This window comes from Lepeophtheirus salmonis, chromosome 5 (assembly GCF_016086655.4).
Source record: "Lepeophtheirus salmonis chromosome 5, UVic_Lsal_1.4, whole genome shotgun sequence".
NCBI classification, from domain to species: domain Eukaryota; kingdom Metazoa; phylum Arthropoda; class Copepoda; order Siphonostomatoida; family Caligidae; genus Lepeophtheirus; species Lepeophtheirus salmonis.
The window spans coordinates 12,925,146-13,068,752 of NC_052135.2; the positions used below are offsets into that span (position 1 = coordinate 12,925,146).

At 31.5% G+C, this 143,607-nt stretch overlaps 16 protein-coding genes and 3 long non-coding RNA genes across 26 annotated transcripts; 12 read left to right on the forward strand and 7 right to left on the reverse strand.

Moving 5' to 3' along the window:
* Nucleotides 1–560: 560 nt before the first annotated feature.
* Nucleotides 561–2,315, forward strand: LOC121118893 (uncharacterized). Of its 3 annotated transcripts, none has more exons than XR_005864602.2 (3): nt 561–663; nt 1,020–1,181; nt 1,256–2,315. It is a non-coding gene; the product is annotated as an uncharacterized lncRNA (long non-coding RNA). The 3 variants fall into 3 exon arrangements; XR_005864603.2 differs by having other exon boundaries at nt 575–663; nt 1,031–1,181; XR_011780006.1 differs by lacking the exon at nt 561–663 and having other exon boundaries at nt 670–1,181; nt 1,256–1,744.
* Nucleotides 2,316–2,692: 377 nt separating this feature from the next.
* Nucleotides 2,693–5,096, forward strand: l(2)k10201 (lethal (2) k10201). The gene is made up of 2 exons (XM_040712624.2): nt 2,693–3,058; nt 3,803–5,096. The coding sequence occupies exons 1-2, from the start codon at nt 2,819–2,821 to the stop codon at nt 4,454–4,456; spliced, it is 894 nt and encodes a 297-aa protein (XP_040568558.1). The 5' UTR covers nt 2,693–2,818; the 3' UTR covers nt 4,457–5,096.
* A 545-nt stretch (nt 5,097–5,641) lies between these two features.
* LOC121118424 (venom carboxylesterase-6) lies at nt 5,642–8,365 on the forward strand. The gene is made up of 8 exons (XM_040713006.2): nt 5,642–5,812; nt 5,901–6,155; nt 6,223–6,464; nt 6,512–6,736; nt 6,794–7,152; nt 7,220–7,452; nt 7,510–7,747; nt 7,903–8,365. The coding sequence occupies exons 1-8, from the start codon at nt 5,689–5,691 to the stop codon at nt 8,069–8,071; spliced, it is 1,845 nt and encodes a 614-aa protein (XP_040568940.1). The 5' UTR covers nt 5,642–5,688; the 3' UTR covers nt 8,072–8,365.
* A 7,761-nt stretch (nt 8,366–16,126) lies between these two features.
* LOC121118135 (uncharacterized) lies at nt 16,127–17,999 on the forward strand. The gene is made up of 3 exons (XM_040712677.2): nt 16,127–16,337; nt 17,048–17,184; nt 17,252–17,999. Exons 1-3 carry the CDS (start codon nt 16,141–16,143, stop codon nt 17,830–17,832), a joined length of 915 nt encoding a protein of 304 aa, XP_040568611.1. The 5' UTR covers nt 16,127–16,140; the 3' UTR covers nt 17,833–17,999.
* A 10,446-nt stretch (nt 18,000–28,445) lies between these two features.
* On the forward strand, nt 28,446–47,964 carry Tmem131 (Transmembrane protein 131). 2 transcript variants are annotated; one of them, XM_040712500.2, is made up of 9 exons: nt 28,446–28,736; nt 36,788–36,858; nt 40,437–40,465; nt 42,302–42,379; nt 42,443–42,566; nt 42,628–43,761; nt 43,833–44,195; nt 44,272–44,509; nt 44,575–47,964. In XM_040712500.2, exons 1-9 carry the CDS (start codon nt 28,616–28,618, stop codon nt 46,104–46,106), a joined length of 3,690 nt encoding a protein of 1,229 aa, XP_040568434.1. In that variant the 5' UTR covers nt 28,446–28,615; the 3' UTR covers nt 46,107–47,964. The 2 variants fall into 2 exon arrangements, with proteins under 2 accessions (XP_040568434.1, XP_040568435.1); XM_040712501.2 differs by having other exon boundaries at nt 28,637–28,736; nt 42,302–42,383.
* Nucleotides 47,965–49,145: 1,181 nt separating this feature from the next.
* Nucleotides 49,146–49,522, reverse strand: LOC139905344 (uncharacterized). Its single transcript, XR_011780007.1, has 2 exons — nt 49,384–49,522; nt 49,146–49,326 (listed from the first exon to the last, which is right to left on the reverse strand). It is a non-coding gene; the product is annotated as an uncharacterized lncRNA (long non-coding RNA).
* A 511-nt stretch (nt 49,523–50,033) lies between these two features.
* Nucleotides 50,034–50,448, reverse strand: LOC139905345 (uncharacterized). The gene is made up of 2 exons (XR_011780008.1): nt 50,315–50,448; nt 50,034–50,260 (listed from the first exon to the last, which is right to left on the reverse strand). It is a non-coding gene; the product is annotated as an uncharacterized lncRNA (long non-coding RNA).
* A 1,157-nt stretch (nt 50,449–51,605) lies between these two features.
* LOC121117962 (DGAT1/2-independent enzyme synthesizing storage lipids) lies at nt 51,606–53,942 on the forward strand. The gene is made up of 2 exons (XM_040712504.2): nt 51,606–52,344; nt 52,414–53,942. The coding sequence occupies exons 1-2, from the start codon at nt 51,940–51,942 to the stop codon at nt 52,981–52,983; spliced, it is 975 nt and encodes a 324-aa protein (XP_040568438.1). The 5' UTR covers nt 51,606–51,939; the 3' UTR covers nt 52,984–53,942.
* Nucleotides 53,307–57,174, reverse strand: LOC121117961 (ELMO domain-containing protein 2). Of its 2 annotated transcripts, XM_040712502.2 has the most exons (6): nt 56,656–57,174; nt 56,429–56,600; nt 56,085–56,348; nt 55,940–56,008; nt 55,713–55,751; nt 53,307–53,781 (listed from the first exon to the last, which is right to left on the reverse strand). In XM_040712502.2, the coding sequence occupies exons 1-6, from the start codon at nt 56,801–56,803 to the stop codon at nt 53,487–53,489; spliced, it is 987 nt and encodes a 328-aa protein (XP_040568436.1). In that variant the 5' UTR covers nt 56,804–57,174; the 3' UTR covers nt 53,307–53,486. The 2 variants fall into 2 exon arrangements, with proteins under 2 accessions (XP_040568436.1, XP_040568437.1); XM_040712503.2 differs by lacking the exon at nt 55,713–55,751 and having other exon boundaries at nt 56,656–57,024.
* A 1,139-nt stretch (nt 57,175–58,313) lies between these two features.
* Nucleotides 58,314–62,630, reverse strand: LOC121117757 (calpain-D). The gene is made up of 8 exons (XM_040712247.2): nt 60,893–62,630; nt 60,748–60,831; nt 60,380–60,685; nt 60,163–60,306; nt 59,804–60,110; nt 59,333–59,746; nt 58,938–59,262; nt 58,314–58,869 (listed from the first exon to the last, which is right to left on the reverse strand). The coding sequence occupies exons 1-8, from the start codon at nt 61,142–61,144 to the stop codon at nt 58,692–58,694; spliced, it is 2,010 nt and encodes a 669-aa protein (XP_040568181.1). The 5' UTR covers nt 61,145–62,630; the 3' UTR covers nt 58,314–58,691.
* A 1,820-nt stretch (nt 62,631–64,450) lies between these two features.
* Nucleotides 64,451–66,720, forward strand: dos (daughter of sevenless). Of its 2 annotated transcripts, none has more exons than XM_040712923.2 (5): nt 64,451–64,860; nt 64,924–65,209; nt 65,344–65,775; nt 65,828–65,925; nt 65,994–66,720. In XM_040712923.2, the coding sequence occupies exons 1-5, from the start codon at nt 64,777–64,779 to the stop codon at nt 66,255–66,257; spliced, it is 1,164 nt and encodes a 387-aa protein (XP_040568857.1). In that variant the 5' UTR covers nt 64,451–64,776; the 3' UTR covers nt 66,258–66,720. The 2 variants fall into 2 exon arrangements, with proteins under 2 accessions (XP_040568857.1, XP_040568858.1); XM_040712924.2 differs by having other exon boundaries at nt 64,708–64,864.
* Nucleotides 66,721–68,745: 2,025 nt separating this feature from the next.
* On the forward strand, nt 68,746–70,495 carry LOC121117310 (COP9 signalosome complex subunit 3). The gene is made up of 4 exons (XM_040711699.2): nt 68,746–69,100; nt 69,165–69,806; nt 69,870–70,107; nt 70,164–70,495. The coding sequence occupies exons 1-4, from the start codon at nt 68,924–68,926 to the stop codon at nt 70,430–70,432; spliced, it is 1,326 nt and encodes a 441-aa protein (XP_040567633.1). The 5' UTR covers nt 68,746–68,923; the 3' UTR covers nt 70,433–70,495.
* Srp54k (signal recognition particle 54k) lies at nt 70,345–72,224 on the reverse strand. Its single transcript, XM_040711698.2, is given in 3 exon segments — nt 70,345–70,687; nt 70,689–70,727; nt 70,792–72,224. Coding segments are annotated over 3 exon segments (1,527 nt in total). The 5' UTR covers nt 72,076–72,224; the 3' UTR covers nt 70,345–70,483.
* A 1,430-nt stretch (nt 72,225–73,654) lies between these two features.
* On the forward strand, nt 73,655–74,860 carry LOC121117312 (LDLR chaperone boca). Its single transcript, XM_040711701.2, has 2 exons — nt 73,655–73,910; nt 73,982–74,860. The coding sequence occupies exon 2, from the start codon at nt 74,241–74,243 to the stop codon at nt 74,805–74,807; it is 567 nt and encodes a 188-aa protein (XP_040567635.1). The 5' UTR covers nt 73,655–73,910; nt 73,982–74,240; the 3' UTR covers nt 74,808–74,860.
* On the reverse strand, nt 74,810–78,386 carry LOC121117307 (uncharacterized). The gene is given in 5 exon segments (XM_040711695.2): nt 74,810–75,056; nt 75,121–75,261; nt 75,325–76,409; nt 76,468–77,642; nt 77,645–78,386. Coding segments are annotated over 5 exon segments (3,177 nt in total). The 3' UTR covers nt 74,810–75,022.
* Nucleotides 78,387–78,509: 123 nt separating this feature from the next.
* On the forward strand, nt 78,510–83,173 carry LOC121117308 (rho GTPase-activating protein 26). The gene is made up of 13 exons (XM_040711697.2): nt 78,510–79,275; nt 79,332–79,489; nt 79,580–79,753; nt 79,817–79,927; nt 79,987–80,091; nt 80,149–80,211; nt 80,271–80,940; nt 81,261–81,367; nt 81,428–81,817; nt 81,872–82,205; nt 82,279–82,518; nt 82,577–82,681; nt 82,744–83,173. Exons 1-13 carry the CDS (start codon nt 79,119–79,121, stop codon nt 82,833–82,835), a joined length of 2,706 nt encoding a protein of 901 aa, XP_040567631.1. The 5' UTR covers nt 78,510–79,118; the 3' UTR covers nt 82,836–83,173.
* A 128-nt stretch (nt 83,174–83,301) lies between these two features.
* LOC121117311 (uncharacterized) lies at nt 83,302–84,828 on the forward strand. Its single transcript, XM_040711700.1, has 4 exons — nt 83,302–83,616; nt 83,686–83,937; nt 84,064–84,252; nt 84,325–84,828. Exons 1-4 carry the CDS (start codon nt 83,302–83,304, stop codon nt 84,601–84,603), a joined length of 1,035 nt encoding a protein of 344 aa, XP_040567634.1. The 3' UTR covers nt 84,604–84,828.
* A 255-nt stretch (nt 84,829–85,083) lies between these two features.
* On the forward strand, nt 85,084–90,870 carry LOC121118637 (uncharacterized). The gene is made up of 5 exons (XM_040713224.2): nt 85,084–85,241; nt 85,514–85,785; nt 85,851–86,102; nt 89,647–89,835; nt 90,576–90,870. The coding sequence occupies exons 1-5, from the start codon at nt 85,211–85,213 to the stop codon at nt 90,852–90,854; spliced, it is 1,023 nt and encodes a 340-aa protein (XP_040569158.1). The 5' UTR covers nt 85,084–85,210; the 3' UTR covers nt 90,855–90,870.
* Nucleotides 90,871–98,404: 7,534 nt separating this feature from the next.
* On the reverse strand, nt 98,405–101,619 carry Ptx1 (pituitary homeobox homolog Ptx1). Of its 3 annotated transcripts, none has more exons than XM_071888284.1 (4): nt 100,921–101,619; nt 100,127–100,838; nt 99,408–99,658; nt 98,405–99,316 (listed from the first exon to the last, which is right to left on the reverse strand). In XM_071888284.1, exons 2-4 carry the CDS (start codon nt 100,641–100,643, stop codon nt 98,657–98,659), a joined length of 1,428 nt encoding a protein of 475 aa, XP_071744385.1. In that variant the 5' UTR covers nt 100,644–100,838; nt 100,921–101,619; the 3' UTR covers nt 98,405–98,656. The 3 variants fall into 3 exon arrangements, with proteins under 3 accessions (XP_071744385.1, XP_071744384.1, XP_040568866.1); XM_071888283.1 differs by having other exon boundaries at nt 100,127–100,865; XM_040712932.2 differs by having other exon boundaries at nt 100,127–101,619.
* Nucleotides 101,620–143,607: the final 41,988 nt, after the last annotated feature.

Genomic DNA, 143,607 nt, shown 5'->3' on the forward strand with positions numbered 1-143,607 from the left:
ATGAGGTTTAGGAACGAATGTGGTCAAATAAATCTTAGGCAGAGAGTATTCTAGAGACTTAAGTATTCCCTGACTCATCACATCATATTTAAAAAAATATATAAAGTAGTTATAATTATTCTTTCATTCTTGAGGAGAGAACATTCAAGTATTAAGTAGCTACGTGTGAGTGTGCTCATGAAAAACAGAGAGTAATGCTGATATTTTGTGGGGAGTTATCTTCTCTATTAGTCAAGCAAAGTTTGTCTGTTAGTCGATCTCTAATAACCTCCGAGCGATGTTGGTTACTCCTCTTAGTTTATAAATAAACTAACTTCTTACTACGGAGTTTAAAGTTGACCTTCAAACTTTTGAAGCTATATTCATACAAACAAATGCTCTTAGTTCAAATGAATGAGAAAGCGTCTATAAACACTTAACAAGTCCCACGGCCTCATAAGAGGCCTTAATCTTTCTATATTTTTTTAGAAAAGTTGGTTACTTTTCAAAATTGGGAGTAAGTAATGTATGCACTATAATTGTCGCAACAAAATAATGAGAAACACACAGTAAATGTCTGAATAACAGACTTTCCTTTTCAGCTCTTTTTTCTTTATAAATAAAAATACTTTTACCAAACCATTTGTTCATTAGTCTGTCATGTGAAACAATCAGTTACTTCAGGTAATGTTGTGTGTGGGAGGAGGAAAGACAAAGGATTTTGATGATTACCCTTATTTTTATTTGTAGTGATCTTTTATATCCCTCATAATAATATGTAAACTTTATTCACTTCCTGTGAAGCTATATTAAGAATTAGTGTTACGTTAAAATGAATCTAAATATTCTCCTTCCCCGTACTCTAAGTTCATTATATTCACTTCTTAAATGTCTTGCGAATATGCTAGGAAATGAAACTACTTGTTCAATACTACACATTATAAATCGTAACAAGAAACCAAACAGGCTCAAAACTGTTTTGAGCTTTATAAATATAATTTTTAAATTGTGAAAATAATGTTTTATTAATTACATTTCAGTACTTTTCCAGATATGTTTTTATTATAAACTGTAGAAGAACCGTTAAGAACCATGGCTTGTTGTGGACCATCTGTATTTTGTGGGTCCTGTCATTTAAACCATTGTTGTACTGACTTTCATTATCCTCATCATCGAATACACTGTGGTTCATCGCGATTTGGGTAAGAATCAAACAACAATTTTGATAATATTATGTGGTTAATTCTTGTACCTAATAATCTTTTATTTCTAACAGATGTCATGGAAATTGTTGTAGCCTTGCAACTTGTCATGGCCTGAGTCATGCGGTCAACTCAGCTATTGCTGAAAGAAATCATTACAGGAATCTTGAGTCCTATCATCGTTCTTTGTCACAATCCTATCACCACCGAGCTGCCTCAATCCAACGTCATTTTTCATTTTAAAACTAGGGAAGAGTAGAATGTTGGCTACTCCGGGGTTTATGAAAAAAATAATTTTGAATAGTTAGGCTTATATAACTCCATACATATATATATTTTTTTTTTTTTTTCATATTTGAATTATGTCACTAGAATCCATTGATTCTGAATTTGTATTGATCTAGTTTATCTTATTATTCAACAATTATTTTATCACAAAAATATTATTCATCATAATAATAAGTAGAACGAAGGAAAACTGTGGAAATGGGTTTAAATAAGAATTGTTAGAAAAGTCTTTATGATTTTTGTTTATTCGAAATATAAGTTTTAGATGAACTTTATTACAAGGATGATTATTTTGTATATAACTGTAATATTTATGTAGAAAATTGCCACGGATGATTTTAACACTTGTATGTGAACAGTTACATACCTGTTTATATCTTCTAATAATTATTTACGGTGAATATTCAATTATTGAGGATTTTTTATAGAATAATTACTGTGTTACAATCAAGAAAAAAGCATATTCGGAAGCATATTCAGGGAACTCGGAGGCGCCAGCAGCTTTAAACCCCCTCCCCCAAATAAACGATTTTTTTTTCCAAGATTTTAATATTTGAAAATTAATTTTTGAAATTTCAATTTTCTATTAATATTTGAAATTATAATTTTGAAATTTTTTTCCAAAAAGTTTACTTTTTCAATTTTTTTCCAGAAAATTTTTATTTTTGTCCAAAAAAATGTACATTTTGGATTTTTTTTTTTTGTCAGAAACCAGGCCCTTTCCAAAATATACTCCTGCAGACACCCTTGGAACTGGATACTTGTTACGGAGAAGACATGTTACACTGTCAATAATATTAAAATAAAGTTATCTAACCATCCTGATCTTATACAATTGAATGTCAACTTCTGTCTATTTCTTAAATTTAGAATGGTATCCTATTGTTAATTTCCTTACTAGTTCAAACAGGTTCAATATTGGACGTAATAAACCTTGGTAAAAGCTATGAAGTTTTTTTATAAAAAAAAGTTTGTGACTCATTCATTTGTTTTATTTATTATGAATAGTTTTTGTAACTTTTTGGGTTGCCGAACTCGAAATATATATATATATATTGATTAATATTTAATTATTATGAATGATACAAATTGCCATCGGATCAAGCCGGCCCCATAGTGTATTATTATTAATAAGTGTATTATTAATAATAATACACTTATTAATTATTATTTTTATAAGATCGAGCATACCATTGACGTCACAGTGGCAATCTCTATTTTTATAGCATGACGTCATATAGGCGTGGTAAGTAATCCAGGTACGTCATTCATATATTTGTGGTACTTGTACAATGAATATTGACGTTAGAAAAAAAAAATAATGGGACCCATTTGAGTTCTTTGACAGAATGGATTTTGACTTTGGAAGACATCGCTATGATAAAGGAAGTGATGAGGATGAGGAAGTGTGGAAGATCTTAGCACGCCTTGGAGGACCCTTGGTTCGAAATGCGAAGGACCCATTTTTTGAAGAAGGGGATCGGATATGTGATATGAAGGATCCTCAGGTCTTTGAAACCTTCGACTCAGAAGAATTCCTTCATAAAGACTATAAACCATTTCCTTGCTCAGAGCAAGGTTGTTCTAAAGTAATACTAAATAACATCATTTATAACTTGTAATGGATGCAAATTTAGACAAACCTCAAACCTGTTTTTGAGTCAAAATGATTTCCATTTGTTTTTGACGATTCCTTCCATTGTTCGTTTCACTTCATTCTAATGAAGATTTGAAAATTCTGATATGTTTGTCCTTGCACTGCATTTTGGGACGTGGGTGTCTTTGATCATGTGGGTAGAGAGGACTCTTCTTTCCTTATATTCTTTCTACATAACATATGTATATTTTATATTTCCCTTGATTCAATTATTACGTAAATTTTAGTTATGATAAGTATATTTTTTTATGTTACTTTACGTGGTCAGAGGGAGTTGCACTGATTCAGTATAAGTAAACAATTGTAAACGTTAAAGTATTTCAATTACAGATTATTACATCTGAGCTAGGATTTGTCTTTTGAAGTTCATAACCTTCATGTATATGAACTTCTCCAGGAGCGACTGAGTATCGAACCTACGCACATTGAGCTCGATAAAATAATTTATCCCGTGTGCTTTGTCCCATTGAGCTACGTCGCTCCATGGATAATCATATTAATTACCATTATTCGTCTGATACACTCATATGCTTCTATAAGGTGTACTTACTGAGATGTAGCTTAATTAATAAATGCATTGCCTTTTCAAGATGTACGAACTTTTTATGGAGCGAGCTTCATATAAATATAATATAACTCTAATTGTTGCTAATATTTTGACAACTTTTATTTTAAGGTATTTGCGCAGCTTATTGACTCTGAAGCACACTATAATGCAGTACATCGATTTCCTTGCTCCGAATGCAAACAAGGATTCATTTCAGCTCATTTACTCGAGCTTCACGTCTTGGAAAACCATGATGCTTTCTTCAAGGTTTTATCTGCAAGGAAACCGTATTACTCTTGTTTCCTCGAAATTTGTAAATGCAAATTCAAGAAGAAGGAAGATCGATCCAGGCATGTAATTCAAGATCATGGGTTTGATCCTAATCTAGAGTTTTTTGAGCCTATGATAAAGAAACAGGAAGGAAATAGAGAAACGTCTCCAAGTCGTAAAAAGAAGGCCCGTCGTCCATTATCCATGGCTCTTTCTAGTCCGTCAAAAGAAGATAAATCTAAAGGAAGGATTGGACCAACACCAGCAAAAAGTACCAATAATTTATCTCCTACAAAATCAACTCCACTGAATCTCCGTCCCAGCAAGATACCTGTTAGGTCCTTTAGCTATAAAAATATATCTTTTGGTTCTGGAATTACAAAAACATTTGACACTTCTGAACTAAATCAACGATGGTATGTCTCAAGATTCGATTCTGCTAAGAAGAAAAGAAGTTCCATGGATATACATAATATGGAGGATGTCAAGATGTCCTTACCTAGTATCAAATAATTTCAACAAATCATCATCCATATAAATTTTTATAGTTAAAGGTTCGGGATAACTTTTTTATCCTTAATGATTACCTTGGTTTCCCTCCTTTCTTGAATATAAGACGTAAAATATTAAATTGTGCCATCAAAAAACTTTTTTCTTTGCCATGTCTCAATCGAACTGTGATTCAATTTTATACATTCACAAATACACTTTTTCATAATTATATTAACTCATAATTTACTTCTGTAAATCTTTCTAAGTCGTCTCTATTTCAATAATTTAATATATCATATTTATTTTACTAAACTTCAAATCACATGATTGTTTTGTTACCATTTATTTGCCACAAGATGTTTTTTTTTTTTTTAGTCAATTTTTTTGTGTACGTCTCTAGTGTCAATTTGATTAATTATAGACTATTGAAGATTGTATCACTTATTAATTGTTTAAGAGTGATTATAATTCCTTACAATTGCCATGTGTGTAAAGTTGGATAATCTTCACTTTTGTCTATTATATTTATTTATATGCTGAGTTATCTGTTTCATTACGTAATCACATTTTGTATACTACACTGCTATTTATACTTGGTATCTCTAATATTATTCATAGTTACGAAGTATTTGTATGTCAATAAACTTTATTTTACTATCAAGTATTTATTTCTATTAATTATGGTATCATAAATCAGGATTAAGAGAATTATCCAACTTAATTCTGAGAGTTTAGTCGAGAAAATATATTCCAAAATGAATTTAGAAACTGAATATGAATGGACTAAGAGTTATTTTTATTACACCCTTTTATTAAAATCGGTATCTAACTGTCTTTCCTTTCTTCGGAAAAAAGTCACAATCCTAACAGTTACATAATATAATAATATTATAAGGGTTTCGCATTGTAAATTCATTATTATAAGAGTTGAAGAAGCCTTTCAATGGAAGGTGGGCTTCTCTTCCGTCCCTTTGATTAGGGATAGATTGAATGATGAAATTCAATTTTTAATTGGTTGATTTAGTAATATCTATCAATTTTTAAACTAAATCTTATTATAACAATAGGATGGTCTAAGCTTGGACATTATTTGTAAACATAAATTTTATCTTAATTTGAAGTTGATGTATGTTTGTGGATCGCAAGGTATCACTCAATCAAGAAGGAATAGAAATCCTTCTAATCCCATTAGATGGAATATACATTTTATTTTTATATTAAATGCGAAGAGTTATCATATTCTCCAACTCTTAATGGAGTTCAGTTTGCACATTGTCCTAATCATGATTCAAGTGGTTATTGCTATTTTACTTTATTTTATTTTCCCTGTTCATTCCAAAATCCCTATAGAAGACTCTATATTACACTTAACCAAAGGTAATAATATTCAATTTCATTATCCATGCATTGTGTGATTGCAAGTTTTTTTTTCAAATAGTAAATTATATCTTCTTTATTTTAATAGGAGATGTTCGTGGAATCATACAATATTCTCCATTACAGAACAAACCATACGCAAGTTATTTTGGACTACCTTATGCATTACCACCATTAGGCGAAAGAAGATTTGCAAGACCTGAACCCTATTCTAATGCATGGGAGGGTATAAGAGATGGAACACAATCCCCTCCAATTTGTGTTCAACAAGATATCCATCGCAATAACCCTAATGATACTATAGGGGTTGAGGATTGTCTTGTCTTAAATATAAATCAGCCTCGTAATATTTTTTTTTTCTTTTAGACACTTAATTCTAAAAATTTAGTAATTGTTTCGTAATTCAATAGTAACTTGTACAAGAGAAAATCGTTGTCCAGTAATAATCTGGCTTCATGGAGGAAGCTACGCATTGTTGAGTGGATCTCCTTACACATTTAATCCTTTATACTTTATGGACCACAATGTGATTTTCATTGGAATAAATTACCGTCTTGGTGCTATGGGTTTCTTAACTTTAGAAACTGATGAAGCGCCAGGAAATTTAGGATTGAGAGATCAATCATTAGCTATTAAATGGATCAGAGATGAAGTATACCATCAGTTTGTATCAAATAGTTTTACAGTTATATGTTTCAGATTGATAACTTGTATGGTAATAAAGATCAAATCACTCTTATGGGGCATGGTTCTGGTGCTCATTCCGCACTTATTCATCTAGTCTCTCCTTTTAACAAAAAAGGAACTTTTACTAGAATTATAAGTCAATCAGGTTCTCCATTTGAAGATACTAACCTACGATTCGCGAAGTCTCGGAAGGAATATGCTAAAAAACTTGCAGCCTCCGTCGGATGTACAAAGGAGGTAAATATATTTACAAATATTTAAATTTACATATAAGACAAATGGGTCAAATTGTAGATTTTGAAATGTCTTCGAAGTCGTCCAGCTGATATTTTACAAACCAAAGTGCAAACTTTTAATATTATAAATCAAGTATTTACACCAAATCCATGGGTTCCAGTAATTGATATAAAATTCGCTCATGATCCAGTATTACCAGACTATCCTGAAAATATTGTAAAAAATACAAATTTCAGTCGATCTATTCCAATTCTAACGGGAAGTGTAGCTGAAGAGGGAATGCTTTTAATGAAGAGATTTTTTCAACATCCAGAGTTATTTGCTCAATTTACAAGAACTCTACCATTTTTACTTTTCAACTTGGAAGATGAGTCTGTCACTCCAAAAGTACAGGATCTTGTTGAAATCGTCAAAAAGTATGTCGAATTACATATACTTTGATATGATTTATGATATAGAGGAATTTATCCTTATACTTTTTAGGTTTTTCATACCCAAGGGCCAACTATCCTACAGTCAAAATAAACAAATTATTGCAATGTTCACAGACATGGTATTCTACGGCAAAATTGGACGAGCTATTCAATTACTCAGAGATCATGGGCCTATTTATCAATATATTTACAAATATTTTGGAACGCACTCCTTTGGAGACTTATCCTTTTACTCAGACTTCAAACTTGGACTCAAACTCTCGCTTCAATCTCGTGGCATAGGTAATATGGAAACAAATTGTTATTCAGGCAATGATAATGAAATTTATAATCTATTAGGGTTGTTTATGCGAAATGGTTTTGGAACATGTCACGGTGATGAGTTGTTTGATATTTTTAAAATAGGTTTTCTCAAAGCACCAATGAGCTCAGGTCCAATCAGTGATTTTGATAAATCAGTTGGACAAAGTCTTATAACAATGTGGATCAATTTTGCAAGGACAGGAAATCCTACTCCAATGGGATATTTCTTGGATGATAACTCAAAATGGCTATCCATTCAGGAATCAAACGGAATGTAAGTATGATTGTTAAGATATGAAAATTGCAATGGAACTCATTAATTTGTTTTCATAGACAATCAGTATAATTAAATTATTAGTTAAAATCAAAAATAATTAATTAATTTGAGCCTTACAAGATTAAACATAAAATATATATTCATAATTTCAGGGTGGCAGAGATTAAAACAAAGACTAGAATGACTGAAGATACTTTCTTAGAAAAACGAGTAACTTTTTATCATAGAGTTTTTGAATACCTATTTACAGACGAAGCCGGTGAAATTATTAAGGAGAGAAAAGCTTCAAAACCAAATGAGAAAATTAAAACCGAATTGTAATATCATTATAAACTTGATATATTGATATTGTTATAATAAATAAAAGTATTTTTAAGCAATGATTTTTTTTCCAATATTAAAATGTGCCTATATTCTTTAAGGAAGTACATTAAATGTTTAATACTATAACAAATGCTGATCTAAAACTCCTGGTGAATAATCAATTAGAGGGGGCGTGATCCTAGTGGGTTCCCTTAAACAATATAATATGTACTCTTATCAATTTATCAAAAAAGGATCAATTAGTCTTCTCGTGATTGTGTGTATTTTGAAAAATATATTGAATTTAACGAATAATAGTGTTTGTATTTTGTGTATCTACAAGTTGTAACTTGCACAAGCAGATTGTAAGTACAAGTGTTGTTTTGGTCCTTATTTAGGACTGCAGTCAAGTCCAGTTCAATCTTGGTCCGGTCCAGCTTAGTCCTGCATATCAGTCTTAAAACTTATGAAGTTTTTTCCTTGATTAGGTCACTACAATTATTTTTTTTAATCTGTTCTCATACTGACAGTCTGAAGGAGTGACGATCCCAAGGACTAATACGATCGCTCCTAAGACAGTACTAGTTTGGACCAAATAAAGAAGTTCCACGTCCAACTTTACGTCCAATCCAGTCTTACAAATTTTGAATCTGAATTTTATCTAAAAATGTCGATGGTTTATTAAGTCAATCAAAAATTTGCCGACAATTTATATGGTTAATTTCACATTGGGACGAAAATCAACCAAATTTGGACAACTTACACCCATTTTAGACAAAAACAGCGTTATCTTTTTGACAAATTTCACAACAAAATTTTAGTCATGCGGTATAACGCACCCACCCCCCTCCCCATCTGACTTTCATGTATTAAAATCTTTGTATGCCACCCCCCTACTTTAAAAATCCTCAAACTACTTTTGAATTTTACAAAAGGAATTCAATTGTTAAACTGTTGTACTATACCATATATTAGTCAAGATTATGTTTTATAGAGGGTGTCTTAAAATTTTGGCACTTTTTTCAAGAACTAATAGCAAGGATAGTCCCATATTAAGTACCAATATAATCTTTGAACTTAATTTACTTTTGATGGGGTTAAATGCAATTACTGAAATTCTTTAGATAGTCCATATACGAGGTATGTTCAGACAGTAAGGTATATTTTCCAATTTCGCGGGCAATGTATATTTGGTATAATAGATTTGTTGGATTTTTTATGATACTACATTCGAAAAGGAACATAATGTATTTATTGTTTAAAGCCATAAAATGTGTCTAGTTTGTTTGTGATAGGCATAATGGATAGAAAATTGGGGGATTTTTTGCTAAAACATGGATCCAAGAATTTGCATTGTGTAAAAAATGAAATTAAGTGCTCCAAAACACTTGTATTGTTGACAATGCCATACAGTGAAACTGTTCTGAGTAAAAAAAATGTTTATATGTGGAAAAAAACTCTTCCAATATAGCTGGGAAGATACCAATGAGAAACCTCGCTCTGGACGCCCAAGCACGTTGAAGCAGTGAAGAAAAATGTGTTTGAAAATAATCGAATGGCGAAGTTGCTAAGAAAATTGACATATAGGTAGGTTTGTTCCATGAAATTTTTTCGAATGTTTTGGGCATGAGAGGAGTGTCAAAGAAGTTTATTAATGCTTAATTTTGACAAAAGAATTGTCGCCTGAGCATTGCTAATGAGCTCTTGACAAACGTCAATGATGATCCTGATTTCCTCAAAAGGGTCGTAACTGGTGAGAAATGATGGGTATATTGTTAAGTTACTTTTTCTTGTTCCCCAAACTGAAGATACCAAGGAAAGGACATATAGCAAAAACTCGCCGCACACGCAATATACTTCTGACTAGTGTTGGATCGGTCTGAACTAAATGAAACAGACCGATTATCTATAGGTCTAAACTGAATGAGTCGATGGACCGTGGTCTGAACCGATAAAAATTAGAAAAAGACAACATTACACGTCACAAACCTTTTTTAAAATGATATATATATATATATGAATTATAATAATTAATGCAATTGTTTTTTCCAAAAAAGATATTCCTATGTCTCTGCAGGACGGTAGTATAATTTTAAAATCTTCTGTGTTGATATTCTTCCTCCCTTTATTTTCTAAATCTCATGGTGTTCCTTAAATGTTTTTTTCTATTGTTTATTAATGTAAATTTTTATTTTTATGTGTTGTTGTTTGTACCTCATTCCTGTTCTCTGTGTTTATCTTTGAATAAAATTTCTAGAGGTAGGGTACAAATGGCGTTACCTCGCTAACACAAAAATACCCTATGTATTTTGTTGTCTGCTGTCGATTCCCTCTTCCCACTTGATACGTCATGGCTATTTCACAACTTATTCTATTGTTTACATGCGGTTGTTACATGCATTTCCCAGAGTAATTAGATGTCGACAAACAGACAAACTTTGCTGTTAATAATATAAAAGTTAACTACACAAGAAATCATTAGTGTTACTTTTCATTTTTTATAAACATACTCATATTTTGCTACTCAATACATAGATGTTCTCCCCTCGAGAAGGAAAGAATAATAATTGCAGCTTTAAATAAAAATTTAATAGGGCATGATGAGCTAGGGAATATTTAAGACTCTATAACGCTACCAAGCTGAGCTTCAGCAGCCCACGCTCCTTCCTAAACCTAACTAAAACTCATATTCATTATATTTTATTTTTTTAATACGGGCACGGATTTAATATTTAACTAAATGATTATAAAGATTTATTTATTGTCAGTTAAGAAATATTTCCATAGATTATAATTAGGAATGGGAAAATTGTCTAAACCCTCGTGAGTGTAAATCAAAAAGATAAGGATATATTGGCAACTTTGATAGACGACATATTTGTCCCAGCTTCCCTGAGCATCGTAGACAACTTATAATATCCAAATCTACACCCCGGCCTTTATATTGTACAGGTACAGCGCTTGGGCCCAAAACAGTTTAGACTCCACTGCGCAGCCTTTTTAAGCATCAAGGGTCCCTTTTAATAAGCTATAATACCCCTCGGACCTTATGTTGTACGGGTTTAATGGCCTGGTCCCAAGGCATTTTCAACTCCACTGCCGCCGCGTTTCTAAGCATCTAGGACCCCTTCTAATATGTTATGATACACTCCGTCCACGGATTGTGCAGGTGAACTGCTAGGCCTCAAGCCAGATTAAATTTCTGCGTTACCGCCTCCCTGAGTATCAAGGAACTGGACAGGGTGTAATTTGAGAGATTACAAGGGGCCCTTGATGCTCACCTAACAATCTGAAGGCTGATATGTATTATTGGATATTGAATGTGTCCTTGATGCTCAGAAAAGCGATGGAGGATAATTTAACCTACCTTGGGGCTTAGAAGTTTACTTTCACTACCCGTGGGCTGAGCTGTATTTGGGGATATTAGAAGGGCTCGTTTATCCCAGGAAAGTGGCAGCAGATAAATGTGTCTTGCATCATGGTCCAGTAGTTCCCCTGCACAGCTTGTCGGACGGGGGTAGATTATAGCATATTAGAGGGGCTTAAAATGCTTAAGAACGAGACGGCGGCGGGGTTTTAAACTGCATTAGAGACCAACACTTCACCTGCACAACCTAAAGGCCGGAGTGTATTTTTGGATATTAGAAGAGACCCATGATGTTCAAAAAAGCGGTAGGGGTGGATTTTTTTTATCATTCTATGGTTTGATTGCCCGAAAATAATATAATTGTCATGAAATCGCATACAATGATATTGTCTTTCAATGAAATTACTCTATATTATATTGCTTACAATGATGTTGTTTCACGTTGATATTACCTACAACAATTTTGTCTCAAAATGATAGTGCACAACACGATTTTACGACGCAACGATATAACCCCCATGATTTTGTCTGCAATCTCTTTACCACAATAATTTTACAGTTAACCCTCATTGCTTGCTAATACGTTTTAATTTTCAAAATTGGAAGAAATAATTAACTAATAAGAGTACTAAGGATTTCGACAATTTTCACATCTCCAATTATAATTATATTATTAATTCAGTCGAATAAAAATATCTTGAGGAGTGACTCAGTATGTACTTGATTGTGTATCTATTGTGCTGTTTTTTTTTGCACAGTATTTCCTGTATTTTGACTTCTACTACAACTTACATATTTATTGAATAAGTAATATAGTATGTTGGGGTGGGGGATTGTTAAAATCAAATTCAATTTTAGCCCTACTTTTCGGATGAAGAGCATATTTTAAGAATTCTAGAAAAATTAGTTTTTAATTTCCAGATATATATTTAGTATAATCGTTCCTAAGATTACTAATGTCCACAAATTTTTGATACAATAAATTAGTACTTAAAATGAAATAACTTTATTTTGATTTGAAAACAATAAATCCTTAAAATATCTTAGATATTTCCCAGGCAGCCACCTTTCAATTAATTATAACAGAAGAGATTAAATTAAATTTATTTTCTTAAACTAACCGAATGATTCTATCGACAGGGGATATGGATTTGAAGATTTTGATATGATCAGAAGATTGATCATATCCAACCATGTTCAGAAATGAATTAAATGATTTCTTATATAAAGTACCGACTGGTACATTAAAATCTGAACATTTCGAATTTTAAATTTCAGCAAAATATAATTTCAACATATAAATACTATAAATAGATGATTGTTATTTTTTCTCTTAGTCCTTAATGTAGTCGTCCTTAGCGGCAATGGTGGCATCCAGGCGACGGAGGAAGACACTGCGAATGTGATCCTCTATCATGACGTCCCTGTGCTGGCTGAGAGTAGCTTTTTGGGGCCTCGTTGTTAGGATGAAGGACGTTGCAGGCTTCCCCTAAACATGCACCAAAAAGTTGTAATCAAGGGGGTTGTTATGAGGGATATACGGAGGCCAAAAGTGTTTAAAAAAGAGTCTTGCAACGGAGGAGATGGTTCCTTTCATTGTTGGTGTCAAAAGTAGCCCATCCACCCTCACAAGGCTCTTTTCACCAACTTTTTTGATAGTTCTCTGGGCAGTCTTGCGTGAAACCCCAAGATCTATTGCAAGGGCTCTCTTAGACTATAGGGGATTGGCCTGGGGTGTTTTCTTTAACTCCTCCGGGCCTAGTTTGGCCTTTTTAACATATCCCTTCTTCCTCTCCAACGTTTCGAAATTGCTGACGGCTTTGACGGTGGTCCTGGATACGCCTAATTGCTTGGAGTGTGCGAATGGAAATTCGTCGATCACGTTCAAGTGTGATTTTCTCGACTTGTACGTAAGCTAAAGAGCGCTGGTTTATTTTATTTTGTAACTAATTTTTTATGCTTTAATATATCGAAATATGAATTAATTTCAATCTCTTAACTTTCATTAATTATTAAATTAGTAAGTGGTTTTTCACCTCATATATATGTAATTTGTACAGCTTCTCACATAATGAATCTTGATTCCATCTGGGAAATGAATTTATAAATACCTACATCAGCCCAAAAATATCCAAAATATACAATTCGAATATTGAAAATACTCATTATAGTATTTGCCTGGAAGTTTGATACCCTTCAGCAAAATTGAATTATTTTTCTACAAAATTTATTTTTTTATTTCTTATCTCACTTCACATACAGTTTCCCTTATAATTCGTTGTCCAACTATGATTTTGACACTCCACATAAGAATAATTTAAACTACTTTAGCTACTTGCAATAATATTTAGGACTGATTTTTATTTGATTCGATTTGGAAGTCAGTACAGTGTTTCTGATCATTTGAGTATCCGTAGTACATAGTTCGTTGTGATATAATTTGTTATTTTTTATGAAAAATATTTATTATATTTCTATGTATCACTTGAGAAAAGGAACTAGGCAAGGGCAAGCCGAACAAAATTGTTGCCTTAAAGGTATTAAAGTTTTCACCCTCCACATTAATAGAAACAAATTCAAGCAAAAAAGGAAACCAAGGGATCTTCGAAAACAATACAGTCTCTCAAAATCTAGAATTAAGACATTTTTTTTTTTTTTTAGTTACGACAACTCAACACAAAGTTCCGTATCGTGTTATCCCAAGACTCTGGCAGTTTCAATTTTCTTACGAAATTTTGATATATCCTCTTCCATACATCAGCACATGAAGGCAAAATCCTCATGTTTAAATGCCAGGGCCCTGGATGTAAATGATGTCTTGCAGATTTCGTATGGGAAACTCGATATTTTTCCCTATTTAAAAGGGGGTTTGTGGTGGGGTTCAGGTCATGAACTGCAATTATATTACCATTTATTGTTTCCATTTCTATGTCCCTAGGATTTTCTTCAAAAAATTGTTTGATTGGTCAGAGCTGAGTATCATCCAAGAATATATACTAAAATTACACATAGTTCAAGATCTGCTCGATTATACATACAAATTAATAATTTTATATATTTTTTGGGTAAAACTCTGTTCAAGAGTACAAATCAATCACCAAGATGTTTTCTGAGTCTTTTAAGAGACACAAAGGTCATTTACTCTCCTCTTTGATTGCTAAATCTGCCAATAATGGTAGAGCTAATGCCTTATATAGAACTAAATGAGTGATACAGGTGTTATAAAAGTCAATACGCATTTCTGGAGATTCAAACCTCGACGAAAAGAGATTGTATTATTTATTAAAACCGTAAGTGTACCCCAATACCAAACAGACAGAAATAGGCCAATCACGTTGAAAGTAGGTGTGTGTTCTTCCATGAGATGCTACAAAGCAAATGAAAGGACTTTTCAAACTACCCTCGCAAAAAAATATTTATTCTTTTTCTTATCATTATTCTCTTTTGTAATCCATATCGGACCATATCAAGGTGTTACCTCGCTGACACAAGAAAACACTAATTATTTTGTTGTCAGCTGTCGATTTCGCTTGATACGTCATAGCTATATCATAATATACTATTTTTGATAAATAAACAAAGTAATAAGTTATTCTATAGTTTTGCTTCATTTCCAAAAGGACAGGAATAAAATTTCTTGTTCATCCCTCATCGTTTATATAGTATATAATATATTGGCCGTTTTATTATTGCTATGAATAAATTTTTATAGCTACGCTTGTAATAAAATATTACTAAATAATACCATAATACAGTATCGAATAAAATTCTATGCAGTATTTTTATATTAAGAAATATATATATGTATGTAATCCATTTTAAAAATTGTGAATAAATAAAATGAGAGTGATAGTCTTGGAAAGAGGTGAAAATCTAGTGTAGATCAAAAATCAACATGGTAACCCTAACAATTTGAAGAATGTTTTGCTAGAGAAAAAGAATAATGCTCATGACGTTTCATTAGATCAGCTAAAATCAGTTGTGACAAGAGAGGAAGGAGAAAAAGATATAAACAAGGACATTTGCTAGAATTACTCAGATGTCCAACAACGACTTACAATTATAACTCCGCAATAAATCTTCAGGGTTACTCTCCGTCTTTTATGAGCATACCCGAACGTTGAAACAGGTTTTGAATATAATTGAATATATTTAGGAAAACATATGTTCACTACTCAGGAGTCAAATAATAATGACAACTGCTAAGGAAAAGTAAATTCTTTTTTTAACTACCAATTACAAATGCCGGCTAAAAAAAACACCGGATTTACATGTATGGTCTGGGAAGTAAATAGCAGTTGGGATAGTTGATTTATTTGGCTAACTACCAAATGAATTCTGGCCTTTTTTCTATTTCTTTTTGGATGAAAGGTTGCGTGATATAATAAAAGTAACGACGTGAAATATTTATTTCACTTAACTTTGTGTATTATCTATACCTCTCATACTGAAAATGAATAATAGAACACTTAAAAAGTTGATTTTAGCAATGAATGTTATTACTTGCAGCTACCTAGAAAGTAATTCAAATGATAGAATAAGTTGCAAAAAAAATTGTTCCAATAAAATGTATTTTTTTCCCCATAAACTACTTTTTAGTCTTATGTGGCATCAGGTAAGACTAGGTATGATTCATTCAAACGTTATACCTAATACATAATTTATAATATTTTTTCTTTATCGATTAAACATGATTAATACGTGTATTTGTTACAGTATCATGATTAACACTAAAGTAATAGAGGATCAGCTTAAACAATTTCAACTTACAATTAGTGAGACAAAACAATCTGATACAATTAGCAGCGGGATTGAAACATTTAAATTGAATACAAATTTAAAAAAACAGGCAAACCTACTAAGATGCAAAATTAGGAGTGCAAAAGAAAGAAACTTTCGGGACTTGAATCAATTGAGGTAAACAAATTATATATAAAAGTGATGGGACGATTAATCGTAATCGGAGAATCGGCATCGGAAAAATAATTTTTAAATTGTTATCTTATTTATTTCTGATATTTAACAATTTATTACTTTTCTAAGTTATGAAAAAAAATAGCCCCCATTTAAATTTTTTTTTGCTTTTTACTAAAAAATTAATATTTGAAAAAATTTAATTTTTTTTGAATAACTATATATTTTTGAAATTTTTCTTCAAAAAATTTAATGATTGATTTTTTTTTTTCAAAAAATTTTAAAATAGAAATTTGATTTTATAAAAAACAAATTTTTTTTTCGAGAACGGCTCCGAATTTTTGAAATTTTTTTCCCAAAAATTTAATTTTTTGTGAATAGTTGTGGATTTTTGAAAAAAATTTTAAAATCAAATTATATATTGAAATTTTTGTAAAAAAAAATTAATTGGTCAAATTTTTTTCCGAAAAGTTATAATTTTTGGATTTTTTAAAAAAGAAATCCAATAACCAAGCTCCCTAAAATATAATTCTGTGGACGCCAAATATAGCAAACTGGTATTTTTTAACTATTATTTAAAATATTAAAGAATCAACATCACTAAATTTTACTGAAATCGACATCGGAATCGGATTTTTTTTTTGGAATCGTCCCATCATTAATATATAAATCACAAATAAATACCAACATAGTTTATTATTTTATACCAAAAGAAATCGAGAAGCAAGATTAGAAAAAGAATTGGACGAGTTCATTCATAGGGAAGGAGGTTCGGAGTTTTTATTAAAGAACAATGTTGATGCCACCCAAGAAGAGACCTCCCAGGTGTCCAAAGATCTACAACAAAGAGGTAATAAAAATTAGGGTTCATTAATACAATATGATGTAAATAATTAAGTGTCCTTTTCTATATACAGGAGCAAGGCCACCCAATACACTCCAGCGGTGGTCTTATGACAATCATAAAAAGGGATCAAACCCCAAGGGAGTCGTCGGCAGGAAAGATAATGAAGGACCTAAAATTAAACCTCCACAGAAAAAGGAATTGAAATTGAAACTACTAGAATGGCAAGAGCTTAAACAAATGAAAAATGAACTTCAAAATATTCGCAGCCCTCAAGAAAAGGACTCTCAATCCCATGGTATCTCTCTTTTGATTGTTCAGAGAAAAAGACTCAAGACTAACAAATCTACTCCAAACTGTCTTTTGAAAGGAAAGAATTTTAGTAAACTATTTTATTCCAGAGATATCGAAAGGTACAAAGAAAGACAATCACGACAAATGAATCTTAAAACCAGTGATACTTATCATACAAATAACATTGATGTTAAAAAAATTGATAAGAGGAAATCAAATTTTAATTTCATAAATGCTACCACTACGTCTTATCTTCAAAAGATGTCATTCTTAAATAAGAACGAGAAAGAGAGGGACAATTTTCTGCAATTAGAGGAACTCCCAAAATTAGGAATCCCTCATTGGCGAAAGGATCTTTAATGTTACTCATCAAATATATTTGGTACAATGGTACATACTATACGAATAATTAATCATTACTCAAATATTTTTGTAAATAAATTTAGTCAATAATTTAATTTAAAAAAATATTTTTTTTTTTAAAGAATTTAATTCCTTTCTGTATTAATTCATTTTCAATCCTTTTATTTTTGTTTATTCGTTTTAATTAGTAGACATTAACTAAGTCTTCTGTGTTAAGGACATACTGTATTAAAAGTGTTATTCCTAACAATAACAAAAATTAATTCACAAAAAAATTCAAACATAATTTTGAAATTTTAATTTTTTTGGAACAAAATTCAAAAATCAATAGCTATTCACACAAAGTTGATTTTTTTGGAAAAAAATTCAAAAATCCTCTGTTGTTCACAAAAAATTGATAGTGTAGAAAAAGATTCCAAAAATTAATAATTTATCCAAAAAAATTCAAAAATCCAAAGCTATTCACAAAAAATTTAAAAAAAAATATTTTTCGGGATAAAAAAAATACAAAAATCCATAGTTATTTAAAAGAAGTTGAATTTTAGGGGAAAAAACATTCAAAAATCCACTCTTGTTTACAAAAAAAATTTAAAAATCCATGGCTTTTCCCAGGAAAGCAAACTTTTTGAAAAATTTATTTATTTGCAAATTTGAATATAGGGCAGGGGGGGGGCTACAGCCCCTCCAGCCCACCCCTGCGACCACCCTTGTAAAGTTTACAGATTTATAAATTAAACATAGTAATTTATATAAAATAATTGAATGATGTAAGTTAATTCAGCTTTTTACTAGACATTTAAGCAAAGTTACAAGGAAGACGTCATTGGCAGGGTTTGTAGGGTAGCTCACATGAAGAAAATTATAGTTTTTTAAGGACTGTATTGAAAAAAAATACATTTTTTAAAGTCATATTAAATAAATTACAATTTTAATAATGTGTAAATAGGCCAAAATCGAATATTTATACGAATTGGGTTTTCACAATACTAATGGTTTTTCTCCTCTGTCAAATTTCTAATAGTCCTTATTAGGTTTATAAGCGTTGGTTGGTTAAGCTCTAATTATTAGCTGTTGTAAAGCTGTTAACAATTCTTCCATATTAATTACCTATGTATAAGTACCGTGCCAGGGGCTTTCGTAGGCTGTAAGGGCTGTCAGGATGAAAAAAATTACGCGAAAATAGGGGTAATTTTTTTTTTTGACATTTCGTCGAACCTATTTTCAAGCAAGGATGGATATGTGAACAGAAAAAATGCCCATTACAGCTGTGCACCAAATGCTAAGTTCCTCATTGTATAAAATGCGTAACTCCAAATCACCGGCAATCAGAGTAAAAGTTTAATTATCAATGGATTTTTTCTATGATTAAAACTTTTAATTTAAATATCCATGTGCAAAGGAAATCCATGTTTTTGTACATCAATGTCATATATTAATAACAAAGATAAGGCACTACTATATTTGTTGTACGCAAATACACGGAAACAAAGTATAAACCGTATTTTCTTTAACCTGTAGTCCTGTTCCACACAAGGGCCCAACCTAATATATATAGTATGTGCTAAATTTGGAGTATTTCAATATAGATTCGTTTTTAATTCAAAAATATATACACTATAGGCCCAAATGACTTCAAATATACCAACAATTATAGCAAAAAATATTTGGGGTCTAATGGGTTAATATTAGAGAATCCTTTTGCACTCCCGTCAACTACAAAAAAAGATCACGTTTCATATTTATATCAGTGTTCCCTAGTTCGATAATTCTTCCCAACTATTAATGTAATAATAATTGGGATTTTTGCTCAGCTTAACCAAAGTTATTTCAAATTCAACCGTTCAACTTTCAAAATACTGAAAGAACATAAAAATCAACAGCTCACAACAAGAAATGTAGAGTGTAAATTTATTCTTATTGCACACCGTATGTATTGTATCTCACAAATATAAATAAGGCCTAAATCAGTTGGTAATAAACCAATTTTTCTTAGCTATAAATTTAATATTTAATTATTCGGAATTATTAACATTACAATTCTGACAACTTATCAAATTCAAATTATTGATTAACGGGAAAGAAGCTCAATAGTCTAAAGCTAGCAGCATATACTCAGGCTTGTGAACGGAACGCAAAATTGAACGGCGTTCAATGAATGCAACGGATTTTTTTATTTATTTTTTAACGATGAACGATAAAAATGAGATTTTAGCGTTCCCTTCTAATAAGTGATAGTAATTTAGGAAAAGGTGTAGTTGTCCAAGGGATACATATCCTAGAAACATGAAGGTGCAAATTCAGGGACAATTTCTGAAATTGGGTAGGTACCTAAAGCCTCCTCCCCTGCAGACACCCCTAAAATTAATATCCATGTAAATGTGAATTAACTATTCAAAAAAGTAAATAATTATTATTTATGTCCCTTTTACGCAGTAGTAATTTAATTTATCTTGTACTCAATTAAACACATTCTCACGCTCTTAATTATTTCAAGAGTACTTTACAGCCAAAAATAAAGGCGCACACAACATTTTTCGTATTGATTTAAAGTACTTCCCATTGAGTTTATATTTGAGTTAGATATTATGTTTAACGTTACTGGCTGCAATCAAGGTAAATAGTATTTCTATTAATCTTCGCTGTAATATATTATTTCGCCTACATGTCTGGGTTTAGTTAAAAGAACCTTTTTATTTTTATGAAAAATACACGAATAATATATTCAAAGGTTCAATCATTTATATTTATAAAATGACAGGCAATATATTGATAAATTGAGATACCCGAGAGTATTAACAGTAGTTTAAAACCTCCGTTTTATATATTTAACTTAATTGGGCCCCAATATTGTCTTATAAATATACTTTATTAACTTCCTAATTCTAAAAATGTGGCGGTGAATTTGGCTACTTTAAGTACAATTTACGGTGCCTCCAAAGGATTAATGAGAATCATTTTTTAATTGAAATGGACTTTAATTTGTTCGAAAATGTATTCCCTGTTCAGCTATGAGAAAAACTATTCCAGCTTCCTTTTGGGTTGACGTGATACAAATATGTAACTTTATTCCAATGACTCAGTACAATTGGTCATAAGTTATATACAAGATTTAAATAATTAATTATGACTTAATGCATCTATATTTAGATATGGGATTAAGAGGAGATCAATAGGAATCACAACGAACATAGCTATTCTACTTCTGTTAAAACAAAATATTGTTATTTTTAGTTGTTTATTAGTGTTAAAAACATTAGCCGGATTTTTTTTTATGATTCTCATAGACATTTCAGACAAAAAAAAAGCTTTGGAGCCCCAGAAGTACACGAAAGAGTTGTCATTTTTCTACTTTCATTCTAATTTAGCAATCTCATTTGGGGTATCCGACTTTTTTATGCCTCAAAAACTGTACAGTTTCATTTAAAGAACCCAATAGCGTATGTGTGTATACTGCAAGGGGCCTGATACTATCTTATGCTTGGAACACAGAACAGAACAAAAATAATGGATGAACGCTGAACGAAAAAAAAAATTGAACGGAACGCTGAAGGGAACGCCAAAATAGAGAAACTTTACAAGCCTGAATATACTTAATGATGAAAATCTATTGTAGAATGGGCATGTTTCAAAATAAGAAATCGAAAATCAACATGGTAACCCTGGCCCTTTGAAAAATATTGTGGAGGAGAGAAAGAATAATGCTCATGAGGTTTCATTAGACCAGCTATTAGATGTTAGAATTACTCCCATGACAATCCACAATTCTACTCTGAGTCCAACAAGGACTTACAATTATAACTCCGCAACAAATCCTCAGGGTTATGCTCAGTCTTCGATGAGCACACGAGAATGTTCACTCAGGTTTGGAATACTATTGAATCTATTTAGGAAAGGATTTCCACAACTCAGGAATTAAAAAATAATGACAACTGTTAATGAAAATAAAATTCATTCTTCAGACTACCAATTCCAAAAAAAAACGGGCCAGCCAAAAATCACACCAGAGTTTGATCACTGCATAATATACTATTTACACTGTTGAAAATTGAGATATCGTCGCAGTGTGAGATAACTAAGTTCATTATAGTAGAATCTGTATATATATAAAATTGAGTTTTTTGTATGTGTGTACCCTTTATGGGTGCCCACACCGTTGAACCTAGGAGGCTGAAATTTTTCATAGGTGTTTTTTTAACCTGCTAAGACTAAGATGGGGATGCCATATATAAGGGGGGGGGGGTCATATAAGAGGGCTTTTTGTACAAATTTTTTTAAAAAAAACTTCGATGACCTACAGTATTTTAAATTTCCGGGACATTCTATTACGTAATTTTTGCAATATATGCAAAAATGAGGTTTGTGTTTCTTTTTACTATGCTAATAAATGATATTTACTACTTTTTTTTTTTTTTTTAAATTAGTGGAAAACCTTTTTTTCCAATTTACTTCTCAAATTTCGATTTGACAATTTTTCGACAAGAATATAAGATGGACTTCTCATGGAGACAAATCGTTTCATGTGTATCTGCTGTATGTTATTTGAGGTTTATAATACTTTTTTTAAAATTTATAATAATACATTTCAGATAAATATATAATATACAGGAGCTCTATTATAATCAAAGATGATAATCCTGTAGAGAAAAACGCGTGCAAGGAGAAGGGGGAAAAAATACATATGGTATCATTGTTTAAAATACTGATGTGATTATCAGCTGCCTGCTTTATTATGATTTTTGAGGATATAACAAAAGTATTTATTAGCAAAATGTTTAATGAAGATATATTACGTAAAATTGACTTAGACATTTTTTATCCGTTACAGTAGATTCGAAAACGTCACACTCCATGAAATTGTAATTCATTATGAACCATATTCTCAGAATAATAACTAATGAAACGACAAAGTAGAGTATTTCAAAATATATTTGAAGTTCCAAGTTCAAAAAAAGAAGGCTTAAATTAAATATAATCTACATAGTAAAAAATAAACCATCATATACTTATGATTAATATCTAGGATTGGAACAACACCACTGAGATTTTTATCACGGTAGTCATTCCTCAAAGTCATTTGATTAGTTTTGTCTCTTCACCGCTTTGACTTCTCAAAATACCATATTACAAACAAATTTGTGAACTTGTAGTAAAATGAGTAACAAATGTTCAAGCTCAAGTTTATGGACAAGAGAAACGGTAAGGCGATAATACCGGGTGTGGCCAAAAGATCTTTACATTTCGTTTTTACTACCTAAATCAAGGATTTTGTGAATACTGTAATTTTTTTTTTTTTTTTTTGGTTAAATACTAAAAAAACAAAAAAACTAAATCGTCCTAAGTATCTTAGAAACCGAGAAAATGTCGTTTGAACGTCACAGACAAATGTTGGTCCGCGCACTTTTGGACCCTGGCAAGAAACTAACGGTGGAGAAGTTGTTACCATGGGTCCATACCAACTAGCCGGACATAAACGTGTTGTTCCAGCAGGATGGTGTACCTGCACACACGTCCAAAAAGGCCCAGAAATTGTTGGAAGACAACTTGCCTTTCTGGCCAAAGAAAATGTGGCACCCTACTCACCAGATTCCAACCCATTCGACTTCACTTTTAAGGTGCATGTTGAGTCCAAGGCATGCACTGTCTGTCATCCAAATTTTAACAACCTCAAGGAAACCGTCAACCAGCACTGGAAAGCAACGTCTGAGGACAACAACTGCAATGGGTGCAAGGCTTTCCGTGACTGCCTGGAAGCCATCATTACTCCCAAGGGGTACTCTATCGATGATTAGGGTAGTCAAGACATCATACTAGTTATTTTTATTTTATCGACATACCCTATAATTACAACTGGTTGTTGAATTACATCTTGAAAAAATTCTAGATTGAAAGGTTAAAGATTTTTTTGCCCATATCCCGTAAAAGCAAAATTATAATTGCGTTTGATTTTCCCTATTAATGAAACAAAAATAATTATAATCAATTATTCATTCATAGTTCTTTTTGAAGGGTTATCGAAGAAAAAGGAATTAAATCTTTACAATTAAGGAACTTATAGAATATAAAAATAAAAATATACTTAAAGAAAAACAAATCCCCCCTAGAAATTAAGGAATAATAAATAAAAGGGGCTTTTAAGAGTTTAATAGACAGTTTCTGTAGTCCAAAATTATTAATTGGTCAAATGGGGTGTCTTAATTGCCATAAATGAACCACAAAAGTATATTAGTTAATAATATATTAGACACTCGGTATCAAAAGCAATATTTGAATTGTTAAAATGAAGAAAAACGTCAAAATAATCGCGCGTTACCATCATTAAATCATATACCATCATTAAAGGGTCATCTTGATCTGAATTGATAATTATACGTAATCTATCTTAATATTTGTATATATTTAAAAATCAATGTCTATATACATATGTAAGAGTGTTACCTCACAAACACAAAAATTTACATTGTATTTCGTTGTCAGTTGTTGATGCTTTTACTTTTTAAGCTTTGAATTATTCTCAACCGTTCTTGAATAGTAATTCCACAGTTTGGAAGATTGGACCCCGAATGGACTAACTACCAACTGATTTTGGGTAAGATACAATAATGATAAAGACTAGTGTTGGCTTTCAGTCTGGAAATCCTAGACCATTATATTTTTTTGTTGGACCGAATTAGTTCGGTCAAACAAAAAATTTGGTCTGAACCGGTCTCATATAAAAATTCGGTCTAGATCGGTCCAAACGAAAATTTTGGTCTAGTTCGGTCTCAAAAAATCGGTCTACATTTTACAGATAAATTGTTTATAACATAACATCATATGTTTTTTCAAGAACAATAAATAATACGAAGTTTAAACAGAGATAGCTCGGATTAATTTTCATCCCGCAGTTTTTTATATGTATACAGTAATTGTTTTAGAACCTATCGTGTACTTTTGAGATTGTTTTATAAAAAAAATGAATGACAGTTGATCTAAAAAAAGGTATCTCATAATATATGAAATAGAAATAAATCGGTTCATAAATAGAGACTGATAAAAAAATCCGTCCATTAAGTGAGACCGAAAAGTAGATCCAAATCGGTTTAGAAAAAATCACTTAAGACCGAACCGAATAAAAAATTCGGTGCTGGATTGAGTCTCAACACTAGGTTCAGCAAAAGGTTTGTAGAAATACAAGGTTATACCATAACGCGTGTACGACTGATGTTTGACACCCTTTTAATATTGACGTCAGAGTGGTTTTGTGTTTTGTCAAAATCTCTTTTTCCTATACGGCAGTGGGTACGATACATTAAATTGAAAATTCTAGCAATAGTGACGTCCTATACTATGAGTGGTTGCGTGTTTTGTCAAAATCTACCTGTCTTGCCCAGTAGTCGGTACAATACATCAGATTGAAAATTCTAGCAAGCCTGATTACATGATGGTCCACCCCAATGTGTTCTAGTAACATTAGTCTAACCTTGTATTTCTATTAACCTTGGGTTCAACATAACTCATAAGTATTATGTTGAAGTAAGTAGTTAAGTAGGTTGCCCGTAGTAACAAGGCTTTCAATTTTAACGCAATCGGCGTGAGAGTCACGAATTTCTACTAGTGATGGGACAATTAATCGGAATCGGAGAAACAGTTTTTTAAGGAATCATTGTCGGGAAAGTACTGTTTAATTTGCGATTCCGATTCTTTTCATTATTGGTATTTAACTATTTATTACTTTTTAAGTTATGAAAAAAAAATACTCCGCTCCCCCCTCCCTCAAATTAAGGATTTTTTCCTTTTTACTAGAAAATTTAATATTTGAAAGTAAATTTAATTTTTTAAATTTTTTTCCAAAAAAAAATAATTTTCTATGAATAGCTTTGTATTTTTGAATTTTTTTTACAAAATATTTTATATTAAAAATATAATTTTTCCAATTTTGTTAAAAAAATATATATTCTTGTGAACGCCCAACATAGTAAAAAAGGTATTTTTAACTATTATTTAAAATATTAAAGAGTCGGAATAATGAATTTTTAATAGAATTGCCTCAGAATCGGTATCAGGACTTTTTTCGAAATCGTCCCATCAATGATTTCTACCGAATAGCATATTCTAGCAAAATACTAATTTTCTCCCTAGACGAAATAAACAAAACCAAAAAAAATATATTTTCCTACTTAATAATACTCATTTTATTTATGGCAATGCAAACAACTGATTCAGAAGCACAATTTTTTATACAGGAGCTGTGCTTATACAGGGCTCGGAAGCAAAACGTGGACTGTTAATAAAGGCTAATTATTTAATTAAAATAGAGAGGTTTTCTGATTTTTCATACATATTCCGAATCTCCTGTTCTTTTTTTGCATAAGTAAACAATAATAAACATTTATCAAATCTTTCATCATGAGTGAACAAGAAGCAAAAAGGCAGAAGATCTCAGACCTTCTGGATGCCAAAATTGAAGTGGCAGAGTTTATGGACATTGTAAAGTGCTCCAGGGGCCTCATTTTTAAGGTGGTCTTGATGAAAAAGGATGGAAAATACCTCTCAAGGAGAGAAGGAAGTGGCGAACACAACTTGAAAAGGGATTCTGAGTGTCTGGGGGACCTGAAGAAGAAGATCTAGGAGTACCGCACAAAATCCATGAATCGTCTCTCTAACGAGTTTGACGTGGACGAGGAGACAATCAGGAGGGCTGTGAAGGAGGACTTGGGGTTGTCCTCTTACACAAGGAACCCACGCCACCTGCTGACAGACACTCTGAAGGAAAGGAGACTGCAGAGGTGCAAGGCAAATGGATCCACAGTAAAAAATTTCTCTCACGAGAAGATTTTCACCGTGGACTAGGTCTACAACCGTCGGAACGACCGTTGGCTTGGGAGATCACCAGAGGAGGTTAACGGGGCGTTCCGTACAAAATATCCGGTCCAAACAATGGTCCTGGAGGTCGTGGCGTCCGACGGCAAGAATATGCCTCCCTTGTTTCTTAAGGCTGGTGAGAAAATCTGTCAGGAGGCCTACTAAAAGGTGCTGAGGTTCACCATAATACCATGGCTCAAGGCCACCTACGCAGAGGACAACTATGTGTGCACTCAAGATGGGGCACCCTCATCAGCCAAATGCCAGGAGTTCTGCGCCGACAACATGGCTGATTTTTGGTACAAGGGCATGTGGCCATCATCTTCGCCAGGATTTGAAACAAATGGACTTTGCTGTGTGGGGCATTTTGGAGAGGGAGACTAACCGGACATCTCACTCGAACGTGGACTCCCTAAAGGCCGCCATTGTGAAGGAGTGGTACAACTTGTTCGGGAAGTTCATCATCAACTCCTACAAGCCTTTCCGCCACCTTGTGGAGGCTGTGATTTGTGGTGAGGGTGGCCATATTGAGTGAACATGTTCACAAAGGTCGTGTCTCAAAGTTTTGTGAAAAAAAATTTCAAAATTATTTCCTCAAAAAATAAAATTATTGACATTTTTCTAAAATCAGTCATTCAGTCCACGTTTTGATTCCGAACCCTGTAGTAAACACTTGCATATCGTTTATGTTTTATCTCAAGTCAATAAGTAATATTTTTGTCTGCGTGGATTGTCCTTGATTTGTTTGTGCTTATTTCAAAGCATAACAGCCAGGTTGAATGACGTCACCTAGTAAAATTAAATGTCGAATTAATTTCAAAACTTGGGAACCCTGCCGTATATAATCTTCCTATGAATATAGTTAACTTAGCTTAAGCCTTGTGTGTTATAAGGGCATACAATGAATGAACTTATTTGTATTTTAATACTAAATAATCTAATATATTAATAATTATTCATTAATTTCACCGTTAATGAATTGATTTGTCCTCTACAATACACATATTGTACAGAAACACAAATACACATATAATTATATATTTTGAATGAATTGAAAAGTTTATTTAATATAACCTATCTGATGGAGTTTTATCCTCATATATATTTTAAATCCAATAACATAAATAAGAATACGATTAATTTTTTGCCACGTCCCTTTATAAGACAATATCATTTCCTATAAATAGGTTCAATTGAATGATTAGTCATGTGTATAATCCATCCTAATTAAAATAATAAATCAATTGAAATTATGATTGCCTTTATTATACACTTTTTGATTCAAAACTAGCTAAGAAATTGAATTCTAATCAGTAAATGGTCCTAGATGAAGAATAGTTATTAACTAATATATTTCGTAGAGTTCTAGTTATACGGGTGAATACAGCGAGTAAATTATGTATCACGTATAATAAATTGCTTCTAATTAACGTACGAACATATTTTTTATAGAAGTTTCAAATCCGAAAGGCGGGAAAAAAAATATTTTTTAGTACGACATCTTATGAATAGAGGGCTTTTATTTTTACTACTGCTGCTGCTCTTTCTCGCTCTTTTTATTTTTATTGTATGTAAAATAAATACCATAGAAGAAGAGGGGAAAAAAAGTTGAGGAAGAGAGAAGCTGTAGGAGTAGGGAGTAGGAGGAGGGAGTAGTAGTAAATATAAGAAGGACTAAGAGGAAGAAGAAAGCAGCAGCGCGTGCGAGTAATAGTCTTCACCCGCCAGAAATTTACGTCACACAACGAGCAGCAGATACAATATATTTCATGGAAAATCTTCTCTCTCTGTGTGTATGTATATGTATATAAAAAGATTAATCGATCCGTGATTATTATATTATACAGTGCTCCTAATGCCAAAGATTTCAATGACTTAAATTATATATATATTTGTATATACTATATATATATATATATATTAATGAATTTACTTCAAAATGTGTTACTTTCATCTAAAGTCAGCGTCATGCTCCATCAACATTCGACATTTCCTTCTCATTCTCTCATTTCTCGGAACACTTTGCACCCGAGTCGGGATCACGGTTTCACAAGATCACGGTAAAGACAATTAACATTAACGGTGTTTATTATTCCAAGGGATGTGTTGTTTTTTTAAAATGATTAATGGAGGATCACTCATTCTGGTTGGTTCTTTGTTGCTTGTAATATGTTAAAAGCCCAGTCTTTGTTGTTGATGTTGGTTCAATGGTTTTTGATAATGATCCATGCGTAATTGAATAATTACCCCTTAATTTGTGATATTGTACATACATTATTAGACAATTATTCAAAGTACTTTGAACCTATAAAAGTTGAAACCCCTCCTCGCTTTCAAAGAAATGGGATCTGGTAAATAATGAAAGGGAAATTAAACTCATTTCTTCAAAAAAACTAAATAATAATACTAAGTAAAAACCACACAAAGCATAATATTATATATAATATATTAAACCATCAGTCATTTGATGACTAACACACGTTCAGAGGACTCCTTCGCAGCTCTCGTTATCTAGTAAATAACATCAAAGATCCTCAAATCCAAATAAATATAGCGTGGAGTAAAATTCTTCTTATTTTTTAACTTCAAATAGAAAAACACCTGGAAACTTGGGGGATGTGTAGACCGTATTATTGTAATTCATACTACAACATACTTAAAAAGATATGTTCTTGTAAAGTTCAGAAAGGTTGTGTAGGTATGGAGTTAATGTGATTCACTATTTTCAGTCACTCATACCATTTAAATTCTTTAGTTTATTGAGGGTGAAGGAGAGGAAGTTATGTTTCTATAAATAGAAAATCCAGTACATAGGTACTGCATAAGTTAAAGTAAAAATTGAGACATTCTTGAAGATGAAGAAGTAGGGGGAGAAACAAAAAACAAAAGTCTTTAAACCTTTTATTATTATTTTTTTGTATATATACACATTATATATATTTATAAAACTTGTTTTTATCCCTTACTCCTGAATAATGCATAAGATATGTACATATATATGTAAATATGTGTATATGAAAAACATTCATTTTCTCCCTAAAGAAGTGTCCTGACAGATTTGTAAATTGATGGTCGAATGATATGATGAAAAATGTATAGAAATTAATCGATAATATGTATGTATGTACCTATTACATGTATAGTGAAGGTCGATGTGTGCTTTTATTTCCTTTTGGTATTGTTGTTATTGCTTAGTAGCTGTACATAAACCTATTTATTTATTTATTTTCCACCCGTAGCTCAAAAGTTTGAGATATCATATATTTGTTCTTCTTTATAGCTGCTCATTTAATCATTCATTATGCGTATTATTCAAAAAATACATAATTAATTATAAATAGTGATGCGACGATTCATTGGAATCGGATAATTGGGTGTTTTTGTCGAATCGGAATAAGGATGGGCATCAGCAAAATATTGTTTAATTTGCGATTCAAATTCTTATTTATTACGAGTACTTAAATATTTATTACTTTTCTAAGCTATGAAAAAAAATACCCAGACAAAATTAAGGAATTTTTGCTTTTTATTAAAAAGTTTAATTTAATTTTTCCAATTTTTTCCTCAAAAATTTAATTGTACGTGAATAACTGTATTTTTGAAATTGTTCTCCAAAATTTTAATATTTCAATTTTTTTTTTTCACAACTTAAAAATTTAGTTTTTTTAATTTTTTTCCATTTTTGTAAATAGCTGTAGATTTTTGAGATTTTTTGTGAACAACTGGATTTTAGAAATGTTTTTCATAAAAATTAATTTTTTCGCATATAGTTGTGGATTTAAAAAAAAAAATCAAATATCAAATTGTATATTTCATTTTTTTTTCCTAAAATTTAATATTTGGAATGTAATTTTTTAAATTTTTTTCCAAATAATTTAATTTTTCAATTTGTATTCAAAAAACTATATAATCCTATGGACGGCCCTGATAGCAAAATGGTATTTTTTAACTATTATTTAAAATATGAAAGAATCGGAATAGGTAATTTTGACTAGTATCTTATGGAAATCGGCATCTAGATTTTTTTTTTAAATCGTCACATTCCTAAATATAACACGTATACCCATGAGGAAAAGCCATGTTGTATACATTTGCTTCCTTCAATGAACAAAAATATAAAGTGAAACCCACTTTTGTTGGTGTGTTGTTTTTGTGCCAAAAGAAGACAAAATGATTTCTTTCGTATTTTGTCTGTTCATTTTTAAAAAAATGACTCGCATAACATTATTATTATGACTATACTTTTAGCATAATAGAGCTCTAATGTGTACAAATGAATAGTGGAGTAATTAAAGGGTACATAATATCTCATTTTGCGATGGCAGTGATTCCCAACCTTTTCATCTCTGCAGTTACGTGGGTCATTTGAGAAGTCCGTGCAAAGTCCGGGAGATAGCACTACTGACACGTATCAAGGTTATGTTTAGTTAGCAACATCTATTGGAAGAACTTACACAAACTTTCAGCCAGATCGGTCTATTTCCTTCTGTTATGCATTCGTTTGAATCGAGGAAGTGGAGTGATTGTGTTGATTAAACATTACTTTATGAAAGGCAAAATGCCTCAGCAGACTCAAAAGACAGTTGTTAAACATTATATGACTCTGCATCTTCAATTGGAACAGCTTATAAGTGGTTTCAAAATTTTCAGATTGGCCATATTGGTACAAGTGACACTGATGGTTCTGAACGCCCTATTGAGCTTACTACTCCAGAAATTATTGATAAAACCCATGATATGGTGATGGAGAGAAGAGTGAAGGTGTGTGAGATTGCTAGTGCTGTGGGCATCTTGAGTTGGAACCTTATTTCCTTTCATTTTGCGACCACAACTGCTGAGGTGTGAGCTGGTGTATTGTCGTGATGGAGAAGGACTTTTTTGTGGGCCAATCGTGGGAATATTTCTTGCAACTCGGGTTTTAAACCATCCAATAACCATGAATAATATGCACATGTAATAGTTTTACCCTTTTCTAGATAGTCGATGAGGAGTATTCCTTGCAAATTCAAACGAATGCTAAACAGAATGAAATCGACGGATCTGACTGAAAGTTGGCGTGTATTCTTCCAAAAGATGCTACTAACTAAACATAACCTCAATACGCCCCAGAGGTGCCATCTCTTTGACTTTGCACGGACTTTTCAAACGACTCTCGTATATATATTTTATATCTTGCGGCATATTAAATATGATACACTTATTATATTTCTATATTGTTCCTGTTTTTGGTCAGTTGGACTTGAACTGATTAAGTATAAATAAATATTATAGTATTACAATGAATTCATCTGACTTAGTAACTGTCTTTAGAGTCCTATAATACTACATATACTAAGTGTATATTTCCTTATCTAGAAGCACCGACTCATTAAGCCCAAAATAATTAGTTCTCTTTAGAGAAATTGATCGATTGATGTTTAATTTATTACACATGTAATTGTTCACTGAGCCTTTGAAAATGTCCCACGGAGCTCCAGGTGGGAACCACTGCTTTGTAGACAAACATTTTTTTAGAGGCTATTATTAGTTTTTATATGTATTTGACCCTGTTCTACACACTATATATCCTAAAAAACTTATCTTGATGAAATAATAAGCTTATGTATGAAGTAAGTTAAAGGTGGACCAGTTTTTTTTGTGTTTTTTTTGGGTGGGGATCGTGACAAGTTTTTTTGTTTTTTTCTCAAGGATTTGTTTATTTTTTTATTTCCCCAAAAGGCCCTCCAAATCTAATATATACACTTGTCCTCAAAATTATTCATAGCTCTGTTAATTTTTGTGATGAAACTAATGCATTTTTCTCAAGTTTGTTTATGAATTATATGTACCAACAAGTGAAAATATGAATAATTATGAACATAGTATTTCTTAGTTATCCATCAATAAAATACCTATGAAAACAAAAGTTCCTTGAATTGGGTATAGTTGTCACTTCCAAGTTACATATAATTTATAAAAAAAAACTTGTCAAAAATACAATAGTTCCATCACAAAAATTAAAAATAATAAAAATTAACAAAGTTATGAATAAGTTTGAGGAAAAGTGTAGGTTGTATCCTTCTGAATTCATGAATGAATAATAACCACCTAGGAATTATATTAATAATTTGTAGAGTCAAAATTGCTACTAGATTTATTAGTTGTTATTTTTTATTTATTACGTTTGTTTAATTTATTTATTGTATAATTTACCTAACATAGGTTGAATTGGATTGTTGATTTCTTTTAAAAGGAAAGGGGGAAATCCATATAATATAAATAATTAAGAATTATAATATGTGGTATTTTCATTTAGTTAATACTGGGTCCTACATTGAAATCTGAAAACTTACTAATTTAATAATTAATGAAAGTTGAGTGATTGAAATTAATTCATATTTCGATATATTAAAGCATAAAACATAAGTTACAAAAAAAAAAAAAAAAAAAAAAGAACTTTCTAGCTTACGTACAAGTCGAGAAAAGGACATTTGAGCGTGATGGACGAGTTTCCATTCCTGCACTCCAAGCAATTGGTCGTCTCTAGGACCACCATCTACGCCGTCAGCAATTCTGAAACATTGAATAGGAAGAATGGCTCTGTCAAAAAGGCCAAACCGTATCCGGAGGAGTTAAAGAAAACACCCCAGGCAAATCCACTCAAGTCCATGAGAACCCATGCAAGAGATCTTGAAGTTTCACACCATACTGTCCAGAGAAAAAAAAGTTAGTGAAAAGAGCCTCGTGACTTTTGACAGCAGCAATGAGAAAAAACCATCTCCCTCCTTGCAAAACTCTTTTGAACTCTTTAAAAAAAAACACTTTTGGTCCCCTAAAGTCCTGATGTCAACTCCTTCTGCCTTTTTGGTGCATGTCGAGGGGAAGGCCTTCAGGGTCAGTCACCCAAATACCGATGCCTTCAAAGCCAGCACTGGGACGCCATGACAGAAAACTATATCGTAGCGAGTACCAGTCCTTCCGCCTGGAAGCCATCATTGCCGCTAAGGACTACTACATTAATGATTAAGAAAGCTCAGACACACATGTACTTATAGTATTACTTTATATTGTTGGAATTCTATTGTTAATTAATAAAGTGTTCAGATTTTAATGGACTACTCGATATGTATCCAAAAATGAGAAGTAAACAGCTCACAAACATGTTACTGAATAATTCCTCTAAAATATGTACATTCTGGAATAAGAATTATCATAATTTTTTGTTTAATTAGGCAAACCTAAGGATCTCTCTTTTCTTATTAATGTTTGCCTACAAAGGTCACTGAACTCATTTTGAAGTATATTCTTTAATTATTACAAGATTTGAATATATTCATTATTATTTTATACGTGTGATGAACGTCTCATATTTCTAATATAAAAAAGAGATGATATATGTGTAAAATAATTACTTTTATGGTATATGCTGTCTAAAACATATAAGAGGGGGCGGAGCTAATTCACTCAAAATTCACTTTTTGACATATTGCTTTGTAGAAGTAATATTAAGATTGAGATTTTTTTGATTTTTTTTTTTCAAAGTTCATAACATTATGCAACTTTTGGAATCGATTTCATGACCTAGTTCACGTAGTCTCAACTTGCTCTATCCATAAAGGAAGTTGAGACCCCTAATTCCCATAGATGAAAATAATATTATTTACCCATATGTTAAAAATATGAAACCGAAAGTTAACTTTGTTACCCTTATAACTTGAAGAAGGTTTGGGAGAAGATTGGTATAGCTGTGTTGACGTTTCATTAAATTAGCTGGTAGCTTCAATGAGATGAAGGAAATAAATACAATCACCACTCCGTATTTAGCAATGATATATGTGGGAATTGTTGCTCCAAATGTCGATCCTCAATTCTTCGCCCACTCCACTTGTTAATACACATCAAATCCATCGAGTTACTCTTTGTCTTTCACGCTACTTATTATTCTCCCATAAAGAATAAAAGAATAATAATGACAACTTTGATAAATAAAAATTCAGGTTGCAGTTACAAAAAGAGCACGATCTTTAAATTTCATAATTATTTAATCTCTCGTAATTGCTGTCAAGTTGAGATGACATCAATTATCGATAAATATTAATAGTTCTTATTGATATTTATTCGGTCCAGTCCAGGTTTAGGACCGGGGATTAAGGCCGTTTCTCCTTAAGAAATATAAGTCCAGCTATGTAAATCCGGTGTATTTTTTTAGCTGGACTTATTATTTTTTTAAATTAGTAATCTCGTGAATGAGTTTTCTTTTCCTTAGCAGTTGTCATTATTATTTAATTCCTGAGTAGTGAACATCTTTTCCTAAAGGGATTTAATTATATTCAAAACCTGACTCAACATTCGTGTGTGCTCATAAAAGACGGAGCGTAACCCTGAGGATTTGTTGCGGAGTTTTAATTGTAATTCCTTGCTGTACTCAGAGTAGAATTGGGGATCGGCATCGGAGTAATTCTAGCAAATGTCTTTGTTGATATCATTTTCGCCTTCCCTCTCTTGTCACAACTGATTGTAGCTGATCTAATGAAACGTCATAAACATGATTCTTTCTCTCCTCCAAAACATTCTTTAAATTGTCAGGGATACCATGTTGATTTTTGGTTTCTTTTACTTAAAAGGCCCAGTCTACACTGGATTTTCATCAATAAATCTAACTAATTAAAAAAAGAAAAAATTATATATTTTGGTGACGTGAACATAACTTTAGAATAACTTAAGTTTTCAGTTTTTTTTTTTTAAATAAGGAGCATCATAATTCTACTTATATGTATAATTGAAGCAAAATTTAATTTGACCAACAATATATATAATTGGATTCGTGATCCTCCTATAACTTCCTACGATTTCAACATTTAAGCATGAATAGGGCTGGACCCTATTCACAACAAATTCGAAAAATAAAATATTAGTGCTCTCTATTCTTTTTTATCTCTCAGCATACCCAAACTCAAGTTGTCAACTTCCCCTTAGTCACCCTTTGACTTCAAACAGTCATTATTAGCATTTGAACTATTAAAGTAATATATCACAGAATGATTAACCGCTTAACAATACTTGTCTAATAAATTAACCACAATAATAATATTTTTATTTTTAAAAAAATGTGTCACAGCACAGAAACAGATGTACTCAAATGGCCAAAGCTAATGCAACAAACAGTAATAGGTGGTTATTCTACGAAAGTGTTTAGAGCATCATTAGTAGAAACTTACCAAAAAAATTGAAATTTATCAACTAGCCCCTCCCTCATACCAATTTGAATATATCATAATAATTGCATTGTTTCATAACGGAAACTATCACAGTATTAAGTTAAGTTGATTATATAATTAACTACATTTGCGACTTTTTAATATGGGCTTACAAATGTCTTTTGACTAGCTTTGCCATTTGAGATTTGTACAAACATTATATCATATTATATGTACGAAGAGAAATTATTTATATTCACAGGGGCGTCCGCAGAATTATATATACGTTGTTTTTTTGTGTTTTTTTTTTTTGGGGGGGACGTGGTTTTTAAAATATTATTTTATGGAAAAAAAATTCTAATACTAAATTTTCCGGAGAAAATTTTCAAAAATCCATATCTATTCACAGAATTTTAAAACTTTTGAAAAAAAAATCAAAAATCTACAGCTGGTCTGAATTTTTTTTTTTGAAAAATTAATTAAAAATATTCAATTTTTTGTAAAAAAATTCACAGAAAATTAAATTTTTCCAAAAAAAATTCAAAAATTCAATTTTTTGTAAAAAATTCCAAAATCAACAGCTGTTTACAAAGTATTCAATTTTTTCAAAAAAAAAAAATCATATATTATAATATTAATCATATTAAATTTTTAATATTGAATTTTCTAGTAAAAAGCTAAAATTCTTACATTTGGGGGGGGGGGGCGGGCCTAGCAAAAATTATTCTTCTTCTTTTTATTATATTTATTTTTAAAGAAGTGAAATTACATATTTTAATATCACAAAACTCAAACGTTTAATCTTTTTCTTATATATATATTTATATTACGAATAAGCATATACAAAAGTTGAATTTTTCTGCATATTATTGAACAAAACTTAAGCATACCACGGATTATAATTTAATAATTTTTTTACAATTTATCTTTTACAGCATATATTCCGACTGAGGATAATCTTCTATACTTGGTAGAAGATATGGTCGTTCCCATCAAAACAGAGGAAGTAAGTCTCTTTTTTAGTTATATATTTTGTATATCTATCTACTAGTAATGTGGCTTTTTTAGAGCCCGCGGGTCCTGCATCTTTAGAATTATGTCACCTGATCTGTAACAATTTATCTAATTTCTATACAATTGAAAACTTGACACATTATACTTAATTATTCTTTGTCGTATATACTTATCGAATACATACATATGAATTAACTCAATATATGTAAGTTTTTTTACGAAATTGCCCAATAACCCTTTCACTTGTAATTAAATTACCTTTTGTTTTTCTTCATAAATATAACCTTATATCCCACACAGTTTATATATCCGCTGGTCACAGAAATGGCAGAACCCCCCAACCTCAACCGTTACGTTCAATGTGTAGTAAATAAGCGTGAGAAAGGGTGGATTTGCTTGAGTTTCTAGGCTTTTGCGTAAGAATTGAGAATCCCAAACTGGCAACACTTGTTAAAAAAGAAGTATGATATTTGCGACAAGCTGATTTTTGTTAGAAGATGTACATTTCGACCCTTGGCCTAAATTTCATTCAGAGTATCACTTCATGCTACCTACTTATATAGCTTTATATACGAGGGTCGTTTCCAAAGTCTGAGAGATGGCACCTCTGGCACGTATCAAGGTTATGTTTTGTTAATAGCATCTTTTGGAAGAACATACACCAACTTTCAGCGAGCAGTCTATTTATTTTTGTTTGGTATTCATTCTAATCGAGGAACGTTCTTCGCCTTTTTTAGCGTAGATTCCCCTTAATACCCCCTTATGGTTTAATGGTTTAGATTGTTGTTTGGTTACAGGAGCGTAGTCATGTATCCATGTTTCCTCCAGTGACGAAACGACTCTTATAGTCCTGCGGATTTTTCTGAAACAGCTACAAACAGTCCTTACAATACTGTTTCGTTTTTGGTCAAGCGTGATCACCCATCTTGCGTATAGATTTTTCATGTCCAAATGTTGATGCAAATTTTATGTACTCGTTCATTTGAGATACCCACAGCACTAGCAATCTCACACACCTTCACTCTTCTCTCCATCACCATATCATGGATTTTATCAATGATTTCTGGAGTAGTAACCTCAAGAGGGCGTCCAGAACCTTCAGTGTCACTTGTACCCATATGGCCAATCTGAAAATTTTGAAACCACTTATAAGCTGTTCCAATTGAAGATGCAGAGTCCTATAATGTTTAACAACCGTCTTTTGAGTCTGCTGAGACATTTTGCCTTTCATAAAGTAATGTTTTAATCAACACAATCACTCCACTTCCTCTATTCAAACGAATGCATAACAGAAGGAAATAGACCGATCTGGCTGAAATTAATTAGTGTTTGTTCTTCTAAGAGATGCTCTGTCTAATCATAACCTCAATAAGCGCCATTAGTGCTATCCTTCAGAATTTTCAAACGACCCTTATACATTCTACAATTTGAGAATGGAAATTATTATGTTTCATTTTCACCTTCCCCATATTTAAGTAGATAAAATAAATACAAAACACTTCTTAAAATATTGCATTTCCTATCTATAGTGATAATGCATTTATTTCTTGTCAAAAAGACATGCATAAATGTGCATAGTATATAGAATTTTAGTAGGGAACTAAAGTAACTGTTCATTTGGCTTATAGTACTGGGTGCGGGGGAAAAATCTTTACACTTTATATCTAGAACTTTATCAAGGAGTATTTCAGCAACCAGTTGTAATTATTGGGTATTTCAATAAAATATAAATAACTGATATGACGTCTTGACTGCCCTAATCATCAATGTAGCCCCCTTGGCAGCAATGATGGCTTTCAGGCGGCCACGGAAGGCCTTGCACCCATTGCGTATTTACATGCTGGTTGACGGTGTCCTTGAGGTTGTTGATATTTGGGTGACGGACTGTGCAGGCCTTTAACTCAACATGCACCTTAAAAGTGAAGTCGAATGGGTTGGCATCATGTGAGTATGGGTCCCAAATTTTATTTGGCCAGAAAGGCACGTTGTCCTCCAACCACTTCTGGGCCTTTTTGGACGTGTGTGCAGGAGCACTATCCTGGTGTAAAATCACGTTCATGTCCGGGTTGTTGGTCTGGACCCAAGGTAACAACTTCTCCTCCGTTGGTTTATTGCCAGCGTCCAAAAGTGTGCTGACCGAAATTTGTTGGCCACGTACAGATGGCATTTTCTCGGCTTCTAAGACACTTAGGAAGATTAAGTTTTTCCCGGAACAATTTTACCAACTTCATTAATCTTGATTTATGTAGCAAAAATGAAGTTTCAATATTTTTTTGCTGCACCCGGTAATAGTAAAATGGAGAAAATCAATGTGGCAATCATTTTTTTTTTTTTTTTTTTTTTTTGAGAAAAAACAAACAATATTTTTCTCATGAAAAACCTTAGCTATTTATATACATACATATATATTATAATTATATCGTTTGCAATGTGATATCCTATGTGTGTTATACATATTTAGGGGGAAGACTCACAGTTTTTTGACTATGTACTTCTTAAGTGTATATAGAGATAAGACGCAATTCTTGCTTCTATTACGAAATATGTATGTCTTCGTCTTCTTCTTGAGCATGTAGCCTCCTCAAGTCCTGGGATATACATACATTGGATAAAATTCTGGAATTCCATCCCTGCATTCCTTTAAATGAGATAGAATAACAAAAATATTTATATATTTAATTCAGAGAATGTCTAATCTATCACATTTGGGTCGACTTAATTAAAATCTATTGATTCAAAGGCAATCACATGTGATATCCAGATATATGTAATTAACATTGATTTAATTATACCACTCACCTATTCATTATGTAATTTATGTATACATTAAAAATAAAATAAATCTTTTGGAATAATGAAATCATTGAGCGTGTCCTTTCAGTCACTTATGTATTTGATTTGTCCATTATACATTGGGTTGTAAATTGTAAGGATTTTCGGCTTGTAAAAAAAGAAACCCAAAATGTACAAAATGGTAACACTAACAGTGAGAAGAAGCTTAGCTGTCATGACGTTTCATTAAATTTACTAGCATAAGTCTATAAGTCTCACTTGGTATGAAGCAAGGACATAGGAGGAGCGTCCGCAGTATAATTTTTTTTTTAAATTCAAATATAAAATTGTTTGCTCTACTGAATAAATTGCCCGAATGAAAAAAAAATTACTTCTATTTTGGCTTAAATTTTTTTCATCCTGAAGAAAAGAAAATCTAGTAAAAAGCAAATATTCCTTAATTTGGGGGCTATAGCCCCTCCAAGCCTCCCCCTGCGACTGCATAGACAAAAGTTATTTCAATGTCGATCCTCAATTATACTCTAAGTCCAACAAGGACTTACACTTATAACTCATTATCGTTCCTCTCCGTCATTCATACACTCATGGTTACACTTTCTACTTATCATTCTGTCATTTTTGAGAAGAGAGTTACCATAAACTAAAAAATGCTTAGGATTGACATCCCTATTCAGAAATATAAGTTAAACGTGCTCAATCCATACTTAATTAATTTTAATTAAAGTACTAAGTATTATAGAGCTAAAATAACTCTTTTTATTTTCTATTCCTTTACAGGCTTTTCCCAAAGATTCGCCTGAGAGCTGGTAAGTCAAATAATTATTGTATTAATGATGAAACAAATTGATATAATATTATATTCTTGTGTCCTACAACATATATTCAAATATTGATGTTTGTAGTGTAGCTATTCCCAACTCTGTCGTTGTCATTGTGGGTGTGAATGTAATTTATGATTACTATTATTGTCTTGGAAATTTGCCAGCTCAAATGCAGACATTTCCTCGAGAAAGACCTCAGAGTATACATGTTATGTAGTTTGAATAATATTATTAGTGTAACCTTTAATCATACTAGAGTCTTCGTTTTAATTGGTGGTGGCTCATTTCATGAATTTTTCTATATATTTTTTGAAAAAAAATATCGTTTAGTCGTCTTTCATATTTAATTAGACTCTTATTAAGATGAGAGGTATTACTTATGACGAAATATAGATTCTTTTTGATAATACATGGTGTGTGTATGCAAAAATGTCCTATTTGATGATCCAACTTTTAATTTGATTGTCGTATCATAATAAAATGGATACACTTAAGCAAGCTAGAATGCTCTAAATTGAATGTGGATTACATTTATGTTCTTCGACGAAATATCTTCAATTTCTACAAAAAACAATTATTCTTATTAACCTTTTAACTATGCAGCCAAATTGATCGTCAAAATAAATGAATTGAGTAATTTAAACATTAAATAAAAAGGATGTGCACCAGATAGCACTTCAACAAATAATAACCATTATACTCAGACATACAGGCAAAACTACATATTAGGACCTTTTTCCAAAAAAGGTGCAAACTAACAACAAAAAATATGACTGAAAGCGGATGTCTCAACAGGTAATAGGCAAATCTGTAGCTTCTTTAGTATTGCAGATTCCGAGCAATACCAACACCGGATTAAAAACTTTAAATATCCAGTTACTTTGAAGCATGATGATGGAATTTATTGCAGCCGGGAAAAAATATCGCTCATTTTAATTTATCGCGCAATTAATCGATTTACTATCGAAAGGCCTAATAGTAAATGTACAAAAAAATACTATATAAATGAAGTTATAATTTTTTATAAAAATTTAAGGTAAAAAACTAAGGTCATGTTTTACTTAGTTTTTTATAACATAAGTTTTGTTAAGCTAACTGATAGCATGTTAATTATTTATCATCCTTACCTATGATTCCTTTGGTTTATGATATATCGCTAATAAAAATATTAATCAAAATACTAATTTCTTCATCTTTAATGCTTGTTTATTATGATCTGAAAGGTGTCTACAGGGACATCATACTGCTTTTGAAATGGCATTGTAACTCTTTTCTGCACTGTGTTCACACAGTAGACCCTAACATAGGCCCTCACTGAGCACCTTCTTCTTGACCATGATGACCAGAAATTGAGAATAATCTGAAGACTTTTTCTCTAGTTATACTCTTCTGGAAATATTATCGGTTTTTTTTCAACATGTGGTCACCAAAAAGGTATTCAATCAATTTTGAGGTTATGAAACAACTTAAGGACAAAGATTAACACGTTTGGAACATTTCTGTTAAGATATTGTCAGGGGTTCGAATAATTTTGAATATATCTTTTTTGGTTATCCTTCAATTAGATATCCATGGAATAAAGAGACTCTTGAATTGAGTATCACAAAAATGCGTTAGTTTCATGATAAAAATTAACAAGGGTATGAATAAAAGTGCACACCCACTTAGGGTAATTTAATGGATCTGTGAGTTCTTATTGGGGTTTTAAGGGGAGTGGTACTTGTTCACTATCGTACCACCTTCCTAATTATGCACCTACATATTCATTAATTTTTTAACATAATATATCAATACACATTATTCATTCATTGAAATTTACAGGAAGGATGAGAATGGTCCCATTACAGTTCTTGGAAGTCCAATCGGGTTTGAACCCGGGGAGCTCGACTTCGGAGCCCAGTAAGTATGATATCAATTAAGATATTATCATAACATTATTTCTCTATCATAATCCATTTTTAGACCGATTGGGGTTCCCGTACTTCGAAAAGTACGAATTCACAATTTAAATGCTGAAAGTAGCATACAAATGCTTTCTGTCTCGGGGAATACGATACATTTTCATTGTTCATTCTTCGCAGCAAAGGTATGCTTAGGATTTGTTAAAATACATATGTAACATTAATGTTTTATTCTTATTTTCGAAGGTGATACCTCCATTGGGAAATACTACGTTCGATGTTGTTTTTCTTAGCCGAGAAAAGAAAGGACCGGTGGAGAACACGCTCTATGTGCACACTTCTGCGGGTAGTTTTCGTTTCAACGTGAAAGCTCGAGGTGCGGGGGATCCCTATGGATTAGGTCCTATGACGGGAATTAAGTTACCCTTGAATACGACTTATAATCGAACAATATCCCTTCATAATCCGGGTCCAGAGCCTATTCAAGTCCTGGAAATGATATCTTCAGGAAGTAATGATCTCAGCTTGGTATCGCCTGACGGTGAAATAGAAAGACCTGAAAACTCATGGACCATTCCTCCATTCACTACTAAAGTTCTTATGCTAGCAAAATTCTTTGCAAGAAAGGAAAAAAACTATACGGCTTACATCCGTATCCGCACAAATGCAACATTCTATCCTGGAAAGTTCCTTTATGTTCCATTTGAGGCACTGGTAGTTGAAAATGTTGGAATATTTGCTCCAGATCCTTTATTGGATTTTGGAACTTTTGTTCTTGGAATCAAGGAAGAGCCAGTTTCTAAAGACTGTAATGTATATAGTACAAGTTTCAAAAAAGCTATGCAAATACATCTAAGATTTGAAGAAAATCTTCGACCCAAATATATTGCCCCTCATCTCCCTCTTGCTTCCCCCTACCTAACATCAGTGGCCACCTTTTCCTTCACTCCTTTTAAAGAAGGTTTATTTGAAGGATTTATTGAAATCAGTACATTGGATAAATTGTATAAAGTTATTTGGAAATATAGGGCTTTGGTTCTTAATGGTTCCCTATCTTATGATAAAAATTCTACATCCTTCTATGTTGGAGATGAGTCGAATCAATTTTTACAGAGAAAGTTTTCTTTAAAGAACAATTTTAAAGTACCTGTAAAAATTACTGGTTTAAAAAAGCTTTATAAATCATCTCATCCATCTCTACAAAGTTTTCATCCGGTCGTATTGTCACCTTATGAAAAGAAAGATATTCTAGTCATTACTTATAATATGTCTAAAGATATTGACAAGGAAGATTTAATTCAAGAATCAACTATACACATATTAACTGATGTATATAATTTGAATGTTACATTTAATATTTATGATGGTAAAATTCAGAAGGTATGTAAATGAGATGTTAAATTTATTTCAGTTATTTATGATTTCATTCAATTATTATCTCACCTTTTCAGTACTTACCCGATTCCCCTAGTCAAGAATATTTAGATTTTGGAAGTCTCGGAATGGCTGTTACCCGTGACTCAGCATTCATTTTGACAAATCGTAATCCGGTTAACGTTTCAATTTTGAAAATGAACTCAAATTGTTCCGGGTGTTCCTTAGAGTGCTCAGAAGAACTATGGAAGAAGATTCTCGCTGGTGAAAGTATAACTTTTTGCCTCAGAATTGTAACATCGGAGAATGAAGGATCCGTCCAAGCTCAAATTTTTATAAAAACAGAATATGAGTCTTTAACTATTCCACTCAAGTATAGAGTTGTGCGTGGATCATTGACAACTGTTCCTGAAGACTTGGAATTCGATCCTGTTTTTCCTGTATGTATACATATATATTGTACATATGTTTATGGCATGATTTATAACTACCTACTTGATTCATTTCATCCAACAGGGGGAAAAGGCTGAACTCAAATTAACTGTTTATTCATCTTTCGCTCAAGAAATGATAACAAGTGATGTGAATACTATTCCGAAAGATAATAGTTTTACTTTTCAACATGGAGTACTCAGAGGACGAAACGTAATCATGTCTGTTGAGAAGAGTTACATTGGAAAAGTAATATTTGATCCAGCCCAAGAATGCAGAATGACACAGTCATGCTATGTTGGATTTGAAATGGGGAGCAAGCGTAAGATTTAAACTTAATTATGAATTATTTTGAAAAGATTAATAATTTTATCATTTCTCCTTTAGTTGGCCAATTTTGGTTATCAGCGTTCAATACTACTACGAGAATGGAAATAATGGAAATAACCGAAATTATTGTTAAAATTCTTAGACAGAGATATATTTTCTCTTTGAATTCCCAAAAGACATCAACTGACTTTTATTATGATGATTTTATTTCTCGGAATCTACCATCCTTAGTCAATAACGTCACATTGAGTCTCAACACCAATCAAATCAGAGGATTTTTGTTTAGAGCCAAAACTAAAATGATTTGGCCATTTGTAGTTCAGGAAGAAAAAATTAACTTTTCCTATACACAAATCGGGAATTCATCCGTCGGTTACTGTAATTTGAAAAATCCAAGTTCTGTATATCCACTTTTTGTTCATTTAGTTACAGTACCAAGGGAAGAGTCTCCCTTTCAAATCCTTGCTCTTGAATCCGAAGAACCTATTCAAGGACTACCTCACTCGACTCAAAAAAATTCAAAGTCTTTTATTCTTCCACCTAGCAATTCCGTTAGAGTCAAATTACTGTTTCGTCCTACTAAAGTATTCGCTGAAGCAGATAATTTATTAGTACGGAATAATTTAACGGGAGGAGAGGTTGTTTGGTTAGTTGGACATGGATCAAAGCCATCATTCAGATTTGATTTTTGGGACACGACTAGTGAAAGAGTTAAAGGGCCCATTGGTACTTTAGAATTTAAAATTACTGAAAAAGATCTGAAAGTGTGTGGTCAATCTGGACAACTTGAACATTCCTATCAAGCATTAACTGTGCGGAATTCTTTTAATGCCAAAAATATTGGTCAAGTTCCCATATGGATTCTTGGATTTTATATTGGAGAATACCCTTGTGAAGGAAATGGTTTTAAAGTTATGGATTGTAAACCTTTTCGTCTTGATCCTAACTCTGCCAGGGATATCGATATTGCATTTACTCCTGATTTCACTGTTAGTTATGTGATGCAAAACCTTCATATTAATTCAACTTTGAATAAAGAACTACTGAACTACACGCTAAGGGCTTCCATTCCTGCAAGTATGCTCTCTGTGTGCGCAGCTGTTCTTCCACGACCCATTTGGGAAACATGGATATATTATATTCTTAATATTGGACTGTTTCTAGTTTTCTTTGGTGTTCTGTTCGCAGCAATATTTGAAGCAGATTGTATTTGGTCCTTTTATGATAGCTCTACTACATCTAGTGTAAGCGAAGTTCCGAAATTTGAAGATGTCGAAGATATTGAATATCCTGAAGATACAAATTGTAAATCAGAAGGCTTAAGACACAGGAGAATTTATCGAAGAAGGTCTTCTAATAATAAATGTACTGAAGAGGGGAATTATCGTTCAACTACTGGTATCAAAGGACATATAAACTCTTTATTGGATATGGTTGTGCCTAGGTCGAAATCGAAGTCCCCTTCGAAATCTCCATCTATTGAGGAACCTAAACCTCCTCTTCCAAAGTTGTGTGCTCCCTCTTCTATTAATGGGTATAAAAATAAAAAGAAGAAACAGAGAAATATTAACAAAAAAAGGCTTAGATGAAGCAGATTCATCTTCTACGACCACAGAGAGTTCAAATGTCGAAGAATTGATAGATCTAACAACTAGTCTAGCTTTGATAAAACAAGAGCCATCATTGCATCCATCTCATAAAACTGATCTGAAAAAGAATAAAAGCTCTAAGAAAAGCAATAAAAAGGTTTCTCCTTCAGTTGCAGTTGTAGAATGTGTACAACTTCAATCAGAATTTAATGTGGATAATTTGGATTTTAGTCAGCCCGTGACAAAAAAAGACTCGCCCTCATAAAAATCAAAAATTATCAGAAGAAGCAATTGACAAAAAAATCATCAATTATAAGCCTAATAGTAATAGCATAAACGAGAGCAACAATTCTCAGCCAATTGTACAATCTCCACCATCTATACAAAAGAAAAAACAGGCCAAAGTCAAGCCCAATGAGTCCTCATCTTCCACTTCAACTAAAAGTAACACTAATATCCGAAACTCTTCACCTTGTGTTTTTGACAAACCACCTCGAATGTTGGCCAAAACGAATCACGAAAAATCAAGTAATAGTACATCTTCTGATAAAGGGAAGAAAGTGCCTCCTGTTGGAAAAATTCTTCCCGAGATTAAACAAATATCAGGATCACAGTACGGACCTATTGGAGCTCCTAGGAGGATTGAGCCCAAAAGAGAACATAATGGTTTACATTCTTCGCAAATAACTCCTATTCAAGAGACTGGAGGTATTGCCTTAAGTTCTCCGGATATGTTAGGAAATTCATTTGGAGGGTCTCCCCATCATCAATCATCATTATCCGCTAACAATGCATCTTCTTTAATGCAGTCATTGCAAGCTGAGCGAAGGCAAAGGACCGAAGAATTCCTCTTGAAGAATCGTCGACCTGTTGATTGGCCTGGTTTTGATAATAATAATCAAAATAATAACTTATTGGAGTCTCTATGGGATCGGCCAGAAGAAGTGAATGATGTATGGGGTAATCGTGGTTTCGGAGGAGGAAGTAATGGCGGGAATGGTGGAGGGGGTATTTGGCCTTCATCATTTTGGGCACCATCTCAATCACAACAAATCACTCAATTTAATGATAGTCAAACTAAGAACAAGAACAGCAATAATAATAATAATACTGTTTATCATCAACATCATCCCGGGCACAAAGAAGAACCTTACGAAGCCCAAAATTATTATCACTTATCATCTATTTGGGCCGGATCCGGAGAGGAAAGGCAATCACATCATCAACCAGAACCTCCTCAAACGGAAACTTGGAGTTCAACTTTATTTCATAAAAATCAAATCTAATTATTGTGTACAATTATAATGTTTCTCTAAAATTGTCACTTGTGTATACTTATACGATGATATTCGTAGTTCTTACACAATTGAGAGCTTCTATGGCAAACTAGAGTAACTACATATGTATGTATACTGATTGCTGCCAGCCTTCCTCTTGTACTCCCTTTTATTAATACAATTGTCTCTCATGAATTCGCAAAACCAAAAAAATAGATAGTGATGCTTTCTATGTATGTATGGATCAAATTCAGGTGAAGGACTCCAAAAAAGACAAAAGAACCACTAAAGAAACTCGAATATTTTCCCTAGAGAGTCAACACATGCGTACATTATTATTAACAGAGTTTATTTTTGTCAAATAATTTCAAATAGAATTGAGTGGAAAAAATTATTCATTTGGTGACCTGAACCAAACCCCCATCTCTTACTCCTGCAAACCCACACCTCTCTCTTGCTATCTCATCTTTCTGATGGATGGAATATTCTTTAATTTAAAAAAAGTTAATATTATTTCTTTCGAAATATGAAAGAAACATTAAAAGAAATATATATGCTATTCAAAAATTGCATTAAAAATATTCTTGTTGCAAGTCATTTGATCATAATTTTTCATAGGAAGTGAAGGATGTTTTTTAGTTAATCGGTAAATCCAAGTCTTCCATAATTCAAAGCCTTTGATTGTTTCATCTGTCAACATTGTTTTCCAGTTTCCCACAATACCCTTATTTATGAAATCTCCAGTCCCCGTATAATTCTGTTAAAATATCGCATTATGATAAATTATTTACAGGAATAGTCTTATCGAGAATTCCTTTCTCACCTTACGATTTACAGCAGAGTTATTTCTCATTTGATTGATACTTATGTATTCCATCAGCTTTTGTTTATGATCTGGATCCAGCCTTGGAAGTTCTAAAAAATCTACAATCTTATCGATGACAAGGGAAATATCCTCCTTCATCTCTTCATAAGTTACAATGTGAATGTTGGGCAAATCCATATTCTGTAATATTGGAGAAGAATGGAAAGGAAAATCTTCATAATTTGTTTTTTTTTAATGATAAAATATGCATGAGTGATGAGAGATGTATAATTGACATAAATTTAATTGTTCTTACCTACAATTATCTCTTAAAAAGTAATCCGCGTGCTTTTCCATTGAGGCCTTGTAGTCACAAAACAAATCCAAGTGATTATGAAGGGAAACACAAACGTCTCTTGGATTTCTTAATATATAATCTGCATTAAGGATAAAGATTTATGCTTTGTTACATATTTGTAATTTTTGCATCAATTCAATTACCTTAATTTTATTTTTCATAACATTAGGCGGCAGCATTTCATAGGAAAGGTGTGTTTTAATTATTCTGGGGGAAGATTGTGTTTTAGCCAACTCAAATGGATCAGCAATTCCCATATGTTTACCAACCAGACTACTTGCACTTAATAATAAAATTAAATCAGGGCCATATGAAGCAATTTTATATAAGGGATCGTAAAAAAATTACATATGATTTTCAAAAAGTGTTCCTACAACTATATAAATGAATTCAATTATTCTTGCACAAAAAGAAACTAGTATTACGATTCTACTGGAACCCGATTTTTTTCCATTTCGGTTTTAAGTGATTTTTTTCTTGATATATATTTCGGTCCAGCCTGCGTTCTTAAACCGTAAACCAAAATTTCCTTTTCTAAACATAACCATATTATTATTATTTTTATAAAAAAGGTGATTTTTATCAAATTTCTTTGTTCATTTTTATTTTATGGAACCGATCAAGAGAAAATTTTACTACGAGACCTGTCCATATCGAAATCCAACACAATAATAACTTACTCTATGAAGGGTATTCTTTCACCTTGATGAATAGTGGAAGCCTTTTCAAAGTCCATGTTATTCTTAAAACACCAAACTAATTCCCTCAACCATGCTGAACCTAATTAGGCAGTCTTTATTGTTTTTGGCTTATTTCTTGCTAAAAAATTATACAAACCACATTTGGGGAAGGAGACTATCCAATTGTCATCGTCTCTTGTCTCAAAGTTATGAAAACATTTGTGGCATAATTTGATCATACTTTTTAAAATGAATGAAAGGATCCTTATAGCTGGTTTGTCATCGCCTTTCATCCTCTACTTCGTTGTCAAGTATTGTGTATTCTCCATAAATTGGATCCTCCAAAGTTGACATTTTGAAATATATTATGTATTATCTCTTATGCTACAATAAACTGACTAATATAATTATCGAATAATAACTTAATATCAATAATTGACATAGAATTACGTATTAAAGTTTTTATAATTAAAGGGTCAAGCTTCAATGGATACAAATTGATAATTCCTCTTACAATGAAACGCCCTCCTCCCAATTTTTTTACGGCCTTGTTATGACAAGAAGTGTGATTTAGTTGCCTATTTTATATTTACGTCAAGAACTACTGTCTTCTGAGTAGCTCTTGACGAATGAGTTCTAATCAAGGTTGTGTCCCTGTTCTTTCATTTCAACAGTTTTTATTGTATCTTGACGAGGTTGAAGAGACAAAAACTATTAAATAAAGGAATCCGTCCTGGATTCCTTTATTTTTTATAACCGAGAGAAATGAGGAGAGAAGAGACGTGGAGGAATAAGGAAAAGATGTAATTTAATAGGAACACGTATATATTCTTATTAATACATAATCATTACTACTCTGACAAAACATACACAATGCACGGCTATTACTAAGAATAATAATGAGGATAGTACTTTATACATATATTAAATAATAACAATAACTAAAAGATGAGAAGGTAGGAAAGGAGTCTCGAATACATAACAGTTTCGGTCTCAGTTCTTTTTTATACCGGTACTTACAACAAGGGACGTCGCTAGAAAATTTGGGCCCATCAAATTATATTAGATACAAACAAGGCTGCACCTACCTTAGACGCAAATTGTGTAAGGGGAGGCTAGGAGGTGGCGCAGGAAGATGGATAACTGAGGATTGCTTTCAGTCTACATAAAAATAGTACACATGATTCGTAAAAAGGGAGCCTCAGCTAAAAATGTATTAGTATATGGGGGCCTTGGCATAGTAAAGTTTGTGAACCCCTGGCTTAAGAAATATTGAAGGGCCCCAACATGCGTAGTAGCGGACCTGGATCCATAATTCACCCCGCTACTTCCCGATTTAATTTTCACTTTCTAGCGCCTAAAACCACTTTTCCAGATCCATAATAAGCCCTTAGCTATTGCCTATTTGTAACTCAGATAAAATTGTATCACACTGTCGAAGTAATTAAATCATTGGAAAACGCTGCAATTGCACAAAAAAAAGTCAGAAAATTGACTTATTGATTAAAGCTAATTTATTTTTTTAAATATATATTGTATTCTCTGCATATAGGAACAAAAGCACGAGAACTGAAACCAATAAGCAATATATTGTGGTCTCAGTTCGACTTTGTCGCTCCCGGTTCAAGAGCCGGAACTGCTTGAACCGTAAGACTTTAAAATAAGCAAAATGTTGGCGCCAGTTTACGATTGGTGAAAAGGAAAAATTATGATATAAATTCTTGATTTTTATTCATTCCGATGAAGTTGATGTTAAATTATGGACTCTATAATTGTTCATTACGTCACTAATAATCACAACATAAAAGTTGTTTTGAGATACTTAGAGACTAGGTAGGTCAGAGACGCTATTTTCATGAAAATTTTATTGATACATACCACCAGACTATGACGTCATATATATAAAATATCTACATATATAAATATAATTAATGAACTTGTAAACGGAAACAGCTGACTATATTAGGTTTCATTAAGCTAGGGAGGGCTTTTATTTATCGCATTGACGGCATATCTGCCTGGCGAGGTTAAAAAAATGATGACTTGTTTCTTTTGTAACTGATTTGAGTTGTGTTATTGTAAATAAAGAGATCAGACTTGTCATAATCATAAATAAAGACTGACACAACACTAAGGTTGACCATATTTTGGTTTCCAAAAAAAGAAGACTCTTGGCTTAGGGCGAGGGTTTTAATAAATTTAAGAGCAAAGTATTATTGATTCTTGTTTTGTTTTTTTTAGAAAATATATTTAGGATCCTGTCTTTGAAAAAAACATTTTGAATTGTAGTATTATTTGATAGTTCCGTATATTTTTAAGATGCATTATTTGTCCCACCTAAAACTGAACATGAAAACGTTCCCGAGCCCCTTTCCCCTCAGGATAAGAAAAATACTCAAAAGAGGAGGAGGATAATTATTATTGAATCTATTGTTAATCCATGGGCTTTACTTGTAATACATTCAATACATTGCATAATGAAATATTTTTTCCCTATATTCTTATGCATGTAGAATAGAAGTAGGTAAATAAAAAAAGAGAAAAGGAGATCGAAGGGAAGAAAGAAAAACAGCTACACAAAAGACTTTAACAAACTATTGTCTGATGTTACGCACACTGCATTGAAAAGTGGTCTTTGACAACATAGCAAATAAATGGAATTTCGTTGAATAATTATATATTGATATATATATATAATTTCTATGATACAAAAATGCTGTTGAATGGAACAATACACTCCTCCTTACTCCAAAATTGTTTCGACTCCCTTTCAACCTTACTCTACGACATTTGGAACAACTATTTACTTTGGGTACTTTCTCCAGTGGTCCTTGCTTTTCTCCTTCCTCTTCTAACCTTGATGTTTATATATGTGACAGCTCTATTCTTGATGCTCCACAAAGCCAAGTTGGTTCGACGTCTCAAAGAAGCGGTTCTTGAGGAAAAGGATTTATTCAGAGCAGGGCGAGAAATAGTTTGTAATCTTTGGGATGTTCAGGGGCGCATATGGCATGGATACACCATTACTGGTCTTGAGCAAATTCCTGATAAAGGCCCAGCTCTAATTATTTATTACCACGGGGCACTACCCGTTGACTATTACTATTTAGTTGCAAAGGTTAAAAATATTATTTTTTAGTTTTTCCAGAGGTTCTCGAGTCCTATATCTACATTAACATTATTACAGATCTCACTTGTTAAAAATCGGGTCCTTCATTGTGTTGTGGATTCCATATTGTTTAAAATTCCCGGATTATCTGGAGTTCTGCAAGCCTTCAGCTGTACACCAGGTACTGTTTCCTCTTGTGCACAAACATTATCTGAAGGTAATTTGTTGGGACTCTCTCCTGGCGGAGTCTACGAGGCACAATTTTCATCTCATATTGACTACAATATTATGTGGAAGGAACGAACTGGATTTGCTAAAGTGGCAATCAAGGCTGGAGGTGTTCCTATCATCCCTATATTCACAAGAAATATTCGTGAGACATTTCGATGTGTTGGATTTTTTCGAAGTTTTTTCATGAGACTCTACAATAAATTACGATTTCCTATTCTTCCAATGTATGGAAATTTTCCAGTTAAAATGCATACATTCATCGGGAAGCCGGTTGAGTATGATCATGTCAATGATTCTCCAGAAGTTATACGAGACAAATGCAAAGCTGCACTACAAAACTTGATTTCTACTCATCAAGTACGTCCTGGAAGTATTGGTAGGGCATTACTTGAGAGGTTCAAGTCACACACACACTAAGTCGTATTTTTACTCAGAGCACCATATACATTCATTAATGACAACATATATTTTTTATCAATGGGATTTTTTTTGCAATGATGATACTATTGAGGATTCGTATTATGGGTTTTTCTACCTCCTGTTAGTATTAAGTTATTATGCAATCCATAATATTGAAAAACCCTCTTCAACATTTCTTATCTAGAAACCTAGTCATATTTTTTCATTTTTTAATGTGCGCATCTATCAAATTTTGGTAACATTATTTCATTTGGATTATTATAATACATATTATAACAAAATTAGGATATTCTTGACGTTAAAGTAATTAATGATAATAATTATAAGACTTGAAGAGATCATATATTACATTTAAAGCAATAAAAATTGAATTGCATAATATAACTATTGTGTGCAACATTATAAAATATGGTATACTTTAAAAAATAAATCCATAGGACGGCCGGTACGAATATATTGTTAAAAAAAAGTGACCAAGGATGATGAGTCACTTAAAAGGGTCAAACTGTATCAATAACAATATTAATTTTAAAACGGATATTTGAGTCACGTAACTTATTCCTTATGTCATTTTCAAATAAATCCCTGATACGATTAAATTCCATAATGTCCTTTGGTTTTTCACTTAACCAAAACTTATCAAACTCAATAAACAAATATGAATAAAAATGATGAAAATGATCGATGGTATTGCGTCCCTCAGTGACATTCCATAAATGAGATTTAAGACTTCCATCTTGAAGTAAAGTGTACGCCATGTGTGTTATATTGATTCCGACAATAGCGAACGAATATCTACAATATAAGACCGATAAATAAGACTATGTAGCTTTAAAAAAAATATAATTAATAGTAATCATGCTTAAGTCATATATATATATATGTTGTATACAAGTTACCAATAAAAATTGGATGGAGTGTTTTAAATAAAGAATTTACAAAGTATGTACATAATATATACTTGTGGCTATGATAATGCAATTATTAAAATTCTATAAGATATTTGGAATATTATTACAGGAGTAATCTTTGACAGTTACATTAATGCCGATTCTATAATATATTGGAAAAATTTTATACATTACCTAGGTTTATCCATAGTAATGTATAATTTCATTAATTGCATAGTTAAGCAAAGACTTAGGACTTATCAATACTTTGTTGTTTGATCCTTAATTATTTATCTATAAACTTTAAAATACATATAAAGGTAAAAAGTAAATTACAAATGTATAGCAGCTACGTTTATTAATACAATATGGTATTATTAGACCAGTAGACTTAGTTTATCTTCTAAATCTTAATAGCACTGGTCCTATGCTCTTGTCCACTGGGAAATCCTTCCGGCCAAAAATGAAATTTTGTTACATTATGATATTTGAGAGTCATTTATGTAGTTCCATCGATAATATTAATAGGTCAAAATGAAATGATAGTATCAAAGTCTAATGGATAATAAGTATTGCAATGGCTAATATTATAATTCAATAAAACATTATGGGACTTGTGCACAACATATACCTATGTACATTGAACAAATATTATTCAAAAAAGGATCCAGTTTGCTGCAGAATAAGTAATGATTCTTAATAATATGTAGTTGAAATAAGTTTTTATTCATATGGGGGGGATGAAAATCAGTAGATCCTAGTGTTGAGACTCGGTCCTCCTATAATAATTTTTTCTTGGTCGATATTTCAGTAGTAATCTATATTAATAAAGCTAAATATTTTAGTTCGTCTATTATCAATGCAGTAGCTATAAATACTGATTATAAAACAAAAAGCAGGGAAAACTGAATCAGTTGAAAAGTTGAGGTTAGACCAAAGATTACCCTTTAGTAATTATAATCATTGTCATTTTCAGAAATACCCTCTTTATCAGGGGATTAATATCATTAAACCAAGTTTCCTATTTTGTTAGAATTATATATTTGAAAACTGGATATGGCCGCTTAGTGCGGTGACACATGGTCCCTTACAAAAATTATAATAGTATCAAAACAGTCTAGGATTTCCAACCGAACCCCCAGCACTAGTAGATACTCTACATATTAGCAAATCAACGAGTGAAAGTACTCCATATCCAACACTTGAAAACAAATTATTATTACTTTATATAAAATAATAAAACTTTCATTTATAAATTGAGAGCAACATTGCTCTTCTCGTTAATGGCTGATCAATTAATTATTCATATTATTGGTTAAAGCCCTAGAATCAACTTATTTATAATTGCCAGTAATGAAGTGACATAATATATAAATAAGTGGATAATTTATTACTCCACTTTTTGTAGGTATGCTATATATGAGCCTATTGTTTCAAGTTGATGATATGGATTGAGTCAAATATATAATATGTAAGACTTTATGCAATGGATCCATAATAATCAGTTTTAATACTAATTAATTAATAAACAAAAGTTCGTAATAATTGAAATTTTTGAGGTCAAGCATGAGAATAAATATAGTTCAAAGTGCAAAAAAATGAAAATAAATAATAATAACACAAGTGAAGATATTTATTTTAAGCAAGATTTTCCAAAAACTAATAAAATATTTAATGAGTCAGGGAAGAAAGAAAATCCTGCTTAAAATATTCAACACAACCTTAAACGAACCACATTTTTAATTAAAAAAAAAATAAAAAACAAGCAAAAAAATAAAAAATCTCTAATTGAAAACATGAATGAGAATAAAAAATGTAGTACTCGAGCTTTCTTACCTCACAGAAGGGTTATACTTTTTCAAGGCAGTATAAAAACTGAAAAAAATGATGCGAAGTCTATAACAATTTTGTCTTTTTTGAATAAAATTATTCATTTTGAAGTCACAAATTGCACAATATTAAAAATGTTTAAGGTGTGTTTGAGTATTAATAGTGTTAGAACACAGAACCAAAGTCAACAAGAAGTGAAAATAATTATAATAAACGAGACAAACTTGTCTTACCCGTGCTTAGGATGATGGGAATGTGAGAGAATATGCTTTGCAGGAGAATTGAATTCACGAGCAAAATATCTAATATGAGAATCAAGGAGAGGGAGAGAAAGATTCATAAAATAAATTAAAGATGAGCTGAATAAAATTTAATTACAATAAGTTTTCTAATCCTAGAATCCCCATTCCACGAAAATCCGTTTTTGGGTCTTCCCCTTGAAATCCTACATCTTGCCATTGTTTGGTCACCCGTTTTTGAAGAGGAAAATCTGGTCTAAGTAATTCCCATAACTCTACAAGTTTCTTTTCATGTTCTAAATTGTCAGAGTCATAGCATATGGCTCGTATGCTTTCAACAACTTCCATTAATCCCTTATAACCATAGATTTGTGTAAGACAAGCACGTAGCGATTGAACAAACCTATGGGAGACATAGATATTTTAGAGCATTGGTCACATACTATACTACTATGAATCAGTATTTATAAACGTTGACAGTACTGTTTGTGTAATTCGCGTTTGATCTTCTTCGTAGTCAAAATGACATTAATGGCAGCATCTATTGCTGCTCTTTCCGCTTTTTCATCTATCCCCTTGGAATCTCTGACAATCTTTTTTAGGGTTTGGCATACGTTAAAAATCTCTGGAGATTGACTTCGAGTTAGGGAAGACTCTGAAAATAAGTAAAGTCATCGGAATGAAAATCATATCATTAATAGGAGGCATACCAACAGCAATCGATCTCGGAGCACCGGGAGTCTCTCCATAGCAAATACGTTGGAGCTCACATAATCTAGTAGTCTGTCGTAGGAACCATTTAACGATGGGTCGGAATTTCATAAGAATCCAGAGTAAAATTGTCTGTAAAATGTCCATGCCGAGTGTCAGTGGATTAACTTAAACATTACTCATTGTACATGTATTATATTATCAATCATAGAATATAATATGTAGTAGTATCCCTAAAATACGCAAGATGAGAATTGGAAATTCCTCCCACGCCCCAAAGAGAGAAAGCACGGTCCCGCCGAGCGTCAATGAAAGCTGTAATCTACGTCACTTTCTAGCTCTAAGTAGCAGCAATTCACTTGATAGTTGATTTGATTCCCTGCAGCATGCAGAACTTTTTCTTTCTTTTTTGTACCTCTCTGGCTCTCTTCTTTTTCAGCTTCAAAATACCCTTTCAATTAAAAAGTGCTTTATTAAGACAAATAGCATTCCAAAATTATAATGTCCAATCCTTCCCTGCTTTCGTTTACTGCATACACATAACAGCTTTTTATGATTATTATTATATCAGTACATATTCCATGTATTATCATTATATTGAGACTCATTTACACCAAGGAGAAGTTCAAAATCTACAAATAACATCTATTTTCTCATACCTTAAGCTATGTGTCAATCAGACATTTGTTGGTAATATAGTATGCTTAATATATATTATTATTATATCTACTAGAATATAATATTATAGTAGATGTCTGTCCACCAATAAAAACGCATAACCAGGGTATTTATTTCAAAAACGGAGACAAATATAGGCCTTAAACATAAAATAAAAGTTGCTCAGAAGTTACGTATTTAGAGCTATGTTTCATTCTGATCTGACCAGATTCATGAGCTCTGGAGGGCAAGTTTCTTTTTCGTTAATAAATTGACTTTTTTTCATAAAACAAGATCCATTTCCCGTGTCTCAAAGTTGTTTTTTAAGGTATGGCCTATGAGATGTAGATTCGAAATGTCTCAAAAAAGGAAATCGAGAGAACGTATTGAATACGAATTAAAAAAGGAAATTAGGAAGAGGATTTGCAAGTTTGTCTTAGTATTCTTAGTATATGCATAATAAAATAATTCGAAATAAAATATATAATACTGGTTTTAATTTAATAATATTCAAAATTATTATTAGTCGGTTGTAAGACAATTGACCAAAACATTTTTGCCAAAGGACAATTTTGGCCCGAAAAATAATATTTATTGACTTTAATCAAGGGCATGGTTTTTGGATTTTTTTTTTTTAAATAAAAAAATTTCAAAAACCCTCAGCTATTCATACAAAAATTCAGATATTAAATTTTCTTGTAAAAAGCAAAAATCCTTAATTTGTGGAAGGACAATGCCCTGCGGACGCCCTTGTCAATGATCATTATATAAACTTAACATAGTAGTATACAATATTATGTTGTTAGAAGGTTATTCGGATCTTTGCTTTTGTAGTTCTTTAAGAATAAGTAAATTAAATAAAGAAACAGGACAGCAACTCGAATGGAAAAAGTTAATATGGTTGTTCGCCAATCCATGAGTATTTTCCTATATGAGTAATCTATTAGGTCGAATAATGATTAAATTGATAACAAAGAAGTGATTAACACTTCTTCCATTCGAGTTGCTGTAGTATTTGTTTATTATTTAATTTACTTACAGGACTACAACAGTAAAGATTCGAACTACATACAAATGTGTTGTGTTTACATAATGATAATTAATCATTTTAAATTGAATTAAAATATACAATCGTATATATCAATATTATTTTTCGGGCAAATATCTCAAATGGTAATTCGGCAAAAAATAATCGCCCAATAGTCCGCTCACAGTATCAGCCTTAGGAATTTTTTTTATTGAAATGTATGTTTGTGCGTTTTTTTATTTATCAATTAATTAATAAATTATAATCATATCTAAAATTAGAACTTTTGACATAAAGATAAGTATCTATACACATAATAAGTAATTAATGGTGCGTTCGAATATGATTAAATCAAATTGGTCGAGGCATATGAAGTCCTTCAAGTCTTGAATCTATTTGAGGTATATGACAACATCCAGGGGGCCCCCAATCATGTAGATCATCTGTATAGGATTGTCGGTGTATGAGTCGATTACTCATGGAAAAACTTCTTGACGACTCCAATTGTGTGAGTACGATGATAACTTGCCTGTAATTACATCACATAATGCAATATAAAAATATTGAATTACTTAAATATGTAAATATAAAAATTACCTATAACATGGTGGAATTGTGTCGATAGTCACAAGATCTCCACGAGATGATACTAAATTATAACTTTCTTGACTATTGAACTTGATATTTATCCATGCTTCAGGATGACGATTTTCTACGACTAAAGCTAATCCTGCCCAATGTTTGGATAAGAAATAAGCTGTCAACCAAGGAGTGTAACACATGGCATCCCCTTTCATTACAGCCAAATCAATTATAGCATCTGCCAATAAATGTCCGGAGGAATTTAGATTTTCCACGAGTAATTGTTGAGATGAATGTATAGACAAATTGAATAATGGGTATTCCTTATAATGTGTCAAATCTTTATACAAAAGAAAAGAGAAGTTGCATGATTTAAATTACAAAATAATTATGTATATTAAAATACTCACTTGTATGCCAATGATTAAAAGCCATACAGATAACAATATAATATCCTGGTTCAAGAAGTACTTCAGTCTCAACAAAATCAAGAACCAATCTTTTAGAATACTTGACAAGTTTTTTCAACTTAGGAACTCCATCATTTGAGCTTTCAAATACTACAATACATAAATCTAACCGTGATCGAAGATTTTTTTCAAAGGTTCTATTATTTTCTTGAAATAGCGTCAAATCCACTTCTGTTGTCTCAAGTATTGTTAACAAGAAACAATTTTGATATTTTTTATTAAAATAAGGTGGAAACCTTCCTCCAAGTCTGATTTCATGCCAATCTTTTCTGAGTTTGCAAATGTCAATGCAGTCGAAGTATTTTAAAACATCTTGATAAGATATCCAAAATATACCTTCTTCAGAGCCATAGGCTTCAATGCATAAAATATAAATTCAATGTATGTATAATATTTTTGTAATAAACTCACCACATAGCTCCTGACGAAGTTCTTGAGTCCAAATTTCGGATTGATCTGACCATGCACCATTCCATGAGAAATGACCCCATGGATTTCTAAGTCTTAAAAGTCTTATTCCAAGTACATTTTTTACATCTAATACAGAGTAAGCATGTCTGGGTCGAAGACCGACTTTTTTAAATTCTTCATCTGATACAACCATATTTCCTCCACCACAAGACGCTCCCATTAAAAATCCGGCAGATCTAGATGACAAGAGCTGTGCCCAGATTAAATTTATATCTAATGGCTCTGCATTGGTTGTAAGTTGTGATACCTTAAATGAAATCGTGGTTGTAACAATGGTACATTGTTGTAAACATATCTACTTGAAGTGATATGCTTTCGCATGGCGCTCCCGTGAGTGTAGCTAGCCCCTCTATAGGTCTTCCAGATATAAGGGCTTCATAGCAACCAAACGCTTTAGCTAAAGCTTTTTCTATAAGAGGAACCCATAATTGTCGTCTTCTAGCCTAAAATTGAATGATGAATGTATTCAACATTTATGTAAGTATGTATGTGTGGTGGTCCAAGGGGACTCTTCACCTGAGAATAGATAAGTTGCTTTTTGTCATCACATGGAAGTAAATCGTCAACTAAAACAGTGGTCCACTTTCCATCTTTACACAACCGTACTTTATAGACTCCTTCATTGTTGTAATCTTGAGTTATCATGACCTTGTTGACTAATTCTTGATTTTCAGCTAATACAGCAAGTGCACTTAACAACCAACAATCTCCAAGAATTCCTTGAGATATATCGGACGGAAGTGGACTTCTAAAAACTGTCCAAGGAATGGTATTTCCTTCAAGGGGTGTGAGGATTTCTTTTGGTCGACACCACTTAATCGTCTGAAAATAATCATTGGAAATATGTACGTAAAGGAACTGAGATTTGATAATAATTAAGTTACTGGGGCATTATCCTTATTTTTTGAATCATAGAAGACGGATTTTAAGCATGGAGGAAAGGAGTCATCCACAAAGGAGTCACCATTCTGAAAGTGATTCATAAAAAATAACAATTGTTTTAATAACTAACATCAAATATATACAAACTTTAATGCAATAAGAAACAATGAGATTGAAGCGATCAAAGTCCCTGTTGAGCTTTTGTAGATCTTCGGACTCTTGCAATGAAGGGGATTGATGATCATTAGGAGTATCACAGACTTTGCAAGTTGATTGTCCAAGGGGAATCTCCAGAGTGCATTGAGAACATACCCATATTTTGTTCATTCTATTATTTACTTCCTGGGTCGGACTCTCCACTCCTTCTGCTCCAACACACCCAAATACTCTGAATTTCATTTGGTAAATTACATTTAGATAATGATGATGTCCACTACGATACCCAGTGCCAATGTCCTAGCCCCTTATCCCCATCATCGGTCCACCTAGCTTATCTTCAAAATTCAGTAACCTATGAGTGACGGTATCAGTCCGAACAATTGTTCCAACTCTTTCTTAATATTAATCGTTATTCTAATTCTGAATCAAAGTAGTTATTCGTTTGAAGGTCATCAACCAATGACGTCATGTTTGACTCAAATAATTATGTACGTTTTGTTAATGTATAACAGTATAATATATTGATGGCAAACGTGTGGCTGCGTACCATGAATTTTGGTACTTACGTCTTAATTAATTACCAAATCAGATCTAGTCTAGATACCTTGTTGTATTTAACTATCTCTACTCTTTTATAAAAAGAAAAAATGTAGACAATATCATATAAGAAGTAGGGCAACATTTTTAATATTAGCTAGAAGTAGAATAGTTATTACTAATTTGCTTAGTTATACAATAAATATTTATGTTAATATATATCATAATTCATAAGGCATAACTGATAAGATTACGCAGTTTTTGTTACAACATGGTGCGTTTGACGTTCGTCTAATCTAATATATAAATATAATTTATATAATCAAGGGCGTAGTAGTTCAAGTTGAATACTGACATTGTATTATAATTTGTAACATCATTAATGTTTAGCTAATTTATAAATAACATATTACTATGATAAAAATGTTTAAAGATAATTAATACGATTTAAAAAAGTAAATGCTATACATTTGCATTCATTTAGTAACATATGTACATAATATGATTTCTGGAAAGGCCAAATGAAAATCCTGTTATTATCATTTATAATATTTGAAAGCTACTATAATAATATGTAAACACAAAAATATATTGTCATATCTCATATACTTGTGACTATTTGTCTTAATATAATTATTAGCATCTCTTCATATAATATTGAGTTTTACAAGTTGCAATTTCTACGTCTCATAGTCTCTAATTTAATTTACAACTTTACTCATTATAATTGCTAACTATTTTGGGTTCCTAAACTAACAGGTGCAATATCAGTATTATCAACAGAAAGTCTGCAGTTCTTCTAAGGAATATTATTTGCTTTTAAGGTAACATTGATTTTCATGAAATTTACTTCGATGGATCGATATCCTTCCCACTTTTTGTCAGAGGTATATAAAATATGTCCTATAAAGCGGGAGCGGTTTTTACTAGTTGCCAATCTATACGGGGTTTTTTTATTTTCCAAAACTGCTATCATTATTATTTCATTCTTGAGAAGGTGATATCTGAGCATAAAGTAATAACTAGTGAAATACGGAGAGTAACAATGAGGGTTTGTTCGGCAGTAAGTCTTTGTTGGACTAGGATTATAATTGAGGATATATATCGGTGTAGTTCCTACCTATATAATTATTCATTGCTAGATAAATCGTAGAATTTGTGGGTGTTTTCCTTCCTCGCACGGCTGCTTGCAGCTTATCTAATAAGACGTCATGACAGCTTATCTGATCGCCTCCAAAACACTCTTCAAATTGTAAGGATTACCACGTTAATTTTCGATTTCTTTTATTTTTACATATCGTCAGGACATATTTTGTACATCACTGCTAAGCCTTAATTTCTGAGCTTTTTCTTGTTAATAAGGAGAAGAACGAAAATTTGCTCTTTTGAGGCTAATTAAAAAGTACTTTGATCAAATGAAGACAATGGGATAATATTATACTCTTTTTTTTTTCTAACCACCACCAAGAGAGGTTGCATCGATGGAAAATAATCTAGATCAGATAATCTAAAATTATCAGACCCGTATCAAATACGTTTCAGTTTTCATTGTATTGGTTGTTGATAATTAAATGATCTCAGATCTGGTTTTAATTATGAATACTACCAACTACTTATTCTTAAATTTCTTAGATTCCAATCTGTGGAGTAAAGTACATGTTTATTATTAAATTACAATGAATAGTTATGAGAAAAAATATCAATTACACGAATAATTTTTATTCGTGAGAACATATGAAAATGCAATTTTGTTATAATTATGTATTTATGAGTAATAAAGCATTGTCACTTAGGTCACAAATTGATTCTATATTGAAAGAAACGCCATTTTGGGGGCTCAAAATTAATATTATTACTATATAAAATATGTACTGAGAATTTGATTTAATTTCAAAACTATAATTCGAATAGTTTCTGGAGGTTGGATCTATAATATTTAGAAATCCTGGCTCTGAATCTGCAACCATTTTAAAATCTGTGACTCCAAATCGTCAATATATATATTCTCTGTTTTCCAAACCGACTCTAAGAGAAAATACATACGACTCTTCTTACTCCCGACTCACTCATCCGCCATAATTATTACTTCATATAAATTAAACTTACCTAGTTAGTAAAAATTACATTATTTAGATCCTTTTAAGCTTATGAATGGGAATATAGAAAATCGATACAGTCTGCCTGATTTTTCCAATTGGTTCTATTTCGACACTAAATATAAGAATCTTGTTCATCCCTATGAATTAATTACATTATGAATACAACATTAATGGGATAATATTTCATATTATTAGAATAAAATTTATTCCAAATCCATTCAACTTCGTATTTAAATACATGCAACTTTACTTACTCCAGGCACAATTAATTGTAATTACTTAAAACTACATTATTTTGATCCTTCTAAACTCTTGAATTGGGGATATGAGTAATCGATAATGTCTGTATGAAGTTGTCTATCCCTAAAATACAAATAATCATCGTTATGAATTAATTACAATACTAATCAATCATCATACTTCATATAATTATTTGAATGAAGCTTACTAAAAAATATGTAGTTGACATTTTATTTTTGAAGGGAAACTTCAATAGTTTAAATGATAAGTTTAATGATTTTTTATATGTTTAATTTAAAACATCCTTTAACATATATTTACTTCGATTTTGAGCTTATACATTAAGTCAATCCATCATTTTTTGATCAAAAACAATTTTTTAGGATTTCAAATATTATCCCAAAATGGAAGAGTTGCTTAAAATACCAAGTGATGTTGAGATAAATATTATTACTTTGTAGTTGTACAAAGTTCATATGAGTTTAGGTGGTATTTATTATCAAAAATAATGTATATCACAACAACATGCATATAAAAATGGTAATTATCAGAAACAACATAATATCAGCTTATAATTGTGATATTTAATTGAATCGTCCAACCTAATAAGTAAAAACTAACTGGAGGATTGAAAGAATATCTAAACAATAAAAATAATAATTATATGCAGGTGACAACCTTGATGTATTTTTTGGGAAAATTAAGCTCGTTTTAATTCCCTAATCCATAATCAATAATCTCTAAAAGTTATATATTAATATACCTAATTAAAAATAAAAGTATGATGATCGTGCTCCTGCTGCACAGATAGAGATCAAGCCTCAATGTAAATATAACGAGCAGCTGCCGCTACAAGAAACATGATTATTTTGACGTCATGGAAACGATGTTGATACTAAATGTATTTGCAAGTAACGCAACCTATTCATATATAAATATCAAAGAAAGAATTGTTACTTAAATATATAATAAAATAGCTAATAAGTTGTTGTAGTGATGGATTCATCAGATATCGTCCATCAAGGATGGCTTATCAAGTCCCCTCCGCTAGAGCGTCAAACGAATGCATTTTTCAAGGCGGTAAGTGAGTTACTCATTTAAGAAATTTTAAGTTATGAAAAGGATGATCTGATCTTTTGCTAGAGGTGGCGTCGTCGATGGTTTGTATTGGTGAGTGGTCGAGATCCTGGATCTTATTTACTCAATTACTACACGGATAACTCACGTCGTAGACTGAAAGGAACCATTTTTTTGGAAGAGTGCGAACAAGTGGACTCGGGACTCTCCCTTGAAAATAAATACGAATTCACTTTCAACATAAAGACACCAAAAAGGGTATATTACCTTGCTTCAGACTCCTTTGAAGACATGAATACATGGGTCAAATATGTTTGCAATGCATGTGGTCTCAAGGCATCCAATGAACAAGGTATTTGTAGTTTCTTCATTTTATTTGTTACTATTTAGGTAGATTAATACTGATATATAGACTGCAACCAGTATCAGGTATCACAATCATTTATATTATCAAATATGTCTTAATTTTATATTGTCATGATTTAGATCCATCCACAACATCCTCATTTTCACTCTTGTCCAAAACATCCTCCATTTCCTCTCCTTCCATATCAAGCCCCTACATTCTTATGTCAGAGTGTATAAGTGGTCCACCGATTACTGGAGCATATGTGAATGGAGGGAGATCTAGTTCTGAAGGTGATAGTCGTCGTGGTGAACATATTCATTATGATGAAGAAGAGGGTGACGACTCGGTCTTTGAAGCACCTTCACCAACTCGTACACTCCCATCCCGACCACCAAAACCACCACACTTATCAACAGTCAAAGAACTCATAAAAAATGTACCTCCTGATGTTTCCAGAGATTTAAAACCTGGACGCTCCAAGTCGGATTCTATTCATAATTTATGTAGTAGATTTATGACCATGGGTCCTTCGGTTCCCAGGACTTTAAAACCCAAAGGGCCTTCCACATGTAATAATTCATTTTACTATCAAGTATGTTTGTATCTATTTATATATTTTAGCTTCCCTGACAATGCCTAGGACGTGGGCACACCATTCTGCTGATGAAACCAGTAATTCAGAGTCGTGTTCTAGAAGAAATTCTTCTCAAGAGGAACAAGTATTAAATGATTTTTTTATATGTAGTTTAAATAAATGGTTCATTATCTGATTTTCCTTGTTTTTCAGATCTATTACTATATTTCAACATTAGGATCGACAGACAAATACCCACCTATGATGATCCCTGCGGAAAGTTTTGAAAACAAAAGTATAGCATATATTGATCTCGAACTTCCTGATTCCTCGAATTCATCTAAGCCTCCTCCTAATAATAATGCATCCTCTATTGTATATAAAACCGTAGACTTTGTCAAAACTGACGCTTTCAATAGAACAAGGGAAAATGTCCAGGCACGTTATGATGGAGCCCAACTACAACAAAAAGCATAAATCTAAATCCTTAGTTTTACTCCTATTGAATCCTCAAAGGAAGGGAGGGCATCATTTTTTCTTACATATTGATCTATATATTTATAATCTATAACTCTAAGGAACTATCTATTTATTATAAATAATTAATGAAATGCTCGTTATCTATATTATATTTCTTATATTCAATTTATATAGATGTTTATATATTATATACATATTTACTTTGTGTGCGTTTTTACTTTATAACCGAATCTTTGAATTTAAATGGACAAAAAATAGGAAAGTATGTTTGTTATATGGTTAAAAGTTGATTCGATTGTCCAATTACTCGGTTTTTGTGATATTTTTTTTTCTCTTTCAATGGTACACATCTATGTTTTTTTTTATTATGACAGAATAATCTAATGCCAAAACATGTTTTTATAATATTATATAGTCTGTAACAAGAAAAAAAGAATTAAAATATACCACATTCAATTTAGTGCATGTTTCCTACATTAAATGAGTTGTAGCTATTCTCTATGTTCCATAATTTTTTTATTTCTCCGATTTTATAATACAATATTTTATAAAGTTGGAGGTAAAGAGTAAATTATATTAAATATATATATGGTCATTTATTGAACTATTTACAATTTATATTGATGAAATTAATAAAAGGAGGCTTACTTATAATTTTGTGTTCAAAACACGGAGAGAGTGCATTTTGGAGGCATTTCCCCTTGTGATGGAAACTATTGAGCAATTAATATGGTATATTTGGGCACTATTTGACATTTCTATAAAAAAATCATCAAGCAATGTATTTTCTAAAAAAGGTCCTCGAAAGAACAAAAATCAATTACGCATTTGTTCATAATCACTATACAAAAATCCAGAAAATGGTGCTTCAAAGCCTAGACTGATATCTAGAACAATATTAATACTTGCTATCATCCTTATTTAGGACCATTTTGTTCAGCTTGACCAGATAAATTCTAAAAATAATATGACATACATATTTGAGTCTTAAATATAATATTACTATCTTATAGATTAAAAGATCAGCTAAATTAAATCATCAATATATTAGTCAACTAATTCATATACTAATTTCATACTGAAATACTTAATAATATGTAGGAGACCAATGGCAATTGGTACTAGCGAATGCACGTGCACTGAATTAAAGTGAAATTATAATACTAATCTATAAATTAAATCTTATTATTTCTTTAAATAGAAAGTCAATATGTCTTTGTATCTTAATCTACTATAAATTATGATTTGTATTGAAAGTAATAATTCAAGTTATTTTTTATTATTCCTTAAAAAAATATAATTATATCATTTAGATTTGATGTATTTCTAACTCATAGTCGATTTTTTAACTGTTGCAATCATCCCCGGCTATGGAGAGAGTTGCAACATATGAATACTCAAGACATTCACAAGACAGATGATTTACTAGTTTAAACTGTTACTTGGTTATTACTTATCAGTATTTATAATAAATAAAGGAATATTTCTATGTCTATGGTATTAATAATTAATATAAAATTATTATTATATACCCATTGAAAAAAGGAAAATTGTTTTAGGTATTAAATATTATTAAATCAGTAATATATCGCTATGGAGTCCAGATTAATTATACAAATTAATAATGATACTGTTGAGTGTTGATAAATACCATAGAGAATAAAGTCTATTTCTAGCTGACTATTTACTAGTAGAAGTATTGGCATTCTCCGGAGTAATTAGGGGTCGGCTAAATGAAAATTTTGGTTTAATATAGATTTAATATCATTTTCCTGATGTTTTAATATTATGCAAAAAATATCCCAATTGTAAAGATCAAATATATATAAATAAGAGACCAATATTAACAAAAACAAAGAGATACTTGGCCCTTTTTTATATGTACATACACACACCGGCAATATTTCATCAATACGACTATATTATTATTTCTTATATTAAAAATATTTATATGATTTACATCACAGAGCACTATAAATTATAATATATATATCTGTACACACGTTCGATTCCATATACACACGCCTGCAATATTTTATTAATACGACTACATTGTTATTTCTCGGATTAAAATATGTTTATATTTATGTAATTTACATCATAGATCACCGACGACTCATTTTCCTATATTTATACAGACAAACTTTGATTTATTAATATAGATATTATGTCTGAATAATTAGATAGGCAATTCATCAACACTCTATTAACTGTTAACAGGCATTTATATATAATAGATAAATAATTGATAATAGAGTTACAGCAGAAGTAATTACTAGGTAATTAGCTAGCATCCAAGGTTAATAGAAATATTTCTATTAACATTGAGCATCTAAACAGGGATCACTGAAATTTCAGTGTTCCCTGATCTATATAAATTATAATATTATATATTAAGCTCGATAGGTTGACAGCTCTAGCTAGCTATAGAATCGATCGAGCAGCAATTTTGGCTGTAATCAGCTGCTAGCTAAATGGAGAAAAAAACTCTTAAAATAATAATAATAAGCTGTTGTAAAAAAAAAAAAAGACGGAATCTTATGACAGAACTATTTTAATTTTATAATAATTATTTAATATTTATAACCTATTTATTAATTACTGGATCGAAGAACTGGAACTCTTGGTAAATATCAAATAGGTAAGGAGTGTGGACAATCTAAATGGCACTGGAGCAGTTTGAGAACATGGTCAAAGGTCTTTCCGACCAAAGTAGCTTCGGAGAACTCGTGGACTATTTGAACAAAACGGGGGAAAGTGTCCTGACTCGGAATTTGGGAGGGTTGGATGCACTGCTCGACTCTTTGGACTTCACGGAACACAGCTTGGGAGTCATTGCAGTGAGTCAAAAGTATCTCCTCGGGCGAGCCCCAAATAACGCTTACATCTTTCTTTCTTTCTCAGGTACTGAGTGCCAAATTACAGGCCAATGCGGACGTCTCATTGGATCGCATCAGTTCCTTCATCATGCAGTCCAATCCAGAGCAGATCTCCTTCTCGCCCCTGTCCTTCGCCTCCCTCGTCCGTCTCTACGGCGAGGAGTGCATGAGGAGGCAGGTGCCCATCACGGCCATTCAGGTCCTTATCAAAGCCATTCACAACAGTCAGCCACAAGAAACCACTCTCACTTCTCTTCATGCTGAGCTATGCAAGCTCTGCCTGGCTTCCAAATGCCTCACTCCAGCTCTTCCCTTCTTAGACCTGGATTACCAAGACATCTCGGAAGAATGTGCCTCCGACTCTAGATATTTACTCTTGTTTTACTACTATGGCGCCATGATCTATGCAGCCAACAAAAACTTTGGAAGAGCCCTCTATTTTCTGGAAGCTGTGGTTACGGTTCCTAGTAGCGTCATCTCACATATTATGTTCGAAGCATACAAAAAGTACCTTCTTATTTCACTTCTTATTCCGGATCCTTCCAAGGACCAGCAAAAGCTTCCCAAATACACTTCTCCAGTCATCAACAAATTCATGAAAATCCTCTGTGCTCCCTACCACGATATTTTCTCAGCCTTTTTCACTAATAAATCAGATGATTTGCAGGTACATATTGTGGTGGTTCTCTATTCATTTAATGCATATCTTCTAATCATCTTCTTTTCCTAGGACGCCATTCATAAACATTTAGATACCTTTACAACAGATTCAAACATGGGCCTCATTCAACAGGTTGTTGAGGCGCAAATCAAAATGAATATTAAACGACTCACTAAAACGTTTCTCACTTTGAGTCTTCAAGATGTAGCATCAAGAGTCGGGATTCGGTCATCAGCAGACGCTGAACGAAAACTTGTGGAAATGATAGAAGAAGGATCTATCCAGGCTCACATATCTCAAAAAGATGGTAATACTCTATAATTTGTTGTTGAGGTGTTGTGTATGCATTATTTTTTTGATTAGGTATGGTTCGGTTTGACTCAAACTCTGAACATTTTGAGTCTGTCAATATGCTCCAGAAGTTGGAAACAAACATCAACAACTGTATAAATCTGGATAAGCAAATCCTTCTGATGGACGATGAAATAATATTAAATCCGTCTTTTGTAAGGAAATCTGTTTTATCCTCACGTGAGCTGGGAGAAGCAGATGATGCGTCAATGCCAAGTGGGGGTAAAACTAGTTCAAACTTTGTGAGCTCGGGTTCAAAAGTTCCTGGGTACTCGATGTAAATAAGTGAATGGACTAGATTTTTTAAATTATTGAATATATTAAGTCTCACATTACATATTAAATTTATGCTTTAAAACTTTATCAAGTCCGCCCATTGGCCCTCCTCCTCCACCTTGTTGTAACTGCTTCAGCATATTTTGTAGTCCATTTGGTCCTCCGATCTGACGCAGTACACTAGGGTCCATCATTTTAGCTATTTGATTGTTTAATTGAGCCATTTGTTGTGGGTTTACGTTTTTCGACATATCTCCCCCCACGGAAAAGACCCTTGATTCCACCCATTTTTTTAACAACCTAAAATACAATAATATAATCCATTAATATAACAAGCCTTAGTTTTCAAAAGTCCAACACAAACCTGTTCAAACTGTCTATACTGTTTCAAAAGTTCCTGGACATCTCCTTCATATACCCCTGCGCCTCCAGCAATCCTAGTTACTCTAGTAGGTTCCTTAATGAATATTTTAGCTCCCCTGTCATCAAGTTCTTTTTCATTCATTGAGTCCATAATTGTAATCATTTTCTTGAGTCGTGCTTGTGATTGTTGTTCGGATCCCTTGGCCATAAAACTTTGTGAAAATCCCGGTACCATACTCAATATTTGGCTAAATGGTCCCATCTTCATGACATTGAGGAATTGTTCATACATATCTCTAATGGTGTATTCTCCATGTTTAATTTTGTTGATAAGGTCTTCGTTATTTTCAAAATTGCATTCTTCTACTTTTTTGATAAGACCAACAATATCACCCATGCCAAGGAGTTTCTGTACAAAAGGCTTCGTTTTGAAAGGTTCGAAATCATCTATATGTTCTCCTGTTCCTATAAAGACCACAGGAGATTTTGTTGCTGCAACAGCAGAGAGGGCACCACCACCTTTGGCATGAGAATCTAATTTTGAAATGATGACAGAGCCAACATCGACTTTTTCTTTAAATGCGCGTGCCTGAGCTTCACAGGCTTGACCAATGGAAGCATCCATGACGAATATGATATTGTCTGGATTGACAGCGTTGGATACTGCCAACATTTCTTCGAAGAGTGCATCTTCTTGGTAATGACGACCAGAAGTGTCAACAATGATGATTTCAAAGCCTTCCTCCTTGAACATATTCACACCTTCATTTGCGATGACAACGGGGTCTGGCTCGGTATAACTTCCGTAGAAAGGGATACGCGCTTTTGTAGCATTTTGTTTGAGTTGATCGTATGCTCCGGCCCGAAACGTATCAGCACAGACTAAACAAGCTTTCCAACCTTTTTTCTGATAGTACCAGGCGAGTTTAGTACATGTTGTTGTTTTACCCGATCCTTGGAGACCCACAAACATAACTACATTGGACTTTCCCTTCTTGGGGGTGTAGGGCTCCACTCCAGGGTCCACCAGTTTCACCAGTTCCAAATACACGGCTTCCTTGATGATCTGTCGCTTGTTGAGGCCCTGGGCCATTTCCTCAAAGTTGATGACTCCGCGCACATTCTCGCGCAGCTTCGCCACCAACCGAATGTTCACATCTGCCTCCAGGAGAGCTGCACATAGCTCCTTGAGCATGCCATTCAGCACCTCTTCATCCACAATTGTGGCTTTACTCAGTGAGTTTAGTGCATTGTTTATTTTACGTCCTAAATCAGCCAAAACCATCCTGATTCAAATATCTTCAGTCGATCCAAAAAAAAAATCCTTCTTCTCACTCCCTCGTATGTTCGATCCTCGACCCTGAAGAATTCATTCACTTCGTCTTCTTGTAATCAGTAATTGTGTTTCAACACTCACTACGGCCCTAGAAAACGTCATTCACACTCACGCAACCCCTTACACACTTTATACACGTCACTGTCTTAGCTTAGCTTCCACACTTCAGCTGCTGACTGCCAAATTCATTCTTCCTAGGCTGCCCTCGAAGGGCCCTCATAAATCAGATCTTTTCTCGCTCAACCTACTATTTTTATTTATTTGTAATGTATGGATGCTTTATTTCCATTAGCAAGGTCAAGTACTATGCTATGATTTATGAATTGTAATACTTAAAAATGCTCAATCAACAAATAAAAACTATGTATTTTCCTTTTCTATCCTTGATTGATTGTCAAGCATCATGGCTGTTCTAAAGGAAGGAATTTCTGATCAATTTTTTTTAAATGAGGGAAAAAAGGTAATTTGATAAAATTATAATTTGGTCTTTCTTAGGAATAACTTAATTTAGATGATTAATTAGTTGAAATTTACCTATTAATTGACTTATTTATTAATGAATTCATCATCCGATTGAAATGGATCGATCTCCATGAAGTCACTGATATTTTGGACTGAAGTAATAAATTAATAAAAAATTTCGAATCAAGAAATAACAAATAATCTTCTGATAATCTGACCCTTCTTCAGTATATCAAATTAGCCCCAACTTCAGCTTCTCACATCATAATTTGGAAATTATTTTGATTTGGTAACTCTCCAGAATGACAAATAAGGAAGTAAGTTCCTATGTAATTATTTACTTAGTATGAAATGAACTCAATAATTTCATTATGAATATGATAATTTCAAGATTAATCAACGAATGATAGTTTATCTAAGGTCAATTAAAAAAATTGCTTATATGAAAATATCACAGGAAGAATTTGGGCATTACATTTATAATCATTTTGGTGTTAAATGCATAATATCTTTATGTCATGTAATACAATGGTTCCCAAACTTTTTTGAGTTCGACCCTTAAAATATGTGGCTAGACAATGTGCTACTCCTACACATATATAATTTGGAGTGCATTTTATGCAAATAGATTACATAAAGGTCATATATCAAGACTATAAAGTTAAAGTCAGACGCAAATATGGTAAGTTATTTGATTATATTAATCATACATAAACATATATTGAAAAAAATAAGAAATACAACGAAGAAATAATCGAATATATTGTAAATATAAAATCAGCGATACATGTACTATTTGGAATCATTTCTATAGTATCAATTCTCTTTTTAGCGGTAAATAAAGTCAAAGTTCAAACTAGCAAACAAATAATATTACAGGCTGTGGATGTGTAAATACGTTAATAAACTAATCAAGGTATTAACTTGACGGATGTGCACTGTGCATTAAGCAAAACAGGTCTATTCTAGGTTTTATTTTGGATACAGCAACTTGATGATCATTCTTCACGTTAAGCCGAGATCTGTATTTATTTTTGATATAAGCTAATGCGGAAAACGTATTTTCACATAAATTATTAGGAACAAATAGTATAAGTAAATCTAAAGCTGCCTTTGCCAGTAGTGGGGATTCATTCATCACAGAACACCAGAATTAGACAAGTGTTTTAGAATCAAAAATTGTTTTTAGTGTTTGGTCATATGAACGTTCCATAAGCGAATCTTCCATGTCAGACAACTGTTGGTATTATGTTTTTTTGTGGAGCATTATCTTCAGGGAAATACTTTTTAAAATGATTCAGAAGAGATTTATAAAAAAATATGTACATTCAACATTATTTAAGTTTTTATGCAAATCAAAGTAATGTTGTTCTTTATTTTTCTCGTTTACCAGGGACTAAGAGATGTCACATATGTGAGATGAAGCATATAAATTATAATACTGTTCCAGAAACGAGTATTATATGGATGAAGCTCGGCCGTATTGCAAACAACGCACCCGCATAAATTAAAACTAGTAACCCATGGAGTGACTTTTTAAGTGACGTCAGTTCGAGTCAAGTTGACTTGTTGATTCTCAGTCAGTGATTCAAACTTTTCAGAAAGGAATCTTGTGACTGCCTAAACAATACTCAGTTAAGACTCCTTGGAAGATGAGGACTCTCTTGCTCATCTGTGTGTCATGTCTCATCCTCTTGAATCTCAGTGAAGCTAAGAAGTCCCAGGAAAAGCCGGACTGGGCCAAGAAAGATATTCGAGACTTTTCGGACTCGGACATGGAGCGACTTTTGGAGCAGTGGGAGGATGATGATGAGCCACTTCCTCCAGACGAGCTCCCCGAGGGGGATCCCAGGCGTCCACAGCCAAAAATCGACTTTTCCAAAGTAAGTCAGGATCCAGAGTCCATTCTCCAGGCATCCAAAAAGGGAAAGTCACTCATGATGTTCGTGAGAGTCAACGGAAGTCCAACAAAACAAGAGACGCAGGATTTGATGGGTCTTTGGCAATCATCGCTCTGGAATAACCACATCCAGGTCGAGGTTTTCCCTCTTGAAAGTGACAGAGCCATTTTTATGTTCAAGGATGGCGCCGTTGCGTGGGAGGCTAAAAACTTCCTCATTAAGGAGCCTCGCGTTCAAGAGGTGAACATTGAGCAAAAGGCTTACTACGGAATCCACACACCAGAATATGCTCAACAAAAACAAAAATCTGAGCTTTGATATTAGTTGTTATAAATCTATTTCTTTAATATATATTTTAAAAAACAAAATAAGCTTATTAGTATTTAATATGTTACATAAAATGATTTTATGAGATTATTCCATGTAAAAGAACAGAGAATACGTCTTTGTACCATGAGTTTCATATCCAGGAACGTTATGTCATAATGGTAAGGTTATCAACTCTTATTGATATAAAATTTAAGGTCCAAAGTTTAAGAATTGGTTTTCTTGGGCTTGGGATGACGCCTACAAATAAAAATGTAAGAACGTTGTAAGCCCTAGAGACCACGTAAGGAAAATATATATTTACATTATTGACATTTTTTGGCTATTAGATGTTTGAGTGTCATTAGAAGGTTTTTGGTTCTCCTTTTGTCCGTTGAGCCGACTAAAAGAGGCTGTGGTAGGAGCCATGTAGCTTGGGGCGGACAAAGGAAGAGACGGCAATGGCCTAATAAATAGAATCATAATAAATAAAATGATTCCCTGATAGTATGTAATATTTAACAATTACCTTTTAAAGAAATGCCCATTTGAAGATCCTAATCTCACATCATTTGATGTGAGAAGGCGTGAAGTGGATTTACTCGGATTGAGTCTGCGTCGAGGTTCTACTGATCTCATGGCTGGAGGAGTGCGGGAAATGGCTTTCCCACGAGTGTTCTTCGTCAAGATCACCCTTGGGGATATCTTTTCTATTTTCAAGTTTTGCGTCATAGGGATAACTGCGACAGTAGGTTTAGTTAAGGTAAAAGTTTCTCTTCGAATGTTTTTAGAGGCATCACCTCCACTAGAGGTTTTAGGCGAATTTAGAGTTTGAGTTATGTTCAAATCAACGGCTTTTAATTTTTTAGACTCAAAATTTAAATGTGTCTTTCCTCTGACGGAATTGACTGCAGGAACATCTATTGTATGAGTAATATTTAAATCAACACCCCTTGTGGCTGGATTTGAACACATGGGTTCTATCGTACGTGTTGAATTCAAGTCTTCACATTGATCCACTGATGATAAACCATCCTTTTGAATACCTTGAAGATCACTACCTGTACAGCTCTTACAAGAAGATTTCATAACCTTTACGCAATCTGAACTTGACTGAGAACTTAACTTGGAAAGATCGACAACTTGATTTGAATTCGAATCTGAAACAGTGCTGATGTTACCAATCCTACATTCCTCTTCTGATTTGGAAATTTTCAAGTCATTTTCACAGGTAGAATATGCCATTAGATCAACCAGAGAAGTTTCAGATGGTTGGTCTTCTTCCATACTGATATCAAATATTGGAAGAGGATTCAAAACTTTAGAATGTTTTTCTTTTTCTTGTGGTGTTGGAAGGCGTTTATCATTAAGTTCATAATCGTCTACTTCAGATGAAATGTTCGTGGTATTTTTTGAAATCAAATCATCTACGTCTGTTTCGAGTAGGTCCTTGGTACTCTCGCCTTTACCATCCGTTTTTTCCTCCACTTGTGCAATTGAAACGCATTCAGCATATAAACTACCCAACAATTCTTCATTTGTATCTAAATTACTTGACTCAATTAAATCCTCATCCCATGAAACCTTACGTCCACAGAAATTGTCGATAATTTCCTATTTAAAAAAATACACAGCTTAATATTACTTACAGTTTTATGCAGAATTCACTTACCTGAACTTTAGAACTAAGAGAGCCATCCATGCTGTTTAATTGAAGATGTGACGAAATTAAACTTGGCAAAAATGAGCTAATTAAATAATTATCCTTTCTTCTTTCAGATGCAATTAGATGGGAAAAATTATATAAATGCTGACATTTCATTTTACTTTCCAAGGCTTCCAACTGAGCAGAATATTCTTGTTTCATTTGCAAAGACGGCGTTTGGATATCAAATGCATTTTTAGCTTCGAAATATTCATCATATAAATGAGCTTTTTGTGATTCAAGTTCATCTATTGAACCTTGCAAATCTTTTAAAGTTTTTAAACAATTCTTGTGAGCGGTTGAAATCTTGGAAAACCCAAATGCGGATGATATCATGTCATTCCTGTCCAGCACAATTTGACTATGACTCATTTTAACCTTATAAAGTTTAATTCGAGATTCTAATTCCAATTTTTTCTTAAATAGCATCTTCACCTTTTGAAAAGCAACTCCGTTCGATAAATCCACACATTTATTATCATTATCAGCCTTCTCTTTCTTCAATCTATAATTTTCATCTTTTAACCTTTGATTTTCGTTTTCAAGTGATCTAATTTTCTCTCCACTTTTAAAATCCATTGTTTCTTCGTTCTTCGGTTCATTTAGCTTGATTTTTTCTTTTAATTCAGATATTTCTTGCTTAAGATTTTCAACAATTTTAGCATATTGAGCAACATGAAAATCAACACTTGTGACATTCTTTTTTAGTTTAACCTGAATTTTTTTGGCTCTTTCAGCATATTTGAGGGTATTGTATGTATCTTCGTAAGTTTTTCCGGATGGTGACACGTTCGAAATCATGACAGTTCGACAATTCCCACCAAGCGAGTCCTTAAGAAGCCTTGTCAATTTGGAATTCCTAAAAGGGACATATTTAGATCCTTCTGCTAAAGCATTGATACAATTCCCTAAAGCAAGGAGAGACTTGTTGATATTTGCTCCTTCCTTTTTTCTGGCAGCCCCCCGATTGGATGTAACAGTTCCTCTCTCAGAGCCAGCTAGATCTATCATAGAAAGCTTAGCCGTTTTAACATCAGCACTTAATCCGGAGGATCGATCTTTCTGAGTGAGAAAAACCTGAAACACGGCATGCGATCTGGAGGACTCTGCATTGGCATCTGTAGGATGCTGAGATCGATTGAGTTGCCATGTTGAAGAAGCTTAAGAAGTTCTTCGGGTGTTTTGGGCTTGTGACGTGTGAGCCCGGGAATGTTGACTCCCGTTTTCCCGTCTTCTCTGACGTTGAGAGGAACTCCACCTGGATTAATGAGATCGATGACGTTTTCGTTGTATATTTCAAGATAGGAGATGGCCACTTCACATGAGAGCTCATCTTGGGAGGCCTCAATGCGCTCATAAATGGCCTTGACGGTTTTGAATGTGATGCCCGGATTTCCAGGACTCCCGAGCATGGTGAATGTTTTCCCAGCTCCCGTGGCGCCATAGACAAAGATGGAGCTGTTGTATCCAGAGAAAAGGGCTTCCACCAGATCCAGAGCCGTGTTTTGGAACACCACCTCATTGTCCTCGCCTGGGCCAAAGACGCGGTCGAAGGTGAATTTGTGGTCCTTTTGTGGGCGCTTGTTCAAGTCCCGCCGCCGTTGACGCTTTCCTTGGAAATAGAAATTGTCGTCATCGACTTTAGGATCGAAGATCAAAAGCTTTTCATCAACGACGTCGATGATGGAGCGAAGTCCCCCTTCTGACTCCGACTCCCTTTCGTTGGAGGGACGAACACGAACCGAGACCTTGATGTTGGTGACTCCAGGTCCTTCCGCTCCACTCAAAGGGGAACGACGTCTCTTGATGGGGGAATTACGACGCGGCGAGCCTCCCAACTTCTTTCTTCCCAATCCAGAACGTCTCCGAATACTCTTGAGAGTCATTTTCCATTCAGTTTCTCGAAATATTCCTCTCCAGGGACCAGAATTACAATTTTGAAGTTTCTCTAATTAATGACAACTCATTTGAGTTTTTGGGAAGTTTGATTTGAAAATTTGAAATGAGTAGTGAAAAGGGCTACAGAAGTGAATGAACATGGAGTACTCTAAAAGGGACCCTCAATAGCTGTAAACCGCTAGAATCAATATTAAAGTGTTCCTCACTCCTTTCTTTGCCTCCCCTCCCCCTTTATCAAATGCGTACAGCCTATGTTTGGAAGAAGAGAGAGAGAGAAAAGGAAGGGAGGGAGGGAATATGAATTTATATAATAATATGATATGAATTAATTTATATAGACTGCTCTGTCCTGCTTCCAGTTCTATGGACTATTATGAGTCTATGACTTGAGAGTGGTGTTTGTAGTAGTTGTTGTTGTAACTTGTACTGGATGATGAGAATGAGAGTGGATCTTGATGACGTAGTAAGCAGAACAACGATATTGTCCACTGAGCAGTGAAGAGAATCAAATAGATAGACTCTTAAAAAAGGGAGTCTTTACTTACTCTTACTCTTTTCCTTCTCTCTCTCTCTCTCTGTTTATCTTTATATTTCCAATTCCCTGCCTTAAGTAAAGTGGAATCCTTGAAGTGCCTCCAAGTCCTTAGCTATTCGTTCTCGTGGTCCTACTAGTAGAATCCATCCCTGTTTTGAGGATGAGCAAGAAATATTAGAGATTAATGATGGGATTACTACCTTTAGAATTTACGGAGTGTCTTCAGGATTCGCCCTTTTTCCGGGACTCGTTACACAGTCATGAGAAGGAGCTGGAAAGGACGAGTCAAAACATCAAGGACCTCATCAAGGAAGTGAAGAATTTAATTCATGCCGCCAAAGGTGAGAGGGATCTCTGGTGATTGACTAATGAACTAATGAGACTGACTTATTTGCAGCCTTATCCGCCTGTCAACGGAAATTGTCGCAGTTACTTCGGGACTTCAAGTTCGAATGCATTGGAAACAATCAGACGGATGATGAAATCATCATCGCTGGCTCCCTTAAAGAATTTGGGAACCTGATTGCCGCCATTGAGGATGAAAAGGATCGAATGGTGATTCCTTCAACTCCTTCCTCTAATGATTTAATTAGAACATAAAACTCTTTTATTTTATTTTGCTTCTCTTTTTTCTTTGCTGTTTAGTTGGAGAGGGCGTTTGAACAATTTATTGAGCCTTTGGAAAACTTTCGCAAAGATCAAATTGGATCTGTGAAGGAAAGAAAGAAAAAATTTGAAAAACAAACTGCAAAATTCTGCACTAGTCAAGAGCGTTATCTCTCACTATCCACAAAGAAAAATGACTCGACTTTGCAAGAGGTTCTATTCTCAACTCTCCACTCTCACTATCATTTTTGACATACATGCATGTATATTTTATAGGCTGATGCCATTTTAGGAATGGAACAAAGAGACTTCAACCGTGCAGGATTAGAATACGTTAGTTTGATTCAAGAAGTTCAAGAGAAAAAAAAGTTTGAATTTGTTGAGACCGTAAGTTCGATGTTTTAATTTATTTTGTTGTTTTATCATAGTTGAGTTTGATTATATAGCTTCTTGGATTTATGTACGGATGGTTGACATTTTATCATCAAGGTCATGAAGTTGCAACAGATTTTAAGCCACATATGATGGAACTACAGTCAAGGATTCAAAAGGTAACACCGATAAAAAAATCAATTGTAGCACTTTGTCAAAGTGATGACCATTTTCAGACAAGGGAAAACTTTAATTCAAGTCGAGAAGATATACAAGCATTAATGAGGAAAATATTAGATGTAAGTTATCAATCCTAATTAGTGGTTTATATATCTTACTGTTTTTTGCCTGTCCTTAGAAGCCTTTGGACTCTGGGACACTCAACAAAATGTTTACTCGATCCGGATATCTTTATGTGATGGAGAAAAAAGCTCTTACTACAGTATGGAACAAGTGTTTTTGCCGCTACCAAAGGGAGGGTCGAATATTCTGCATGATCCCTTATAGTCAAATGACTGGAAAAATGGTATCTACAGATTCTTTCCGCCTTAAATCATGTGTTCGAAGGATACCCGACTCGATTGATAAAAGATTTTGCTTTGATATTACTGGAGAAGATAGACCGTCCACTGTTTATACAATGCAGGCCCAGTCTGAGGATGATTTGCGTTTATGGTTAGAAGCCTTAGATGGGACAGAACCGATGTATGTGCTCCCTCCGAAGCCATCCAACGCAGATCACTCTTATCTAGATGAAGGGGGTTTTAATTTCATTACAAGATCTTTTTCCGTTCTTGAAAATAGAGGCTTAGAAGATCAAGGTTTATATCGTGTCGTTGGGGTTTCATCCAAAGTTACTAAACTCCTGACAATGGGATTAGATAAAAGAAAGTCTGAAAAACTTAATCTGGATGACCCTATGGAATGGGAATCGAAAACTATTACCAGTGCTATAAAGACTTTTTTCCGAAATCTTTCTGAGCCCATCATGACATTTCAGTTACATCACCAGTTCATTGCAGCAGCTAGTAAGAAATTCTATACATTAACTTCATTAATTTAATATAATATGTGATATTTCGATTGACTTCAAAATTATTACCTATTTAGTGATACATACGTTATAGCGTATGTACGTACGATTTTTTAATGCCAAGAGGGTTTTAAATTGTAATTATATTTTTATTGCCTGATCAAATCGCTCTATTTATTTCGTTCATGTATGATAAAGTTATAACATTAATTGCTCATTTTACAATTATGGGTCTTAAAAGGCTTGAATGTGCAATATTTGCAAGAATGAAATCAATGTATGTTGCTTAAAATACACTACTTTTTTTATAAATAGAACTTGAAACTCGAGAAGAAAGGATATCAGAAGTAAATAGATTAGTCTTGCAGATTCCTGAACCAAATAAGAGAATGTTAGAGCTATTATGTCAACATCTCGAAAAGGTAGTTAAGACTATATAAATTATTAAATGAATATTTAATGTTGTTGTTGATTATGTTAAGGTTGCTGGCAATTCTAAAAAGAATATGATGACTGTATCCAATCTCGGAGTGTGTTTCGGTCCTACTCTTCTTCGAGCAGAAGAAGAAACTGTTGCTGCCATTATGGATATCAAATTTGGGAATGTTGTTGTAGAAATACTTATAGAAAATTGGAAGCAGTTCTTATCAAACGAACAGACGCAACAACCTGAATCATCCTCTGCCAGTAGTCAAAAAGATTTAAAGGGCAATAATTCTGGATCCTTAACTGTTTTGCCTCTTGGGGCAAATATTCCTTCCCCCAGGATTATGTCTCCTCATCGCCCTCCTCCTCCATATCATCCTCCTCCACCTCCTTTAGGAGTTGCAACTCTAGCTCATGCTGTGATATATAATAATGGTCCGAAGCAGGTATGACTTAAGGTTCATTATAAAAATCCAGAGAATATAGGTATATATATGTAGGTTCAAATCACGAATCGTTCTCCACCACAAGATACCTCAAGCTATCAGTCTGCTACTTGGGAAAGGACACTTAGAGTATCTTCACAGACAAATCTAGTCCCAGTTCCAGCAGGATCCGCTCCTCATCACACATCATCTGGATTAACTGGTCCCCCAAGGACTGTCCATTCTTCTCTTTCGAATTTATCAAACGCCTCTGCATCTACAGCTCCTCTTTCATCAATTATGTCCAGTTATGACCATCAAACCTATTCAACGATTAAATCAACCTCTTCAACAAATTTAAAAAGTGTCCAAAGACATTCCACTACTGGCGGTGCGATTCAGGCCTTAGGTATTTATATTCAATTTGGATGAGTTATGTTACTACTATTATCAAATCTTTTTAAATCAACACTAATTAATAGGCTTGTCATCTGCGGCTGCTCTGTCTTCATCCGGCCAAGTATCTTTATCACGACCAGCCCAAATATGTAGTTCCTCATCTTCATCAATGGAGTCTTTACATTCCACTTCCTCTATGAAGGAAATGGCGTCAAAAATATCTGCTCAAAAGAGTTCTCCTAATTGTAAGCATTTTCGACTCCGTCCACATCCTCCTTCCAGAATTAGTAATTCACACTTACAGATTGCTAGACACTTAAATCGTAAGTATGGCATACTGTACAGTTAATAACAAATCTTAATTTGCATCAATAAATACAGGTTTGACTCCAACTATGGAAATAAGAAAAGTTAGAACATTATATGCTTGTGTTGGTGAGCGAGAGCCTGAATTATCTTTCGAACCAAATCAAATCATCACAAGTAGTAAGTTTTAGTTTATTAAAAAGTGTGATTACAAGATATCTAATCTTTGTTCGTGTTGATAGTTCGTCCTTCATTTGAACCAGGATGGCTTGAAGGTTGCTTAGATGGAAAAGTAGGTCTAGTCCCAGAGAACTATGTTGAGTATATCTCTTAACTCTTCCTTCTAATACACATTTGTCAAGATGAGGACGAAGAAGGACGTCTTTATCTTTGGGGATATAGATATATTTTTATTTGTACAGTTTTTGCACTGCAAAATGAGATAATTTATAATGTGATAAAGTCATCATAAATAGAGCCCTATTTATGCTTGTAAATACTTCAAATCAAATAATATATTTTTCTATGAAAAAAAAAAAATTATACATGATTCCTTTGACTTTTTTTTTAAATGTATTATTTAGTTAATGATTATAGTTTGTCATTAGAATACATATATATAGATATATATACGGAAAATTAGTAAATATGAAATAAAACGAGGAATAATTATTTTTTTATTATTGAATTAATGACTACGGTACTATGCAGGTACGTTCTCGACTTTACATTTATGGTATGAGGTACTCTAGTACTAAGCAGTTTTGCAAATTGTCTACGGCAGTAGATTTTTTTAATATATGTACACCATAACGTATTTCCCTGTTGAATTCAACACAATTATTTTGAATAAATTCAATATGAGGATATACATAGCAATTTGGCTTGTAGCTTTATTCATGACTTGTGCTTGTGCCTTCAATTACGATGAAGCATATTCAAAACTCAAGACTCGAATCTCTCTTATTAAGTCAAAGTGTGGTGAGGTTTGTGATACAGATATTAAGAGTTCGAGAAAAGGAAAGTATTTTGAGGAAGTCCAAAAAGAAGTAGACTGTAAATCCATCTTTGAAATTGACGAAGGAGAATCGGTCTTCCCTATTGCACCTAAAAAAGTAACATTTTATCCTATTCTTTTCATGAATACATACATATTTATAAATATATCGATATTTTATTAATAGATCCCCAAATTTATGAGGAATTATTATAACTACAATGAGAGAATTCAAATGTCAGATTCCTATATGTACAGTGAACCTTCTCAACCCTATGAGGAAACTTGGACCAAAGAAAACATAGAAGAAAGCCGTAAATTATTCAGAGATGACTTAATGTTGGGAAGTTATGGAGCAAAGAGTGTAAATGAAATAGCGGAAATGCTTAAAAACTATGGTAATTGTTCAGAGGCACGAGTCCTTGTAATCGGATCTCAGGTAATCGATCATTTTAAGTATAACAATTCTCTTGGAATGGCACTTTTTATTATGTAAGCCATGTTGTTGATGAATATTAAATAGTATAATAGAAATTAGATTTAAAGTATTTATGCTTTACTTCAGAGTCCATGGATAGAAGCCATTCTACTTGAGCACAATGTAAAGGAAATCGTAACTCTGGAATACTCTGATATAGTCACCACTCATCCTAAAATAAAGCCCATTCTTCCTCACGAATTTAATCGACAATATTTATCGGGAGAGTTGAAACCATTCGATCTCACTGTTAGTTTTTCAAGTTTGGAGCATAGTGTAAGTCTATATAATAATTAACATGTTAGGTATGTCAGCATACAGTATTAATTTCACCATTATTATCTACAGGGCCTTGGTCGTTATGGTGACCCATTGAATCCATGGGGAGATCTCATTACCATGGCACGAACATGGTGTGCCACAAAAAAAGGTGGGAGAGCCTTGATTGGAGTTCCAACTGGGATTGAGGATGAAATTATTTTCAATGCTGCAAAAATATACGGACCACTTCAGTATTCGCATTTGTTTGCGAATTGGAAGCCCATCTATTCTAATTCGAATCCTGATCGTTTTTATAAATCCTCTTGTAAATGGTGTTATCAACCTTTGTTCGTTGTTGAGAAATAAATTTTGAAGATAATTAATTCTGAAAAGGATACACCTATACTTATATTATAAATAGATTTTGGAAAAAATAAATAAATTTTAGGGGATTTTTGAATAATTAAGTAACAAAAAACTCTTCATTTATTCCCAATCCATAATATTGATATTGTTTTGGATAAGGCCATACATTGGTTTTTTTTTTTGTTTATGTTATTTTTTGATTCCAAATCCTTTCTGACTTAAAAATGTGTGTTTTGGATTTATTTTTATCTAACTTTATTGTAAGATGAGACATATTTTACATAAATTTTAATATTTATTATCGATATAAGTCATGTCACTCTCATTTACTTTGGTTCATAATAGGATTTATTCTTCGCTTTATTCATGTAAAAGGAAATATTAATATTCATTGATATGCAGTACCTACTACCAAGTGCAATTGTAGTTGTTGTTGGTCTAGCTTCAAAATACACATCTTGTTTTACTCAGCAAATTTATTTTTGTCGGAACAAATAATATATGCTTTGACATCATACTACCTATTCGTTTAAATATACGTATGTGTCGTTCTAAATAGTATTAAGTTATCAATATCTACAAAAAAAACTGGAACATAAGTAAATCAATGATATTCAACTCATTGATACCAATAATTTGTAAGTAAAATTGTTTATTCATATGCATAATTGTTTGATTCACGAATATAAAAGAGAGTACATTAATTTCTTTGGCTGGGGAAAAATATAATTTAAATGAATATTACTCATAATATCAGGAATATTATAAGTTTGACAATGTACCATCAACAAACTAGTAATGATATATATATATTAGATTTAGTATCATAAATGAATCTGAAGAGGATCATTTTAGGACATTGAATTATAAATTACATCATTCTAAATTACATCTGACGAGTTTCTTACAGGGAGCAAGAGCTTCATAATTGCAATCATCATTTGCAACCAATCTCTTTGTACAACCTCAAATCTGGAATGTGGCATCAGCTCTCGAGCCATTTCTCGACTCACCAAGAGAATCAACGGAATTAAGTCAAAATGTGGCGAAGTTTGTAATACAAACGTAACATCATTATCTGATAAAGATGAATACTTTAAAAGAATACAAAAGGATTTTGACTGTCATTCCCTATTTAGTATAAAAGAAGGGATTTCAGAATTTAATGTTCCACTCAAAGAAGTAAATTATGTGTAATATTGATTACACAGGAATCTGAATCTCATGTCCTTTTTTATTCATTACAGATCCCTGAATTTTTAAAAAACTATTATTCATATAATGATAGAATCCCTTTGACTAATGTCTATATGAGGGATGAGAGTAGCGATATGCCGGATTGGGTATGGAATACAGAGACGATAGAAAGCTTTCAAGTAAAAATTCGAAAAAATGAGTTTAAGGGGCCCTATGGATATGAATCTGTGAAGAATCTTAGTCAAGTTTTAAAGGACCATACAGTACTAGATGGCGCACGAGTATTAGTCATTGGTTCACAGGTATGTAGATATATTTATAAGTATTTGCAATAATATGTACATATGATATATTAGTTATTACTCTGTCATAACTTGTCCTTATTCAAGCTTATGTGTTTTTTTCGCGCTTCGTGTTAGATAGCATGTACAAAGTATTAAAAGTTAGAATATCATTTTAATGATTTGATTTTGTTTTGTTTTCTCATACGTTTTGGATCTTATAAATGGTGGTTTAAAAATATTTGATTAATCATTCGTGATTTTACTTAAAGGTAGAAATAAAAATTCAAACTACTGTGGGTACTAAATGTTAAAGACTTGGAAAACAGAACTAGTGTTACATATATATATATATATATTTTGCTTATATTTCAAATTTTAATTAAATATGATCATATAATGACGGATTTAAATTGACTATTTTTTAGTGATTAAATGAAGGGCAACCATCACTTCATTAATAATTTTTTGAATGGCAATAATTAGGCATTATGACCTTAACAGTGTGAAAAAATTTTATACTTAATTCTTGATAAGTAACTAGCTGCTTTGTGTTGTGTTAAACAGAACAATGCATGTATACCATCATGTAATGGGGCTTGCCAGAATTTTCAATTTGATATGTCGTACCTACTGCTGGCAAGACAGACAGATTTTGATGTCATAAAATATAACAACGTTACTCTAACAGTAACAGTGAAGGAAGGCGATTTATAGCTACTCTTGGTAAGAGTTATACTCTTTAACGTCACTATTAAAAAGCTTGGAGGAAGTCAAACATCAGTCGGAAAAGTGTTATGGTATAACCTTGTAAAATATTTATTTAACCCAAGTAAAAAGCATGTTTAGCCTCAGTGACAGGGGCGTCCGCTGGACTTTTTTTTTTTTTTTTGGGGGTGAGGTTGGTTTTTGGCATATTTTTTTGAAAATAAATCATAAAAATTTACTATTTTTCGAAAAAAATTTATAAATATTCAATTTTTTCGAAACAAAATTTCAAAAATCCACAGCTATTTTAAAAAAAGTATTTACAAAAAATTACCTTTTTGTCAAAAAAAATTCAAAATCTACAGCTGGATACAAAAAATTAAGTTTTTCTCCAATAAATTAAAAAAAAAAAAAAATTGAGAAAAATCCATAATCATCATAGAAAATTAAATTAAATTACAAATATTAAATTAAAAAAAAAAAAAATTAAATATTAAATTATCTAAGATAAAACAAACATTTCTCAATTTTGGATGCTACAGTTCCTTCAGCCAACCTCCTGCGGACGCTTGAGTTATGTGCTACTTGTAAAATATTCTTTAAAAATCTAAATACCTCAAGGGATACACTTAACCCCATTTGAGAACCACTGCATTAGACAACTGTTGCTACCATATAATGTACTAAATTCGGTACAGTCACCAATAAAATTCTTTAGTTTACAAAACTAAATCTATTTATTTCCTTTTTAAATATAACAACTCCCTAGATATATGTACAACTACAAGGGCGTCTGCAAAGGGGTGGGCTGGAGGAAATGTAGATCCCTCTCCCCCTTAAATTAAGGATTTTATGCTTTTTACAAGAAAATTGAATATTTGAAAAAAAAATTCCAAACAATTTAATAATTGATTTTGATTTTTTTTTTCAAATTTTTTTCCCAGAAAATATAGTTTTTCAAACTCTCTTCGAAGAAATTTAGTTTTCTGTAAATAGCAATAGGCTTTTGAAATTTTTCTCCAAAAATTGTAATATTTAAAATATAATTTTTGAATTTTTTTTCAAATAAATTTAATTTTTTGTGAACAGCTGTGGATTACTCAAATTTCTTCACAAAAAATTTTAATTTGAGGATATATTTCAAAAAAATTATAAAAACCAAGCCTATATATAATCTTGCAGACGCACCTTCATTATTTGTATGTTTAAATAATGTTTAACAGTTGGCAACAAGAAAAATACATTAGGCTAGCCACTATATATATTCTTTTCTTTTTTTTCAAATTTTTCCTTTCCTTCGAGGTTGCAAGTGAATTAAAAAGCTTGACATGCTCTTTCCCTGCATATTTAAAATGAAGGTGTACATAATTTATGATATAGATAATAATATACTCGTTGTAAATATATATAAAATGCATGTAGGAGATCTGTACGAGCTAGTGATAGAACGATTTATAAAAAAATCCAAATTCCGTCTCTTTAATATTCTAAATAATAATTAAAAAATAACATACATATATGTGTATTTATTTTTTTCGGGGAGGGGGAAGGAATTTCTTCAAAAATCCACAACTATTCACAAAAAAAATTCAAAAACCCAGGGCTATTCTCATAAAATTAAATATTTTATACGAAATAAATTTCCAAAATCAACAAATATTCACAAAACATTTCTTAAATCAACAGGCATTTAACAAAAAAATATTTTTTTTTGAGAAAAATATCCAAAATCCTTAGTTGTTCAAAAAAAAAAAAAATTTATCGAAAAAAAATTATTAATTTTAAATTGTTGAGAAAAAAAGGTAAAAAAACCCGATTTCTCAAACAAAAAAATGAAAAATTAAATTTAAAAAAAAAGAGATCATCAGAGAAATTTACATTTTTAGGAAAAAATTAAAAATTAAATTAAATTTTTTAGTAAATTGCAAAAATTCTATAATTTGTGTAGGGGGTGGGGGTCTATTTTTTTGTTTTAAGTTAGAAAAGTAATAAATAGTTCCGAATCCGAATCGCAAATTGAATGTTATTTTTCCGATACCGCTCCCGATTCCAGAAAAACACCCGATTCTCTTATTCCCGATATCGATTAATCGTCTCATCACTAGTATGTACATATATTGTATAATTTCCTATAAAATAAAATAGATTGAAATAGGCCAAACAATGTGGAATGTTTTTTTTTAAATCATACAAACAAATACTAACCTGATACTCATTTTTACACGTTTACCTATATAAATTTTATACAGCAGCAACATAAAATGTCTTCCAATTTATATAAAGATATATTTATGTAGGTATGTTTGCTTCTCTCTAGGATTTAGATGTCAAGGAAAATAAATAAAAATACACAGAAGATAAATAGCAATAACACACATTTATCATTCTGAAGACTGTTATTGAATATTTTGTCTTATAATAATAATACACCTAGGCCTACATACATATAAAACAAATATATTTGTATACTTATATAGTAACAAGGGTATCCGCCAGATTGGTTTTTAAATTTTTGAAGAAAAAAATCCTTTTTTTTTAAAAAAAAACATTTGAATAATCCATATTCATTCACAAAAATTCAAAAAATAATAAATTTAAAAAAAAAAAATTAAAAAATCCATATCTGCTGACAGAAAATTAAATTTTTTTCCGAGAAATTTAAAATAATTGATTTTTCGGAAAAAAATTTCATAGCTATTCAAATAAAATTAAATTGTTTCGATAAAAATTGAAGAATTATATTTTTTAGAAATTTGGGTTTTTGGTAGGGGGGGGGGGTATAGCCCCTCCCGCCATACCCTGCGGACGCTCTTAGTTGATAATATTTTCTTACTTTCAATTCCATAAATGCACATAGTCTCCATGGATTGAAGCCATTCTGCTGGATCACAATGTAAAGGAAATCGTGACTCTAGAATACTCTGAAATAGTCACAACTCATCCCAAAATTAAGCCCGTCCTTCCACAGGAATTTAATCGACAATATTTATCTGGAGAGTTGGAGCCGTTCGATCTCACTGTTAGCTTTTCAAGTTTGGAGCATAGTGTAAGTTTATCTATATATGTATGGCACAGGCGTTCATAGGATTATATTTGAAGGGGAGCTTGGTTTTATCAATTTTTTGAAAAAAAATCCAAAATTAAATTTGAAATATTAATTTTTTTGGATAACAAATTTAAAAATTCACAGTTCTTCACAAAAATTAAATTTTCGGAATAAAATTTCAAAAATTATAATATTAATTTCTTTTTAAAAAATCCACAGCTATTTACAGAAAATAATTTTTTTTTGTAAAATAAATTCAAAAATCTAAAGCTGTTTAGAAAAAAATAATTTGTTTGGAAAAATATTTCAAAAATTAAATTTCAAAGATAAAATTAAAGAAAAAAAATAACAAATATTAAATTTTTTCAGGAAAAATTCTGAAAATTAATTTTTTTTGAATTTTTTTTTCTAAAATTAGATTAAATTTTGATATCACATTTTCTAGTAAAAAAGAAAGATTCCTTAATTGGGGACGGGACTACAGCCCATCCCCTGCAGATGCCCCTGATAGTTAGAGATGTGAAAATTGTCAAAGAAAAGAGTAAGAAGTCACTTTGATAAATGGTATTTCTTTGACAAAGATAAACTATAGTGCTTCTAGTTCTTGCTCTCTAATAAATACGTTTCCAACATATCTTCCAACATAACATTTTGACTAAAATTTATGCTCACAGAAATTGGATACTTTTCACATCTCTAGTCATCAGATACAGTATTAATTTCACCATTATTATCTACAGGGCCTTGGTCGTTATGGTGACCCATTGAATCCATGGGGAGATCTTATTACCATGGCACGAACATGGTGTACCACAAAAAAAGGTGGGAGAGCCTTGATTGGAGTTCCAACTGGGATTGAGGATGAAATTATTTTCAATGCTGCAAAAATATACGGACCACTTCAGTATTCGCATTTGTTTGCGAATTGGAAGCCCATCTATTCTAATTCGAATCCTGATCGTTTTTACAAATCCTCTTGTAAATGGTGTTATCAACCTTTATTCGTTGTTGAGAAATAAATTATTACCATGATGATTTTTTTTTGTTTGAACATTTTTTTTACATTAACTTTACAAAATAAAGCTAATGTAATTAATTTATGCTTTCTTTCTGCATTGAATTCTAATGATATTCTTAAAATGTCACATCTACTCATTCTTTTGATAAAATACAAAGGCATCCTCAGGATTATTTTTTTACATACTATAAAGTAACTAATGTTGGGTTTCATTCTGAAAATTCCAAGCCGGTTTGACACCAATACAATTTTTGTAAGACCAAAATTATTAGTACCAACTTTGATCTGGCCGGTCTTTCTGTAAAATTCCCTCTGCAGAATAAAAGGTATTGATCATTCCACAAATTTTAATTTTTTTTTAGAAAAGATAAAAAATTGTTATGTATTACACAGAGCTATGGCGGTACTGTAAACCCACAGTTTACAGATGTAGATCTCATAAGTTATAAAAAGGACAGTTGATAAATTCAACTTTTCATCACCATTAACCCTTAAAATACCTGCTATCAGATACAGTAAACCCACTTTTGGAATCTTTTTTTTTTTGTAATTCTGCTTTTCTTATGGTGATAAACAAGTCAAGATTGGATGACTTTGTACACATATTCTTTGAATTATTAAAATATGAATCACAAAATTGTAAAAAAACAAAAAAGTATTTGCAAAATTGTTATCAAATATGAGGCCACAGTTTGTAATATAGGAGATTGTTGTGCTTATAGCGGTTCCTCCTATACATTAATCCCCAATTTTTCTATCGTAAATCGCGATAACCAGACTAAATATAATAGAAGAAAGGGTATTAGCTAGTAATGGGACGATTAAGAGCAATCGGGAATCTGAGAATCGGGTGTGGTTTCTGGAATCGGCATTGGAATGTTTAATTTGCAATTCCAATTCATATTTGTTACTTTTCTTAGTTATGAACAAAAACAACAAGAAGAAAAGATAAAGCTTATTACTAGAAAATTAATTATTGGAAATAAATTCAAAGTTATTTATAAAAAATTAATTCATTTGGAAAAAAATTGAAAAACCCATAACTCTTTATAAAATTTTAATTCAAATTAATACCAAAGTGTAGATTTTTCTACATGGCTGTTCAATAAAGTTTGAACTTGTTATATATTTAATTTATTTGAACTTTTGTTTTTGCTAAGGACGCTCATGATGATCCAGATAATACCTTATTTTTATATTTTGTAGATATGAAGTACTTTTAACATTACTATTTGTAGCCATATTTATAGGAACAAAAACAAAAATGGCGCCCCTCACATTTTGAACGCAGTGTAACGACATTTTTGACTTATTTCTTTAGGACATACTTTATTTTTATTTTATACGATATATTAGAAGAATAACAAGGGGATATATTTACAAATTTTGAAACTTGTAAATCCATTTTTACTTAAAAAATATTATTTCGATATGAGGGAAGCTTTATCAAATTCCATTTTGTTTAGACAACAATTAAAAGAGTCTTTTCTATAATTTTTTTAAGGAATACCTTTTTACATTTTAATACTTAATTGTTAAGTAATAGTTTGAGAATATATGTGCAAATTTTGAGACTTGTCAATTCTTTTTTTATTAAAAAAATTATCATTTAAAAAGAAAGAACTGATCTCATTTAAGAAAAAATTGATTAATACCTTCGGTCTTAATGGGTTAAACTTTTTGTGGGAAAAAAAATTAAAATATTTATTTTTTTTCAAAAATCCACAGCTGTTCACAAATAATTAAATTTTTTGGAAAATAAATTTGAAAAATTAAGTTAAATTTTTATTACTCCTCCTTCTTCCCACCCCCTGCGAACAGGCCTTAGTCATCTTGCATTTCTCAGTTCATCAAATTTTCAAAATAATAAATCAATTTTCTCAAATTTTAATTTCCGAGGCTACCCCTTCAAATTTCATGGTAACTTCTTGTAACGATTAGCAGTATGTCGTTCCGTCACCAAAGGGTGGTTTAAGGGGAATTTAAAGATTTAAGCTATAACAAAAAATTTAAATAATCCTCAGATTATTCAAAAAATTATATATAATATGTATAATATAAATCTTATTAAATTTTTTAAAAGCAATTCAGCTTCTTTATCTCTTTGTATATGAAGGTTGAGTCTAATCGACTATCACTTTTTTGATGGCCTTAACTATTTCTCTCTGCTTGAGTTTCTATGATAACTTATCTTCTACTAAAATATAATATTATAGTTATATGTATGTTTGTTTGTACGCTAATAAAAACGCATCACCAGGGTATTCATTTCGAAAACTGAGACAGATACAGGCCTTAGACATACCCAGCCCTATGTTTCATTCTGATCAGACCAGATTCCTTGGCTCTGGAGGATAAGTTTTATTTTTTGCTAATAAGTTGATTTTTTCATAAAAAAAGATCTATTCCCCGTCTATCAAAGTTTTTTTTAATGTATGGGTTGTAGATTTGAAAATGCACCAAGAAGACAAATTAGAAAAAACAACAAAACAAATTACTGTACTAAGGGGAAAAATGGCGGCAGAACTTATATTGAATACGAATTAAAAAAGGGGAAGAAGTGGATTAGCGAGTTAGTCTTAGTATGTATCTTCTTGAACTGTTAGAACTGAAATCGACAAAGTCAAAATCGAAACCGCAATATATTGCTGGTAGGTCTCGGTTCTTGTCCTTATTTATTTATTTTGTGTATATTTTAGCCTTATAATTTTATATAAATGAAACAAGTCGTTACCTTTATTGTATCACACAACCTTTCCTCCAAATAGAAACAGAAAAAAGTACCGAAATCATCTGGTAGTTAGCCAAATAAGTCAACACAACAACTACTATTTTTCTCTGAAGTTCTACTTGACTATCATTGTCAAATTATTCTCTCTCAATTTTTAAAATGAATTCAGAATTACAGATATATGTATATATTCATAATATTAAAACCTTACATAGTATTTTATTCGATACTCTTTTATAATATTGCTTTGTAATATTTTATTAAAAGGGGTTTATCCAAAACATGTGTAGACTCCATCTTCCATCCCCCCCCCTTCCTAGCCTCCTCTCACGGCCCCACTTTGAAAACAATTAGCCTTAGCTTTCGGAGCACCTGCTGGAACTTTGGACACTACGCACTCTAAGTATAAGATAGCTGTTTGTATCCAATATCATTTCCTGGGGACGAATTTTCTAGTATCCTCCCTTATTTTAAGTCCCTGTTACCAAACTGAAGCGGTATAAAAAATAATATCACTCCCTATCAATGTAGACTCTACGTAACATTGAATCGGAATAGAAAATAAATCAGATCAAACACACTATTGATTCCATTTATATCAAGTTTCAGCTTTTCTAATAGGTAAACTAATATCATACTGTCTAAAATAATTGTATCTCATGAGTCATTACTCCCTTAAACCCCACCATATATAGTTGTAAGAATTAATCAAAGCTCAAATATAAATTATTTTTTTAAATAATCAATTAAGAAATTGTTAATAAATAATAATAGGGGAATACCAGAGACAATTTCAACACTTTTTGTATGTAGCTCAATTATCCAAATATGGTTTTACTCCAACACACCAAAATTTAGCAACATACCAATATAAATCCGTTATAGGCAAGGTTTTGCCCTTTTCGGTCTAGCCAGAACATCTATAACCGGAATTGGCAAAGTCAAACGAAGACCGGAATCGAGACAGCAATATATTGCTTATCGGTCTCGGTTCATGTGCTTTTTTTCTATATAGAATTTATAAAGAAAATACAATATATATTAAAAAAAAAAATTAGCTTTAATCAATATACGTCAAATTTCTGAGGTTTTTTTTTGTGTTTTTTAGAATGTTTTTTTACGTCGCCAGAGTCATACAACTGTATCTAAGTTCATAATAGATAAGGGCTTCTTATAGATCTGTTTTAGGCACCAGACGTTGCAAATAAAAGAGGGAAGGGAAAAAATAAATTAAAAGTTAACTAAGGAGTCAAATGGAACGAGTCTTAAAGATCGTTCATTCTAGCAACCTAGCTTTTGGGGGCCCTGGTGGAACTTGGAGTACTACACATTCTGCTTATAAGGTAACTGCGGCCCCTACCTAATTTCATTTCCTGGGCCTGAATTTTCTAGCGACGCCCCTTGTTTTAAATGCCTCTTACCAAACTGAGCCTGGTTAAAAAAAACCGAGACAGATAAAGCTGAATGGAGACCGAGACTCTAGAAATGAAAGAACTGAAACCAAAAGAACTGTTGAACCTGAACCGAGCATAACATTTGCTAAGGGTTTAGCTTGTATAGAAATTGTACTAAGCAGAAGTTTTTTCTTCAAAAATTGCATTTGAAGACTATCCGTCAAACAAATATTGCATCAGTTAAAAAAAGTTGAGTTTAAGTTAGAGATTAAGATGATTATGCAAAATAATATTTTTAGAGGAATAAAGAAGTAAATATTTGAAGGTGTTGAATTAAACCATGCAACAAAATTATAGTGTCCCTTACTGAAATCCACATTTATTATTGTTATTTGCATAAAAAATGTTCTTAAATTAAATCAAGTTGAATATTTGACTCATTGTAATAAGTAATTAAAACTTTAGAGGGAAGGAGATTAACATCATATTTATATTTAATTTAAAAAAAAAATCAGCCGACCTTGGACCCCATGGATCCCATTTGTATTATTCGTCAAATTATCCTCAATGTCTATCAACAAATTAATCTTATTAACCCTTTGGGTTAAATGTAAATTACACTTAAATTAGCATAAATTGATCGTCGCAATAAAAGATTTTAGAAATTGCCGCGAAAAAAGAAAATAAACTAAATAAAGTATCTTAACTCATACCACAAATTTGAATATAAATTTATAATTAACTCATATTGGGCTGTATGAAGTAAAAAAAAAATAATGGGATTTTCTCCTATTCTGGATTTTTGCTCAAGATTGATTTTATGATGTCCCACCACATTTCATAAATGTATAAAAACAGTCTTTAGATAATATGTAAACAGAAGACAGTTGATCCTCCCTCACGTGATTACCTTTATTGTAACACGCAACCTTTCATCCAAAAAGAAACAGGAAAAAACCCAAATAAGTCAACCAACTGCTATTTATTTCCAAAGTACTCCCAGACTATCAGCCACATATTACTGCTCGGCAATTTTTAAAATGAATTATATATATTAATTTCATAATATTCGAATCCTATGAAATTTTATTCCATACTGTACTCAAATATTGTCTTTTAAAATAGCTACATATACATTGTATTTCTATATCATAGCCAAAATTTCTTCATAGAAATAGTAAGATGGCCAATATATATATATATTGTATAAACGACGAGGGATCCACAAGAAATTGTATTCCTGTCCTTTTGGAAACGTATCATGAGTAAAATAAAACTTGCACTTTTTTCGTTTATTTATCAAAAAGAATAAATTATGACGTATCAAGTCAGAGGAGGGAATCCATAGCTGACTACAAAATACATATGGTATTTTTCTGTTAGAGGGTTAATTTTATTTAGGAGAAATATTATTTAATGGACCAAAAATCTGAAGTGAATATACATAGTGAAGTCTTCCATTGGTGGGATTTTTTTTGATTAGTGACGATTAATAGTAATCGGTTTTTTTTTTCTGGAATTGGAATCGTCATCGGGAAGATAACCTTTAATTTGCGATTATTTATTTATTACCGGTAATTCAATATTTACAAATTGTCTAAGTTATGAAAAATATTTAATATATCCGTCAAGATTTAAAAAACGACCATGTAAAATTGTTACTTGAGTTTTATAATTTTATAAATACCCTAATAAATTAATTTATTAGGGTAAAATGCTCAAAAACACAGAAGAAACAAATTGAACACAAACTAAACCTGGACAAAAGTTCACAAGTGGTGGGTGCAGATATTGTTATTTTAAGGCAGTAAGTTTTGTCATGGGATCTAGGAAAGCTCGTTTATGCCAAGGAAAATAGAAATACAAGGTTAGACCATCATATAGTCGGGCTCGCCAGAATTTTCTATTTGATGTATCGTACTGACTGTTGTGTAAAACACACAACCAATCATACTCTATCACGTCACTATTAAAAAGCGTGGTGGAAGTCAAACTTCAGTCGTTCACGCGTTATGGTAGAACCTTTTATTTTTATTAACCTTGGCCTATGCATAATTGCACTTTAGTTTGCCGTGGGAGCACTCAACCTGGGAAAATTTGCCTTGGAAAAAGCTCATCAAATAAAGGAAGGCGATTTATCTTATCAATTCTTGTAAATTTATAGCAAAATGTTATTTTTTTAGCTATGATTTAAAGTATTAGAATTGGGAATGTTATCTAGAATCGGCGCGGAATCGGGATTGTATTTTTTTTTTTTTTTAATCGTCCCATCACTAATTTTGATGTAATAAAAATGAAAAATTGTTGAATCCTTTGGTATTCAGAAGAAATAAACAATTATTTCCGTCCTGTAAATGTGTAGAAGCGATTATTTTACCTAGGAAAAAGTCGCTTCACCATAGCGACTGCGCAATATCCATTTCTAGAGCAAAAAGTCTACCCCCCCCTCTCCCCAAAAGAAGAAGTTTGTACATACGTACATAGTTACAACTTTCTATCCTTCTCTCTTCTGCAAGTAAGCTAAGTAGCTCCTCCCCTTTCTACTTATTATTCTATGAACTTTCAAGATTTTCTTCTTCTTTTAAATCTTCATCATCATAACCCTTTCTTCTTCTCCTCCCTTGAGCTAAAACGAGTGGAAGAAGTTTAGATTATTCCTTGTCTATTCCTGCTCCAATGAATTATCATAAAACAAAATTATTAAATTAATCAGAATTAATACATAAATACCAAAGTATTTAATATGCTATATCAGAGGCGTCCGCAGGATTATATGTCTTTTTAAGGGGGGCTTGGTTTTTTGGAAAAAAATTGAAAATTAAATTTTCCTGATATTTTTTTTCAAAAAATTCATAGCTATTCTCAAAAAAATTAGATTTTTGGAAAACAAATTAAAAAAATCCATAACTATTCACAAAAAGTAAATTTTTTTGGAAAACATTAGAAAAAAACAATTGCTATATCAAAAAATAGAGCAGATCCGAAAAAGCTGAAATTTTTGGGGAAAAAATTTCGAAAATTTGATTTTAAATTTTAGGAAAATAATTCAAAACTCCGAAGCTTTTTACACAAATCAATCTAAAAAATTTTAAAATTAATGTATGTAAAATTTTTTCAAATATACAATTTTTCGGAGAAAATTTTAAAAAATCCATTGCTATTCACAAAAAATTTCAAAAATCCATGGTTATCCACAAAAAATCCAGAGATGTTTCGAAAAAACTAAATCATTTCGGGTAAAAATTTCAAAAATCCATAGCTATTAACAGCTAATAAATTTCAAATATTAAATTTTCTAGTCAGAATCAAAAGTTCCTTTAATTTGGGTAAAGGGGGGGCTACATCCTCCCCCTTTGGACGCCCCTGTATGTAGATCTAGATACCAGAAATATTGAATCCCTTGAAGTAGCCTGAAATCGCTTGGTATTTGTATAAGTAATAATATGTTTATATTGAAATTAAACAACAAAAATGATGATAGATGAATAATAATAATAATATTAAAATAAAATATAATCATATGTAATTAAGTGAAATAAAGAGCTTGCTATCCCTCCTCATCCGTTTGTTTCTTAAGTATTCCTCGAATATATCTCTATATATATTTATTTAGTATATATGTGGTTGTGTGTGTGGGTGGGTTGGTACTTCATTGCCATTATTACAAAGAGTCAACTTTTACACAGTTCTATCCGAATTCAAATTATAGCCTCCACTTGATCCCCCACTACCACAGACCGAGGAGGACGAAGGAGATGAGTGATCCCCTCCTTGATGAAGTGGAGGTGCAGCAGCGGATCCCGTTGAATCACTCCTTCCATCCTCTTGCTGCAAAGGAGACACGCCTCCTCCAGCTCTGTATGTATAATTGTCCTCTGTTTTGGCCTTTAGACGAAGAGCCGCTATTGAACTCGTGGGTGAATAGGTTTGTTGTTGCTGTTGAAGGGCCCCTGGGTTATTATTTTGTGATTGAGAGGACTCTTCTTTCGTGGAAGAGCCGACTGGAGAATAAACACCGTAGGTGCTATCAGCTGCAGAGTTACCATAGCCGGGAAGAGTATTGGAGGATCCCACAGGGCTGAAACTAGATTGAGCTGCCGCATTATGCATAGCGCCCAATCCCCAGGCTGCAGCTGCAAATCCTGCTTTAGCCAAAGTGCTCGGAGCAGCCTTCACGGCCCAGTTGTTGTATGATGTATAACCCGAGTAAAGACTCTCGTCAAAGGGTTGCATGAGTCCATTGAAATTAGTTCCAAAACCCGACTTGCTGAAATCCGTTCCTGTGATGAGATGTCGCTCCCGTTTTCGCCACTTGGCACGGCGATTCTTGAACCAAACCTGGAAGGTAAATGAAAGAAGAGTTGAAGATAGTTATTACAACAATAATATACATAATACAACATTGACTAGGATTGATAACGGGACTTACTCGAATTCTGGGTTCTGTGAGATTCAACCACATGGAGATTTCATCCCTTGTGGACATGTCTGGATATCGATTCCTTGAGAAAAAAGCCTCCAACTCCTGAAGTTGTTGCGAAGTAAAATGAGTTCGTTGTCGCCTTTGTCGTTTCATTCCACTCCCTTTTTTACCATCTTTGGAATCATCTAATTGACTATCTGGATTGATGTGGGTGTCATCTGGAGATTGACTTGAGGGCTCTACTAAATGACCGGGATCTACAAGACATTTTGGAAAAGGATATAAATACAATGATGCAGTTATAAATGGGCATGGGGGGAGTCAAGCAAGGGATAAGAGAGGACAAGCGAGAAAACGAGAGAAATAGTGGTGAAGTCAAAAACAAATAAAATCAGTAAAATAAGAAAAAGTGTGGGAATTTTCTTGTTAAAATCATTAGAGTACATATGTAATAATAATAATAATTCCCTCTCAAAGCTATTTTTCAAGTGATTAAAAAGCAATCCGTTATAGTGTGTGTTCCTGTCAAAGTCATTAACTCCTATTCTCGCAGCTTGAAATAAGCAAGTTAAATATGTATACTACTATTATGTATTTAGTGTTGTGTTTGGGAAGACGAAAAAAGACAGACAAAGTAGGTACACGAAAGATGAAGAAGATAGTTAGTTGACTATAGTTGACATTAATTGGGGATATTTGGGGGGGGAATGAGTAGTTCTAATTACCTGATTTGATTTTGAGAGTGGTGGAGGATGGTAAATGTGAGCTAGAGGGTGAGAAAGTGGAGTCTACAATCCCTTGATTGTCCGCCGCAGAACTAGAGGAAGATGAATTCACGGATTGTTGTAGAGATGGGGAATTACCGGAATTGTTGGAGGGGTTGTTGTTGGATCCCCCACCACCGCCCGTGGTGGAATGGAGATGGTTGAGGGGCGTAAAAGGACGATGCGAAGCAAGTGCTTGATGGTGATTGAGCTGGTGCGGACTCTGCCCATGATGGTGCAGTGAGTGATGGTGATGAGGGTATTGAACATGATGAAAGTCGGCAGAGACTCCGCCACTGCTGCTACTGGGGTGATGATGCTGTGCCGCTGCATGATGAAGGTGATGGCCATGCCCATGACCATGGTGGTGGTGATGGGGATATTGAGGCATTAGACCCTCCAGACCTAAATCACTCAAACCAGCACCCAATCCCGCATGCACTAACCCTGCAGTACTCGTAGAACCTAACATATCCATTGTACATCACACTATCACGATTAACTGAAATCAACTACTGCTCTTTACTTTTCAAATGAAAAAATATATTTCTTTCCGGATAATCCTTAAGCGCCGCGTAGCTCCTCCTTCCTCCTCCTGCTTTACAATACACTCCGCCACGCTGCGGGAACTCTTTTTATTCGCCGTCTCTGCGCTCTCTTCTACAATAATACACTATATATATATGTGTGTATTGAGTAGCTAAGGAATTAAAAAATACAGTGGACAAATGGTCCAACCACCATCTACGACTCACTTTCAAGTATGTTCATTCATACTTCTTTCTTGTATAACTATGATAACAATATCAAACAACCAGACCTGGCTCCCTTTCCTTGCCTCATCATCGTCATCTCTTCCCAACATTTCTATTAATTTCTCCATGATTTATTGCATAGAAAGGCCATAAATTGATAAAAATATACATATTACGTGTGTTCAAATAAACACCCTAATAAAAATATCTTATCAGAAAAGGAAGAGACGTACTAAATTACCTCATTAATTCTGCCAGAATTGAATATTATGTTCGCATTATGACACTAAATACGGCATACAAAAGAAAAACTTAATCATAAGTAAAACCAAAGTCGCCTCACTCCATCCTAATATGTAATAAGGATTATAATTATCGTGATTTAGATTACATTTGTTATTGGATTTATTTTATTTTAAATTCGCGAAAATAATGGTATTTTTTTATTTTATTTTTTTCAAAAAAGGTTGTTGGGGTAAATTATGCCTCAGATCAAAAAATTTAATGTTTGAGATTTGTAAATGGAATAGCTATGGATTTTATAAAAAAATTCCAACACAAGTTTAATTTTTTGTGATTAGCTATGGATTTTTGAAATTTTTTGAAAAAAATTTAATTTTCTGTGAATAACTCTGGATTCTTGATTTTTTCGATCCAAAAATGTAATGTTTAAAATTTACTTACAACAGCTGTGGGTTTTTGATTTTTTTTTTCCAAAAAATTAATTTTTTTTTGTAACTATGGAGTTTTGAAATTTTTTTGTTTGTGAAGAGCTATGGATTTTTGATTTTTTTTCTTACAAAATGTAACATCTATGTTTTTTTTTCTAAAAATTTTAATTTTTTGACAACGGCTGTGAATTTTTTTTGAAATTTATGTTTCTGTGATTATTATATATTTTTTTTCCAAAAATATAACTTTCAGTCAATAGCATTGGATTTATTTTTTTCAAAAAAAAGTGTAATATTAAAATTTTTCTTCTACAATAATTAATTATTTGAGAACTGATATTTTTCTAAATTATTTTCTAAAAAATTATTTCAATAGTTAATTTATGTCTGTGATTTTGAGCCTTCTTCTGTTTCTTTTCTTTTGCAAAATGCAAACAAGGTAGGGGTTAGAGGGGAAATCTTTTGATTTCCGAGACAGAGAACGCCTGACCTTGAAGTGATGGGGATCATATTTTGAAATTATTAAATTTAAGAATATAAAATTATTTATTCTCGTTTTTTTTTAATGCAAAATATTTTGGATTCTATATTTTTCTCTTGAAAAGAAAATATTTTGGACCTTTGTCTTTCTTTGTTATGAATTAAATTATATATACATAAGTTGATTTTTAACTTATTATTGTGATGTTTTTCCTTCAAAAAACACCACATTTACTGAATTGAGCCAAAGGTACACGGATAGGCTGTAAAAAGAGTACATTTCCAGAGACAAGAGTACAGTTGGTAACCATAGCAATTTAACAAAACTAGACATAGCAATGAAATAAGTAAAGAACGACAGTTGCACTTTTGTAAGAGCAAGGAAATAATAACCATGAGCCAAAAACGTAATATATTTAAATACGTACTCAAGTTGAAAATTTCATAATTATATAATTACAATGTATACTTAATTCTTCAATTTTAAATGTCTTTTCATCAGGGGTTCACTTTTTATTTATAATTTGTATCATCAAGTTTCTTGGTCACTTCTACACCGCACCAGTGGCCCCGGAACCATGGAGCCTTTAGCCTCCACTCCACTTTTGAAGAATTTTTATAACAAATTATAGCAAATCCGTCATGTCTAGATAACTTACTAAACTTACAACACTTACTAAATATAATGGATAATGGCAAAAATGCGCTCGTTCCATACTGTCGTAATTTTTGTTTCGACCGATCAATGCATTCATTATTACTTTATCTCGTGGGCCAGAACGAATAATTAATTGATCTTTCTTTATAGTAAAACCCATTCACACTTTATTCATACATTTAGTCCCGTAAACAGACCAAAATCCAAGATCCAAGGACCTTAGCTACTATTTTCTTTGCGGATTGATAAGCTTGAAATGACATTTCTATTAATGGAAATTGTTTAATAACCTATTTTTTATTAAACCCCAAAATTTGGAATTATTATGATTGAGGTGATGTATTTCATATTTATGCTATTGTTACAGCCCTCAGTATTGATGGACCTAGGTGGTAAATTTAAAGATAAACGATTGTTAAAATCAAGTAATAAAAATGTGGTCACAACTCTCCAGTCTTAGACGAATAAATCCCACTGTATCCCTTGACATAATCTAAGAATGGATATTGCTGGGTAATAAATATGATTACAGCATAATAATCCGATTTGACAAATAATTATTAAAGTTCTTATTCGAATTAGTCACCTAATTTTATATATAAGTCCTAATGATATATTATAATATTTATTTAGGCCTTGTATATGGAGAAATACAATAACAAATGTGATCTAAATTATTATAATTATATTCATTATTGCATATTAGGATGGAGTGAGGTAGTTACTTATTTGGTTATAATTATGATGGACACTGTTAAAAATGTCCATATAGGTTAATTATAATTGAACGAATTAGTTTTCCAAATTCTGATTAGGGGGGGGGGAGCAGAAACATCGACAGCTGACAGAAAAATACAGTGTAAATGTTTGTTTTATTAGGGTAACAACTTCAGTGAGAACATCGAATCAAAGGCCTGGAAGATGCTGCAGCTCTAGGGTTGCCAATCACCTCTTGAAAAACGGAATCCGTATTGAGCTAAAATGGAACGCACTTTTTGTCCCATAATATGTGGAGTTTTAAAAATGATTAGTAAAATGTCACTAAGTTGGAAACCCTATGTATCTCTAGTTAAAAAAGTGCATAGAATCCCACCTTGAAATGATGGAATGACTGATAGAGTTTACGAAACACGGGAAAAACAAATACTGATACACATCCGTCCATGCGACCACCCTCCATTTTTATTTATTTAGAATCTCCATGATTTTCTAATAATAAAAAATAATGAAATAATAACAAAAACCTTTTTGATCACGTGTATGCATAAAAACAACAAAATTATATAACCACCACGACCGCTATTAAAAACCCATTTGAACCCCCTTCTCATGGCCATGGCTCCCTACAGGGGATGAGTTTTGATGACATGGAGACATTTTATGAGTAGTAACATCCTTCGTTCTCGTTCTAGTTATGTATTATTAATATTTATTGCGTAGATTTGCGCGTACAGGGTGATCAAGTGTGTTTCAGGTACGTGTGTACCTTCAAGGGCAGACATTATGAGAAAAGGTAGAATAAATTAGAGAGAGAGGAAGGGTCTCAATTTATCCAAGTACATAATAGTAAATAAGATTCATCTAACTAAGTAAGAAAAAATATATTACAATATACTTAAAAGTTTTCTGGGAAAGAGGGGTATGTATTAGAAATTATTATGGAATAATGTTGTAACAGTTAGCTAGGGAGGAAGATTCTTCCTTTTTTTTCTTTTTCTTTTTTTCTCTCTCTCTCTTTCTTTGTTTCCTTTTCTATCTAGCTCTAGCTCTGCTCCTTCTTCTTCTCTTCTCTTTTTTTTCAAATAAAGAAAGAAGCAGAAAAGGAAGAAAAGGGAGAAAACCCTACGTAACGAGAGTCAACCAGTGAGCGTATGTTCAGAGGGGGGATTACGGAGGATTTAAGAAAAAAAACTAAGATGGGGGAAGAAGAAATAGAGGGGAAATATATGTATGTAATTCTAAGGAAAGGATACACAAAAAAGAACAGCATTTTAATATATAAATACATACATAGTATGAATGTTATGTATTTGAATGTATCACATACATACATACATACATAGAAGAAGGGAATATCACTATTATTAAATGTGTAGTACTCTTGTTTTTTTTTCTCTCTCTCCTAGAAAAAACAATCGTGCAAAATGTATTTATTTAAGTGAAGCATCGTTCAGATTTGTTTTTCAAACTCATCTAAAAAATAAAATGAAATAAAAACTTTTTTTTTTTAGTTTTAGGGCTTCTTCTTCATCAACATGGTCCAAATTATAACTTACATTCACACACTATGTAAATATTCCCAGAGGAGAAGTTCCTCATGCCGCGTTGGTGGTAAAGTTGTAACTTGTTATACATGTGTATATTATGCTAGTAGAAGCTCCCCCATTGATTAGGTACAGTACATATCAATATTTAGTTTGCTAATAAGTAATAATATACTAGAAATAATAATTAGATACAGTGGCTAATGACGTCATTTCTAATCAATCAAAGCAACGTGTGCTTACATCTATATGTATATTATAGCCTAGGGACTGTTTGATTTACAAGAATAGCCACTCCAATCAAAACCTGTCAGGACCTCTAATTTTAAACACTAAGAAGAAGTTTACAAACTATTCTAAGAAGGTTGCGGAGATGCCAATGATGTGGCTCGCTCTGGGTGTGTCCAAGCACGTCAACAACAGATGGAAACGTATAAGCAGTGAAGAAAATTGTTATTGAAAACAGTCGAATCACTATTAGAGAAGTTGCAGCGGATATTGAAATATCGATTGGCTCGTACCATAATTTTTTTTTCAAACGTTTTGGGCATGAGACAAGTGTCAGGGAAGTTTGTTACAAAACTGCATAATTTGAACCAAAAGAATTGCAGCATTTTTTGGCCAACAACAACAACACCACAACCATATTTGTGCCACCATATTCACCGGATTTGCCCCCATGTGACTTTTTCTTCTTCTAGCAACTGAATAGACCTATGAAAGGACGGCGGAGATTTGCAACGATTGAGGAGATAAAAACTGCAAAAGCTCAAGGCTATACCGAAAAATGCTTATGAAAAGTATTTTTTAGGATTGGAAAAAGCGTTGACACAAGTCTATTGTATCTGAGGGGGATTACTTTGAAGGGGTCAACATAAATATTGAAGCATACATTTTTTTACTAAGCTCACCTAACTTTTTGAACACTCGTCGTATTTGGGAATAATGGAACTTTGATCAATTTAAACTATGTAATGCAACAAATTAGTGTTGAGACTCTGTCCAAGACCGAATACTATTTTTGGTTGAGTCTTAGGGGATTATTCTCGGCCGAGTTGGACTGATATTTCGATCCAGATCGTCGTGATCTCAGACTGAAACTTAATCGTTTTCAAAGGGATTTTCAGATTTTTTTGCCCTCCTTTTTTCAGTACCAATCTAAAATATGGACCGATTTTCTACTCTACCCGCCTGATTTATGAATGATACAAATATGATTTATGTCAGTCATTTAACTTCATATGACGTTATTATAGGTCAATGGTCATAATTTTTAAGCACAACAGACGTCAAAAAAATTCATCTACAGAATCGGTCTAGACCGAATTTTAAATGAGACCGATCCAGATCGAATTTTTCTTTGAGACATGTCCAAACCAAAATTATTTTAAGGACTGAATTTGTTCGGTACACTAAAAACATAACAGTCTAAGATCGTTCAAGGGTTTTCAGAGCGCAACCCAACACTAGTATATAGAAAAAAAAATAGTGTGATTTAAAATCATTAGAAAAAAAAAGATCACTTGATCAATATTTCTTCGAAATGGTCTACACTAAAGCATTTCATCAAGTAGCGCATCGAAGGCTAACGTCATTATTAGCGAAAAAAAATATCTTAGTCAAAATTTACTTTTTTTGTACGCTAGAGATATGTATTATTATTGCAAGCATTTTGGTGAATAATTTCCTGTTCTCGCGTGTGAATGAGCCAAGTACTGTACTATTTCTACTTTTATTTACTTCATTATTCATTTACTTCTTGCTTGAACAATTATGGAAAGGGAATTATGATTCAAAATGATTTTCACATACAGAATGGTCAGCAGGTTTCTAATTAGGAAGATATTTAAGATTTGATATCCATTTTTTTTGCTTCTTGCGACTTCTTTTGGATTTTTGGGATTGGGAAATTTAAGAAAGCGAACGTTTCTTTGAACCTTTTGGAAATTTGACTCATTTCTATTTTACATCCTCAGACACTACACTGACCCATTATTTTGGAGTAATTTGCTTTATAATAATATGTAAATATTTAAGACAAGAAAAAATTATATGCGTATTATTAATTATTCAAACTTTTTTAATACCAAGTTTGACCATACTATTTCCTCAAGCTAACGGTGCTCAATGTACTACTTGGTTTAATGCTTTAGTCAGCACCACAGTTTGTCTTGTTGCAAAGGGCTTAGAATATTACGCCTATAAGTAATTAACTTTGCAATTTCCATGACTTGACTCTTTTAATTGAATGAAAAAGGGGGATTCTATCAAGGGAAGAAAAAACATCATATTTCATAAAATCATATAGAAATAAAGTAATAAACAATATTCTAATAAAATTGGGGTTACATATATATTGCTTTATCCAAGGTCAATAGAAATGCAAGAACATACCATAACGCTTTACCTACAAATGTTTAACTTCCACCACGCTTTTCCATAGTGACGTCAAAGAGTATAACTGTTAGCAAGAGTACCTATATATCATCTTCCCTGACTGTTACTTTTAGAGTGCGGCTGTTATACTCTGTGAAGTCATATATGTCTGTCCTGTCCGACATTCAGTACGGTACATCAAATTGAAAATTCTAGCAAGCCCGATTATATGATAGAATAACCTTGTATTTCTATTAACCTTGGTCTTATCTATGGAAAATGATCTCATCAAAAGCAATACCATACGGAATGTATTTCAATTTGGGAAGGAATCTACTTTAGTTGACAGGGACATTTTTTACTTGGTTTATAGTAGGGCTATTGACGATCAGGACAAAAAAACGTAAATAGAAACTTTGCGTTTCTTGAAAAAAGAAAAAAGGAAATGATTCTTGAGTCAATTTCTATATGTAACATGGGTGTTATTATAATAACATCATATAAAATGATGACTTTTAGGTTAATAAAGATTACAAAGGCGCCCGCAGGATTATATGAATATTATTATTATTTTTTTGGAAAGGTGCGGAGGGGGGTTCAAAATTGGAAAAAAATTGAAAAATTAAATATTTAATTTTTTGGAAAAAATTTCAAAAATCCATAGCTATTCTCAAAAAACTAAAAAAATTCAGCACTGTTCTCAGAAAAATTTAAAAAATTCAGAGCTGTTACCAAAAAATTTAAAAAATTAAGAACTGTCCCCAAAAAATTTAATTTTTGTAAAAAAAATTCAAAAATTCGGAAAGCTCTGAATTTTTTAATTATTATATATATATTAGATATTTAATTTTTTGGAACTAATTTCAAAAATCCATAGCTATTCTCAAAAAATTTTTTTTGAAAAAATTTAAAAAACTCAGAACTGCTCCAAAAAATTTAATTTTTTCCAAAAATTCAAAAAATCAGAGCTGTTTACAAAAAAAAATGAAATTTTTTAAATTAAATTTCAAATATAAAAAAAATTTCCATATCTATTCTCAAAAAAATAAAATTTTTGGAAGAAAACTTGAAAAATTAAATTAAATTTCAAATATTAAACTTTCTAGTAAGAATCAAAGGTTCCTTATTTGGGGGTGGGGTACTGCCCCTACAGCCCTGCCCCTGTATTACAATATTATTACAACGTGTTGACGTCATTGACTATACATATTATTTATTGCTAAAGTAAACGAATAAATTGGCTTTTGACTCTTTTCCTTATCATCTTTCTATAATAGTTGACCCCCTAATAATAACAGGTGTTGAAAATGATATATATTACATTTGTATGTAGGGATCCTCCTATCGAGAAATAAAGAAGGAGGGAGGGGGGGGCTGGAAGAGTCCCATGAGAGATAAATGGCATCATGATGAGATATTATTATGTCGAAAAGAAGAAGAGGAAAAAAAAGAGAAAAAAGGATGGAATCTTGTGGTGGAATAGAATTATTAATATTATCTGCAAAATATGATGATGATATGTAGTAATAACATTTTGCGCGTGAAAAAACTCATCAGAGATGAGATTATTGGGTTGCCCATATGTTCTTGTTGCTGCTCTGTTCATGATATTATTATTCCAAGGGTTGTAAGTAAAGAGTCAAGAGGGACGCAGTTAATGGTCCATGTAATTGTGGGTTCATATTATTGCGCAGGTCTCTAGAGTGCTGTTGATCTTATGTTGTTGAAATCTATCGCACCTATTTAGGAGATGATTCAATATTTTTTTTTGGGTACTGAGAAAACGCTTTGCTCATACTTAGATAATTAAAATATTTTATGTATTCTTCACGGCCTTTATTTAAAGTCACATTTTTTCCCTTGTAAAAAAATAATGTTTATTGCATTTTTTTTATATATATATTTACTAGTGATGGGACGATTCCTAAAAATCCTTGATGCAGATGCGATTCTAGTAAAAATTCTCGATGCGGATTCCGACTCTTTAATATTTTAAATAATAGTTAAAAAATACCCTTTTGATATCAGGGGCGCCCACATGATTATATATATATATATTTTTAGGGTAGGAGGGCTTGGTTTAGAATTTTTTTTGTAAAACAATACCCTAAAAAATTTCAAATATACAATTTTATATTTAAAATTTCTCAAAAAACCATGACTATTGTCAAGGTTTTAATAATTTTTTTTGGAATAAAATATCAAAAATCAATAGCTCTTCAGAAAAAATAAAAAAATTCAAATATTAATTTTTTTGGAAAAACATTTCAAATATTATTTTTTTAGAAAAATATTTCAAACATTATTTTTTTAGAAAAATATTTAAAAAATCTCCTGGTTTTTCAAAAAAAAAAAAAAAAAATTGGAAAAAAATATCAAAAATTATTTTTCTTAGAAAAATATTTCAAAAATTAAATTTTTAATACAAAATTTTTTGAAAAGAAAATCAAATATTAACTTTTATGGAGAAAAAATTTCAAAAATACATAGTTATTCATAGAAAGTTATTTTTTTGGAAAAATAAATTAAATTTCAAATATAAAATTTTCTAGTAAAAAGCAAAAGTTCTTTATATTTTTTCTCATAATTTAGAAAAGTAATAAATAGTTAAATACCAGAAATAAATAAGAATTGGAATCCCAAATTACACATAATTTTTTCGATGCATTTTCCGATTCCAGAAAAAACACCCGATTCTCCGATTCTTATTAATCGTCCCATCACTAATATTTACTGCCTTGTACATAAATCTCTTTTAGTTGGAAGAAAGTGTCCATCTCAATTTGTCTCCTCCTTATACAAACTGCTTTTATTCAGTTGTCTATATATAATATATACATAATATGTATTTTCGTGCAAATAATTTATGAGCTATAATATATTACTAAATGTCGCTTAAATATTTTTTTTTCTTATTTAATTAAGCTTGTAATTAATCATTTATTTTGTAAAAATGTATGTATTCAAAGACCCTTATTTATGGCTTTCTCTGTAGTAAGCATGTATATATTTTTTTAAAAACACATGCAAAAAAACCACACTATTAAAAGTTTAATCATTTTTGCATTTGTTTGACTTTAATTAACATAAGTAAGTAAATTTACTTGTTTTTCGTTTTTCCCAATCACTTGGTAGCATTATTTTATTGCACCTGCAATATAATTAATAATTATAATCTACTCATGATAAACTTAGTTATCATTGTTTAAAAAATAATAAAAAAACTACATAGTTCATAAAGTGATAAGAAGGTTCAATCACGTTTAATCAAATATGTCAAAGAAATCATAAAAATTATGAAATATTTATTACCTTTATTGATTGTGATTTGAGAAACTATTTTTTTAATTATTATTTTAGACATATTTATCAAGCAACTAACCTACTTTATTTTTTATTCTTTTACTTTCTTTCAAGTAGTACAAACTTCAAGCAAATTGAATTAAATACTTTCAATAGCTTTAATTTTATTATGTATTTGTATAATTATATAATTTGCAAGGTTGTGCCCTTATCAGTCTAGCAGTTCGGATTCTTGTACTGCTAAAACTGGAACCGACAAAGTCGAACCGAAACCGCAATATATTGCTTATCGGTCTCGTTTCTTGCCCTTTTGTTCCTATATAGAATATATAAATAAAATACAATATATATTATAAGCAATAATTAGCTTTAATCAATCAGTCAATTCTCCGAGTTTTTTTGTGTGCAATTGTAGCGTTTTACAATGCTTTTTTTTACGTTGCCAGGGGGATACAGTTGGATCTGAATTCCATATAGCTAAGAATTTCTTATGGATCTGGAAAAGTGGGTTTAATGACAATTTAGTTTTTTGAAAATGTATCTGCTTAATATACTTTTATAATTAAAGCTTCTAATTGGATTATTTTTTTTATTTAAGAAAATGTGTAGAATGAAAAAAATTAAGCTGAATATACATGTGTCTCAATTGTTATTTGTGCTCAGTCTGAGGCAATGTTTGTCCTCAGACAATTTTTCTAGTACTATATAATGTATATTTTTAAGATTGAGAACTTACTGTACGATCAGCGGTTTGGCACGAATGCTTCAAGATACACTACATATTCTTAACTGATTTTCGAATGAGCTGTCTTAAAAAATAAAGATAAGACTTGTGTAGTGTTCTTAGGATTTAACAATTATCTATTTATACTGTACTTTTCTTCAATAATAAAATCTTTCAAAATATCATTTATCTACAAAAAAAAAAAAAAAAAAAAAAAAAAAAAACCGCATAAAGTTATCTATTATAATATAGTTAGTAATTTAAATTAACTTTGCTTAATTAAGTCTCAAAGTTATTTGTAAAAGATGAGCGTATCGAAATAAAATATAATTTTTTTTAATAGGATAAATCTTTTGTAATAAAGAATACAGGTACCTTACCGAATCGTGGTTCGATACTGCACCGTCCCAGTACTAATATAAAAGTAAACTATGGCGATCCCTAATTATTATTTATTATAAGTTTCAGGCTTTTAAACACAATTTTTAAACCCTTCAAGCCATTTAAAATGTAAAAAATCACGCGTTGTTTCTTATGGTTAAAATTAACTGATTTCAAATGGCTTGAGAGGTCTCAATTTTGAAGATTAAAGTTCCTATTTCTTCATGTGACTCCATTAGTATCTTAAATTTCAAAACTATTCTGTTGCAATGTGACCAATAACAATTATTACAAGAGCTGTTAGGAATAACTCATATCTCCTTTATTTATTGACCGATTAGTACAATTTAAAGCTTGCTAAAAGCTTTAATTCAAAATAAATAATTGTTATTTTATACAAAAACTTAATCAGAAAAGTACTTTTACAACTAAAGTGCTTCTAAGTGATACACATAAATATATATAGTGGAATGTTGTGTTTCTGTTGTGTATATATTATAAGAATTTATTTGGTCATCATCAAGCACATAGCTAGATGTGGATCAATACATTCAAGAGCTTTCTCTATTTATTTATGATTTTGAGTTCCTCAAAATACACTTGCTCTATCTGAAGATACAGTGAAGCTCCTTTTTGTGGTTTTTCGAAATTTATTAGAACATCATAAAAGTCATAAATATTTATATATTTTTATTTTAATTGTAAATAGGTATAAATATGATAATTATTACTTAAATGGAATGTGACTATCCATGTGAACGAGGATATTTAACGTGGTCCTTATTATTGATAAATGATATTTGTGTTGTGTTGAATCGAATCAAACACAATCGACTCGTTATGGGTTGAATCGAGTCGATAAATTAGTAAAGAGGTCTTTATGTCAAATCGAATAATAAAGATTACCCAACTTTTATGAATATGAAACTTTGGCAACATATTTTGTAAATGTAGGGATATAATTGTACCAAAAATAGACTTGGCTTTTTATCATAGCTCCCAGGGTCCGATCTCAAAGTTAGGTCATTTTTCTGCGGAAATTTGGTCAATTATACGTACATGTTTATATCTTAAACTTACTTTATCAGTTAAATAGACTGACAAAAGAAAACTGATGTACATTAATTTATACTATTGATTAAAAGTTGACAATTTAAAGAAAAATATATGAGTAGTTTATAGTATAACAAAACATAAAATATTATAATATGAAATTGCTAATTGGAATTGTGTTGTATTAACATAAATAAGCATTTTAGCTTTAAATTAGACCTCCTAGCCAAGATTTACATCTTAAAAAAAAGTCAAACATTCCGACAGTCAGAAAGTCATAGAAAACAATCACACACTCAATAATATAAAACATAAAAACCAATCCATTGGTCTCCCTCGATGACAGCGTTCATAATCTACGGAGAATTGTTTTTAAAGTAGTTCTATTATATCTAGTTGAATTTGACAATTTATATTTGACAATGTCAATTATTACCATTAAGGGCTTTGACACTCAAAAGAGCCGGATTTTCTTCACTTTTTCGTCTTTGCCTTGTAGGCAAGCCGAACAAAATTGTTGCCATTAAGGTATTAATGTTTTCCTCCCTCCATATTTAGAGAAACAAAATCAATTAAAAAAGACATTAAAGGGCACTCGACAAACGCATGCAAAGTAGTATTACAAAACTTTCCATAGTCTTTACAGGGATCGCAGTAAACGTTTTTAGCGTTAAAAAACAAACAAAAGACAATCCATATCGTTCAGTGATACGTTCTTTGAACGCACGTTCCATGGAATCTATACAAAAAATCTCGATTTTCAAAGTATATTCGAGTATAAGTATAAATTGATGTGATCAAGCAAACTCTATACGTATCTATATTTCGAGCAGAGACAACACTCAATGATATCAATGTATATAAATAAATATTTTGTTTTAAATCCACGTCTCATAAAACCATAAATACTCTATATAAATAAATAAATATTCATGGAAGTCTATGTTTTTGAACTCTAAATATATGTAGTGAAGAAGAGTTAGTCCGTGGTAAATGCTAATAAATTTTCTTTCTTTCAAATCATTTGACAAATTATATATGTAGATTCTACAATAATACAAATGGGAGGAGGAATAAAAAGAGAGAAGAAGAAGATTCAACCTCTTCTCTTCTGCTGTCTCCATTGTGTAATAATGACAAAGAATAAAGAATGGAACATATGTGATGATGATCAGTAATGTAATGCAAATTTAATGTTAGTTGTATATGAGTTTATAATGATACTAAATATAAAAAAAGAAGAAGCATATGATATACTTGTAACTTTGAAATCCGTTCTTTTATTTATTTATCTTTATTTATATAAAAAACTATCATTTTTATATATAAAATATAAATATATTCCTTCATTATTTGAACAAAGCAGTGCGTGTGTTCATCAATCTTCTTTTTAGCATGATAGTCTTTATTATATACGTTTTATATTATATCTAATACAAAACGTTAAAAAAGTGAGTTGGAAGAAGGGGTTACTACGTATGAGTGATGTAGGGATGAGGGATCAATTGGATGTAGCGAAAAAGTGATGCTGTCCAAATAGGCAAAATAAAAAATATACATTATCCGTAAGGTGGTATGACTTTCTATAGCCTAATATAAGTATACATTGCTCAGGGGCGTACGCAGGGATATATATATTAGTGTGCATCAAGCCCCCTATATTTTAAAGATGTTTTTATTTCGTTATGGATGTATAGCAAAACCAGTGATAAGATGAGCCAGGAGCCGCATGAAAACTAAATATGCACGAGTCGTGCCTATGTCTATCGGAAAAAGTGGTTTCCATAAACCTCTAATAAAGCGATATATGTGTCTGTCTTGCCTGTCACCGTGTTCATATTTGATTGCTATGAGCCTCTTAGCCAAGTTGTGTTGTTAACTTGGTGGAATTAAATCACTGAAGGTGCAAGTTGTACCATTTCTGCGGTTAAGCACTACAGATGACAAAATAGAGCAGATATTGCATTCTTAGATATGGTTGAATTGATTCTCTTATATTGCAGGGTTTTCTTGTGAAGAGACAAATAATTCCAAGGAGCACCCACGCCTCTGGTAAATGTGCTCCACTATGAACTGTAGATCAAACATAAAAATACATTTAACTTCTCACTCTGATATTTAGTATAATTGGTTCCATTTGACAAATATAAGATATTGTGTTGTAAAGGAACAATCTGGATTGAACACTATATTCAGCAGGCCTTGAGGACACTTGAGGTTAAAATCCTTATTGCTGAAGCCATCTAAATACAACATGCACAGTTCAGATAATTCCTTGTTATCATGACGCTGTGTAGATTTTAGGAAACTGAAGAGATTTATTTATCCATTCAGACTTAATTTCACACATAAAATTAGATGATCGAGTGTCAGCTTTTCTTTGCTGAGGCAGCTCACACTTTCAAAAATGTTTCGACCCCCCCTTCCCCCGTCTAAGATTTACTGCATTTATGACATTACTGATATAATGTATCGCTAATTTACTGGATTCTGGAAAATATATACATATTATTTATATATTTCCCGAATTGTCCCCCCAATGATTTAAAATCCTATCTACCATGGCAAATTCCCACTCTGTCCTTTATTCCAACGTCCTGGTATTACTTTTAATCCAAGTTCACATAACTTTGTAATTCAAATAATTATTTCCAAACTCATGTACTTTCTGAATGAATATGCAATGAGCCAAGTCTACATCTAGATTATAATGAACTCCTTTACTTTTCACCTATACCAGCATTAACTAAGAACCACTCTAATTTTTTATATCAATAGGTAGTCAAGTTAATCGGTTGTATTTTTTAGCTAGTCCGCTTTGAAGAGTGAGTTTTCTTTTCCTAAGATTCTATCATTAATATTTAACTCCTGAAAAGTGAAAAAAAAATTCTACTACATACAAGCAATTATGGATATTTAAGAAATCAGATAAAACATTTACATATCTTCATAGAAGATGGGAATTATACTTGATTATTTGATACTCGGGGTTGGACTCCGAGTATAATTGATGATCGACATCGGAGTAATTCCTTGTATATCTCCTTCTCGCTTTCGTGATAGCTGATTTAATGAAATGACATTAAAGTTAAAATACTCTCCTTCAAATTTTCACAATTACATGGGCGCAAACAGGAAGTGGGCTGGAGGGGCTGTAGCCCCTAACCCAAATTAATTATTCTTTTCTTTTTACTAGAAAATTTAATTTAATGTGTAAAGCTAAGGATTTTTGAAAATTCCCTCCAAAAACATCATATATGAAATGTAATTTTTGAATTTTTTTGCCAAAAAGTTATTTTTGTGGGAATTTTTGAAATCTAATTTTTGTTTGCATAATGTAATTTTTCAAATTTGTTTCGAAATTTTTTTAATTTTTCTGTGAATGGCTGTGGATTTTTGAAATTTTTCTCCAAAAACTTAATATTTGAAATGTAATTTTTGATTTTTTTTTCCAGAAAATTGACTGTTGTGTGAATAAATGCGGATTGTTGAATTTCTTTTTCAAAAAATTGAATATTAGAAATATAATTTTTTAATTTTTGGTCCCACAATTTAATTTGTCAATTTTTTTTGGAAATTTTAAATTTTTTTTGTAAATAGCTGTGTATTTTGTGAAATTTTCCTCCAAAAAACTTCATGTTATTAGAAATGTAGTTTTTGATTTTTTTTTCAAAGAGCTGAATATTAATCCCCCTTTCTGATTGGTCAGATGGAGTTGCACTGGTTACGTATAAGTAGTCATTACAATATTACAATTTATCCATCTTACCAAGGAAATTGAAGTATATATATTTCCTTCTTGGGAGCGACAAAAACAGCTGAATTTTAATTAAAAATATTTAAAAAAAAATTTAATTATTGCTTTGATAAATTGTATGTCTGAGTTTTTCTCTTTTTTGACTCAGATAATATGTATGCCTTCCTATAATGTGTTGCTTTAAAATGATTAAACATTTATTTACTTTAAAGTATTATTTTTTTGTCAGCAAATTTCAATTTAAGACAAAAAAAAATCAAAAACTTAGAAGATATCTTGTTAAAAAAAAATGTATTAAAAAAAATTTTCCTTTGCTTTAAGGATAAAAAAAAAAAAAATGTTAAAACGTGTTATAATAACACATTTATTCATGTTTTTTCATCTATAATGAAAGGGATAGTGCCCCAAATACTATTAATACCATGAGGGCATGAATGAAATTGGGGAGGAGGTTAATTGTGGTGTTAAAAATACATAGGAGTAAGTAGAGACATGAAAACATGAAATCTATCTATATTTACTTTCATCTATGCACTTAAAATAGTTGTAAATTTTTTGAAATGATATGGTTAACAATATCGATTGAAGATACATTATACATTTATATCCTTGAGGAATGCAGAAAGGATGCCGGGTTTTGAAGTAAATCTCCACAAATCAAAGTTAGTTGATATTGAATATAAGGGAGATGGAAAGAGTTCATATGCTTACAATATTGGGGTCTTTTGTCCTTATTGGCGAGGAAGATGAGGCTGAAAATCAAATGATGATGAAATGAAGGCCACAAAGAATCGTAGCTAAATGTTCAATAAACAGTATGTCATTAATGTAATACATCTTCTTAAAAAAACACAATTTTCCATGGATCTTGTCGCTAAAATTTATAAAATTAGTTTTGAATTTTTATTCACAAGGTGTCCAAAATGGACTGCTATATGGAAAATAATCACTCACCCTACAATAAACAAACATTTTGTGTTCTCATAAAATCAAAATTTCCATAAATCAACGGCTTAATTATTATTAGTTTTAAAAAAAAGATATAAAATTAATAAAGTTAAAGCATTTTAAGTACCAAGGTCAGATTTAGAAAATCACAGTTTTTATAGTTACGTTTAGAAAAACACATATATAAAGTTTATTTAAATTAAAATGTATAATTCGAATATATGCAAAAAAAAGCTTAGCTACGATAAAATATATTGGATTTATTAATCCCAAAATTTGGACGTCCACTCCAGTTATGTCCTAAATCGTTACTTTTATTGTATCACACAACCTTTTCTAACGTACATGCCCAAAATCATTTATGAAATTACGCATTGTTCCTTGATAGTCGAAAATTGTACATAGCTTAACAATAGCTAATGTCAACTCCACCAATCAACGTTTAGAACACTAATTAGGAGAAAATAATTACAAACATTGACAGTTGACAATAAAAACATTTTATATTTTTGTGTTATTGAGATTACACCGAGTTAAGGGTGTGTGCGAATCTAAAACAAAAAAGTGGAATATAACAGTTCAATAACGTTACTCTAAATATGAGTAAGTGACGTCATTTTAAATCTATTATGGTGTTATTAACATCCAATACTTATAAAAATGATGGGTATCGTTTAAAGGTATAAGAGGGGTTTTTCAATGATCAATAATAGGAACAGGACATATTTTGAATCTCAAATTAATGATCGATACAACCCTATAAAATGTTTTTTGTTTTTATTCATTTTTTTTTTTAATTGTAAATTTCTCTCGAAACACAAGTATAACGTTTTATTGACGATTTAAAATCCTTCAAAACAGTTCTCGGAGATAATAGTCTCATGCTTGATTCCTCATTGATACGCTTTTTACTGTTGTTTTTTAAAATTTCTGACCATTGAGTAAAGTATTTGTTACCTTCTTCCAACTTCACACATTTAGTGTAATTAATTGCATTAATTAAAACAAAAATTATTAAAAACCTAAAAGACAGAAAATAATTTAATGATATAATAACTTAATTTTATTGGTTTTATATTTTTTTACAAATTTGTTTTTATAGAAAAACTATCAAATATACAAATTGGACTTTGATCTGGCTAATTAATATGCAATTAAAAGTTGTCAAATGCTTACTTTGTTATATAAAATTATTTAGATATTTTCAATTACCTAGAAAACTATGATTTTCTAACTTGACTCTTAAAATGTATCTTTTTTTTGCCGGAATTGACTGATGTTTTGGAAATTGGCTGAGAAGTCCCGGGCTTAACACATAGATTGGACTATTTTTTTAATTTGCCTCATTTTCAATTAGTTTCAACCTTCAAAAGAGAGCTGTCAAAATTTCATGGGAATTTGTTTTTTTAGTTTGTGAGCTATTGTGCTAAGTCTGACCCTAGTTTTGTTATTTCCAAAACAATGGATCACAAACAGTTTTGTGCTTTAATTTTACACTGCTTCTTGATGGTAATAAATAGCCTTCAAAATAAGCAATGGCTTGAAAATTGTTACGGGACTCTGTTCCATCAAAAATTAGAGTTAAACGTTGAGACACTAAGGATGCAGAACGCAGTGTACGCCCAAATGAGGCGGTAACAACAGAGAACAACAAAAAATCCATAAAATTGTTTTGAATGATCGGAAAGTGAAGTTGTGGGTCTTAGTTGACATTGTAAAGATATCAAAAGAACATGTTACCTTTATATTCTATGATCATTTATCTATGAGAGAGCCCTTGTTCACTGTTGACCAAAAAAACAAAAACGTACTAATGACTATCTCTGATTAACAAACTATTCATATTAACTCTTTGGAAGTGCTGCAAATTCCCCTTAAAGTTGCAAAAATTCTTCGTCACAATAAAATAATATTATATGAATGGATTTTATTTAAAAGGCCATATCGGGGCCTATTTAAGTAATTTATATCAAATAAAACTTTTAAACTATATGTAAAATTCTTGGGTATCCTAACTCAACCCACAAATTTGATTAATAAGCTTATAATTGACTCAAATATGTCTATGAAATATTGGGCTGTTTGTAGATATCAAGTAAAGAAATCAATTGGGTTTTTTTTCTATTATTGATTTTTATTTAAGATTGTTTATATATTGACGCAGCAAATATGTCAAACTAATGTCATTATATCTTAACCTTTTCATGTTTGTTAGTTTGTACCTATTATATAATGATAAATAAATGACGATATATCATGTATATTGTCGACAAGAATAGCAACACACACACACACACGATTATATGACAAACGATATGTGATGGGTCACAAATATATATAAGATACAATTCATCAAGTTAGATGTGATGTGTGCATCCATGTGTTTTTAAATAGTTTCATGTTTTTTCATACACAAACATGACCATAAATATGGACGTGGGTGGTGACGGGTGATGCCATCACTCGTAGTGTGGTGGGTGATGGTTTCTAAAATGATGTGAATTGTCATTTTTCTTTTTTGTTTGTATTTTGTTGTTTTTTGTTAGATTATAATCCCCTCTATTGTGGCAAATCGGATTCTGGACCATGAAGTAATAATGCTCAATGAGAGATAAAACATTTAAATACGTATACACCTTGTGTCAGTTTATAGGTCTTTCAGATCCTCATAAATATACTTGGTCAAATAGGGCTATATCATGGATTGTTCTTGGGGGAGGGGATATTTGATTTTTTTGCAAAACTTTTATCATTTATGTTATGCAAAAAGTTTCAGATTAACTTTTTTTTATAAAAGGAATATCCATTTTCAATATGACTTTTTTCAGATATTAAATATTAAAAATTATGTCTTTTTTCAACTTGTTTCTGCTTTGCTTAATGTAACTTGATAAATTAATATAGTTTATGAAAGGATAACTCAAATACCTATTCTAATTTACGACATAATTTAATAATACGTTTTTTCGATATTGTTTATCGGTCCAAGTGTAGTGTGTGTAGAAAAAACATTCTATTATTAATAATTTTTGCACATGTTCCAAAAAGATCTCAACACCTGAGGACATTAGCTAATAAACTATGTAATAAAACTATTTACTTCTAAGGATATTGAAGGTTTACATAATATAGGAATGTTACATTATTCAAATTTACGGTACGATAAAAACTGGAAGGGCACAAGGCCGGAAGTCAATAAGTGTTTTGAGGTTTCCCATAGAAAAACTAGATTTTCATTACTTGAATGGGAAAAATCAATTTGACGTTAGTTATGTTTAATGTAGATAAGTACTTAATCTTTCACCCAGTTTTTTTTTTTTTTTCAATACGTTGCTTCGTTTAATCGCACCAATGGTTGGAAAATAAGTTATTTCAAGATAACCTTTAAAATCATAAATGAGGTATAATGGACGTTAATAAATTTATTTATCTAGTATTTTTTTAAGTTTCGAGCTAATCTGTTTATGCAAAGCTTTAACCCGACATTAGCACCTTCAATCTTTATTACTACGCAATATAAAAGTACTTTGTATATTTTTTTCTTTTTCTTTCTATTGGAGGTACTTAAAAGTAATATTTTTTGCACAATAATCAAAATTTCATTCAATTCTCTAGATGTTTAAGAAAGTCGTGTTGTTTTATTGAAATATCATATTAAATCACAGATTTTGGTGTAGGTTATAACATTAGTAGTAGGAGTAGAAAAAAAAGGATGAAATTCCGGCAATAAATTGATCATAACTTCCTTAATATTGAAGCTAGGTATTTGATTTTGGTATAAAAATGTCTTTTTTAAATAGCCTCCCCTCGCAGCCCCACTTTGAAAACAATTGTCATTGCAAACTTGGCTTTCGGGGGCCATGCTGGAACTTGGGTCACTATGCACTCAGCATATAAGGTAGCTGCGGCCCTGATCGTATCAAATATCATTTCCTGGGCCTCATTTTCCTTGAGAAACCTTTTGTTCAAGTGTTTGTTACCAAATTGAGCCAGTATAAAAGAGAACTGAGTCCGATTAAGGCGAACGAAGACCGAAACCGTTGAAATGAAATAACTGAGACCGAAAGAACCAGTGAACCTGAACCTGGCACAACCTTCTAATTTTGGGAATCTTAAAGTAGCCTCAGCTTTAAAAAGGGTTGGTGACCCCTACTCAAGAGACCAAATCAGTCTCAAGTCATATTAAAACAAATACATCCAGCTGTCAACATTATTCTTTTATTCTTAAGGAGTGCACATAAACGTAATAAGTAGCTACGTGTGAGTATGCTCCCCGCTAGTAGAAAATAAATGGGATATTTGTCATTGCCTTGATTTATATTTAAGATTGTTTTTGTGTTCACTTACCACATATATTTTGACAAAGATTCGGCTGTGATTATAATGTTATGTAGTTGTGAAAAAGAAAGCCCCCACTTCTACAAACATAGAAACAAAATAAATATAAGCTATGATATTAATACAAGTGATGGGATGATTAAAAAAAAAATAAAAAAAAAAAAAATCCCGATGCCGATTCCGATTCTTACATATTTTAAATAATAGTTAAGAAAGGAAAATTTTTCTATCAGTGGCGTTCAAAAGATTATATATATTTTTTGGGGCTGGGCTGTTTGGTTTTTGGATTTTTTTTGAAAAAAATCGAAATTTCGAAACTCCACAGTTGTTCAGAAAAAAATAATTTTTTAGAAATTTTTTTTTCGAAAATTAAATTTCTAATATATAATTTTGAGAGAAAATTTTCAAAAATATATAGTTATTCACAGAAATTTAAATTCTTTTGAATTTTTTTTTATAAAATTCTAATATTAATTTTTTTAGTAAAGACCAAAATTCCTTAATTTGGGGGGGGGGGAGAATTTTTTTTTCTTCATAGCTTGGAAAAGTAATAAATAGTTAAATACAAGTAATAAATAAGAATCAAAATCACAAATTAAACATTATTTTTTTTCTTTTTGATCTTTATTCATAATACAAATCATAAAATATTATAATTATGAAATTGCTTGGAGAAATTGTTTGTGTTGTATTAACATAAATAAGCATTTTAGCTTTAAATTAGACTTCCTAGCCAAGATTTACACCTAAAAAATGTTAAACATTCAAACAATCAAAAAGTCATAAAAAACAATCACACACTGAATAATATAAAACATAAAAATCAATCAATTGATCTCCCTCGATGAAAGCGTTCATAATCTCCGGATAATTGTTTTTAAAGTAGTTCTATTATATCTAGTTGAATTTGACAATGTCAATAGTATGGTCCTAGGAGTCAACACCCATCCTTGGTATTTTCAATGCAAGAGCACCATATCTAGGTTTTCTCTAAGAATTGGTTCACCACACACCAATTTATTGCCAAAAAGGGAGTGCAATTTACACGTACTCCAAAGGATGTATCAGAACCGTCAATTTAGAGAAACTGACAATCCATTGAGAGTAAGTATTTTCCCGATGCCATAAAAAAACCTCGATTCCGATTCCAATTAATCGCCCCATCACTAATTATTACTTAATAAATATGTAACTAGAATGTTTCTGATTAGGGGTTTGAGAAGGAAGTAGATAGGCACAATGCAGGCACGAGGCAGAGAGAGGAGGGAAGCAGGAGTGGAATAATGAATTACAAACAAATGATACGATTATTAATATCCTAATAACAATAAAATGGGGTGTGAAGAAAAGAATAATAATAAATATTAATGTTCATGGTTTATAATGTATGTATGTACAAGGGAAACGTGTGTTGCAGGTCACATGATATTATGAACATACATACATCATAAAAACAATATTATTTAAATTTAAAATGAATAATAATGAAAAAAACAACAATAAGGAACCCTGACTAATATTTATGGATATTATTATTAATGTGTGTAATGAACAATAAAAATGAATTTGTTGGGAGGTGTTTCTAGTCTCATCATACAACAATGGGCAGATGAGCAATATACCCATAAGTCAAATAGGGGCAACATATATACATTGTGGCATATCAGATAAAAGGAAGGGGGGGAGCTTTATCATCAGTGTCATCATCATGCAATAGATGATGACACTGATAGTACCAATTAGTGATGGGACGATTAATCGGAATCGGTAAAATAATGTATAATTTCCAATTTTTATATATTACTTGTATTAAACTATTTATTACTTTTCTAAGGTATGAGAAAAAAATAGGTTCCTCCCAACCCAAATTAAAGAATTTTTGCTTTTTCCTTTAAAATTTTATTTAGTTTTTCAATTTTTTTAACATTAAAAGAATTATTTTTCTCTGAATACCAATGTATTTAAACTTTTTATCAAAAAGTTTTATATTAAAAATTTAATAATTGAAATTTTTTCCCAAAAAAATTATTTTTAAAATTTTTTTCCAAACAATTTCATTTTTTGTGAATAGCTGTGGGTTTTTGAAATTTTTATCGAAAATAAAACAAAAAAATTTAATAGTTGTGGATTTTTGAAAAGTTTATCAAATTGCATAATTAATTTTTTTCCAAAATTTAATATTTAAATTTGAATTTTGCAAAATTTTTCCAAAAAATTCCCCCAATATAATATAAATATCAACGCTCCTGATAACAAAATGGTATTTTTAACCATTATTTAAAATATTATTAATCTAAATCGGCATCAGGAATTTCTTCTACAATCGCATCGGGATTTTTTTTAATCGTTCCATCACTAGTACTAGTCTACCAATGACGATTGGTAGACCGGGGGTGGGGGGATTATCTCATCTTTTTTTTTTCTTTTTTTTTAAATGTTGGTGGTTAGCAGGTGGAATTTGTCAGTTTTAAGGTCATTAATGTTGCTTCTTCTCTTGTTATTCTATATATGTATATGTACTGTCATCCCCTCCGCCCGAAATAGGACAGGCTAGCCTTAGAGACATGTCAATAATAACATACTATAATAATATATTAGATATAATACATTGATATGTTGATTTTGTTGTTCTTTTGGGTAGCTAATCGATATTTGAATTGAATTTATTATCTTTGCTAGAAGGGAATATTATACAATATATGTATGTCTAATATAAAAGGCTCGGATCCTCCTTCCTCAAACAATGAATGAAAGGTTTGATCTAATCCGACTTATTGGATTGACTCACTCACTCACTCTATCCAATAATGACAAAAACAAAATTATATACAAGGAAATTAAATTAAGTACATGGATGGAAACAGAGGGACTCAAAGTGACATCAAAAAGTAGTCTTGCACGTGCCAGGGAGTTTCAAAGGCACAAAAGGACCAATGCCTTCCTTTTGAAGTCTACAAATGAAGGATTTATTCGTAGATATGTTCATACATTGACTCAAAAAGTAGTTATCATCACGTTATTAATTATTATTATGGCAACTAAAACCTCCAATAACTGTTAACACGCAAATTCAAAATGTCCGGGACAATATTACAATAAGTATTATCAGTCATGTAGAATGATGAAAACCCAGTTTAGGCTAGGCAATAAATAAAAAGTAACCGAAAATCAACATCGTAACCTTGATAATTTGAAGAATGTTTTGGAGGAGATAAATAGTAGTCATTCTCATGACGTTGCATTATATCACTAGAATCAGCTGTCACAAGGGAGGAAGGAGAAAAGGATATTAACAAGAACATTTGCTAGAATTACTCCGATGACGATCACCAATTCTACTCTGAGTCCAAAAAGGACTTACAATTATAACTCCGCAATAAACCCAGAGGGACACGTTCCATCATTTATGAACACCCATGAAAATCCAATCAGGTTTTGAATATAATTGAATCTATATAGAAAAAGATGTTCACTACTCAGGAATGGAATAATAATCCCAACTGCTAGGGAAAAGAAAATTTGTTCCTCAGATTACCAATTCCAAAAAAATGAGCCAACTAAAAAATACACCGGATTTTCATCACTGGTAATGCATAATTTGCATATTTCCTACAGGTATGTACAAAGGACCGAAAGTTAACATGGGAACCCTGATAATTTGAAAGAATGTTTAGCTGTCATGACGTTTTATTAGATCAGCTATAAGTAGCCGTGAGAGTAAATAAATAAACACAAATCCCACTCCGTATATAGCAGGGGCATATAGGTTGGGTGGAATTACGTGGATGTCGATCTTCAATTCTACTCCGAGTCCATCAAGAACTTACGCTTATAACTCCAGAACAAATCATCAAACTTACTCTTGGTTTTTTATGAGCAAACATTCTAGTTATTTCTTTATACTTAAATGTTCCCTTCCATACAATTAAATAATAATTATCATTTCTTTGAAAAATGAAAAAAATCTTGTTCGAATTACCAACTAGAAAAAGTCCCTCCCGCTCTTTAGGGCATGTCTTATAGACATCTATGTACCGTGTGCGTAGTTGAAAACTAGTCATTCTGAATCTAGAATTTTAATATATATAATTTTAGAAATTAGCGTAGCTGCATTAGCTAAACTTTGTACAGCTGTTAGTAGATGTGTTCCCATTTCTAATCTTTAAAGTAGCCTACATCGACTTTGATAATGCATTGATGCGCGTCCAGAAGCTCTAACAGGTGGTAATAATATCATAGGGGCTCATGAAGTACCCCAAAGGCAGCAAGGGACTTGCATCTCATCAATTAAAACAACATTAAAAACCTGAATAAAACATTAATTAACATAATGGAAATGGGTGTTAACAATCTTTTTTCTCTTCCATCACCTCAAAAAAGAAAAAAAAAGAGGCGGAGAAGATGAAGGAAGGATTATGTTATGTTATGTATTCCTTGAAAATAATATAATGATACGTACATATGTATGTATGTATGTATGTAGAATGGAAAAAGAGAGAAAAAAAACCAAGTTTATTATTATTGCTATCCAAATGGGCTTAACAAATGTTTCTCCTGAAGAGTGAGTCCCTTCTGCAGTACTTTATGTACATATGTATCCTAATTAAATGTGAAAAAAAAAACACACACATTTTTATTTCATTACTTATATATACATATTTTAATTGGGAGTTGATCCTAGCAATTAATTTTTACAATTAAGGATTTGTCAAATGACCTCATAGATGATTATAATTCATGATTCATCAAGCATTAGCTTTAATAATTATGTCATGATGGTACAGGTAAACCCCATTCTCTCTTATAAAATACTATTTAATATTTATTTGCCATCAAATAATATAATGAGTAATGAGATTGAATCAAAATATTAAAAAAAAAAAACGTTTTGGAGGAGGGATAATGTTGTCGGAACGGATGAGGGTTTTTGTCTTTCACACAGGTGTTTTCATTATCATTTATTTAACTCCTGAAGAGTGAACAACAGTTTCTACTACGTACAAACTATCATTGATGTATAAGAAGTATACGAAACCGGATGAACATTCACGTTTGCTCAAAGAAGATGGAGAAGAGTAACCCTAAGCATTTGTCGTAGAGTTAGGGGCGTCTGCAGGGGCTGGGCTTGAGGGAGTGTAGCCCCCTCCAAATATCCAAATTAAATAAGAATAATAATAACAATTTTCTATGTTTGGCATTGGATTTTTTGAATTTTTTGTTAATAGCTTTGGATTTTTGAAACTTTTTCTGAAAAGCTATGGTTTTTTGAAGTTTTTTTACAAAATATTTAATTTTTGAAATTTTTTTTCTGAACAACTGTAAATTTATGATTTTTTTTACAAAAAATTGATCTTCTTCTGAATTGCTGTGGATTTTTGAAAATTTTTTCTAAAAAATTTAATATTTGAAATTTTTTTGATAAAATTGAATTTTTGTGAAAACTTTTATCCAAATCAAATAATTTTTCGTAAAAAACTGTAGATTTTTCAAATTTTCTTCCAAAAAATGCAACATTCGAAATTTAATTTTTGATTTTTTTTTGTAAATAGCTAATTTTTGATATTGTTTTCGATAAATTTAATTTTGGAATTTTTTTTACAAAAAAATTCCAAAAACCAAGCCCTTTGCCAAATATAATCCTGCGGACGCCCCTAGGAGTTATAATTAAAATTCCTCGTTGGACTCGGAGTAGAATTTAGGATTGAGGTCAGATTAGTTCTTGCCATATTCCTGTATATTTCCTTCTCCCCTCGTCATAGCAGCTTATATCTGATCTAATGAAATGTCATGACAACTAAGCTACTCTCCTATAAGACATTCTTAAAATGGTTGATTCTGTGTTCTTTTTGATTTATATGCCCAAAGTGCAACTCTTTTTCATCACTATCTATGTATTTGAGCGTCTTTATTTCCCAAGACCACAAACAGAAAGTCAGCAATTGACTTTGTTTAGTATATACAATAATAATACGTCAGTACACATGTGTTTACACAATACTATGAACCTATGTATATTAATTTTTTTATCTATCGTAAATTATACATACATAGAAAATATATTTTTTTACATATCAGTGACAAGGCATCAAGATAATTCATAACAAGTATTTACTCACTCAAAATAGCCTCTATCTCAATATTATTACATGTTTGCATATGTTATGTATTTAGTAGTGATGAGACAATTAATCGGAATCGGGAATCCGCTAAATACATGTTTTTTCTGCGGTCGGAATTGACATCCGGAAAGTAATATTTTGATTTGCAATTCCGATTCTTATTTATTACTGGTTTTTACATATACTTTTATATATATTTTATTAAAAGGAAGAGTTGGAGGTATAATGCTGGAGAAGCAATGTGATTTATCTTCGCCTTGGTGATGATGGGAGAGGAGAGATTGAATAGTACTTTCTTCTTTAGGGGAGAGGAAAAAAATGACTTGAAAGTGTCGTTTAAATCTACAAATCCTTGCAGCTGTTGAGAGAATGGAAAAATGCAAAAAGATATATATATACATATAATATACAATTCCTAATTTCCGTTTACCATAATCCTTAAGCCCCCTCCTCCCTAGTCGTTACGGGGAAGTTACGAAGGGAAAGTGCGTACAAAAAATACTTCATACCTTAACATATGTTGATTAGATTGCCCGTTTTTGAGTTCATATTTTTTCCCTCGTGCTCAAAAACCTTTTCTATAGAAAAAAATATTAAACAGACTTTGTGTTTAGTTTTTCGGAAAAAAAAAGAAGTTATTTTTTGGGACAAATTCTCCATTTTTAGACCACTTATATAATCCCAAATGTAATAATGATTTAATCAAAAATTGTATGTTTTGCTATATTTTTGTATGTAGTTGATTCATGAGATAAAAATATTACACATTTTGTTTTTATAGTTTAAGAGGTATAAATGTGGGTTATATATAGATCCATACTTTTTAAATTAAACACTGAATATTTTTCTATAATATAAGCTATGATATTGTGCGTCACTATGTATTATGAATAAGTTATAAGGGCCTAAAGAAAAGTATCGTTTTTCATCATTTTTTAGCCGAAAACAAGACAGAATCAATCAAAACACTTTTAACACTGTTTCCTACGTTATGGATTTTATTTTTATTCAGCAATTTATATTAATATATTTGTTTAAGAATAAAACTACACAAAGGGTGGGCTGGAGGGGCTTTAGGCCCACCAAATTAAGGAATTGTTGCTTTTTATTAAAAAATTAATATCATAAATTTAATTTAATTTATCAATTTTTTGTACAAAAAATTGAATTTTCGTTGAATAGCTAAGTATTTTTGAAATTTTTCTATAAAACATGTAATATTTGAAATTTTTTTCAAAATTTTTTATATATAAAAAATTAATTTAATTTTTTGCGAACAACTTTGAATGTTCTAATTTTTTTTTCCAAGAAACTAGTATTTGAAATTTAATTGTTGAAATTTTTTTCAAAAAATTAATATTTGAAATTTAGCTTCAAAATTTTTTTATTCAAAATATTTAATTTTTTGATTAAAAAATAATCAAAAAAAAAAAAAAAAAAAAAAAAAAAATATATATTTATATAATCCTATGGACGCCCCTGACACAGTAGAGTATTTTGTCATGTTTACCAAATTCAAAATTATGATGAACCATGAAAAATGGTTAGGAGGGTGTTGGTAATAACCTCTTGAAATATTTGTTTTCGGGCCATCAAAAACCGTTACCCTCCATCTGGTTAAAGTTCCAGTGTACCAAAAGTACTTCAAAATGAGGTCCATAACAATTTTATTGCAATTATGGCGTATGAAAAGAATAAAAATATTTTTTAATTTTTTGTAACTTTTTTGACTTTATTATGTAGTCGGTTTAGTAAGTTAACACTCATGAAGTAATTATTGAAAGTATACAAATATAAATAAATAATTGGATTTTTTTTATTCAGCAGTTTTTATTATTATATGTATTTATTTATTAATAAAACTACTTAGTTACTTTTTCTTATTACAACTAAGTTTTTAGATAAACTTTTTAGTATAAGGGTACAACACTCATCGGATTTGCAGGTTCCCTGTTTTATCAATCATTACACTTTTTCTTGTTTGTTCAACAACTATGTGGAGTTAAATTTTGTTGTATTATATTTGATAAAACAAGGAAAACGCACATCTTGGGCCCCTTAAACGATTAAAAAGAAGGTGTACAATATTGATCTAAAAAAAAAAGAGTAATCATTATAATAATAAAAATTCGTCAAATTCCACCCAGTAGGTAGTGGAAAAGAATAAAATGATAATTACTTATGTATGTATATATTTCTGATTTCTTTTTTTAAATTTACGTAAATCCCATGTTGTAAATTCATAAATAGGAACAGTCATAAAGTGATTCTATATATAACCATTTCTTTTGACTGGTTGATTAATAAAGAAAGAAAATTGAAAGAGAGTTGTGAGTGGAGGAAGGGAGATGAGAAAGAAAGAGATTTACCTTGAAAATGTGTAGGGGTTTGGGAGGGGAGAGGGGGGGGGATGTCTTAAAAAAGCAAGGAAAAAAAAAAAAGCAGCTGGAAATGTGAAGATATTTTTTTTTTTTACAAATATTCGTTTGTTGTAAATCATAAACACATGATTTGTATCTCATACTTTTTTTTTTTTTTTTAAATGTTGTAATCATAAAAAAGGATTTAAAATAATATTTCATATATACATTTTTTTATGATATTGTAGGAGGCTGTAAATGATTATAATTCAAAGAGGTAAGAGTAATTAAGATTTATATATGTACGTACATATATAGAACATCACCCTCGCAATAAACTAATAAAACAAATCATCATCATTTCAGGTACATAAATCATATAAATATTTAATGAAAGGTTTGGATACGAACCAATTTGCTCATTTTTTATGATCTTACTCAAAAAAAAAAAAAAAAAAAAAAAATTGTGGCGACATTTACAAAGGTAGTTAGTTAATGGCCATAATGTTTAATGTATCGTTTTATAAGGTGTGTCCATGGACGAGCTCTAACCCCCCCCCCACCCCCAAATATAATTTTTTTTGTGAGTAGCTGTGGGGTTTTGAATAGTTTTCCCAAAAAATTTAATTTCTTGTAAATAGTTGTGGAATTTTGAAAAAATTTATAAAAATTTAATATTTTGAAATTTTTTTCGAAAAAAATTAATTTCTCAAACAAATTTAATATATTAACTTTTTTCAAAAGAAATTAATTTTTTGTGAATAACTATGGATTTTTGAAATTTTTTTTTCAAAAAAACTCCAAAAACCAATCTTTCCTCGCCCCCCCAAAAAAAATCCTACGGACGGCCCTGTTTGTTGTCATTATTATGAATATTTTTAGTTAAAAACAATGATAGTTGTCAAAAAATTAAAATATGTTTTCAAAATATTTAATTTTGAAATATTCATCTTTAAATCTATATCCTCAATCTTATTGATATTTTACAGATAAAATATTAGAAATGAAATTAGTACTATCAAATTTAAAGAAAAAGAAGAAATGAATAAAACACGTCAAAATATGTTCTTTTTTTCGAACATATTAGTGTTACAAAATAGAATTTAAAATAATAAATCAATTAATATATCACTATCCTTTACCTTCAATTTCAGGCCTCATCCATTTCTCCAAAATGGATACAATTGAATAAATGTATTCAAACAGCATCAAAACAATCTTGAACAAAAATAAAGGAATGGAGAAAATCCTAATTTATTTTTTAATTCTTTCATTGCGATGATTAATTTTGTCTAATTTAAGTGCAATTTACGACAAACTGCAAGGATTAAACGGAATAATTTGAAGATAGAAATTAATGAAGAGAGATCCGTTTTGAGAAAACAAACATTCTAGCTTGCTTTTGTGTTAACGGGCCACATATGTTCAAATGATTCAGCAATATTCATTGCATCTCTTTCAACCTTTCCTCAAAACATACAAAAAGTCTTATAATCTAATGGGAATTAACTAATTACGCCATTCTTTATAATCATAGGGATATTCACAGCTTAACGGGATTTAGTTCGAGTTCAATAAATCAACATCCAAAAGGCTAAATAACCTATAGCAAAGGAGAGACACTCCAAATTCTTGGAGGGCACCTGAAGTGATTGAATGTTTTCTGTGCTGGCTGACTAGCTTGAGATGATATTTTTATTGATTTATTCTTGAAAAATAACATTTATGCTATTTTTACACCATACTTTAGTTATAAGTCTAGAGATGTGATTAGACAAAACAATTTTGGATGTGATCAGAATTCTGCAGTCTTCTATATTAATAAAGCAAAGTTTGTCTTTATGCCTGCCTGTCTGTTATCTTTATTTCAAAGAACATCTAAGTATAGAATAGTTATGTGCAAATGTGTTTATAAAAACATGGTGTAATACTGACAATTTTATGAGGAGTTATCTTCCATAATAATAAATAATGTGTTCACCAATACCTATTAACACCGGGCAATGCCGGCTACTACCACTTGTAGTATAATAAAATTTAAATGATGTTTATACTTATATTTTGAGTTTCATCTTTTTGGAAGGAGGATGGCTCCCTAGTGATTCCTGTAGTTAGAACACGGATTGAAAGGATCTATGGTCGTTGAATAAATACACCGATTATATGAAATAGATTGATCAATGTTTTGAACGATATGTATATCATTATATACAGAGTTGCCCCAGTTACTTGGAAAAAGTAGTCCAACTACTGATTACTCCTTCAAAAAGTAACTTAGTTTTCTAATTAGCTAAGTTAGACTACAAGTCACTCTATACGTTACATTCAGCAGCTGCCCCCCCTCTCCCCCCCACAACATAAAAATGACAACTGATTATGGCAAAATTCACTTTATACAAGTGCATTTTATATGGCAACAGCAACTATGTCTTTTATGTTCAACATAAAAACCATTTCCTAGTAAAAAATAAAATCGACAGTCTTTCTTTCAAACTGAACATAAATACTTTTTTCTTTTATAAAAAAATAAGAAATAATTGATCTGATATATTCATATTCAACTCTTCCCACTAATGGCAAAACTAACTACTAGTTTGAACTCTGTATAAGAGGAATAAGGAGTGGTTTAAAAAAACAGTGTATAACACACTCAAGCGCTCAAACCTAAATTCCTTTTTTGGCTTGAATTTATTTGTACAAAATGAGTGTTTCGGCTCTGTGTTATACATTTTCGATTACATCCAGGAAATTTTTGAGTTGAATAGAATATCATATATGAAGTTATAGGATTAAAGGATAATATTGTATTGTGTTGAGTGACCATACTCTAATTTCGAATAAGAAAACACGTAGTCCGATCAGTTTAAGGAAGGGGACATTTATATTTCAATAATTGAAGAAGCAAATATTATTTATTTTAGATCTTTTTTTTAATTATTTTTAGAAACCGACATTCATCTGTAGTTTGTTCTACAAAAGCCCATAAAAAGCCTCTGGACGCTACGTGTAAAAAGAAGAGAGTGGATCACTCTTGTAATTATGTAACTAATTGAAAAGACGCGTCTAAAGCCTGGGAAAAGCGATTAAAGTATGTCTATCTTTCAGCATAAAAGACAGATAGAAAAAAAAAAGGCCGATTCAAATGAGTCTAACAGAATTCCTTTCTCAAATTTCACTGAGACCGATGAATAATAGTGTACGTGTTACTTGTATTTAGTTTGAAATGAGAGAGACTTTGGAGGGAAGAATGTTGAATAACAAGGAGGTCAGTTGGCTAATGATGGGTATGAATGTATATGGATACAATCATAAGAAAAAGAAAAATCCGAGTCTAATTAATTATAAATAAATGAATATTCCCTTAATTAGTAAGACATATAATCCCATCCCTTCATAATGAAACAATCGCACGAAATGTGCGGCTGCTGAGTACTAATGTTGTTTAAATATTAGTAAGATAATTGAGATATTAATACATAGATACATATATGGAGTAGTGATGGAACGATTAATCGGAATCGGATCGGGAAAATAATGTTTAATTTGCAATTCCGATATATATTTAGTATAACTTATTACTGGTATTGAACTATTTATTACTTTTTCTAAGCTATGAAACGCCCCCCAAAAAAAAAAAAAAAAAATATTTTTCTTTTTACTAGAAAATTTAGTATTTGTATTTTTTTTTCCAAAAAGTTAATATTTGAATTTTAATTTAATGTTTCAATTTTTTTTCCTACAAAATTTAATTTTTTTTTTTTATCCCCAAAAATTTAATTTTCTGTGAATAACTATGTATTTTTGATTTTTTTTTTCCAAAAAATTTAAATTTTTGTGAACAGCTGTGGATTTTCGAAATATTTTGAGAATGGCTACGGGTTTTGGAAAATCATAGCTTATATTATAGATAAATATTCAATCAATACATAACTTATAATATCTATTTAAAAAATATGCATCTAAAGGGATTTTTGTTTCATTTTGTATTTTTTGAGTGATCCCCTTTTCAAATATTAAAATTTTCTACTACTCATTATGAATGGGTCGCTTTAATGTTTCCATCCTGGGGTCTCATTCTCAAGGAAGGAGCCTACTCTACTCTCTGATGAGATTTGGTAGTTTTCCTCAGATAAAGTATCCTCCCGTTGCACTTCGTGGAATTGGAATCCGAACATCTCTTTAGATAGATAATCAAGTTAGAAGTATCTTCCTTCGATTTCCTTGATCTTCCTTTCATGAGGCATGTCGTCATGAAACTGTCATTGTAATCGAAAAAAATATGATCTTAATGTTGGACACCCTTTAAAAATAGGATTACTACAAGATGGAACAAAACCTTGGAGTTGCACATTTTTTTAAATTATATATTGAATATTTATCTATAATATAAGCTATGATATTGCTAATCTCTATGTATTATGAAAAAGTTATAAGGGTCTAAAGAAAAGTGTCGTTTTTCATCATTTTTCGGCCTAAAAACAGAAATATATCGAGCTCAGAACAAGATACTGAATCAATAAAAACACTTTTAAGTAAGCTTTATTAATCCTACTTTTAATTTTGGGATTGTTTTAAGGGTAAAAATGACTCTGAATGAGTCTCGAATGACTATAATCCCAAATATTTCAGAATTCAAATGACTGAGAGAAAAATCTTAGATCGGTTTTGTATTTTGTGATCATAGATAAGTTCAATTATTGTCTTCAATTCATTTGTACAAATTCTCAGCTACCCCCCCCCCAAATTGTTCCCCTGCAAAGCAAAGCAGTTGATTAAAAAAAATTATCAATTTTTAACGACAAAATTAATAAATGTTTATTTAAAAAAATATGAAAAATGCTGGTTTTTTTACCGATTTACAACAAAAATATTTTAGTTTTTAGAAATATACAATCATTCTTTTTTAATAAAATTAGTAAATTATGACTACGTATTAGCCCAGTGATAATACTAGAATAAAATGAATACCCTCTTAAACGGTTTGACAGTTTACAATTTTTTTTTCAGTTTTTGTCAAATTTACTTAAGAAATAATATTCACACCCAAAAAAACAACAAAAAAAAACGAAGATGATGTCGCATTTAACTATATTTTATTATAAATATATGATTACTTACTTTTCTTTAATAAAGAAATAAAAGAAATATCTTTACTCAAGTTTTCGTTCAATTTACATATTGTAAACAAACATTTGTTTTATCAAATGTTTGATTTAATTTGAACAATATTTGTTCAATATTAATTGTACAATGTGCTTTTCTCTTCTTTTTTTGTTACAGGGTGTTTATGAGATCTATACAACTACAGTAGGAGCCATCCATTATTAGTGTGTAGTTAAATAAATAACTTATAGCCCCCGTAGGTAGGAAGTAAGAACAAGATATATGGCTAAAGAATTGTTTTTTTTAACGTTTGAAAAATTTGTTAAAAAAATAATCTGTAAAATAAGTCTGTAAATAAGGAAACAATAAATCAACAAATATCAATCAAAATTCTGCGTATATCACGGAATTATTTACCTAACATGAAAAATATACCATGTATTTCGTTATCAGCTGTGGATTCTTCTGCTTCTCACCTCCTTCCAATTATCACTCAACCTTTCATACAAAAAAATATCCAACAAATAGCCAAAAAATCAGTTGGGTTAGTAGTGTTTGGATTCGGCATGAAAGTGGACTCAACTAATTCAGTCCTTAAAAGAAGATCTGTATGGATCGCTCTCAATGAAAAATTTGCTCTAAACCGATTCTATAGATGATTTGTTGACAACGTCATCAGGGCAGTCTGCAGAAGGTGGGTTGGAGGAAGTGTATCCCCCTCCAAATACCCAAATTTCAAAAAAATAAATTTTTCATTTTTTTCTTCTAAAAAATAAAAAAATTTTTCATTTTTTTTCTTCTAAAAAATTAAATTTTCTATGAAAATCAATAAATTCTTGAAATTTTTTTGCAAAACAATGTAATTTTTCAAATTTTTATTTCAAAAAATTTAACTTTTCAAATTTTTATTCCAAAAATTTAATTTTTCGAATTTCTATTCCCAAAAATTTAATTTTTCAAATTTTTTTAACAAAAAGTTTAATTTTCTCTAAATAGCTGTAGATCTTTGAATGTTTTTTCCGAAAAAATTTTGTTTTTCGATGAAGCCACAAACTTAGATCCCCCCCCCAATGTAATCTTGCACCCGCCTTTGGTCAGTTGTGCTTCTAAATTGTAAATTTTGCCACAAAAACATCACAATAGGTCAAATCTGTTGCATAGACTATATTTGTACAGCTTACAGGTTGGAAATCGGGAATGGGAAAAAAAATTTATCCTTAGATTGAGACCAAAAAAATCGGTCAATGATTTGAAAACAATTTAATTTGAGTTTTCCGTCTAGACCAAAATATCAGTCCAAATTGGTATAGAAAACTTACTTAAGACAGAACCGAAAAAATAACCAATATGACATAAGAAAAGGATTATCTGCAAGGTGGTGTGAGAGTCTCTAACTTATACTTATAAAAAATGGGGCATGCTGAGAATTATGTCCACAGTGCTTTCCATTTGAGTAATTTTTTTGGATTAAAAAAAAATAAAATATGCACTTATATTTTGTATATGACTATACAAGGGTCGTTTGAAAAGTCCGTGCAAAGTCTGAGAGACTTCCGCCCATCGAGGTTATGTTTAGTTGGTAGTATCTCTTAGAAAAAAACACACCAACTTTCAGCCAGATCTGTCTATTTCTTTCTGTTTGGAAATATTTTCAATTATTTGAAATTTAATTTAATTTTTAAATTTTTTTTTCTAACTAATTTAATTCTCTGTGAATAGCTATGAATTTTTAATTTTTCACCAAATAAATGAAGTATTTGATTTTTTTTGCATTTATAATTAAAATTTGATTTTTGAAATTTTTACCAAAAAATTTAATTTCTTGACAATAACTATAGATTTTGAAATTTTTCTCCATGAAATTTAATATTTCAAATTTAATTCTTGAAATTTTTTCTCAAAATATTTAATTTCTTGAGAACAGCTGTGGATTTTTGTAATTTTTTGAGAATAACGATGGATTTTTGAAATTTAAAAAAAAATATATAATTTTTCAAATTTTTTTACAAAAGTTTTTCGGATTTACTAAAAACCCCCCCATAAAATAATCCTTTGGATGCCCCTGGAGTACATTGTTCTATTCCCCTGATCAGTGTTCTGAACGTTGATTGTTTAAATTAGAGTTAGCTCTTGTTAAGGTGCATGGAACAATTACCAACAATCATTGAATAATATTATCTCGTTATGGAAGAATTGGCTAACTACCAACTGATTTTGGGCCTTTTTTCCTTCTTTCTTCTTGGAGAAAAGATTAAGTGATCCAAAAGGTAAGGATGTCAACTATCAATCAAAATATGCGCAGGTATTTTTTTTTTTTTTCAACATCTGAATTAGCATCATCATATATGAAATGTCTTTAACATAAAATGTATGATATATTTACATAATATCATCACATAAATTCCAATCCTATCTAATAAATATTAAAATAAACACATGACTCTACGATTCATCTTATTATGTATACTGTATACATATTTGTATGTTCTGTAAGAAATTGTTGTTCAAAAGACTCAGTAATAATAATAAAAGCAAAAGTGTTTAAAGTTTACAAAATATAAATCCTTGTTTGTTATACATACATAGTAAACACTGAAATGGGAGTTAAAACAAACACATTGAAGGAAGGAAGTAACGATTTTACAGCTTGTTCTAAAGAAACGCTGTTTTTAATCTAATTATCATTTTATAAAAGTCTCTATCGTTTTCCCTCACGTAAGAGATTATTGCATAATACACCCAAAGGTACGCCAGGAATTGAAGACACAGTCAAATTCCTGCTTAAATTGCAAATTGTATAAGCAGATTTTGAGTATTTTTACCCTTTGGAAAGGTTTAACTCACATATAAATTAGTTTTTTCTTTGTCACATTTTATGCTCATTTCAAATATGTGTTTATATTTTAAATGCCATCATTCAATCCCAAGAAAATGCAATGTAAAGGCTAAAGAAACACCATAACTCCAATGACTTTTGTTCAATTAGGAATAACATCTCGGGGTTTTAATTGTTTTTACGCAAAGTTAATTAATTTGAAGCGTACATAATTAAGATTTCATTAAAAAAACTATTTCATTATAAAGGGTTTATCTCAACTGCAGTATTGATTTATTTTCAATTAAAAGGTTTGTATAACTAATAGTCTGGGAGACTACCACGGAAAATTTTACACTATAAGGTACAAAAGGTTTGACCATCTGAAATTACTTATGTCGACTAGAAATTGACTTTACTTTTGTCAGCCTATTCCCCTGCCCCTTGGGCATGGCCTCCTAAACCATGGACAAAACTTGCACCTATGTATAGAAATATGTCAAGACAAAAAATTTCGGTAGGAAACTTGAGCTCAGATCCCCCACAAAGTACTCCGAAAAACCGTCAAATTTATGGGGTTTACCCAATAAAGTACATGCACAAAACTTGCAACAGTCTATAGTACTATGTCAGGGCATCATAAAACACCAAGACGGACAATAAATTTCCGTCCCGGTTTTATGACAATCCCAATCTCCCCATATTTTCAGTTAGACATTCTATTATAAACTGTATAAATAAATATTTAAATGAAAATTACAGTCACATTTGCCATGGATAGTGGATAGTGTGGATTTAAGAGCTGAGGTTAAGATGTTTTGTATTGTTTTCCATACAACTTGGTCATCATTTTTGGGTCACATATATATACATAACAGGCTACATTTCCATCGTTATTCCTACATCTTCAGATGAGCTCTGCTCTTCCATCCAGATTTAGTGGAGTCTTCTACTTTATTCTCAAGGATGCTTTCATCAGATGGGGCCATTATTCACTTTATTTCTGACAAATGCCTTTCTCCATCAATCAAATACTGCAAGAGAGATTCAAAGGGTTCCTCTTTTATTCCATAGCATATTACTGGACCATCAAAGTAACACCCAAGTAACTGGATTCAATCCCTCAGAAATACCAGTTTTAAAGAGTCATTGATCAAGTTCTTTGTCGACAGTTGGGAAGATAATAGTTTGACTTGTTTGATGCAGTATAAATCATTCTTTGTCAAATCAGGAGATACGTTATACACTTACAGAGTTGTTAATAGAAGAGTCATTAGAAGTGTAGAAGGTGGTTTGTGTTGAGATCAAGTACAAACCAAAGAAAGCTTCTTCCCTTTAAAAAAATAATAATCAAATGATTATTACAATTTAACTAGACCTTGGATGATTGCGTATCAACTATATTATAGATTTGTAATCAGATTGTCAAGTGCCTCAATTACTGAATATGTAAGATTTGTGAAAAAATATAATACTGTTGACTTCTTTTATAAGGTTTTTTTTAAAATGATTTTTCTTTGTAAATGAAAGGTTGAGAGATAGAATGTTAATCATTTCTTGTCCAGTCTTAATCGTATTTTTATGTATAACAATTTATATTACTTCCCCTCTTTTAAATAGCCCATTAAAGGATATAATAATTATTATTCTCATCATAACACTTCTACCCTGCACTAATTTCATACTTTTGTTCTTTCACTCCCTACATAAATGTAACTAATCTAAGTTGTATAAACATGGATGGAAATAATATGATAATGGAAGAGGGACTTTTGTATATGCTACCTCAATAGATCTTTTTATTTTCCAAAGCTGTTATTATTAGTTTTTTATTCTTGAAGAGAGAACATGTAGGTATGAAGTAGTTAGGGAAAAAAGAAAAACGACACTGATAATTTGTTGTGGAGTTTTAACTCCTTCAGGGGCAGCCACAGGAATATTTAAAGTTATATATATTTTTTTTTTGTAAAAAAACTTGAAAAATTTAATTTCTGGAAAAAAAAATTTAAAATATTAATATTTTTGGAAAAAAAATGGAAAAAAAAATCCATTATTAAATTTTTTGGAGGTAAATTTCAAAAATCTATAGCTATTCACAGAAAATTATTTTTTTTTGGATAAAAATTTGAAAAATAAATATTCAAATATGACATTTTTTGAAAAAAGTTTCAAAAATGTACAACTATACACTAACAATTATAATTTTGGAAAAAAATTGAAAAATGAAATTTCAAATATGACATACTATTTTTAACTAAAGTATCAAAAATGCACAACTATTCTTTAATAATTATAATTTTGGAAAAAAACAACAAATATTAAAGTTTTGACTCTGATGTATAACTTTGACCGAATGACCTTTTTTTAAGAAAATAAATCTGTCAAAAAAAATTTACCCATATTTTCGCGTAATTTTTTTTTATCCTAACCAAAATAAATTCTTTTAAAAAGCAAAAATTATAGAGCCTGCAGGTCTACAGCCCCTCTATCCCAGCATTTGCAGACGCCCTTGTTCTTGGAGTTGGAGTAGAATGACAGATCGACGGAATTCCAGTCTATATCATTGCTTTATATCAAGGTTAATAGAAATACAATGCTAGACCATCATGTAATCGGGCTTGCTAGAATTTTCAATCTGATGTATTGCACCGACTACTGGGCAAGACACGCGGATTTTGACGAAACACGCAACCACCCATAGTCTATCACGTCACAATTGCTAGAATTTTCAATTTAATGTATTGTATCAACTGCTGGCCAAGAAAAACAGATTTTGACAAAACACGCACCCACTCATACACTATGACGTCAATATTAAAAACGTGGTGGAAGTCAAACATCAGTCATACAGTCGTTATGGTATAACCTTGTATTTCTATTAACCTTGCTTTATACGGAGTCGGATTTGTGCTTATGTTCTTGATATAATAGCTATGAGATGAAACGTCACGACAGTTAAGATACACTTCTCCCAAACATGATTCAAATCGTCAGGCTGACCAGCTTAATTTCCGCTTTCTTTTATTTTTATATACCGACAGAGCATTTTAATTTCAACTATGTATGTATTTGTTTCACACTGTTAACTTAATTTATTTATACATAACAGCTATTATAATCATTTTTATTGGACTATGTACATATTTGTTTCTTTCTCACAAATCTCACAGATGATTTTCTAACTTGTGCGTGTTTGTTCATAAAGAAGACATTTCAGACAATAAATATCCTAGTACAATTATGAAAGAAAGAAAAACAAAAAGAAGAAAATCTCTAATCGGTGTAAAATTAGATCAGTTATTATAATTGGATTTATATATTATATATATTTACGAGAATTTGTACCCTGTGTTCAATGATTCTTTCACCCAAGGGTTGAAAGAGTCATTACTATAGGGATTATGAACATTATTATTATTATTGATAAATGAACATCCAAGTTTAAAGTAATAACTAGTGTACTTGCTTAAGAAAGACGAAGAGTAACGGGAGCTATAAGTATCCTTGTTGGACTCGGAGTTTAATTGATGATCCACATCGGAGTAATTCCAAAGCTTTATGCCCTTGCTATATACAGAGTGGGATTTGTGTTTATTTCCTTACTCTCAGGGCAGCTTGCAGCTGATCTAATAAAACGTCATGGCAGCTAAGCTGCTCCCTTTCAAAACATTCAGGATGAGCACGTTCGTTTCCTTTTATTTTTAAATACCTGTAGTACATATTTTACTCATCGTAGTAATAACGAATGAACAAACGTACAAACAGTTTGACATTTTCTTATCTGTAAACTGTCTTTTTTTTCTACAAAAAACGCATCCCTTAATGTCCTAAGAAGGGAACCCCTTCATTCTTAGTTAATTACCAATAGTTGTGACTATTTACTCGTGAAGGAGTGGAGACGATGCGGTTCGTTGAAGGATGTCAATTATTATCTCATAAGGGGTGGAATGATCAATTGGACTTTGCTCTTTTTTTAATGTATATAGGAATTGTATTTGTTCGTAACACACGGTGATGGGATCCTCATGAATAATATGAAATGTGAAAAGGGAGTAGAGGAGAGTGTAGTCATTCATGATGACTTTCGTTACGGTCCCTAAATAACTCTCCTCTTCCATATTTATACATTTATGTATATATACCCGAATGTAACAATATGTGATCCGATTTGACACGAGGATAGACGTTGGCTCGTGATTATGAGAAATATAGATGTGAAAGAGAGTACATCGCCTTTAACTCTCTCTCTCTCTCGTTGACAATTCTGCATTTGTTGATTCCGGAACGAAAGGAAGCAACAATCACAAAAGGGTAAAGCTTTACAAATAGTGTGAGACATATTAATATTATTATATGTACTAGTGTTGAGACTATTATTTCATAAATTTATTTGAAAAATCCCTGGACTCTCCGGGCAGGATGTAAATTGAGGATGGAGTGATATAGCTCAATGGACAACGCACTCACGAAAAATTCCCCGTTCTAAGAATATCTACTAAGATGGCGTCTCCTTCCAAAGTGATGCAATTTATAACGTCAGTGAAAACACTCTTCATGTAAAAATTACATTATCTTCAATCTTCCTTTTAACAGAAGGGTACAATCTCTCTTGTTCCACTCTTGTATACGTAGAAAATATTATGAGTTGAAAAATATATTTGACAAATGCGACAATTCATTATTCGAAGCCATTATATCATCATTAAACTGGCGATAGATACATACAAAAGAGTTGATGAGTAATGAATGATCCCCTAGCTAACAGATGTGAAAGGGCCATGATATTTGATAAAAAAAAAGCTCTTGAGTGTATGTTAGAGAATGAACAAACTTTCACTTTTTGGGAGGTCCAGTTATCCATAGCAGATGAATATGAGCCACCTGTGAATAGCTACAGAGTAAGGACTCAAAAATTAGAATCCTCTTCGAGGCCGTCTAGCCTCAGTTTTAAAAGTATGACAATTTTGTTCTTAGTACCATTCGAAAGAAGTGACAAAATTCTACAAATTGATGTTTGTTTTGTTTTGATGGGATCAAAAATGTCCGAGCAACAAGCAAAACGGCAGAGAGTCTAGGATTTCCTCCTGCACAAGTGGATACTGTCGATCACAGTGGACGCTGTTCTAAGCAAAAAAAATGATTGCTTCTTTGCTGAATCAAGAGCTCGGGTCGAGGGAACTTTCTGGATCAAACATCCAGCTCTTTAGAAAAATAAAGATTTTCATGGGCGATAAGCCTTGAGACTTATTACTCAAAATTAATCTATTATTATAATGTACTAGACTTCATGTATTCCATTATGAAAAATATATTGCAAATGGTAAATATTGGTTAATT

Bases quoted from the DNA above. Each gene is read 5' to 3' on its own strand.
- LOC121117757 (XM_040712247.2), bottom strand. From the start codon at position 61,144: ATGAAATTCAGAGTATTTGGGTGTGTTGGAGCAGAAGGAGTGGAGAGT. The intron at 60,111-60,162 runs GTAGATATGTTT...ATTTCATTTAAG, and splicing joins GCGAAAGCATATCACTTCAA to GTATCACAACTTACAACCAA. The intron at 59,263-59,332 runs GTGAGTATTTTA...TTTTGTATAAAG, and splicing joins TTTTAATCATTGGCATACAA to ATTTGACACATTATAAGGAA.
- LOC121118637 (XM_040713224.2), top strand. From the start codon at position 85,211: ATGATATTCAACTCATTGATACCAATAATTT. The intron at 85,242-85,513 runs GTAAGTAAAATT...AGTTTCTTACAG, and splicing joins CTCATTGATACCAATAATTT to GGAGCAAGAGCTTCATAATT. The intron at 85,786-85,850 runs GTAAATTATGTG...TATTCATTACAG, and splicing joins TTAATGTTCCACTCAAAGAA to ATCCCTGAATTTTTAAAAAA.
- dos (XM_040712923.2), top strand. From the start codon at position 64,777: ATGGATTCATCAGATATCGTCCATCAAGGATGGCTTATCAAGTCCCCT. The intron at 64,861-64,923 runs GTAAGTGAGTTA...ATCTTTTGCTAG, and splicing joins CGAATGCATTTTTCAAGGCG to AGGTGGCGTCGTCGATGGTT. The intron at 65,210-65,343 runs GTATTTGTAGTT...GTCATGATTTAG, and splicing joins CAAGGCATCCAATGAACAAG to ATCCATCCACAACATCCTCA.
- LOC121117962 (XM_040712504.2), top strand. From the start codon at position 51,940: ATGCTGTTGAATGGAACAATACACTCCTCCTTACTCCAAAATTGTTTC. The intron at 52,345-52,413 runs GTTAAAAATATT...ACATTATTACAG, and splicing joins ATTACTATTTAGTTGCAAAG to ATCTCACTTGTTAAAAATCG.
- Tmem131 (XM_040712500.2), top strand. From the start codon at position 28,616: ATGTGTTACTTTCATCTAAAGTCAGCGTCATGCTCCATCAACATTCGA. The intron at 40,466-42,301 runs GTAAGTCAAATA...TGAAATTTACAG, and splicing joins AAAGATTCGCCTGAGAGCTG to GAAGGATGAGAATGGTCCCA. The intron at 44,510-44,574 runs GTAAGATTTAAA...TTTCTCCTTTAG, and splicing joins ATTTGAAATGGGGAGCAAGC to TTGGCCAATTTTGGTTATCA.
- Ptx1 (XM_071888284.1), bottom strand. From the start codon at position 100,643: ATGGATATGTTAGGTTCTACGAGTACTGCAGGGTTAGTGCATGCGGGA. The intron at 99,659-100,126 runs GTAATTAGAACT...AATGTCTTGTAG, and splicing joins CACTCTCAAAATCAAATCAG to ATCCCGGTCATTTAGTAGAG. The intron at 99,317-99,407 runs GTAAGTCCCGTT...TTTACCTTCCAG, and splicing joins TCACAGAACCCAGAATTCGA to GTTTGGTTCAAGAATCGCCG.
- LOC121117310 (XM_040711699.2), top strand. From the start codon at position 68,924: ATGGCACTGGAGCAGTTTGAGAACATGGTCAAAGGTCTTTCCGACCAA. The intron at 69,101-69,164 runs GTGAGTCAAAAG...TTTCTTTCTCAG, and splicing joins ACAGCTTGGGAGTCATTGCA to GTACTGAGTGCCAAATTACA. The intron at 70,108-70,163 runs GTAATACTCTAT...TTTTTTGATTAG, and splicing joins TCACATATCTCAAAAAGATG to GTATGGTTCGGTTTGACTCA.
- LOC121117311 (XM_040711700.1), top strand. From the start codon at position 83,302: ATGTACACCATAACGTATTTCCCTGTTGAATTCAACACAATTATTTTG. The intron at 83,617-83,685 runs GTAACATTTTAT...TTTTATTAATAG, and splicing joins TCCCTATTGCACCTAAAAAA to ATCCCCAAATTTATGAGGAA. The intron at 83,938-84,063 runs GTAATCGATCAT...GCTTTACTTCAG, and splicing joins TCCTTGTAATCGGATCTCAG to AGTCCATGGATAGAAGCCAT.
- LOC121117312 (XM_040711701.2), top strand. From the start codon at position 74,241: ATGAGGACTCTCTTGCTCATCTGTGTGTCATGTCTCATCCTCTTGAAT.
- LOC121118135 (XM_040712677.2), top strand. From the start codon at position 16,141: ATGATTAACACTAAAGTAATAGAGGATCAGCTTAAACAATTTCAACTT. The intron at 16,338-17,047 runs GTAAACAAATTA...TTATACCAAAAG, and splicing joins CGGGACTTGAATCAATTGAG to AAATCGAGAAGCAAGATTAG. The intron at 17,185-17,251 runs GTAATAAAAATT...TTCTATATACAG, and splicing joins CAAAGATCTACAACAAAGAG to GAGCAAGGCCACCCAATACA.
- LOC121118424 (XM_040713006.2), top strand. From the start codon at position 5,689: ATGGAGTTCAGTTTGCACATTGTCCTAATCATGATTCAAGTGGTTATT. The intron at 6,156-6,222 runs GTAATATTTTTT...GTAATTCAATAG, and splicing joins CTTAAATATAAATCAGCCTC to TAACTTGTACAAGAGAAAAT. The intron at 6,465-6,511 runs GTATACCATCAG...TATATGTTTCAG, and splicing joins TTAAATGGATCAGAGATGAA to ATTGATAACTTGTATGGTAA.
- LOC121117961 (XM_040712502.2), bottom strand. From the start codon at position 56,803: ATGGACATTTTACAGACAATTTTACTCTGGATTCTTATGAAATTCCGA. The intron at 55,752-55,939 runs GTAAGACAAGTT...CATTTTTTTCAG, and splicing joins TCCCATCATCCTAAGCACGG to TTTTTATACTGCCTTGAAAA. The intron at 53,782-55,712 runs GTAAGAAAGCTC...CTTATATTGTAG, and splicing joins AAGTATAACCCTTCTGTGAG to ATATTCGTTCGCTATTGTCG.
- LOC121117308 (XM_040711697.2), top strand. From the start codon at position 79,119: ATGATGGGATTACTACCTTTAGAATTTACGGAGTGTCTTCAGGATTCG. The intron at 80,092-80,148 runs GTAACACCGATA...GACCATTTTCAG, and splicing joins TACAGTCAAGGATTCAAAAG to ACAAGGGAAAACTTTAATTC. The intron at 82,519-82,576 runs GTAAGTATGGCA...CAATAAATACAG, and splicing joins GATTGCTAGACACTTAAATC to GTTTGACTCCAACTATGGAA.